Source organism: Hyla sarda, chromosome 2 (genome assembly GCF_029499605.1).
Source record: "Hyla sarda isolate aHylSar1 chromosome 2, aHylSar1.hap1, whole genome shotgun sequence".
In the NCBI taxonomy this organism is placed as follows: Eukaryota; Metazoa; Chordata; class Amphibia; order Anura; family Hylidae; genus Hyla; species Hyla sarda.
The window spans coordinates 377,471,780-377,615,958 of NC_079190.1; the positions used below are offsets into that span (position 1 = coordinate 377,471,780).

At 43.9% G+C, this 144,179-nt stretch overlaps 1 protein-coding gene across 2 annotated transcripts; it reads left to right on the forward strand.

Moving 5' to 3' along the window:
- The first annotated feature begins 3,551 nt into the window (after positions 1 to 3,551).
- On the forward strand, positions 3,552 to 90,031 carry MNT (MAX network transcriptional repressor). Of its 2 annotated transcripts, XM_056558460.1 has the most exons (6): positions 3,552 to 3,849; positions 40,967 to 41,570; positions 43,298 to 43,339; positions 45,275 to 45,386; positions 82,730 to 82,922; positions 84,071 to 90,031. In XM_056558460.1, exons 1-6 carry the CDS (start codon positions 3,771 to 3,773, stop codon positions 84,781 to 84,783), a joined length of 1,743 nt encoding a protein of 580 aa, XP_056414435.1. In that variant the 5' UTR covers positions 3,552 to 3,770; the 3' UTR covers positions 84,784 to 90,031. The 2 variants fall into 2 exon arrangements, with proteins under 2 accessions (XP_056414435.1, XP_056414436.1); XM_056558461.1 differs by lacking the exon at positions 43,298 to 43,339.
- Positions 90,032 to 144,179: the final 54,148 nt, after the last annotated feature.

A 144,179-nucleotide genomic window follows, 5' to 3' on the forward strand; every position in this document is an offset into this window, starting at 1 on the left:
CGGATTCATGTAAGCTGTGTAAAACAGTTCATTTAGGTGTTTTCAGCCTCTCAACCATTTATGACAGCTGCAACCAGGCCAAAGGGGTCAGGGACCCTTGATGGCAGGATAGGTGCGGATCCTTGTGGCTATGCCACAAATGTCCAGATGGGATTAACCCTTTAAAGGGGTTGTCCAGTAAAAAACTACTTTTCCACTGAATAGGATATGTGCCTGACCACTGGGACTGCCTCACAATCTCCAAAATGAGGCCATGGCTCTCGTAGCGCTTCAAGCAGACAAGATGCGCTCCATTCATTTCTATGGGAGCACTGAAGTGCAGTACTACATACCTGAGTACAGTATTTCCGGCTCTCCCATAAAAATTAATGGAGTGCGTTTAGTCAGCAGCACACACTTTCTCTTAGAGCTGGGGCCCTGTTCTTGAGATTGCGGTCAGATGCCCTGTCATCAGACACTTATCCCCTATTCTGTGGATAGGGGATAAGTTGTTTTTCACTGAACAATCCCTTTAATGGACTGAACTAAGTCTATTAGTGGCTACATTCTGTCCACTTTATTATACTTAAGGCCCCTTTCACCCTGCCATTGCGCCCCGTCAAAGTCTCTTTTTTTCCCTGACTTTACCGACCGTTCTCATGACGGGAAGCAATGGGCAACAAATGGGTCCCAGCGACTCCCATTTATCACTATGGGGGCGGCCAGGCACCGTTATGGATAGCGGGAGAAAAAGACGGCACAAGCAGTAATTTTTCTCCCGCTATTCTGCTTGGCTCTCCCGACGGCCGTCACACTACCGTGTGTAGTGTGTCATAACGGTAGTGTGAATGTAGCCTAACTTATACTTTTATAAGCAAAAGGTTTTTTCGCAAGGCATACCCACTTATCCAAGAATACAACTTGGGAAAGATTTATCTCTGTGTGCTTAGCTACAGAAATATATAGAAAAGAAAAAGAGGGACAAGCCGCACACTCTGTGCAAAATTACACGGTGATGTATAGGTAGAGTATATCGAAACTTGCTAACCTTCAAGTGTTGCGCTCCGAGCACAACACCAACACTCGCCTTGTATGTGGGCGTAATATAGTATCCAGCCGCAGCCCATGTTGATCCGTCCCCAGGGCCCTGGGGATGTGTGAAACAATGATGGTTCTCACGTGGTCCGTGTGAAAGGAAAAGTAAAGACACTCCTGTGGCGCTTGCTGGGGAACGTTGGTAGAAATATTGATTAACCAACCAACGGACAATTAAATAATAAAGATAATTGGCTTTATTGACCCAATAAGGGACAACGCGTTCCGAGGGGACCTGCTCCCCTCTTCCTCAGGTCCGTGTTTAGCTACACACATTTTTAAAACTAACTCACCAGGCTCATGTTAGGTGTACGTGTGGTTCATCTATGAAAAGTTGCACGCGGTGTGATAAATTCAGTGCACGTGTGTGGCGTTTTTGCTTCTGTGAAGTTGTTGTCAGCAAGTTTTAGAAGTGAAAAAATTGGGGGCATTGGTTTGCCACATTTGACCCTCTGCCACAAAATGTGCGACGTTTGGAGAAATCACAACCACTGCAAAGTCACAGGGCAAAATCATTCAAATAGGCAAATCTGGCAAAAATCACATGAGACAAAAAGTCTCACAAACAAGTTGGAAAACTATTGATGTGCCAAATTTGCGCCTTTTTTTTATACACCAAAAGTCATGTAAAATGCTTGATGAATTCCCCTCCTTGGATGTAGTGTGGCATGGTTAAAGGAGTAGTCCAATATAAAAAGAAAAATGTATCCCCTATCTGCTGGGACCCCTCGTGATCTCCGGCATGGCGCCCACATTCTTCACATGAATGAAGTGTACCCACGCAAAAATGTATAATGTGCCCTGCGACCATTTCAGAAAATTGGCTCGCATACACATCAGCACCATCCAAAATAAAGGTGGACAAAAAAATCGTTCACCTCAACCAATGGTCTCCGAACTGTGGATGTTGCAGAACTACAACTCCCAGCTGCTGAGAAAGACCTACATGTAGTGTAGTGCGTGAGAGTGACATCATACAGAAGACGCGCCTAATCGCATGTAGGGCTGGCAAGTAGTGTTGGGCACGAATATTCGCGTTTTGAATTTTTATCGCGAATTTGCAAATTTTTATAATATATTCGCTATATATTTGAAATTACGAATATTTACTTTTTTCTGTATATGTGAATATTCGCTTATCCCTTCTTTTCACTTGTGGGCCAATTAGAATGATGCAAATACACTTGTCAGAGGTTATCAACAACATCCCTAGCAACCAATAGTAAAGTTGCCCACCCCCTCACTGTTTTCTTCCTCGAATACACGAATATTCACAAATGCGAATATAATGAATACGCCAAATTCGTGAATATAGGACGAATATTCGTCTATATATTCGCAAAATATCGTAAATTCGAATATGGGCAATGCCGCTCATCACTACTGGCGAGAAGCTGAGCATTCTGTATCATTAGGAGTCCGTCCGGCTCTTGTGGAACTATAAGTCTCAGCACATTCAAAATTAGGGATAGACCGATATCGATTTTTTAGGGCCTATACCAATAATCTGTGGCCTTTCAGGCCGATAGCCGATAACTTATACCGATATTCCCGTGTAAGTTATCGGCTACTTCTCCACCCCCCCCCCGCCCCCCCGGGCCCCGAAGAAGCCACTGCATATCATTGACTTAAAGCGGGCGCTTTAACTCAATGAACTGCAGCGGCTTTTGCTGGGCTAGAGATCGCCGCCGCCGCCACCCGCTTCTCTCTGTCCGGGGGTCCTCCCAACCACCGCCGCTACCTGTTCCCGGGGACCGCGCTACTTCTGGCTCCCATCCTGAGCTGTCACTGTGCGCACTGACGGTGACTTCGCGTTGAGGACGTCACTCGCCATTTCGCAGCGAACAACGTAACCCAGGATGCAGCAGAAGCCAGAAGTAGCGGGGGCCCCGGACCCCGGGAACAGGTAATTATAAAACCGGGAATGGGGGAGGCAATGGGGCAGCAGTGGGGGTGGCGTACGGACGGGGGGGGGGGGGGCATTATCGGATTACCGGCAAGGAAATTGCCGATACGGTTAACGTCCAAAATCGTGAATATCGCCCAAACCGATAATTGGTCGATCCCTATTCAAAATGCTGAAAGGATGATTGGTGTGCACTGTTAGATGGCATACAAAGCGTGGACCTCTAGCTGTTACAAAACTACAACTCCCAGCATGCCCGGACAGCCGCTGGCTGTCCGGGCATGCTGGGAGTTGTAGTTTTGCAACAGCTGGAGGTCCCCGGTTTGGAGCAACAATGATAAAGTCACTTCTTTTTTTGCATTATGGAGCATGCACTTAATTGTTCTTATTTACAGTATTATTTGTATTGGAATGTGAACAAGCTCCTAAGTGCCCGGGGAAGCCTCTGTCCTGGCAGTGTGTGCACAGTGAGGACACTTCCAGGGCACTGCCCGCTCCCCCTCCTCCTCCAGTCTCCGGGTTTTCCCGGCAGCCGGTAGTAGCTCACAGCTCTGTGAGTCCTTTTTTTTCTTGTTGTGTTTCTGTTACTCATCGCCATCTTGTTGCAGCCCTTTTCTTGTCTGGCAGATCAGTGGGGGGATCGGGGGTGACAGATCAGTCTCGGGGCTGCCTTGTATGTAGGATTAAGGATCCGCTCGGTGACTGGAGGAGGGTGAGGACACTCAGCACAGCCCCCTGTATGTGTGATTGATTCCTGGAGGCACAGAAGACACTGAGGATTGCTGGAGACATGAGCCTGGAGACACTACTACAAGCAGCCCTGTTCCTGGAATGGCAAGCCCAGCAGCAGCAACAACAGAGGACACGTGGTGAGTGCTGAGGGGGGCACCGGGTTGGGGGTGGCACAGGTGCTGCCGGTAGTGCCCTGTGTGCCAGACATGCCCAGATCTGAGGGGCTGCAGGGATACAATGTATGGGTATAGGGGGTGCTTGTTGTAGTCAGACCGGTGCGCTATTGCAGTGTCACGCTGAAATTGAAAGCAGTGATACATTGTGGCAGTGCTGGCCTCTGATTGGCTCCTATGGGGCTGGATGCAGTGTTACTTTGTTGCAGTGGATGGATTCGATACTAACATTGATACAGTGGATACCGGGTTGCAGTGCTGAGTTGTGATTGGTTAGCTGGATGCAGTGTACATTGTAGCAGACACTGGTTGCAGTGCTGGCTTATGATTGGCTGAGTGTCATGATTAGACTGTGTGCTGGCTCGGCTGCCAGTGTCACGTCCCTGGCAGTGTCGCAGCAGGCTGGGGATTTTTGCAGTTTGCCTGTGCTAGCAAGAGCCGGAGTTTGAGTGCAGGGCGGTGGCAATGCTCCAGCAGCACTTTGCATAATAGCAGGACATGGGCTTGTCATATGACTCCTGCCCAGCCTCTCCCCTTAACCCCCTGACTGCCGGGCGCCACCTTCCCCGGGCGCTTTCCGTGCCGTGTAAGGGGCTTTGTGTATAGCTGATGCCATCCGGCCGCTCGGATGTAACGCGCCGTGATCGTATTTAGAAGAGAAAGCCTGGCAATCGCCTATAATCTGAGCCAGGAGAGCCAGCGCTGAAAGGGTTACGTGTGAGCAATGACGTGTCCGGCTCCGCCTCTCCCCCCACGTGCATTGGGGACACGCCCTATGGAGGGGAAGGATTGGAGCGAGTCTGAGCGGGACCTGGAGACAGACAGAAGGGGCGGGGCCAAACTGGGCAGCACGCACACAGCATGATCCACGTAACTACAACCTCCTCCTCCCCCAGCAGCCAGTCGTCGCCGTACCACTTCCCCCTCTGCACTGGCTGCAATGGTGGAGTACACGGCATCATCGCCCCATACTAGTGTACAACACCTGACGACTGTATACACCCGCTTTACCTTATAGAGCACAGACTATTATACCTGCTTTACCTTACAGAGCACAGACTATTATACCTGCTTTACCTTACAGAGCACAGACTATTATACCTGCTTTACCTCACAGAGCACAGACTATTATACCTGCTTTACCTCACAGAGCACAGACTATTATACCTGCTTTACCTTACAGAGCACAGACTATTATACCTGCTTTACCTCACAGAGCACAGACTATTATACCTGCTTTACCTCACAGAGCACAGACTCATACCTGCTTTACCTCACAGAGCACAGACTCATACCTGCTTTACCTCACAGAGCACAGACTCATACCTGCTTTACCTCACAGAGCACAGACTCTTATACCTGCTTTACCTTACAGAGCACAGACTCTTATACCTGCTTTACCTTACAGAGCACAGACTATTATACCTGCTTTACCTTACAGAGCACAGACTATTACACCTGCTTTACCTCACAGAGCACAGACTCATACCTGCTTTACCTCACAGAGCACAGACTCATACCTGCTTTACCTCACAGAGCACAGACTCTTATACCTGCTTTACCTTACAGAGCACAGACTCTTATACCTGCTTTACCTTACAGAGCACAGACTATTATACCTGCTTTACCTTACAGAGCACAGACTATTACACCTGCTTTACCTCACAGAGCACAGACTCTTATACCTGCTTTACCTTACAGAGCACAGACTCTTATACCTGCTTTACCTTACAGAGCACAGACTATTATACCTGCTTTACCTTACAGAGCAGACTATTATACCTGCTTTACCTCACAGAGCACAGACTCTTATACCTGCTTTACCTCACAGAGCACAGACTGTCTTACACCCGCATTACCTTACAGAGCACAGACTATTATACCTGCTTTACCTCACAGAGCACAGACTCCTACCTGCTTTACCTCACAGAGCACAGACTCCTACCTGCTTTACCTCACAGAGCACATACTATTATACCTGCTTTACCTCACAGAGCACAGACTCTTATACCTGCTTTACCTTACAGAGCACAGACTCTTATACCTGCTTTACCTTACAGAGCACAGACTATTATACCTGCTTTACCTTACAGAGCACAGACTATTATACCTGCTTTACCTTACAGAGCACAGACTCATACCTGCTTTACCTCACAGAGCACAGACTCTTATACCTGCTTTACCTTACAGAGCACAGACTGTCTTACACCCGCATTACCTTACAGAGCACAGACTATTATACCTGCTTTACCTTACAGAGCACAGACTATTATACCTGCTTTACCTTACAGAGCACAGACTGTCTTACACCTGCTTTACCTTACAGAGCACAGACTGTATTACACCCGCTTTACCTTACAGAGCACAGACTGTCTTGCACCTGATTTACCTTACAGAGCACAGACTGTCTTGCACCTGATTTACCTTACAGAGCACAGACTGTCTTGCACCTGATTTACCTTACAGAGCACAGACTGTCTTACACCTGCTTTACCTTACAGAGCACAGACTATTATACCTGCTTTACCTTACAGAGCACAGACTGTTTTACACCTGCTTTACCTTACAGAGCACAGACTGTATTACACCCGCTTTACCTTACAGAGCACAGACTGTCTTGCACCTGCTTTACCTTACAGAGCACAGACTGTCTTGCACCCGCTTTACCTTACAGAGCACAGACTGTCTTGCACCCGCTTTACCTTACAGAGCACAGACTGTCTTGCACCCGCTTTACCTTACAGAGCACAGACTGTCTTACACCCGCTTTACCTTACAGAGCACAGACTGTCTTACACCCGCTTTACCTTACAGAGCACAGACTGTCTTACACCCGCTTTACCTTACAGAGCACAGACTGTCTTACACCCGCTTTACCTTACAGAGCACAGACTGTCTTACACCTACTTTACCTTACCGGATCGGCGCTGAAATCCATTGACTTTAATGAGCCGACAGTAGTCACTGTTTTACTTCTGTTGGCTCATTTTTGACCCGTATCCGGTTTTCTGACCGGACCTTAAACCGTGGTATACTACAGTTTTAGGTCCGGATACAAAACTGTAGTATACTGCGGTTTTAGGTCCGGTCACAAAACCGGATATGGGGCAGAAATGAGCCAACCAGAGTCACTGTTTGACTCCGGTCGGCTCATTAAAGTGAATGGATTTCAGTACCGGGTTTTCCCCTCACCTTGCAGATCCGGTGCATTGCCGTGGAATGAGATTTGCCATAGAATGAGATGCTCCGCCTCCATCACAGCCTATTGGCTCTCTCTTGTCACGTGACATATTTAAACCTTACGCATCGATGAGCACAGTAGTGTCAGTTTGGCTATCACAGGGAGTGGGTCTCCTCACCCTGTGATAGCTGAAGCTGTACGGAGCTCTCATGGCCTCTGTGGCCCGACAGAAGTTCACACATGTACGCAGCTCATACGGCTGCCTCATATACATTTACTGTTGATCCACAGCGCTATCAGGATCCCCACGCCCGCAGCTCTACTCCCCGTCCCCCGCAGCTGTACTCCCCGTCCCCCGCATCTCTACTCCCCGTTCTACGCAGCTGTACTCCCCGTCCCCACATCTCTACTCCCCGTCCCCCGCAGCTCTACACCCCGTCCTGCGCAGCTCTACTCCCCGTCCCCTGTGAACGCTCAGGGAGCGATCCACAGCGCTATGGGGATTCCTATGCCCGATGGCGCTGTCATCAGTGTGCGTCCCCGCGAGCGCCCCATGCCCGCAGCTGTACTCCCCGTCCCTCCGTAGCTCTACTCCCCGACCCGTTAACGCTCAGGGAGCGGGGAACAGAAAGTAGAGCATCGGGCGCAGGTAAAGTAGTACTGCGCATGCGCAGCACTACGCGAATAACTTAACCTGCGGGGGGCGGAGGACGGGGAGTAGAGCTGCGGGCGTGGGGCGCTCGCGGGGACGCACACTGATGACAGCGCCTTTGGGATCCCGATAGCGCTGTGGATCAACAGTAAATGTATATGAGGCAGCCGTATGAGCTGCGTACATGTGTGAACTTCTGTCGGGCCACAGAGGCCATGAGAGCTCCGTACAGCTTCAGCTATCACAGGGTGAGGAGATCCTCTCCCTGTGATAGCCAAATTGACACTGCTGTGCGCATCGCTGCGTGACGTTTAAATATGTCACGTGACAAGAGAGAGCCAATAGGATGTGATGGAGGCGGACCATCTCATTCTATGGCATATCTCATTCCACGGCAATGCACCGGCAACCATAGGCTGCAATCGTGGTGTGAATGCAGCCTTAGGCTGGGATAACACCACGTTTTTGCAATACAGTTCCCGTATACCTTTTCAGTTAGAAAACTATGGAACTGTATTGAAAACCGTATGCCAAAAGATGCATCAGTTTGTGTCCATTTTGCATCCTGTATAGTTTTCAGTTTTTTTTTTTCCTGTACCCAATACCATAGCCTACCATGGTTTTTGGTCCGGGTGAAAAACCGTATTGAAATGTATTTTTTATTTTTTTTTTAACATGGGAGTCGTGGGAGCCGTACAGAACCGTATTTGCCTACAGTTCCATCTGTTTTTCACCATACGGTTTTTGACTTTTCACAGTTTTTTTTGTTTGGAATTGTAATCAAACAAGTGAAACTTTATTCATAATGGAGTGAAACTTTAAGAACATATGTTTTCTTAAAAAAAACAGATGCAACCGGACATCATTTTTCAAACTATACAGTTTTCAACCTTATACGGATTAAAATTTGTACACACCTTTTGATACAGTTTAGTCAGGTTTTGAGGAATCCGATTTTTTTTTAAAATAAAAATAAAAAACCTGATACGGGAACTGTATTGCGAAAATGTGGTGTGAACCCAGCCTTATACCTGCTTTACCTGATAGGTTACCGGACAGATCACCAATTGTATTACAGCTGCTTTACCTTATAGATTACAGACTTTATTACGTTTTTTTTTTTAACATGGGAGTCAATGGGAACAGTATGGAACCGTATGTGCATACGGTTTCATCCGGTTTTCACCATACGGTTTTTGACTTTTGTACAGTTTTTTTTCTTGGAACATCAAACAAACAAGTGAAACTTTATTCATAATGGAATGAAATGTTAAAAATGTATACATTTGTTTCTGAAAAAACGGATGCAACCGGACATCATTTATTACCCTGGATAAAAATTTGTACACATGTTTTGATTACAGTTTAGTCAGGTTTTGTAGAATCAGTTTTTTTTTTTTTTTAATCACAAAACCTGTGACGGGAACTGTATTGCAAAAACGTGGTGTGAACCCAGCATAAGTGCAGTGTTAGGCTAGGTTCACACTACGTTTTGTACTTACAGTTCCCGTATACGGCTGGGAGGAGGGGGGGCGGTGCTTAATCGCGACACCCGCACATGTCTATGAGCCGACCGGAATGAACCGCAGCCTCCGGTTGGCTGCGTTTTCGGCCGTATGCGGTTTCCCGACCGCAGGCAAAAGCGTGGTCGACCGCGTTTTTGCCTACGGTCGGGAAACTGCATACGGCCGAAAGGAGGCTGCGGTTCACTCTGGTCGGCTCATAGACATACATTAAATATGGTTCCCCTATACGGCTGAGTGCGGGTGCTGCGATTAAGCCCCGCCCACCCCTCCCAGCCGTATACGGGAACCGTAAGTAAAAAAAACGTAGTGTTAACCTGGCCTTACCTGACAGATTGCCAAATGTAGCAATCTCCTTATGACACCAGTATTACTGAGCAGAGTACTGACTGTAGCAGTCTCCATATCACAGCTGCATTACCTGACAGATCACAAACTGTAGTCGTCTTTTATATTACATTGGTTTTACCTGACAGACCCCTGACTGAAGCCTTATTACCCTGGTGTTACTAAGGAGATTACTGACTAGCCATCTCCTTATTATACTGGTGTTACCTGACAAAGGCTGCATGCACACCACGTTTTCAGGCTATGGATAACACAAAACCGGATATGGGTCAGAAATAAGCCGACCGGAGTCAAATGGTGACTCCGGTTGGCTCATTAAAGTCATCAGCGCTGGTCCGGCTGGGATACGGGAGCGCACAGTTTTCCCCTCCCCAGCCAGATTTTGCAACCATAACCAAAGCACTGACTGTAGCCATCTCCTTATTACATCGGTGTTACCTGACTGTAACCATCTCCTTATTACATCGGTGTTACCTGACTGTAACCATCTCCTTATTACACCGGTGTTACCTGACTGTAACCGTCTCCTTATTACACCGGCGTTACCTGACTGTAACCGTCTCCTTATTACACCGGCGTTACCTGACTGTAACCGTCTCCTTATTACACCGGCGTTACCTGACTGTAACCGTCTCCTTATTACACCGGCGTTACCTGACTGTAACCATCTCCTTATTACATCGGTGTTACCTGACTGTAACCGTCTCCTTATTACACCGGTGTTACCTTACTGTAAACATCTCCTTATTACATCGGTGTTACCTGACTGTAACCGTCTCCTTATTACATCGGTGTTACCTGACTGTAACCATCTCCTTATTACACCGGTGTTACCTGACTGTAACCATCTCCTTATTACACCGGTGTTACCTGACTGTAACCATCCACTTATTACACCGGTGTTACCTGACTGTAACCGTCTCCTTATTACACCGGTGTTACCTGACTGTAACCATCTCCTTATTACACCGGTGTTACCTGACTGTAACCATCTCCTTATTACACCGGTGTTACCTGACTGTAACCATCCACTTATTACACCGGTGTTACCTGACTGTAACCGTCTCCTTATTACACCGGTGTTACCTGACAAAGCACTGACTGTAGCTGTCCTCACACCGGTGTCACCTGATAGATCACCTATTGTAGCATTATTACATCGGTGTTACCTGACAGATCACCAGCTTTAGCCATCTGGTTTCCTTGTTACCAGACATTCACCATTTGCTCACTATTGTCTAATAACTAGTGCTATGAGATCCCTAGTGACTGAAGCCCAAGTGATTGATCCCCATGAGTTGTCATGAAGAAATTAACTTGCAGTTAGCTACTTTTGCAATATATTCTTCTGTTCCCTGTTATTGACAGGAAATCCAGAATGATCATTATTTTATCTTGTATTTATGTATTCACATATATAAATGTTAGGTTTTTGTTTGTGTGTGTTTCCCCCCCCCCCCCCCCGGTATAAAAAATCCTATTACGTGTTTAGGGTTCCTCTTAAAACGCTGTTGAGGTCGAAGCATTGTAGTAGCTGCGAGCTATGCGGAGCCTTCCCCTGTAAATAAGAGCAGGATCACACCCTCGCAGGTGCCTTTTCAGTAGGGTGGTAACACACCCATCCGAGGTTACAAATGTCCAGAACGATCCTGTCATCCGCCCATTTCTGCACTGTCTGTACAAGAGTTTCATATATATGACACGTGTTAGTGTGTTTTATAGGCAAAAAAACAACTGGTCCTTGTAATGTGCACCATATTTTGGGGTCACCGCCTTACAGCTCCAAAGCTTCAATGTCGTTTTTTTTTTTTTTAAGAGCACGTAATGCGACATTTATCAGGACGATACTTCATAAGATCTGTTGTTCCACACGCCATAGATGTTTTTTTTTACAACGATAGGTCTGTATACGGTGTCAGGCGCTCCAGGTCGTACGAGTGACGGCGCTGATACATGCCTCCCTTATATCCTTTCTGTAATGCAGACACATTTGTATGCGAGTCATCGGCGGTGATGTCAAGGAAACCACCGCTGTCTGCTGCAACAGATTAACCATCGCAGGCATGGCATGGATCTATGCATTGACCACTGCCGTGGATCACAGCCGGCTGTGTACATTATATGCCTGCACTGGTGATTTCGTAATGACACATGGTATGCAGCGTGTTGTGCACATACAGCCGGCTGTGTACATTATATGCCTGCACTGGTCATTTCGTAACGACACATGGTATGCAGCGTGTTGTGCACATACAGCCGGCTGTGTACATTATATGCCTGCACTGGTCATTTCGTAACGACACATGGTATGCAGCGTGTTGTGCACATACAGCCGGCTGTGTACATTATATGCCTGCACTGGTCATTTCGTAACGACACATGGTATGCAGCGTGTTGTGCACATACAGCCGGCTGTGTACATTATATGCCTGCACTGGTGATTTCGTAATGACACATGGTATGCAGCGTGTTGTGCACATACAGCCGGCTGTGTACATTATATGCCTGCACTGGTCATTTCGTAACGACACATGGTATGCAGCGTGTTGTGCACATACAGCCGGCTGTGTACATTATATGCCTGCACTGGTGATTTCGTAATGACACATGGTATGCAGCGTGTTGTGTACATTATATACCTGCACTGGTCATTTCGTAACGACACATGGTATGCAGCGTGTTGTGCACATACAGCCGGCTGTGTACATTATATGCCTGCACTGGTGATTTCGTAATGACACATGGTATGCAGCGTGTTGTGCACATACAGCCGGCTGTGTACATTATATGCCTGCACTGGTCATTTCGTAATGACACATGGTATGCAGCGTGTTGTGCACATACAGCCGTCTGTGTACATTATATGCCTGCACTGGTCATTTCGTAATGACACATGGTATGCAGCGTGTTGTGCACATACAGCCGGCTGTGTACATTATATGCCTGCACTGGTCATTTCGTAATGACACATGGTATGCAGCGTGTTGTGCACATACAGCCGTCTGTGTACATTATATGCCTGCACTGGTCATTTCGTAACGACACATGGTATGCAGCGTGTTGTGCACATACAGCCGGCTGTGTACATTATATGCCTGCACTGGTCATTTCGTAACGACACATGGTATGCAGCGTGTTGTGCACATACAGCCGGCTGTGTACATTATATGCCTGCACTGGTCATTTCGTAACGACACATGGTATGCAGCGTGTTGTGCACATACAGCCGGCTGTGTACATTATATGCCTGCACTGGTCATTTCGTAACGACACATGGTATGCAGCGTGTTGTGTACATACAGCCGGCTGTGTACATTATATGCCTGCACTGGTCATTTCGTAACGACACATGGTATGCAGCGTGTTGTGCACATACAGCCGGCTGTGTACATTATATGCCTGCACTGGTCATTTCGTAATGACACATGGTATGCAGCGTGTTGTGTACATACAGCCGGCTGTGTACATTATATGCCTGCACTGGTCATTTCGTAACGACACATGGTATGCAGCGTGTTGTGCACATACAGCCGGCAGCCGGTCAAAGTGTTTGCTGCAGTGGGAATAAGTGAGCAAGGTCCAGGCGGTGTTGTGTACGATATTTTGTGCTATCGCCCGCCTTTTATATTACAGCCGCATTGCTGCGCTCTTGATTATTTGAAGATTTTAATGAATTTTTTTTTTCAATTTTTTTTCTCTCTCCATTTTTCTTCTCCAGCGCAGATGTAGAGGGGGTGGAGTGGGAGGGGCGGCTCCTAAGTGAGACAGATTCCCCCCCCCCACCTTCTTTCCTCCTTTCACTGCTGTGTCTGGTTCTTGGGAGAGCCCTCCAGAGTACATTGGAGTTGGGGGAAGGGCAGACACTACAGGGCAATCCTTATTAACCAGCTTCCTGCTCTTGCAGAGCCAGAAATCTGAGCTTTCCACCCCTCCGAGTGGAGGCTGCAGAATCTGCTTAGCTGGATCGCAGGACAGCATTAATGTAGCTGGCTGACCAGAGGTGGCTGTACGGGTTGCAGATCATTCATTTCTGCATCTCCTATCCCTGGCTAGAATCCTCTAATATAGTGGTCTCCAAATTGAGGACCTCCAAATGTTGCAAAACTACAACTCCCAGTATGCTGGGAATTGTAGTTTCATAACATCTGAACAGCCGTTGGCTGTCCCGGCATGCTGGGAGTTGTGGTTTTGCAACATCTGGAGGTCCACAGTTTGGAGACCACTGCTCTAATATAACATGGCTAGAGATGAGCGAACTTACAGTAAATTCGTCACGAACTTCTCGGCTCGGCAGTTGATGACTTATCCTCCATAAATTAGTTCAGCTTCCAGGCGCTCCCATGGGCTGGAAAAGGTGGAAACAGTCCTAGGAGACTCTCTCCTAGGACTGTATCCACCTTTTCCAGCCCACCGGAGCACCTGAAAGCTGAACTAATTTATGCAGGAAAAGTCATCAATAGTGTTGCTCGCGAATATTCGCAATGCAAATTTTATTTGCGAATATCGCATAGTCGCGAATATAGCACTATATATTCGTAATTACAAATATTCGTGTTTTTTTTTTTTTTCACAGTACACATCACAGTGATCATCCCTCTCTGCTTCCAGCTTGTGTGGTGTAAAGAAGGCTCTAATACTACTGTGGGAGACTGGCGTGCAAATTTTCGCATATACAAAAAGTATATGATTTAGCATATGATTTTCGCATATACAAAAAGTGGCATATGCGAATTTTCGCATATGCAAATTTTTGTTTATGCTAATTTTCTTATATACAAATTTTCGCATACGCGGATATTACGAATATGCGAATTTAGCGAATATATGACGAATATTCGTCCATATATTCGCGAAATATCGCGAATTCGAATATGGCCTATGCCGCTCAACACTAGTCATCAACTGCCGAGCTGAGAAGTTTGTGATGAATCGAATTTACTGTAAGTTCGCTCATCTCTAAACATGGCCTTAGAAGTTTATTTCTGGAAAATAATCTAATTTTTCATCGGTATGTATACGATACGTTTTTTTTTATCCGTGACTGTCTGCAGATAAGTCTGATACACATAGATGTATTGGGGCCCATTCACACTTCCGATTTTCCCAGCGGAACCCTGCTTGGAAAATATGGTGGAGCAGCCTTCCATTGTTCCTAATGGGATTATGCTGCACCACTCACACTACAAAATTTATGCGGCGGAAATTCGGGACCCCAGACCACCACAAGAATGAAAATGTTCTTTCGTCGAAAACCGCTCTGAAATGCAAATGTCGTCAATTGGGCTTGGTTTTTAGAACCTTATTTATCCGGCGGCTGCTCCAGACTGAATCGCTGCATTGAATATCTCCAGGCCAGGATTCTGTAGTGTGAACAAGCTCCGCACAAACCTCCTAAGTTATACAATACAAGGCCATGTTCACACGTCGGAGACAGCACATTTTCGAGCGGTCCTAGCACTACATGATTTCTGCCATATGAAAATAGCAAAAGGATTCTATGATGCCATAATGTACTTCAATAAGCCTCGGATCCCATATAGAGGTTTTTTTTTTATTTATTTTTTGCTGAAGCCAATAGAAAAAAAAAACTCAACACTGGTACAGAGTTGAGATGAGTGAACTTCCAGTAATTCGATTCGTCACGAACGTCTCGGCGGTTGCTGACTTAAAGGGGTACTCCGGCCCTGAGACATCTTATCCCCTATCCAAAGATGTCTCACCGCTGGGGACCCCTGCTGGCACCGCGGCGTGCAGCTCAAACAGGTGGGTGTGAATACAAGATTGCGGGGGTCCCCAGCGGTGGGACCCTTGTGGTGAGACATCTTATCCCCCTATCCTTTGGATAGGGGATAAGATGTCTCAGGGCCGGAGTACCCCTTTAAGCCTGCATAAACTAGTTCAGCTTTCAGGTGCTCCGGTGGGCTGGAAAAGGTGGATACAGTCCTAGGAGAGAGTCTCCAGCCCACCGGAGCACCTGAAAGCTGAACTCATTTATGCAGGATAAAGTCAGCAACTGCCGAGCCGAGAAGGAAAGGTCCACTTTTACATATCTCGTGAAAAGTGACCCCCACTGATCCCTAGAATTAAGGGACTGCAGGGCTCCACCAAGCATTGTGTCCTTTCGTTTTCAGGGCCAAGATCATACACTGGCTCTACTCTCTGCCCTGGATTTCAGCCACAAAGACATCGCAACTAGAGCAGCAACTAGCTTTTCAGTATGTCACGGATGCTTTAAGCATGATACATGGGGTGCTGAAGCTGCTTGGCTACAAGTATAGCATTATTATTATAGAGGTGCTATGAAGCGCTCTTAGTACCAGGGCACTGTACATATGTTAAGGGTTTGAAATACATATACCGCAAACACAAGTGGACGTGAAACCGTAAATGACAGATACAGGTAGAGACAGCTGGTCATCTGTGAGTAGTTAGGGAAGCAGCCATTCCTAGGGCAATACAGCGGTGGCAGGGATATTGTAGGTTGTAGCCTAGTCTAAAGAGAGGTTTTCAAGTTGCTTTTGAAGGTCTTGATGGTAGGTGAGAGGCGGATCTGTTGAGGTAGAGAATCTGTCTATAGGGGAAGCACAGGAGGAGTCTTACTATATATACGAGTGTGTGAGGTGCGGACTAGGGGAGAGCACAACCGGAGGTCTTGAAATTAAGTTAGGGTTGGTATGGGGAGATCAGGTCTGAGATGTATGGAGGGGATAGGTTGTGGGCAGCCTTGTATGTCACAGGAAACAGTTTACATAGTTACATACTGTATTTTTCGTCCTATAGGACGCACCGGCGTATAAGACGCACTCAATTTATAGGTGCAAAATCTAAAAAAATAAAGATTTTGAACCCAATAGTGGTCTTCAAACTGCGGATCTCCAGATGTTGCAAAACTACAACTCCCAGCATGCCCGGACAGCCGTTGGCTGTCCGGGCATGCTGGGAGTTGTAGTTTTGCAACATCTGGAGGTCCGCAGATTGAAGACCACTGCATAGGAGGTAATACTCACGTGTCCCCGCCGCTCCGGACCCATCACCGCTGCCCTGGATGTCGCTCCATCGCTGTCACCATGTCCCCATCGCTCCGGAATGTCTCTGCTGCCGGCCGGGTATCCTCGCTCTCCGTCGCCGCCATCACGTCGTTACGCATGCCGACGCACGTACGCGACGACGTGATGACGAGGAAGGAGAGCGCCGGCCATACAGGGAATCCTTGAACGGAGATGACACAGAGGAGGCAGGTAAGGTCCCTCCCGGAGTCCTGTAAGCACTAACCCGGCTATTCAGTCGGGCTGTTCGGGACCGCCGCGGTGAAATCGCGGCCGTCCCGAACAGCCCGACTGAACAGCCGGGTCAGTGTCACTTTCCCTTCAGACACGGGGGTCAGCTTCGATCGCCGTGTCTGAAGGGTTAATACAAGGCATCACCGCGATCGGTGATGTCCTGTATTAGCCGCGGGTCCCGGCTGTTGATGGCAGCAGGGACCGCCGCGATAGGGGTGTATTCGCCGTTTAAGACGCACCAGTTTTGGGGAAGAAAAAGTGCATCTTATACGGCAAAAAATACGGTAGTTAGTATGGTTGAAAAAAGACATACGTCCATCAAGTCCAACCAGGGAATTTGAAGTGAAGGGTGTAAGGGGATAAGGGGAAGGGATGCAGTTTAAACTAACTTTGTTGAACAATGAATAGCCAGTGAAGGGTTTGGCAGCAGAGGTGAGGATGGGTTAAACGAGGGAAAAGTGTTTGACGGAAGGCCACAGAGGAGGATGTTGCAGTAGTCCAAGTGCAAGATGATGAGGGCATGCACCAATAGATTAGGTAAGTCAGAGTTGAGGAAGGCATTAGGAATATGTTCTTTTAGGGTAGGGTCGTGTCGTATTTTGCTGCATGATGTACAGAAATGAGAATTTTGGAAGTGCTTGGCCAGAAACCGAAACTGACCCAAAACTATAGCTCCTAGCATGTTGTGCTAAAGAGCAGTGATCTGCAATCTGTGGCCCTGTAGTTTGTGTAGCAGTACAACATCCAACAGGCAATGACCACCACCAGCAACACTTAAAGGAGTCAAAAAATGATCCCCTATCCTAAAGATGGGGGATAAGTTTAAAACCACAGGGGTCTGACCGCTGGGACCCACCACAATCTCCCGTACGGGGCCCCAGCAGTCCGTCGGAAGGGGGCGTGTTGACCACCGCACGAAGCGGCGGCTGACACGCCCCCTCAATACAGCTCTATGGGAGAGTCAGAGCTTCAAAGAGGCAATGCTGGGGCAATCTAATCAATAGCGCCATTGATCAGTAGGTGTCTCAGGAATCTATCATGTTTTCTGCAGTAGTGCACACATATTTAGCGGGCTCTGCTAGAAGAACACACATTATTCCGATCCCGACAGTCTATAGCAGTCATGTGTCTGACCTTTCTGTGACCAGTCTAATAACCTGGAAAGTAGTTTGAGGTCATGAAGGTCAAAGTTGGGGACCTCCAAAACCTAGTCTGATTTATATTTGGCAGCATTGCACTTGGTGCTAGGCAAATAGAAAAGAGTAAATAATTACCAAACTTGAAGGCAATGTGTCTTAATGGGATTGTGTACACTCAGTTGTGTCTGTGTGTTTACAGTATTGTTAGTGTTATCTTATCTATATTATTGATCTTGGCTCATTAGATTTCCACTGCAGTTTACCAACAACCGTGATAAACAGAGGAATTGCTGAAAGTATGAAGATTGTCTTAAGAGTCTCCTTCCACATGGTGATTTTTGGCCAAACAGCTTAGTATTTGCCTCCAGTAAAGGGCCCAGCAATCAGTTGATAAACAAGCAACAGCAAATATAGTCAGAATAAAAAACTTTAAAGAAGCGCTCAAGGTTTTTGTTTTGTATATTTATATATATATATATTTTGTGCCAATATCACGTATCCATCAATGCATACTTACCCTCATTAGTTGCATCTGTGCATTTCAACATCTGTAAGTGAGTCATGTGATCACCCAGCTCTATCTGTATATTGCTGCTGCAATCTCTATGGGATCAGAATATATAATAGCTATACACCTCGCATGAGTGTTTACAGGTTTGTGGATAAAATGCATAATGTTGTAAATTCACTGCCATAATATGGTGAAAATGCTACAGAATTGCAGTACAAATGTTAATATAGCTTGAAGATTTTAAATCTGCATAAAATACTCAATTGTGATTATAGGTCAAATATTTCTCTGTTTGACACATTTTGAATAAAAAAAATAAAAAAAAAGCATCAAAACTGCCCATAATATAAACTGACCCCCAACTCGCTTATAAATCTCGACTGCTGGACTCTTGCCAGGTGATAGACTGCCGATGCAGTAATAAGACTCCACTCCCTCTCTCTGCAAAGCCAAGGAGATTCATAGGAAATGTAGACAGCAGTATAAAATCACCTAGTGATGCAGTTGAAATCATTATTGCTAAAAACTCATGCATTCTACATCTGCTAAAACATGCAAGCACAAGGTATACACAAGAACCTCTACATTATTCCCTAATAATAGCCGATGCTGCACTATATAAGAAAAAATAAACCCTGAAGTGTTTCTTAAAAGGTTCTGTATAGTATAGGAATGTTTACTATGTGTATTAGAAAGGTATAACTTCTCGGAATCAATGACATGGAGTTGTGCAGAGCTGTCTTCACCACATTTGCCAATCCAGTAACATTGTGAGCAGGAGAATGCATTGTGCAGAGCTCAGGAGGTCACGGGGTCAAGTCCTGCTTTATCTGCAGCACATTGATTTCTCGCTCAGTCACATGACTTGAGATTAGTCTGCAGCCTCAACACCATCATTCCTCTTCGAACAGGAGTGAATTAAGGACAGTGGTTTCTTTCATAGCACTTGGAATGCAATTGCTGACTAAAGCATATAACTAAAATAAGGAAATTTCGGTTGCGAAATGTGACCCCTACTGATCCCTAGAACTAAGGGGCTGCGGGGGTCTTCTGCTTTGGTTTCCTGACCCAGGATGGTTATTGAGCCTGAGCTTTCTGTATTACACAAAACAATTGTTGCTATTTTCTCTCAGGTCTGCATCAGTTTGTAAAGAAGGTACAGAAGTAACTTCCAAGTTTTAAGGATAGTCTTCATAGTTTTCAGATATGTTTTCTTATGTGCACATTGGTTCTCTGGGTGCCATGTTGTAGTAGAAATTAGTTATGGGAGCATCCTGCACATTTACAGAACTTTACATTTTCATGTAGGGCTGGGCGGTATACCGGTTCATACCGAATACCGAAATTTTCTTCCTGCAATACCGGTTTAGCCCCTTCCCCTCGGGAATTAATGAATTATCAGCCGCAGCGCGCTGTCCCCACATCGGGGAACTAATCGTATGTGACCCGTGCTGTTCTGCCCCCAATTAATTATTAGCCCAGCGCTGCGCTGTCCCCATCGGGGTAAATACTCACATATCACCCGCAAGCGCTGCCCTCCTCGTCCTCCTGTTTGTTGCAGCCGCCGTCGCTGACACTCTATACCAGTGATCTTCAACCTCCAGATGTTGCAAAACTATAACTCCCAGCATGCCCAGACAGCCAACTGGCATGCTGGGAGTTATAGTTTTGCAACATCTGGAGGTCCACAGGTTAAAGACCACTGCTCTATACTGTATCCCTATGCCCGGGCTGCAAAAGGTAAACAAAATAAACTTTAACTCGCCTTCCCCATCAGTCCGGACCAGCTTCCTAGTGAATGGAACGTCGGACAGCCAGCAGCTTATCACTGGCCACAGCGATGTTCCGCCTCGGCCGGTGATAGGCTGAGCCCACTTTCATGTAAGAAGCCGGCTTCTTACATGACAGTGGGCTCAGCCTATCACTGGCCGAGGTGGAACATCGCTGCGGCCGGTGATAGGCTGACGGCTGTCCGACGTTCACGTCCCCAGGAAGAGCGTAATGCCAATGTCGGAACATGCGTTAAAGTTTATTTTTGTTTACCTTTTGCAGCCCAGGCATAGGGATACAGTATAGAGTGTCGGCGCCGGTGGCCGCAACAAACAGTAGGATGAGGAGGGCAGCGCTTGCGGGTGACATGAGTATTTACCCCGATGGGCTGGACTAATAATTAATTTGGGGTGGGGGGAATACCGTTATATACCGTGGAACCGCCATAAGTGACAAAAATACAGCGGTACACATATTTGGTCATACCGCCCAGCCCTATTTTCATGTAGGCTCAATGTAGTGTAACAACCAAACCGAAGGGTTCTCCTGAACCAGGCATGGATAACCGTAGAGTTCTAGCCTGAGCCAAGTTCAGTTTTTCAGTCTTTGTCTTGCAGCTGTAATAAAAGTTTAAATTGGGTAGCTTTACTGATGTCTGAACCCTGCCTACTGGCGCATTAACGCTACGGAATTTCTGAGGAAAGAAACGCCGGTGCAACACCCTTTTATTGCTTTCAATGGGATTCTGCTGCACCGCGCATACTACAGAATTTCTAATTCCGGACTCCACTTAAAGAATGAATGTGTTTATTTTTTCTTCGTAATCCTCTTAGCTATGCTTTCCTGTAATGATGACAGCGCATGTCCTAGCACCAAGTGAATCGTTTGGCACCTGCTGTGCACAAAATGTCGGCCGGAAATTTCTCTGGTCTGATATTCAGTAGTTTGAAGGTGCCCTCAGTGGCCAAGAAATGGGTGGCAACCAAATTTGCTGCAGATTATTTTCAGTATCATTATATCCATCAAAATATGTGCTCGTAAACGCTTCCTTATGCTGAATTCATACATGAATAGTAATTCCAACCATGTTTAGATACTGGATTAGGAAAACTGACTCCTCTTGCGATGTGCTGTGCCTGCTACCAGCCTTTCCTAGTGAAAGACTTATTGATGAATCCTATAAAGACCTGTGATTGTAGACCACCATTTGCTGGTATAGCTCTCAAAAACCACTTATTCCTCTTCTACTGAACCCTGCAGTTGGTACTGTATAACCAGACATGAAATATTCTCCTGCAGCATGACTCTTTACTCCAGAGAAGGCATTTCCAATTCTTTCACGTTCAATGACATGCTGACTTCAGTGGCTGGAAAATGTTATCGAAAAAAGCCCCAAAAAGTTTATTTATGGCCAACTTTTGTGCATATTGGCAACCTCTTTCACATTTTATTTTTACGTGTAACTGTTGTGCCAGATTACAAAAAAAAAGAGACCAAAATGGCCTGTGTAAGCATAGTATGTGTGTAATAAAAGCGCAAATCCCTGGCCTGCAGGTCTGATCACCCAAGATGACAGCACCATAAGGATCAGATGAGGAGACCTGGCCATGGGTCGAGATTTGCAGCCGTAATGCAGGCTTATGTTAAATTGACTTGATATCTGTCCAGGAATGTTCTAGCATAGCATAACATTTAATGGTGATTTATTTATTTTTTGGAAAGTGGAATCTAACTACAGTGTCAGATTAAAAGTAGAGTTTTTCATTTTGACCTGTTCTACTAATAATGTTTATTTAACACAATTTTAGGAAAACATGTTTTAATATGTACAATGGTTGGCAATGGTAATGACCGAACCAACTTTATAAGAAGTAGTACATACACTGTCCATAGAGAGTGCTTGAAAAAGGCTCTATTGGTGAGCCGAAACATCGCTTGATATACAGATGCGTGAATAAATATCCACTCATCTTCACCTACTTCGGGAGTGCCGCTTCTGCCTTTTTGTTACATTGACTTTGGGATCTAAGTCTGGTCCTGGAGCTGAGCACCCAGACGGTGCTTAGGCTGATAGTCGTCCACGGTGCTTCTCCATTTTGGATTTTTTGGATTGTCCATAGAGTATTTGGTCCCTTTATTGGTAATGTGGACTGCTGCAGTTGGAGGCGGGGTTGAAAATTTTTATACCATGCCCTTAGACGAGGCTTTCTAAATATTATACATACAAAGAGGTCAATATTTAGATTTTATGCTTTCTTATTGTTTGATTTTTGATTGCTTGTCATACTGTTTGTTAAGGTGCCTATACACCTTCAATAGCTGTCGTTTGAATGTTGGTTCAGCCAACAGCCATCTCTCCTAATCACCCTATACATAAGAACTTTCTGAATGGAGAGAGAAGGGGTAAGCCACAGCCAGACACCTTTGACCTTTAGGAATACAAAAGGTTTGGGCAGTTCTCTACTGGACATCATCTGTCGGGGGAACAGTTTAGTCTTCTTCCACATTCTAGGGTCCAGACCTGTCACACTGTCCTGAGCGTACCATCGGCCAAGGAAGAACATCACTGAGCGGCAGTGTAATATAACGGGCACCAGGGCCTATGTGCTGCACTATATATGCAAAATAAATAATAATAATCCCATAGTGCTTCTTTTAAACAGGGGATCAACCATCAGGGGCCTACATAAATCAGCCAGAGTATATGAAATTGTTAGCATGAGAAGGACAATCTGTGTCTTGTCATTTTAGGTGATGTACACTTGCTGTTTGTCACTTACAGGAGGTTTTGTTGTGAAGAGACACAGGTAACTGGGATAACCCTTGACATTCACTGGATTAAAGTCATTTGTTGCAGCAAATATCTATTACGGAGGTCTTGACCCAACATAGTTTTTTGTCATTAATAAAGAGTAGGTGAATATTCTGTATGGCCCCTAAATTCACTGTTGTGCTGTCCATTCGCCAAGCACTATGGGGGGCATTTATCATTTTAGGTGTAAGTGAAGCATTTTTCTACACCTTTTTTTGTGTGCTGGTAATGTGTAGGAGCACCAAATTTATTAAATGGTCACAGAGCATTTGATAAATTTTGTGCAGGTCACATTTTCTGAAATTTCTCTTTTCACATACACCAAAAAGCTAAGTCTGGGCTGGTGTAGTTTAGAGACTTTTTGGTGGCTTTGCACCTTTTTACAAAAAGGCGCAGTTCATAAAATCCTTCCACATCATGCATATTGCCAAAATCAGTGGATTACAACTCAAAATCAGCCGAAACGTGTAAACCAAAAGGCGCAAAGAAAGGATACTTGCACCAAATATAGACAGAAAAAAAGGGTAAACACAATGATAAATGCCAGCCAATATGGTTACCTTTTTTCACTGATGTAAGAACTTACTGCAGTTCATTTCATGATGTCTAATGCAGTGCTACAATTTTACTTCCTTAACCCCTTAAGGACTCAGCCCATTTTGGCCTTAAGGACTCAATTAAATTTTTACGTTTTCATTTTTTCCTCCTCGCCTTCTAAAAATCATAACTCTTTTATATTTTCATCCACAGACTAGTATGAGGGCTTGTTTTTTGCGCGACCAGTTGTCCTTTGTAATGACATCACTCATTATATCATAAAATGTATGGCGCAACCAAAAAACACTATTTTTGTGGGGAAATTAAAACGAAAAACGCAATTTTGCTAATTTTGGAAGGTTTCGTTTTCACGCCGTACAATTTATGGTAAAAATGACATATGTTCTTTATTCTGAGGGTCAATACGATTAAAATGATACCCATTATTATGTACTTTTATATTATTGTTGCGCTTAAAAAAAATCACAAACTTTTTAACCAAATTAGTACGTTTATAATCCCTTTGTTTTGATGACCTCTAACTTTTTTATTTTTCCGTATAAGCGGCGGTATGGGGGCTCATTTTTTGCGCCATGATCTTTACTTTTTTTTGATACCACATTTGCATGTAAAAAACTTTTAATACATTTTTTATAATTTTTTTTTTAATAAAATGTATTAAAAAAGTAGGAATTTTTGACTTTTTTTTTTTCATTCACGCCGTTCACCGTACGGGATCATTAACATTTAATTTTAATAGTTCGGACATTTACACACGCGGTGATACCAAATATGTCTATAAAAAATGTTTTTTACGCTTTTTGGGGGTAAAATAGGAAAAAACGGACGTTTTACTTTTTTATTGGGGAAGGGGATTTTTCACTTTTTTTTACTTTTACTTTTACATTTTTTTTACATTTTTTTTTTACACTTGAATAGTCCCCATAGGGGACTATTCATAGCAATACCATGATTGCTAATACTGATCTGTTCTATGTATAGGACATAGAACAGATCAGTGTTATTGGCGATCTTCTGCTCTGGTCTGCTCGATCACAGACCAAAGCAGGAGACACCGTGAGCCGGACTGAGGGAGGTGAGGGGACCTCCGTGCGGCGTTATGAATGATCGGATCCCCGCAGCAGCGCTGCGGGCGACCCGATCGTTCATTTAAATCGTGCACTGCCGCAGATGCCGGGATCTGTATTGATCCCGGCACCTGAGGGGTTAATGGCGGACGCCCGCGAGTTCGCGGGCGTCGGCCATTGCCGGCGGGTCCCTGGCTGCGATCAGCAGCCGGGATCAGCCGCGCATGACACGGGCATCGCTCCGATGCCCGCGGTTATGCACAGGACGTAAATGTACGTCCTGGTGCGTTAAGTACCACCTCACCAGGAGGTACATTTACGTCCTGCGTCCTTAAGGGGTTAAACTTTGTAGAAGTTTTATTACTGTTCCCGTTTCCTGCTCCTTGAATTCTGAGAACTTCAGATATATTTCTGGCTAGACATGGCCTCACCTTTAATTCATTACCACTCAAACGTCTTGTATTAGTTTTAATGTTTTACCAGGTCACACAGGACCACAAAAATACAACTGGGATAAAAAAAAATGTCCCTTCTGCAGACTGACTTATTGTATTCACGCATTGCCTTAAAAGGGATAAGTGTCTGATTACAGGGGTGCCAGCTCACTCATTGGAGATCTAGAGGGGGGGGGGGTGTCCGAAACTTCTCCATTCTTCCCTAATTGTTGCTAAGACCGTGTGGACATTGATGGTCCCCATAGATGACAATGTATCCCACACAAAAGCTCCCCCACAAAAATGTCATAGTTTGACAGCAATGGGACTCTGGTGCACTGGAATTTTCCAGCCTAGTTTCTAAGCAGAATTAGGGTACGTTCACATGAGCGGATCCCCAGCACGTGTTATGCTGCAGATCCACCGCTGGAGGACCGCTGTATGCTGATTATACAGGTGCCCTCGCGGAGCGGCAATACGCTGCTACAAGCAGACACACTGAAGCGATGTGTGAGTCGCCGCGCATGCACGGTGTACCTGCACACATCGCGGCCGCTCCCCCTGCTCTATGAGCTAGGCCGAGAGCTGCCGAGATGTGCGAGTATACTGCGCATGCGTGCTGCGACGCACGTCGCAGTTTGTCTGCTCGTAGCGGTGTATTGCTGCTCCAAGCAGGCACATGTAAAGGCAGCATACAGCGGTCCTTCAGCGGCGGAGCTGCAGCGTAAAATCAGTTGGGGATCCGCTTGTGTGAACGTACCCTTACACCCATAAATTTCTCAGTCTGAACCCCGCCTGACTGTTACAGTTCTCTACTGGCCCTGGGTTGTTAGGTACAAGAAAGATGGGGTTCTATATTCTTTGGTGTAAATGTATAAACTTTGTAAAAAACCTGCAATATAAAAAAAAAATGTCACAACTCTTGGATTATGCTTTTTCTTCTCTCACAATGAAGCCTTACTTACCAAAACCATTCCTATTTTTCAGTACATAGCATTTTATCCATTTGGTGGCATTTTTCAAACTTTTCTGCCAACTACAGAGAAGCATGAAGTAACTGAATTAGAACCTAAAACCACATAAAAACAATGTTTTATACATGTTGTATACATATTCATGTCAGCTATATTCCCTTAGCGAACATAGCTTTGTGGCCACCCACGCAGCCAATATAGTAAATGTGTACTGCCTATATTCAACTATATACAACTACACTAACTATAATATTTGGCCTTGAACAATCTGAAATCTATGCAGTGTACAAATGCCAAAATATGCGCTTGGCGTGTTACCACGTTGTGTGTGGTCATCATCAGACCTCCCTAATGGAATCCCATCTGCTCTAATGGCTTCACCTGTCCAGTACGGCTACATGAAACTAATCCTGTGGTTTACAGTATAAATAAACGACACTACTAAAATGTATTCCCAATTTACTTGTAGAGAAACTATATATCATAGTATTCAGGTTTCTAATTTACAGCCTCATAGTCGTCATATATGTTCTTTTGAATGGGATAAGGGTAGTGTTATTTTTTTTATTTTTAGCTTTGTGCCATGGCAAACAAAAAAACCTGTTAATATGGATCTAGGATTCTGTACCGTACGATCTACTGTGAAAGTAAGAAGAATTTGTAGCCCTAATATAAAAATAAATGACTTGCTGTAGAATAGATATGTCATGTCCATATGTGCTTTTTGTGTATTGGCTTACTTTGTTGTGTAACTCAAAAATAGGCCAAGCGGCTTGTAGATCCTTGTAGCTTAGCAGGTGGGCACTCCGTCGGTTCCATTAATTCATTAAACTCTCTGGCTAAAAAGCTATGAAGCACTGATTTTTAATGTAGAGGCTTCAATGTACTCCTGCATGTTTAGCAAAAGGTTCTCTGTTTAGCGTATTATCCACTAGACGCAATCTTAGGAGTCAGACATTTTTAGGGGGCTTTCATGTGCTGGTAACTAGCAGTGGGTTTTCCTCGGAAAATCCACTGCAAGTTACCTGAAAAAGTTTATGTAAACAACAATCAACATAATAGTGCCCATTTTACAGCATATTTTATCCCAGTGGGAGAAGAAAAGCGAAAAGGTGCCAATACCTATTATTCTAAAGGTAATTCAATTAAATGAATGTTAGATGAACAACGAATGATCATCTTAGATGACCGATGAAAGACTGCCATCTGGAAAGAAGTCGGCCATGTTTAAAACTTCCACCTGATGGATAAAATATGTTTTGATCTTTTCCTTATAAAAGGTCCCAATAAAGATCTAGATACATGCAAAGAGAGAAAAACATGGCCCAGCACTGACAGGACTAGGGCAGTGTCTTCTCAGGTAGAGGAGGGACGTAACAGATATAGAGGTGCAATGCCCACGTTAAAGGGGTTATCCAGGAAAAAACTTTTTTTTATATATCAACTGGCTCCAGAAAGTTAAACAGATTTGTAAATTACTTCAATTAAAAAATCTTAATCCTTTCAGTACTTATGAGCTTCTGAAGTTAAGGTTGTTCTTTTCTGTCTAAGTGCTCTCTGATGACACGTGTCTCGGGAAACGCCCAGTTTAGAAGCAAATCCCCATAGCAAACCTCTTCTAAACTGGGCGTTTCCCGAGACACGTGTCATCAGAGAGCACTTAGACAGAAAAGAACAACCTTAACTTCAGAAGCTCATAAGTACTGAAAGGATTAAGATTTTTTAATAGAAGTAATTTACAAATCTGTTTAACTTTCTGGAACCAGTTGATATATATATAAAAAAGTTTTTTTTACTGGATAACCCCTTTAAAACCCCTTAAGGACCGGGGTTTTTTCCGTTTTTGCGTTTTCGTTTTTTGCTCCTTGCCTTTAAAAAATCATAACTCTTTCAATTTTGCACCTAAAAATCCCTATGATGGCTTATTTTTTGCACCACCAATTCTACTTTGTAATGACGTCAGTCATTGTGCCCAAAAATCTACGGTGAAACGGGAAAAAAAATCATTGTGAGACAAAATTGAAAAAAAAACCCGCCATTTTGTAACTTTTGGGGGCTTCCGTTTCTACGTAGTACATTTTTCGGTAAAAATTACACCTTATCTTTATTCTGTAGGTCCATACGGTTAAAATGATACCCTACTTATACAGGTTTGAATTTGTCGCACTTCTGGAAAAAATCATAACTTCATGCAGAAAAATTTATACGTTTAAAATTGTCATCTTCTGACCCCTATAACTTTTTTATTTTTCCGTGTATGGGGCGGTATGAGGGCTCATTTTTTGCGCCGTGATCTGAAGTTTTTAACTGTACCATTTTTGCATTGATAGGACTTATTGATCGCTTTTTATTCATTTTTTCATGATATAAAAAGTGACCAAAAATGCACTATTTTGGACTTTGGAATTTTTTTGCGCGCACGCCATTGACCGTGCGGTTTAATTAACGATATATTTTTATAATTCGGACATTTCCGCACGCGGCGATACCATTTATGTTTATTTTTATTTACACTGTGTTTTTTCTTTTATGGGAAAAGGGGGGTGATTCAAACTTTTAATAGGGAAGGGGTTAAATGATGTTTATTCACTTTTTTTTTTGCACTTTTTTTTTTTGCAGTGTTATAGGTCCCATAGGGACCTATAACACTGCACACACTGATCTTTTACATTGATCACTGGTTTCTCATAAGAAACCAGTGATCGATGATTCTGCCGCATGACTGCTCATGCCTGGATCTCAGGCACTGAGCTGTCATTCGGCGATCGGACAGCGAGGAGGCAGGTAGGGGCCCTCCCGCTGTCCTGTCAGCTGTTCGGGATGCCGCGATTTCACCGCGGCTATCCCGAACAGCCCACTGAGCTAGCCGGCATGCTTTCGATTTCACTTTAGACGCGGCGTTCAACTTTGAACGCCGCGTCTAAAGGGTTAATAGCGCGCGGCACAGCGATCAATGCCGCGCGCTATTAGCCACGGGTCCCGGCCGTTGTTAGAGGCCGGGCCCGAACCGCTATGACGCGGGGCCACGCCGTGGCCCCGCGTTATAGATCGGGAGTGGACACATGACGTTCCAGTACGTCATGTGTCCTTAAGGGGTTAAGTATCTATATATAGTGATGCACAAACAGAAGACAGGACAGCATTCACCCTCCAATGTAGCTTTATTCTAGCATCTAAAAGGTGACAGGCAGATGCAGCAGTGGAGGCAGGGGACAGAACCAGGACAGACTGTTTCAGCAAGTAGTGAAACAGTCTGTGCCGGTACCCCACTGCTGCGTCACCTTTGAGATGCTTGAATAAAGCTACATTGAAGGGTGAGTGCTGTCCTGTCTTCTGTTCATGCACCCCAATAAAGATCGTTGTGTCATTAGTCACATATGGCCAATGTGGACTAAAATAAATATGGCCTTGTTTGCAAAAAAGTAGTTCATCGGGCGATTGTACATTTAATAGTTGTTCAATCCTTCAACCTACTTCTATTAAATGTGTGTGGCCACCTTAGAATGCCATTGCTAAGAAGTTGGCTGTGTTTACAATTTCCTGCTATATATAAAGTATATTTAATTCAGGAACGATCTTTAGCTAAAAGAACGCCCCCATGAATTTCATTTTGTCCATTGCCCAGTGTCAGTGATCATTTTTGGCCCGTTAGAACAACTGTATTGGCAATATAAACTGAAATGTCTGTCTATGGCTGTGTCTGCGAATCAGTTGTTCACCCGTTGTTCAACCCTCTGTGTTTGGCTAACTATACACAACTGTAAAGGAGAAAGAAGCTATAGGGTAGCTTAACAAATAGAGATTAAGTTGGTTATCCAGTGTTCCCACCATGACAACCTCTTTTTGAGAAGGTTAAAACCAATTTTTGGGCTGCACCATGACCACATAAGACACAATGGGGGAGATGTATCAAAGCTGTCTATGTCCCGCATCAATATAGATCAAACTACAGAGCGTTAGACTCTTGATAAATTCTGTATGCTCCAGAAGAAGTTCTTTTATTTTTGAATTTCCTTTCTGTCTGATCACAGTGCTCTCTGCAGACACCTCTGTCCATTTTAGGAGCTGTCCGGAGCAGGATAGGTTTCCTCTGGGCATTTACTCCTACTCTGGACAGTTCCTAAAATGGACAGAGGTGTCAGACAGAAAGGAACTTCCTCTGGAACATACAGCAGCTGATAAGTACTGGAAGGGTTAAGATTTTTAAATAGAAGTAATTTACATATCTGTTTAACTTTCTGGCACTAGTTGATTTAAAAAAAAAAAAATTCCAGTGGAGTACCCCTTTTAAGTTTCTGCTGGAGATTTCCGCATGTAAACATGTGCCAAACCTTTTTTCAAAACTTCTCAATTTTTGGACCGTTCCATCTCACGTGTTAGATGAAAACAGCTGGGGTCAATAGTACGACATTTGGCATGCCACATTGATGTCCGTTACCTTGATAGTATTTATAAGTAATCGAGTCTGCCTATTTCCATGTAGGGCTGCACAATTTATCTAAAGAACAGTAAATCGCATTATTAGCCATTTGCGATTACTGTGATAATGTGCCTGCAAAATCCTGCGATTATTATTATTACCTGGCATTTGAATTTTGGCGGCAGGGCCCCAGATCCAACCCAGGTGTGCATGTATTATGGTGCCAGGGTGCAGTACCGGTCCCTTGTAGGTTTGCTGCAGATCCCTTTCTTCTCTGTGCTGTCCCGGTGTCTACTGTGCTTCCTTCTTCACAGACAAGTAGCTTGCTGTAGGGCCTTTCCGCACACCCGATCACTGGCCGCAACAGTGTCATGTCTCGGCCAATGATTGGCTGAGCGAGAAAATCCTGTAGCCAGCTGCTTGTCTCTGACGAAGGAAGCACAGAAGACACTGGGGCCACATGGAGAAGAAAGGGATCTACAGCTGACCTATGGGGGACCAGGGCTAGGTAAGCATCAGTTTTTGTTGTGTTTTTTATTAAGGGGGTGAACATGAAGTGGGGGGATTTCACCATTTGTTTATTATATGGCAATAGGATATTGAAATCACGATATTTACCTCCATTATAGCAATATGACATTTTCCTCAAATCGTGCAGCCTTATTTTTATTTAGAGATTTCTGATACATGCATCCGAAATGAATCAAATCTTGTGCACATTACAGTGCTTTGCCTGCATTTAAGGAAGGGTTCACACCACTGAAATTCATTCCTTTTTTATTTTGTCCTATAACAGTGAAAATATTGGTGGTGCCAGATCCTTTTCACACTGGACACCAACTTTTACAGAGGACCTGTAGGCAACCCTTTCTTAAATAATTTTAGGATGCCCTGATTCCCCACCTTGTTACAGTTTCTTGATATGGCCTCCTGTCCCAAGATATGTGGCTTTATAATTTGTCTGACAATAGGGAATCATCAGATGGGAGCGAACTTAATTTGAATAGTGGAGATGAGCGGAATAATATAGTTTGGGGTAATGGGGAATGTTTTCCATTGAGGGGTATGCCTTATTATGCATCTGTGTAGAGTCAAGAGGCCACTATACACCTTAGTCAGCCAAACCTGCAGAGGTGATTGGTTTGACCAGTTTTAGTATTAGGTGTATAGGCACCTTAACAGAACTCTGCGCAGATGTGAATGAGCTTTTTGTGAAGTAACTTGGTCACTGCTAGGTGTAACGCCCCCCCCCCCCCATAGACTTGCATTGAGGGGACGGGGCGTGACGTCACACGGGGGTGGAGTCATGATGTCACGGACTTCCGTTCACGTGGTCGCGACACAGACCCTCCAGCGCTTCCGGACAAGAAACAGGTGGGTGCCGCATGCTATATTGCGGGGGTCCCCAGCGGCGGGACCCCCGCGATCAGACATCTTATCCCCAATCCTTTGGATAGGGGATAAGAAGTCTAGGGGTGTAGTACCCCTTTAATGGTCCTTTACCAGGCGATCACCCTCTGTTTACTCAACATTTCCTAATAATGTATTTGAAAATACATTTTCTAAACCAGAAGACCCCCTTTAAGAATTCTTAGATTTTGTACAGGAAAAGTGCTCAGTATTTTATATGCTATATGATTTAACAGAGTAATATTATATTTGTTGTTTGGTTTTATAGGATATATGTATACAATTCCTTGACTTCACCAAACTCTGAAAGGGTCACATTAGGTTGTCTAGTGTAGTTGTCATGTAACGTTTCTGGTGAATGAACATTGATTGCTGACCTGAATAGATTGCAGCTTAGTTTGGCACAGACTGCGCAATGTCACACTAAGCTTCTATTTGATCAGGATCTCGTAGTGCACAGTACACGGACTGAAGCCAAGGGACCATTCTGTGCGGGAGCCTGGGAACATAGGAAGAGGCCTACACTACGTCCATTGCTTTTTAGTTTGCAACATCCTTTTTCCAATAGAGTGAAAGCATTCATACACAGAATTGGGCACTGTAATAATGGGGCTTTTTTATGTTGCTTGCCTGTGGACTTATCACGTGTACATAGTGTCCTTCCATTCATTGTAGATAGGGAGATTTTGTTTGGTAGCTTTGGTGCCTTTAAGTTAATGTGGCTGTGAAATTCCACTCACACGTTGGAAGCAAAAAAAGTGCATCAGCATGGAGATTGTATCCTCTGTATGTCTTTTTTACCCATGTCCCTTTTTTATCCTTATGTAATTTACTTGTACTGTGGACATCATTCTTTCCTTAATTATTTTGCTTTAGTTATCTATCTAGATCATTGTGGATTGACTCTTGTGTATATGGATTGAAGGGAATGCCAAAAGTGACCATGAACTTAAAAAAATGTCTGTTTGCAATAGTGTTGTTGTTACATGTTTTAGGATTTTTTAGTTTGTTTGTGAAGAATTCAAGAGTCTTTATTAAAAATGGTCTAACATTTAGCTGCTTAGTAAGATAAGATAAATCTGTCTGATATAGCCATAGTAGCATAGGTAGGGGGTAACACATCAGCTTAAAGTACAGACAAGGGGAGAGAATTCTTGGAGGACAGCTTACACAGACTTAGAGGAAAAAGAGAGCAGATATAAGGCATTCTGCATGGAAGGATCATACAGGCTGTGTGCAAGTATAGAGAGAAAAAATTAGAGCTCACACATCAAGTTTAAAAAAAAAATGATAAAGACTATGGAAGAAGCCCAAAGCATTAAAGGGGTACTCCACTGTCAGCCTTTGGAACAAACTGTTCCAAACACTGGAGTCGGGAGCTCGTAACCTAATAGCCCCGCCCCCTCATGATGTCATACCCCACCCCCTCAATGCAAGTCACATCCGTCACGCCCCCTCCCATAGACTTGCATTGAAGGGGCTGGGCGGGGCTCCAGCGTTCGGAACAGTTTGTTCCAAACGCCAGCTGGGCTGGCTCCAGCGTTCGGAACAGTTTGTTCCAAACGCTGAGCAGCGGAGTACCCCTTTAATACAATGAGCATGTTCAAATACTGGATTGGGCCATATGGCAAGTAGATTTCTTTTTTCCTTATACACAAAAGAGCAAAAATGGCTAATCCCACAGAATTTGGAAGGGCCACCAGCTAGGCTACAATAAATTTTTATCTGTTGGAGTCTGTGGGCATAATAATATATATTGAAAGATATATACCAAATGTACAACACAGGTATGGTATGACGCTACGGTGTTTGTCTAGTTTTATATGGACTGGTATAATATTTATAGTTATATCAATAAATTTCCCTTTTTTGTTCATCACTATTCCGCATTTTTGTGTATTCCCTGAAATCGTACACTTTCTCCTCCTAAGAGTATTGCATATCTGTGTGGCTGTAAAACCGGCATGAAAGGTAAAGGTGTGGTCTAGCTAAAACCAGGACAAAGGGAGGAACATAGGGATGATATACAATAGGTGTGCAGCTTCCCAACTTCCTATAGCCAACTAGGTCAAAACAATTATCCCAATATAACCTGTATCTCGGCTTGTGATGTGGCTGCAGGAGAACTGCATATTGTGTCAGTTTATCTGAGGATAACTTTATATTGTAATAGAGGTTTTTCTGCTGTATTAGGCTAAGTTTCCACTTGGTTTTTTTCTGGCAGTTTTTGGATATCTGCCACTGCAGTTTTTGAGCCAAAGCCAGAAGTGTATTCAAAAGCAATAGGACATATAAAGGAAGGACTTACACTTCTCCTCCCTTATGGATCCACTTATGGATCCACTTCTGACAAGGGAAAGCCTTACACTGGGTCAGGTTTTACTTCATTATATCATAGAGGTAAACTGCAAGATAAAGGATAGCGGAATATCCTTGCACCCAGATTCTGTGGTTGGGTGACCAGAGACTGCCGTTTTTTAAACCAACTGGTGCCAGAAAGTTACTTCTATTTAAAAATCTTAATCCTTCCAGTACTTATGAGCTGCTGTATGCTCCACAGGAAGTTATTTTCTTTTTTGAATTTCTTTTCTGTCTGACCACAGTGAAGACATTCCACCATGGCCTAAAGTTTTTTTCTTTTGCCATAACTCAACAAGTGGACATAGTTTAGGTGTGGCCCTGCTGGAAGGGGGCATAGCTTAAGTGGGCACTGTCACCAACCTTTTTTTTTATATGTTGTAGTACTTATGTTCATTTTGTAATGCACACTGTATAAAGCACAAGCTAGATTTCAACCCCAGATCTAGGGGGTATTTACAGGGTGTTAGCTTACCTCTATTGGAGTATGTGGGCATCCTGCTGTGCCCAAATTTATACCTGGGTCTCCCAGTAAAAAAATATTGTTTTAATAGCTTTTTAGCAGAACCCTTATAAGACTAGGGTCACCAAGGGCTCCTTTTTTTCTGTTTCAAACTTGTTTTTCTTTTACTCATTGTTACTTGAAGCCCATAAAGAATGTGTCCTGTTCTGAGACACTTGGCCATAACTGACTTTCATGTACCAGCCCAGTGGACTCACTGCGAGTGACTGGCAGCAAACGTCTTGCGAAGTTCAGAGGAAGTTAGGGTCTTGGTTTCTCCTACAGGAGAAAGGTCTCCGGCTCTGGAAGTAGCTAAAAATAAAAACTACAAATGCATCATGTCTATAAATGAAATTGGTCTTATGTATTGTTTTTAAGAATTCATGCTGGCGTCATGACCTGGCGGTAATATTTTTTGTTATTAAGCAAGTATAATTTTGCTGTGCCATCAGTAGGTGTTCTACTGCAGTAAAAAATTCTTTCTTTATATGGTAAAAATAAGAACATCCAACACGGAGGATTATTCTTTGCATTCTGCTGCCTTAGCACAGTTTTATGCATGAGGCCCAACGGCCCAGATTTACTAAAACTGTGCAAACTTAGACAGTGTTAAATTGTGCCAGACTTATCTAAGTAGCACTTCTGTTCTGCATTTAGAACAAATGTTTTTCTTTTTGGCTTGCTCTAGACTGACACTCTGATGTGCTCTTCTGTTTCACTCGTCAAGTTTTAACTTTCATCCACAGCTATTTCTCTCTGCAGATGTTTTGCAGGTCTTCACATATAGAGATGTGATGAAGGAAACCATAGACCTCGACACACCTATCATTTCAACAACTCTGGTCATAGACACCCCTACCAGGCTCACACCAATGTCTACACTAATGTCTACTAGGGCTGGGCGGTATGACCAAATATGTGTATCACGGTATTTTTGTATATTTTTTTATATAACGGTATCCCCCCCCCCCCCCAAAAAAAAATATCAGCCCAGCGCTGCGCTGTCCCCGGGGTAAATACTCACATATCACCCGCAAGCACTGCCCTCCTTGTCCTCCTGTTTGTTGCGGGTCGCCGGCGCTGACACTCTATACTGTGCGCTGTATCCCTATGCCGGGCTGCTAAAGGTAAACAAAATAAACTTCAACGCACGTTCCTACGTCTGCCTTACACTCTTCCTGGGGACGGGAACGTCGGATAGCCCTCAGCCTATCACCGGCTGCAGAGATGTTCTGCCTCGGCCGGTGATAAGCTGAACCCACTGTCATGTAAGAAGCCAGCTGGCTTCTTACATGACAGTGCGTGCAACCTATCACCGGCCGAGGCGGAACATCGCTGCGGCTGGTGATAGGCTGAGGGCTGTCAAACGTTCCCGTCCCCAGGAAGCTGGTCCGGACCGACGGGGGGAGGTGACCTAAAGTTTATTTTGTTTATCTTTTGCAGCCCGGGCATAGGGATACAGCGTACAGTATAGATTTCCAGCGGCCCGCAACAAACAGGAGGACGAGGAAGGCAGCGCTTGCGGGTGATATGTGAGTATTTACCCCAATGGGTACAGCGCAGCGCTGGGCTGATAATTCATTCATTCCCGAGGGGGAGGGGCCAAACTGGTATTGCGGTATGGGGAAAAATTCATATTGTGCAGGACAAAAATTTTGGTATTCGGTATGAACCAGTATACCGCCCAGCCCTAATGTCTACTTAGTTTTTAGATATAATACCAGATGCCCTTTTTTTTAGTTTATAACATTTTATATTATTTATAACATATGTTTTATAACCTGTTACTGTTACTTTTATAAAGTAAGATACCAAAATTGTGCCAAAAACTGGCATGTTTTAACCCTTCTAGGACAAAGCTCCATTTTGACCTTAAAGAGTAGCTTCCACCATGTAAAAAAAAAAAATTTTCTGCCTATTTCCCATATATCCCTAACTCCCTCCCTATCTTGAATTTTTTTTTTTACTACCTTAGAAATGTCTTTTTGTCTATGTGGTAGTGTGCTCACTTACCAGGCAGACTTCCCCAGCAGACAAAACGTCACTGATGCCTGCTGGGGGCCGACTTCCGCCCCTAGCTCATCTATGCTGCTCTCCCGTCGGGAGCGCGCATAGATGAGCGGCCAATAACACGGCAGTCTGCTCCGGGGTCTCCTCCTCTCTGTTTAGCAGTGTAGTGTTATCCAGGGAGGAGGAGTATAGGAGCATCAGCCACCTGCTGTGCTGTTTTAAACAGCCGAGACCCGGGACCGAAATGAAATATAATATGTGAAATAAGATCAGACCAGACTTATCCATATCAGATCAGACTTACCCGTACAGGACATGTACAGTCCTGGAGCATCAGCGCATTCAGTGCATGCGCTGCCTCCAGACTGTACATTCCGTAGGATGGCTGGCGTGCGAGGCCCATGAGCCAATGCGCGCAGCCCAGGCATTCACAGTGCTCTCTCCCGCCTGTCTTATTGACAGGCAAGAAGCGAGTGCAGGCTTACTGAATTCGGACCGAATATCCAGCAGGTATCTGTCTGAATTCAGCTGTGACGTGTCAGCAGGCTGCAGCCGGCCACTTGGAGGGAGACTCCTAGTGGCCAGATTACAAGAGCAAAATAAAATAATTTAACCACAAAAAAAAAATAGTAGAAGTATATTAAAGATATGTTGTAGTACATAAGTACTACAACATATAAAAAAAAAAATAAAAGGTTGATGACAGTACCCGTTTAAGGACTAGTCCAATGTTTCATTTTTTTTTCTTTTTTTTACTCCTCTCCTTTTCAAATTGATAACTTTTTTCACCTACAGACCCATATGAGGTTTTTTTTTTTTGTGACACCAATTGTATTTTGTGACCTAATTTTACCAAAAGATGTACCATGAAACCAGAAAATGTATATTTGCGGGTGGAAATTTATAAGAAAACTGCAATTTTGCAACGTTTGGGGGTTTGGTTTTTATCCAAATTTATATAGTTTTTCTATTCTATTATTGTACTACCGTACTTTAAAAGAATGCAAACTTTGTTTTAACAAAATTTATATACATAAAATTATCCTTTTCAGACCCTTATAACTTTTCAATTTTTCAGTGTAAGTATGGGGGCTAATTTTTTTTGCGCCATGATCTGTATTTTTTATCTGCACCAATTTTGCTTTGATCTGACTTTTTGATCACTTTTTTTATAATTTTTTTTTCTGATATATGATGTACTGTAATAAAAAATCAGGACTTTTGGTGTTTTATACTTTTTTACATTTACGCCACTTACCGTGCAGGATTATAAACATTATGGGGAAGATTTATCAAAACCTGTCCAGAGGAAAAGTTGCTTAGTTGCCCATAGCAACCAATCAGATTGTGTCTTTAATTTTTTAAAAAGGCCTCTGGAAAATGAAAGAAGCGATCTGATTGGTTGCTATGGGCAACTCAGCAACTTTTCCTCTGGACAGGTTTTGATAAATCTCCCCCTATATTTTAATAGTTTAGACATTGACGAACTTTTTTTCTTGTAAAATGGGAAAATAAGGGGATGGAGAGGGAGTTTTATATAATTTTTTTTTATTTTATTTATTTTAAACTTAATAGGGGACTTTGATATGCAATCATTAGATTGCATTTACTCTATAATGCTATACCAGTGTGATCGGTGATCCACTGATATAGCCTGGCTAAGCCAGGCTACATCAGTTCATCTGCAATCAGTGATAGGAGGCAGGTAAGGGGCCCCTCCTCCTAGTTTCACTTTAGACATTGTGATCGGCATTGATCACAGCAACTAAAGGGTTAATGACGGCAGTGGCGGGATCACCGCTGCCTCTCTTTAACAGTGAGTAGCCAACACTCATTGTTCTGAAGCGAGTGCAGCTCCTGCGCTTGCTTTAAAGCCGGTTAAGGATTTAGGGCGTACAGGTACGCCCTTGGTCCTTAAGTACCAGGACGCAAGGGCGTACCTAGGGCTGGGTGGTATACTGGTTCATACCAAATACTGAAATTTTTGTCCTGCACAATATGAATTTTTCCCCATTCCGCAATACCCATTTTGCCCCGCGAGCGCTGTTCTGCCCCCCCCCCAATTAATTATTAGCGCTGCGCTGTCCCCATTGGGGTAAATACTCACATATCACCAGCAAGCGCTGCCCTCCTTGTCCTCCTGTTTGTTGGGGGCCCCCGGCGCTGACACTCTATACTGTACGATGTATCCCTATGCCCGGGTTGCAAAAGGTAAACAATATAAACTTTAACTCACCTTCCTCATCCGTCCGGACCAGCTTCCTGGGAACGGGAACGTTGGACAGCCGTCAGCCTATCACCGGCCACAGCAATGTTCCGCCTCGGCCGGTGATAGGTTGAGCCCACTGTCATGTAACAAGCCAGCTTCTTACAAAACAGTGGGCTCAACCTATCACCGGCCTAGGCAGAACATCGCTGCGGCCGGTGATAGGCTGACGGCTGTCCGACGTTCCCGTCCCCAGGAAGAGTGCAAGAGTGCTGATAATTTTGTTTGGGGGGTGGGGGGGGGGGGGGAAGAGGGAAATACAGTTATATACTGTGGAACCGCCATAAGTTACAAAAATACAGTGATTCACGTATTTGGTCATACCGCCCAGCCCTAGGCGTACCTGTACGCTCTTTGTTCTTAACAGGTTAATACAGCCTTATAATTCTGCAGATGTAGAATATGTGATACCAACTAATGCTTCCTACACGTGCACACACCACCTACTCTACTTTACTGCGTGTGAACGAGACACTATAAATGGCTTTGCTGGCAAACATCTCCATTTTTCGTTCTCTGCAAGAACCATGTGTTATGTATTAGCTGAGAGTCAGAAGGGAATCTCTAAATCTGCACCTCCCACCACATCATGGTTACTATGCCAATGATTAATGCTCACTGAAGTGGATCACAACCCTTTTAAATAAGTTTTGTGCCTTAACTGAGCAGGGAAGTGTATCTTTGTGTCTTTGAGTCTGGTGCAATTCCACCACTGGCTAAAATCTAGTGCTTGTTACAGTATTAGGTATATTTGGGTCATTTGTTTTTGCTGTACTAAGACAAACTGTTTTGGTTGCTTACTGGAAACACTCAACAAGATAGTGGTGACAAATCTGGTGTTTTTGTTTGGTGGCACTGTGAAGTACCTTGAGTTTTAATGGTATGCTTTTGTTAGTAGGTTGTGGATTACATTTGCACCTCTTATTTACACATACATATAAGATGGAAGAATTCGTTATTCTTGTTGGCAAATTTTAAGAAGGTCTTTTTTTAATGGTATGTCCTTCTTTATGCCACAGTTAGAGAAAAATAAAGCTATAACAAGCTCTACTATTTTTATTTAGCAAAAAATGTTAATTCTTTTTTTCATTATTGTATTAAAAATTGGAACAGAAATTAATTTTCATTATGGAAAGTGCCTTGAAAATATGTTTACTCATCCTAAATTCTCCACTGTTAAAGTGCCACCACCTCATCAGTATGCCCTTTAGGTCTGCTGAAGTGGCATCACATACATTTTTCTTAAAACTGGCCTCTTCCTGCATATATGGTAAATCTTACACCTTCCAATTTTTATGCACAGTGCAGGAACAATATTTGAAAACAGGCCTCGGAGCTGGAAACTAAGCCCTGACTGTCAATCAAGAAGGGGTATGAAGGGGAAGCAAAGAGGCATTTCAGGGGCTTGGGAACATCTCTTTGACACATGGCACCAAAAAATAAAAACATTCTGTGCTATGAAATCAGACAGATGTATGAACGGTATCATGTGTGTATTTTTGCCCTAATAACTAACTAACGGCAGTGTCAGCAGTTTTGAAAGTGAATTCCAGCTGCCATATTACTTTTATGCCTTGTACCAGGAACATTTTTCTGCCATTGGTGAATGCATGGGGGTCTGGTTTTGGCCGCATGCGTTTATTGGCATGTAGAAATTTTGCCTTAAGGTGGGGTTACCCAAATGCTGCTGCTGATGGCTCAGCTGTAAAGAACTCCTAAATAATTATTGAAATCAAATGCAAATTGCTTTTTACATAGTTAGAATTGCTTAGAGGTCAAGTGGGAAACATTCAGAAGATTAACCTCAATGCATGAAAGGTCACTTAGATCTAATGTCATTATTTTTTTAATTCTGTTTCATTGCAGAAGAAAACGATAAGATTTTGCTGGAACAGGAGGAAGAAGAAGAGGAGGAGGAAGAAGAAGAAGAAAAGAAAATAATTTCTCGAACAGAAGAATTGGTAAACCAAGCTCCTCCTGATCCTGCTATTCCACCAGTGCCTGCACCTCCTCCACCCCCACCTCCTCCCCTACCTACTCCCGTAGCAGTCATTCCCCTTCCTGTGGTAACCAGCACTCCTCAACCAGTAGTCCAAACATCTTTATCGCCTCCTGTTGTTCAGCGTCAGCAAGCTGTTGTCAACCCACCTGTTATCAGCAAAGAGGTATCCCTGGCTCCTGTCATCCAGCGACCAACAGTCCCTGGACTCCCAGAGATCAAGTCCACCCCTTTGAGTGTAGGAAGTCCTAAGCAGCTGCATCATTACTCAACCCCTGTGCTAGCAATAACACATCACCACATTGTGCAGCAACAACAACAACAACAACAGCAGCAGCAACAACCTATACAGCCCCAGCCAACAGCCCTACAGCACCCACAGCAGCAGCCTCCAGCACAACCCTTGGGTGCTCTTAGACTATCTTCAGCAGATGATGGAAGGCCGAATGAGCAGAGAAGGCGCCCTGGAGGGTAAGAACTTTTTAAGTAGGATCAACACTGATGTTTTTGGTGTCACACTCTGCCCCCTTTTCATGGAGCCCTTTGACACTTTTAAGAGTCTCGATGCACAAACGTTTAATAAAAGCAAGTCCCATGAGAAATGTAGGTACATTTGTTGTTATACGTCTTACAGACCTATGCTTCTGTGTGATCACAGAGCCTGGTCCACTGTTATTTTAGTAAAAATATAAACTTCTAAGGCAACGATAGGTGCATGCAACATTTTTTATTTTTTAACAATGATGTATTGTACAGTTAAACAGGCTACACAATGACTAGTAGCATTCATAACTCTACCCAGAACTGTCTATGTTGCTCAATGTCTGTCCTCCGGATAACAGACTCTATTGTAATGATCCTGTTGTTTTTGATTGGATAACTAGCACTGCATGCAGTGCTTTTTTTTCCTGTCAAAGCTACAAACACCGCGGTAGAACCTAATGGACCCTTTCCAAGGGGGTTTGTCGGGCACTGCTGGTATCAGTTGTCCAATGGACCCAGCACATTACTGTGGCTTTATTTATCAACAGAAACCATAGCATTAATGAGAATAGAGACTTATGATCCCCCTTAGTTGGTAGACCAACCCCATCAGTATTAGGCCCCTTTTACACTGCAGTTGCTCCCCATCAAGCACGGACTTTAAAGTCTTTTTTTAATTATTTTTTATGTGTGACTTTAACGGCCGTTCTCGTGACGGGGAGCAACCAGTCTTGATGGCTCCCATTTACTGTTATGTGGCTGTCGGGCGCTGTTGTTTCTTGACGGGAATAGTGGGAGAAAGACTGTGCTTGCAGTAATTTTTCTCCCGCTATTCTCCCCTGCTCCCCATATGGCCGTCACACTGCCGTGTCATAATGGCAGTGTGAAAGAAGCCTTAGTGGTTGCCCTTCTTGCAGCAACCATGAGGAATTGCAACAGTGTTCCATCCATGCTTTTCCTATTATATCTTGCAGTTTGACAATATAAAGAAAGTTGAAGTGGATTTCACTTTTTTTGGCTGCAGTGACATTACTGTCTGAAGTATGCACTTTCCAGCCACACAATGCAATTGCAGTAACTATTTCTAATCGAATCCATGCCTTGATGTGTACAAAGACGTGACTTGTATACAACCGTACACCTATTGTTTTAGCTGCACTATTAAATTTATAATTATTTATGTTTTAAGTATTTTATTTCCCTGTATAATGCTGCTCATGCGGTATAGGATGACTTTCCAAAAAACATCTTTCTCCCCCCGCAAAGCTGAGGTCTTTACACAATTTTTACTGCCGGACATTGCTACTCTTCAGATCACATACTGAAACTGTTGGCCAACACTGTAAAGAAAAATGAGGAAATTCCATTTACTCTTTGTTAGAGTACTCTTCTGTATAACCAGAATAAAAATATGATTGCTCTTTCTATGTAATGTTGCGTGTATCAGATCATGTGGTCTTTTTAGTGAAGCCTTCACCATACAGAGTAAGCAGCAATTTTGGCAACTGTACCTTTTATGCTCCATATCGCTGAAGTCTGAGGCACAGTGTAGGATTGTTGGTCCCTGAGGTTATAGTTTAACTCTCATGAATATAGTTTAAATTCCAACACTACTTTGTGGAGTTTTTTTTTTTTTTTTTTTACACAAATGAGTTTAAGGCAATAAAATAGTGGATTATATAATGTGTTTTCCGCTTTTGTTCTTTTGCCTGCAGAGCTGGCACTCGGGAAGTTCATAATAAATTGGAGAAAAACAGGTATGTAACTAGCCCAGGCACTCTACTTTCTTTACCAACTCCCCAGACCACTTCTAGAGGATTTATCTAACCATATGCTCCCTGTTAACCGACTTAATGTAATATTTAGCATAGCTGTTGCGCTCAAGGCACGTAAATGGATTTTGCAGCTTAAAAAGACATATTGAGCCCCTAATAGCCACATAAGCATTATCATAGTTCATGGTGTTTTTTTTTATTAGGACTTAGTGGCATAACATACCTCTTTTCAGTACCACCAGAATGATGGCCTCAGGCTCTGCTAGACAGTTGCCTCAAGACATTTGGCTAGGAGCATATATAAAACGTATATGTTCAACTTCTAACATGAATGTAAATATTGAAGAATTCATCTGTAGAAAAAGTTGACTGTGTAAAAAAAAAAAAAATTGTGTCAATCTGTATCATAGTCCAAAGCTGCATCCATAATTGTCCAGGCTTCAGAGCTGCAATTTCCCAGCATTCATTGCTGCCAATTGTTGCATTTTTGAACTGTATTCTGAAAAGTGCAATCTGTTTATAGCAGACACTGTACAGTAACGTAGGTTATTTGGCCAACAGCTATCCCTTAACCCCCCATAAATGTGCACACTTGGCTTGGCTGACTGTGGGTTCTCATTTGGGGATGGGAATAAAAGGCTATCATACACCTCTGAACCAAAGAGTGGACATACTGAACTCTAGTATGTCTAATCCTTCTTTACCCGAACATTTACTTGTGTAGAAAAGCTGTTACACACTCTATACACATAAGTTAGTTCAATTGTGCTTTCCAAATTGTGAGATTTGGTTACATTAATGTAAAGTGCATGGGCACCATAACTCTCACATATTATAAGAGCTCAAATAAGCTTATATGAAAGTATCTGTTTCCAATGACAGCCAGGAAAATTGTGTATGTGGCTCTGGGCTATAATCAATGCTGTACATTCATTCCAGCATAAAATATGCAGTAAAAAATCATCTTTTTGAAAAATCATCCCCTTATCCAGGCCAGATTTGCTGTGATTGTTTCACCGTATATTGAATGCAGCATACTGGCCATTTTCTTGGAGACCACTTTTTAGTGCAATTTGTGGTGGTTGCGTCAAAGAGATTATAGTGTAATGTATTGACATAACTAAATTTGTACATATATATATATATATATATATATATATATATATATATATATAAATAATGTAAACTGGTGTTAAAATGTAAATGTATGCCTTAAATATTTCCTCTATTATGCTGGTAGACCTTACAAGAAGGAGCTTGTAGGCAGATAAAGATTCTAAGTAATTACAGGTTATAGCTAATGGTCAGAGACAGCGTGGTGCATTCAGCCTCCCAATACCTGGATCTTACTTCCAGACATATGGATTTGGGAACTGCACTAAACAGATTGGATAAGGAGTTATTCTGTTAAAAAAAAAAAAGGACTGCTTCAGGCCTTTGCATTGTTAGTTGGCATATGTAAACTCATTTGTGAGCATTTTGACTCATATTTGGCAGGAGATAAATAACTAATTCCACTGTAGTATCTGCATATATAGTTTGACTTATACTACAATCTGTATTGCCCCTGATGAATTTATCAGGCAATGGTGTCTTAAGATACCTAGCCTCCGCTTGACCTTCTCTTTGGATGACCACCATTGTTCTATAGGTGCGGCCAAGAGACTGCTTCCATATGCTGGTTTGTTTCAGGCCCCTTAGAAAGCAGGACATGCCAGAAGACGGCAGAAATGTTATGCTTCAGGATACAAAACAATTTGGATTAAAAAGACAAAGTTATAGGTGGAAATATTAAGACATACGAATGTTGAAGATGAAGATAATCATATTGTGTAAAAAAAAAAAAAAAGTACTGGAATTGGTGTCTCGTAAAAATCTGATCACCCTACCAATGATCTGTGTTTCATTATCCTACAGACGAGCGCATCTTAAGGAATGTTTTGAGACGCTAAAAAGAAACATCCCAAATGTAGATGACAAGAAGACTTCCAACCTCAGTGTGTTAAGAAGTGCTCTCAGATACATTCAGGTAAGATTTTGGAGTCAATATTGCAAATCACTTTGTAACAAATCCTCATTCCGTCTATTGATTATTGTTACATCCTGACAAGTACAATTCACTTTCGTCTTCATTTAAAGGAGAAGTCCAAAATTTACTTATCCCCTGTCCACAGGACAGAAGATAGGTTGCTGATTGTGGGGGTCTGACCGCTGGGACCCCCACAATTTCCGGAACGAGGCCCATCTCTCAGTGAGGAGCATGTGTGGTAAACTGCATGCGCTCCATTCATTTCTATAGGAGTGCCAAAGAGACCCAAACACAGCACTCAGGCTTTATCAGCACCCCCATAGAAATGAATGGAACACGTGCCATTGGGGTCTTGTTCTGGAGTTGGTGCGGGTCCCAGTGGTCAGACCCCCCACAATTAGCTACTTATCCCAGATCCTGTCATAAGTTAATTTTAGCTGGAATTCTCCTTTAATGAATTAATCATAGCAAGCCATGAGTCCTGGGTGCCAGTGGGGATGCTAACAAACCTTTACCTTGGTCAGGGTATTTAGATACAGGGTTAGGGAAGCAAACTTAACCCTGTAGTCATCAGGGCAGATTTACTTATATTGAATAATACATAGACCAGTGTTTTTCCACCAGGGTGTCTCCAGCTGTTTAAAACTACAACTCCCAGCAGGTCCAGAGAGCCTTTGGCTGTCAGGACCTGCTGGGAGTAGTAGTTTTGCGATATCTACAGGCACCCTGGTTGGGAACACCCTTACTTAGACAGATGAGACAGTCTACAAACATGCATGATTTATCACAGTGGCTCATGCTGTTTGATAAAACTATTACCTGGATTAGTCTAGACCTTAATTTTGGCAAATTTCTGGTTCATGGAGTCGCATGGAAACCATGCCCCTTTTGTATCAAACAGCCCCCATGTCGCTAAGAAACCGTTTTCTTTTTTGGGACACAATGACCCATAATTCTACCGCATCTGTAATAGTAAATGTGTCCCATAGTATTAATATTTCACACATTTAATATAATACCAAAAGTGTACTACCAAGTACTCTGCCGAATGCAGAAGAACAGTATGGGAGTGTTTTATAAACTAATGGAAGCTGGATTGCTGCCTCAATTTTCCAAAAGGCCTTAAAAGCTTAGAACTGGGCCTAATTTGTTGTATGCCTCAGTTTTTCCCTTGTACGTTGGTTTTGAAAAATTAAAAACAATCTAAGAAATACATAATGATTATCCATGTTCTCTATGGTGGTATTGCTTTATTAAGTATTCTATCTCTGCTTGAATTACAACAACTGAATTCAGATTCTAGGTAGAATATGCTGCTATTTTTCTAGCACAATATTACAAACTGTGGAACGGAATATTAATGTAATGGGTTATCTGTTCTGAATGTCAATGCCTGCTTTACATTACAAGACATAACACTAAATGTGGCATTTGTTCTTCAGAAATGGAATTGTAAACTCTTTGTTTTTGAAATCTCCTTCACCAATCCTCTGAACACTATTCTGCTTCTCTGTGTCCCCCGCTGGTATCACGCACACACTTGAACAGTCTTGCGAGATATTGCCTCTGGCATAACAATCACATGCTTTGGGTATAGTATACTGGAAGCACAAAGAAGTAAAAACTAAGCAAACTTCGCAATCGAGAATTGGAAAAAAAAGATTTAACTGAGTATTATGTGGGAATCACTAAGACATTTATTTATTTATTTATAAATTTATAAAGTACCCGGCGTTGCCCGGTTTTCCCTTCCTAATCTTTGTTGGGGAGGAAAATCAACAAAGGAGGAAGCTTTTGACTGACATTCCATCCTCATATATTGTTGTCATATCCCAACCCCATATCCGTCCTCATATCCCATCCTCATATCTCAACTTCATATCCCATCCTCATATCCTGTCCTCATATTCCGTCCTTATATCTCAGCCTCCTATTATGACCTTAGATACCAACTTCATATCTCGACCTCCTATCCCGACTGCCTATCCCGTCCTCATATTCCGTCCTCATATCTCAACCTCATATCCCATCCTCACATCCTGTCTTCATATCCCGACCTCATATACCGTCCTTATATCCTGTCCTCAGGTGGGACTGATTTGTGATGAAAATATTGTAAGCTGAAAATAGAAGGGGACGTGGCTTTGTGGGACTGAGCCAGACTGATGCACCAAAAGGGTAGATAATAAAAGGGCTGGGGCTTAAAATGTGGGCGTGGCTTTGTGAAATGGGGTGTGGCTTGCAAGCCGGATTGACACATTCACCAGTGAGGACAAGACAAGCAGGGCTCTGTCAGGCTCCTGGCTTGTCAATCATCCTCATGTGTGAGCTGGGGGTGTGTCACAGAACATCATTGTACAGAGCCCTGCTTGTCCTCAGTGTACAGAGCCCCGCTTGTCCTCAGTGTACAGGGCCCCGCTTGTCCTCAGTGCACAGGGCCCCGCTTGTCCTCAGTGCACAGGGCCCCGCTTGTCCTCAGTGCACAGGGCCCCGCTTGTCCTCAGTGCACAGGGCCCCGCTTGTCCTCAGTGCACAGGGCCCCGCTTGTCCTCAGTGCACACGGCCCCGCTTGTCCTCAGTGCACACGGCCCCGCTTGTCCTCAGTGCACACGGCCCCGCTTGTCCTCAGTGCACACGGCCCCGCTTGTCCTCTCTGCACACGGCCCCGATTGTCCTCTCTGCACAGGGCCCCGATTGTCCTCTCTGCACACGGCCCCGCTTGTCCTCTCTGCACACAGCCCCGCTTGTCCTCTCTGCACACGGCCCTGTTGTCCCCCACACTTCAGGGAAGAGTTAGCAAAACCTGTCCAGAGGAAAAGTTGCTGAGTTGCCCATAGCAACCAATGAGGTTGCTTCTTTCATTTTTCACAGGCCTTTTCAAAAAATTTAAGAAGCGATCTGATTGGTTGATATGGGCAACTCAGCAACTTTTCCTCTGGATAGGTTTTGATAAGTCCTCTCCCTTCCTGTATTTGGACTCCTCACAGAGACACATAGGCAATAGCTGCAGGAACAAAAATATACAAATTTAACAAATGTATATTACAAATATACATATAATGGTATTATCTACATTATATAAAAAGCTTTTGTTAATGACAGGTACACTTTAAGTTCTTCCATGGATTTGTCCCAGATTAGAATTATGTCATCTATGTAACATTGCCATAGCACCAGGCCCACACCCTATTTCTTAGGCCGAAATAAATAAAATGGCGTAACTGGTCCCAAACCTAGTGGGGTCTGTTTTATGAACTTGGAACTCTTCTTCAAAATAAAAATAATTACAAGCAAGAATTAATTGAATGGTCTATTCTGTTTTTAAGTTACTTCTGGTGAGATGTTGTTGGATGGAATTAATGGCTTAATCGTGGTGTATAGTGAACTAACGTCAAGTGTTGCTAAGATATAGTTGGAGCTCTAAGTGAAATCTTAAATGGGTACTCCAGGTAAATAAAACTTATCCCTCATCCACAGGATTGGGAATAAGTGTCCCATCGCAGGAGGTCAACTTCTGCCCCCCCCCCCTTACGATTTCCAGAATGGTAGCCAGCTACTCGCCCATCCTCAATGTAGGTGGTCCCCACCCTCAGAGATGTATGGGAGTGACAATCCTCCACGTCTTCAAGGTTGGAGGGTGTCGCTTGGCTCCGAGGACTGTTGAGTAGTCTGGTGCCGATCTGGAGATCGCAGGGAGCCCAGCATTTGGACCCCCACTATCAGATACTTATCTCCTATCCTGTGGATAAGGGATACATTTTATTTACCTGACGCACCCCCTTTAATGACCTGTGTAGTGTACTTGAGGTAATAAGGTGTATGTAAATGGTTGAAGAAATGTATCAGCTTGCTTTGATTGGTTGGATTTTTATGTACTTTAGGAATACAAAAAAAAAGTGCCAAGTATGGATTGTAATTCTTTATTGTTTAGAATGTCTTTCTCTAAAGCCTGTTGGCAGGGTGTCTTCATTTCTTTGCTATATTCTGGTGTTTTATCTTGCTTTAGTTTTTCATATGTATTGTTGTCAGATAATTGTCTTAGTATTGTCTTGGCACTTAGCATTATAGTTTTTGTTTTCTTGGACTACTATGCCGCTTCCTTTGTTCGCTGGACAGATGTGATCTTCTGCATTTTGCTACAGTTCTTTTATGGAAATGGGTTTTTCTCTGTGACAAAGATTTTGCTTGTATTTTGGGTTGGACTGTTTAGATAAATGGCTTTCTACAGCCTGTTAGAAAGCTGTAATGGTAGGGCCAGCTTCGTGTCTTGGATAGAAGTGTGATTTAAGGGTGCAGTTGGTGTGTGTAAGGCATGGTGCCATTTAGTGGGGGGTCTATTGGGTGTTTTAGAAAATATTTCTTGAGGTACAGTTTTCTCACAAATTTTTCTATACCCACATACGTTTCAAATTTGTTAAGGGACAATAAACATGTCCTTTAGCATGCTCTCTCCCAGACTGAAATACTAAAAAGGACTTGGGGGTACTGATGGACAGTAAACTCAGTTTTAGTGACCAGTGCCAGGCAGCGGCTGCCAAGGCTAATAAAGTCATGAAATGTATTAAGAAGGGCATAGAGGCTTGGGACATGGACAAAGTTTTGCCTCTGTATCAGTCATTACTCAGACCACATATGGAGTATTGTGTCCAATTTTGGGCACCTGTATATAAAAAGGACATGGCTGAACTGTAGAGGGTGCAGAGGAGGGTGACAAAGATAATTAATGGTATGGAAGGATTACAGGACCAAGACAGGTTATCTATCAAGCTTGGGGTTATTTAGTTTAGAGAAAAGACGTCTTAGGGGCGATTTGATCACAATGTACAAATATATGAATGGACAGAACAGAGATCTTTCTAGTGATCTTTTTATACCTAGGCCGGTAACTATGACAAGTGGGCATCCTCTACGTCTAGAGGAAAGAAGGCTTCACCATCACAGACAGAGATTCTTTACTGTAAGAGCAGTGAGACTATGTAACACTCTTCCAAATAATGTAGTGATGTCTGACTCAAAAAACAAGTTCAAGGGGGACCTGGATGTTTGTCTGTAAAAATATAATATTACAGGTTATGGATACTAGATTTATGGGGATAGAACGTTGATCCAGGGATTCATTCTTATTGTCATATTAGAGCCGGGAAGGAATTTTTCCTCTGTCATGGGGCAATTGGCATTAGCTTAATTGGGGGGGGGGGGGGGGTTGTCATCCTCTGGATCAACACAGTAGGATTTTAGGTTTTTCAACCTTACAATGTTACTATGTAACAAAATTTTACATGGAATTTGTCATGGCTACTTTTTATTAAAGTTATGCAATGTGTAATTACGAAACTATTTAGTCATGCATGCAAAAGCATCTGAAACCTCCTTCACAGGGTGTGATTTAAGGCATTTTATATATTTTTAGGACATTCATAAGATACTGTGTAAAATTTAGGGCTAATCCACAGTAAAGCATATATTCAGTTGTAGTGGTTGAGGTTCTATTTGGTTTTGAGTTAGTCATGTCCTCATAAAAAATAATTTTTAGTGTGTCTAACAAAGCCCCATCCACCATGCGAAAAAATAAAATGTGTATTCCAAAATTCTGCACAAGGTAAGAAGACTGGTTGTAGGTGTTGTATTGGCAACAGAATGTTATACCCAATGTAAGGCGATGTTCATACTGCACTTGCATCACTTAGGAGGACATGTCTGTGTGACATGTCAAAAGTTTTTGTGACAGTAACGCTTTAAATATGTTGTTCACGGTTGAATTGAAAAATGCTGTTCACTATGCTTTTTAATAGAGTTGGAGCTATGGGATCCTGACATATGCCAAAGGGATAAACACAAACATTTGCCCATTAATTTCTACAGGCTCATTAGCCTATGCGCTGACAGCACATGTCATACAAGATATGAATTTTTTCACGTCCCACTGCTGTTTTACAATCTATTTAGCCCCTAAAACACAGGAAACTAAAGAATCATCTAGAGCTGTATTTTTGACGTGTTGAGGATTGTCAAGTGTCATGTTGCTGTGAATGTTAAAGTTGTGCGGGGGTAGGAATTCATTAGCTGGGATGCTTTCTGAGTCACGCTTTCTCAAGTTAAGAACGTTAACCCCTGTACGGTTATAGAAGGCCAATGTCTTGAACTGCATGGTTGGCTTGTCATGGTGGCAAGGTTACAGTGCACTGCTCAGCAATATGACAGATTGCTCATACTGGGTTTTGATTGTGGTGGTAGGACCCTTCTGTTTCCTTGTACAAAATTCTAGCATATCCAACAGTTTAGTTATGATTTTATGACGGTTCAGTTTAAGGGTAAGGTTACTTGTGCTGTATTTTGCTCTGTATTTGCTGTTGCATATTTTCCTACCCTGTAAAGTCAATGGGTAGCAAAAGCAGCTGCGTATTTTGCTGACTTCAGTGGGTAGCAAAATACGGTACGTGTGACGTTACCTAGAGATGAGCGAAGTTACAGTGATTCGATTCGTCACGAACTTCTCGGCTCGGCAGTTACTGACTTAAGCCTGCATAAATTAGTTCAGCTTTCAGGTGCTCCAATGGACTGGAAAAGTTGGATAAAGCCTTTGGAGACTCTCTCCTGGGACTGTATCCACCTTTTCCAGCCCACCGGAGCACCTGAAAGCTGAACTAATTCATGCAGGTTAAAGTCAGCAACTGCCGAGCCGAGAAGTTCGTGACGAATCGAATCACTGTAACTTCGCTCATCTCTAACGTTACCCTTAGTGTTGCTGTATGATAACCCCAACCAGGGGCATAACTAGAATTCCATGGACCCCAGTGCAAATTTTGGACCTGGACCCCCCCTTCTTGTCTTGAATCAGCATTGCTAGGGTATATAAAGGTATAAATGCTATGAGTATAAACGCGATTTTGTGAACAAAACCTGTGGACAGTAATTGAATAATATCACCATGCGCAGTGTACTCTGACATCATGGTCGCTTCCCCTGCTCCCTGAGCTAGGCCAAGAGCGGCCACAATGTGTGTGCGTACATTGCGCATGTGCACTGCGACTCTTAGATCACTGTATGTCTGCTTATAGTGGCGGATTGCTGCTTCGAGCAGACAAAGCAGGAGGAACACTCTAGGGACTGTCAGTAGCGTATTGGCAGCATCAAATACGCTGCAGATACGCTAGGTGTGACCCTACCCTTAGGGAAAATTATCATTAGCACTGATTGTTGTACAATGTGAGACCATATAAGTGATTACTCTGCAGTTATACCCAGTGACTCACAGGTGACACCTTCTTGGAGCCCTTTTTCGTCTCCAAACAGTCATGACGTCATCTTCCAGCCATGACTCTCTTCTGCAGAATCTGCCAGAAAATCCCCCTCTGTACAATCTCTCCCTTTATAGTCCCCTAAATGGTAATAATGCCCCATTAGGTAGATAGGTTCCCCATTAAGTATTTCTCCCACACCAGTTAGGCCTCTTTCACACTGCCATTGTAAATGATTCCCATCATGCTCTTCGGTTCAGAACTCCTGATAACGTCCGTCAAAGGATCCCATTAATGTCAATGGGATCTTTTGAGCATCCGTTATGATTCTAGTTTGTTAGTTTGATGGGACAAAAGACGATGCATGCACATATTTTTCTCCCGTCAAAAATAAGGGACACATAACGGATGTTAAAAATTGAACATTGAAGTCTATGACGGTGTCCGTTCTTTCTACCGAGCATGCTCAGTTAATCCTCACAACCAGGAAGTCACATAAGAAAAGGGGAGGGGTTAAAATTAGCAGAAAATAACGGCTCATAACGGATAAAATAAGGGATCATAATGGATGGCCTCTGTCCTTTATTTTAACAGAATGTCCGTTAACCCCTTAAGGACCGAGCGTTTTTCCGTTTTAGCACTTTTGTTTTTTCCTCCTTACATTTAAAAAATCATAACCATTTCAATTTTGCACCTAAAAATCCATGACTGATTCTTTTTTGCGCCACCAATTATACTTTGTAATGACATCAGTCATTTTACCCAAAAATCTACGGTGAAACAAAAAAAAATTATAATTGTGCGACAAAATTGAAGAAAAGAAACAATTTTGTAAGTTTTGGGGGCTTCCGTTTCTACGTAGTGCATTTTTCTGTAAAAATGACACCTTATCTTTATTCTGTAGGTCCATACGATTAAAATGATATCCTACTTATATAGGTTTGATTTTGTCATACTTCTGGAAAAAATCATAAGTACATGCACGAAAATTAATCCGTTTAAAATTGTCATCTTGTCATCAATATATTATTTATATGGAATTTGGGAAAAGGGGGGTGATTTAAACTTTTAATATGGAAGGGGTTAATGGGTGTTATATTAAACTTTTTATTCAACTTTTTTTTTTTTTTTTTTTACACTTTTAGCCCCTTAGGCTAGGTTCACACTATGGAATTTCTGCCTGCAATTCCGCTTTAAAATTGAAGGCAGAAATTCTCTTTACTTAAATGTATAGTATAGTGAATGGGTTTCCATTCACAAATTTACACTTCGGAATTTGTGAACGGAAAATCTCCTTGAAAATTTCCACCTGAAGAATGGCATTGCTCATTCTTCAGGCAGAAATACTTGTGGAACACATTGCAGTCTATTGTAGACTGCAGTGTCTGCGCGGTCCTAGCGCCGGACACTGCACCACTGGACCACCAGGGATGGTTTAAACGTCCCTTTAGATGCCGCTGTCAACTTTGACAGTGGCGATCTAAAGGGTTAATAGCCGCCCGCGGCAATCGGCAAATGTCAGTTATTAACGCCGGCCCTCAGCTACAGGAATCAGCTGGGGACCGGCCGGTATGACGCGAGCTCCAGTCGTGAGCCCGTGTCATACAACGGTTGCCGTCTCCGGATGAGCCGGCTCGCAACCGGTTAAAATAACCGACATTGGCCATCCGTTATGATCTGTTGTGGTAACGGATCATGAATTAATGGATGAAATAACTTATTGACAAATAACAGGGCAATAATGAGCAGGATCATGACGTTAGTGTGAAACTATCTTTGGGTAGTTCCCCCATTTGGTAGTTCCTACATTAGGCAGGAATGTTTTAGACTCCTTTTACACTATGAGTATTCATCCGTTATTAAACATCTGTTTTCTGTGAAAAAACGGATGTATAATAACGGATGAAATAACGGGTTTTAACAGCTGAATAATGTCCGTCAAAATAACGGGCATATTCATCCGTTTTAACATCAGTCATGTACGGCCATTTTAACACCCCTGCCTACAGACTCCCACATTCGGGGCTACTACTACTCTCATCATGGAACAGACTTGTTTCCATGATGGGAGTAGTAGTTTCCTGGCTGCGGGAATCTACCGGTGTTTGTACTACTACTCCCATCATGGAACAGACTCTGTTCCATGATGGGGGTTGTAGTACAGGGGACGAGGGAATGATCACACCGTGTCTCGCTTCTGAGACCCCATGCGATTAGAAGTTATTAAGCAGGGGAGCGGGCGGCTTGCTCCACACCCCTGCGATGTACGGTGTATGTTACTTTCATTTTTTAATTCCCCGCAGGGAGCCCTGAATGGCCGGTACTGAGGTGTTCAGTGTGCTCCCTGATCCCCCCCCCCCCCCCCCCCGTACATAGATGCGCTGCGGGGGCAGACATATATCCATATGCCTGGCCCCCACAGCGCGTCTATAATCATATGCCCCCGTCAGCGCTATGAATGACAAGTATTCTATCAGCAGCACATCTGGCTGGGAAGCCGGGCTGTGCGATGCACTGCTAAAAGAATACTTGTCATTCATAGCGCTGCAGCGGCATCTGTATATAGTTGTGCTGCGGGGGTCAGACATATATCCATATGCCTGGCCCCCAAAGTGCTTCTATAATCATAAGCCCCCGGCAGCGCTATGTATGAAAAGTATTCTCTCCGCAGCACATCGCGCCGGCCAGCTTCCCAGCCAGATGCGCTGCTGTTAGGATACTCTTCATTCATAGCGCTGCGGAGGTATATGATTATAGAGGCACTGTGGGGGTCAGACATATAGCGTTATATGGCCCCCACAGTGCTTCTATGAACATATGCCGCCGCAACGCTATGAAAGGCAAGAATTCTTTAAGCAGCGCATCAGGCCGTCTGGCTTCCAGTCCCAATGTGCTGATAATGGAAAACTTTTCATTCATAGCACTGCCAGAGGCTTTTGATAGCGCTGCGGGGGGGAATATATACACACATACATATACACACATGCGCTGCAGGATATATATATATATATATATATATATATATATATATATATATATGCTGTGGCTGTCCTTTTGGGGGCACTATGGCTGTCTCTCTTTATCAGGGCGCTGTGGCTGTCTTTTTGGGGGCACTGTGGCTGTCTTTTTGGGGGCACTGTGGCTGTCCCTTTATCAGGGGCGCTATGGCTGTCTCTATTTGGTGGCACTGTAGCTGTCCCTCTTTATTGGGGGCACTGTGGCTGTCTTTTGGGGGCGCTGTGGCTGTCCCTCTTTATCAGGGGCGCTGTGGCTGTCCCTCTTTATCGGGGGCGCTGTGGCTGTCCCTCTTTATCGGGGGCGCTGTGGCTGTCCCTCTTTATCGGGGGCGCTGTGGCTGTCCCTCTTTATCGGGGGCGCTGTGGCTGTCCCTCTTTATCGGGGGCGCTGTGGCTGTCCCTCTTTATCGGGGGCGCTGTGGCTGTCCCTCTTTATCGGGGGCACTGTGGCTGTCCCTCTTTATCGGGGCACTGTGGCTATCTTTTTGGGGGCGCTGTGGCTGTCCCTCTATCGGCGGGCGCTGTGGCTGTCCCTCTATCGGAGGGCGCTGTGGCTGTCCCTCTATCGGAGGGCGCAGTGGCTGTCCCTCTATCAGGGGGGCGCTGTGGCTGTCCCTCTATCAGGAGGGCGCTGTGGCTGTCCCTTTATCAGGGGGGCATTGTGGCTGTCCCTCTATCGGAGGGCGCTGTGGCTGTCCCTCTATCGGAGGGCGCTGTGGCTGTCCCTCTTTCGGAGGGCGCTGTGGCTGTCCCTCTATCGGAGGGCGCTGTGGCTGACCCTCTATCGGAGGGCGCTGTGGCTGTCCCTCTATCGGGGGCGCTGTGGCTGTCCCTTTATCAGGGGGGCATTGTGGCTGTCCCTCTATCGGAGGGCGCTGTGGCTGTCCCTCTATCGGAGGGCGCTGTGGCTGTCCCTCTATCGGAGGGCGCTGTGGCTGTCCCTCTATCGGAGGGCGCTGTGGCTGTCCCTCGATCAGGAGGGCGCTGTGGCTGTCCCTTTATCAGGGGGGCGCTGTGGCTGTCCCTTTATCAGGGGGGCGCTGTGGCTGTCCCTCTATCGGAGGGCGCTGTGGCTGTCCCTCTATCGGAGGGCGCTGTGGCTGTCCCTCTATCGGAGGGCGCTGTGGCTGTCCCTCTATCGGAGGGCGCTGTGGCTGTCCCTCTATCGGAGGGCGCTGTGGCTGTCCCTCTATCGGAGGGCGCTGTGGCTGTCCCTCTATCGGAGGGCGCTGTGGCTGTCCCTCTATCGGAGGGCGCTGTGGCTGTCCCTCTATCGGAGGGCGCTGTGGCTGTCCCTCTATCGGAGGGCGCTGTGGCTGTCCCTCTATCGGAGGGCGCTGTGGCTGTCCCTCTATCGGAGGGCGCTGTGGCTGTCCCTCTATCGGAGGGCGCTGTGGCTGTCCCTCTATCGGGGGGGGGGGGCATTGTGGCTGTCCCTTTATCAGGGGGGCATTGTGGCTTTCCCTCTATCAGGGGGGCGCTGTGGCTGTCCCTCTATCGGGGGCGCTTTGGCTGTCCCTTTATCAGGGGGACATTGTGGCTGTCCCTCTATCGGGGGCGCTTTGGCTGTCCCTTTATCAGGGGGACATTGTGGCTGTCCCTCTATCGGGGGCGCTTTGGCTGTCCCTTTATCAGGGGGACATTGTGGCTGTCCCTCTATCGGGGGCGCTTTGGCTGTCCCTTTATCAGGGGGGCATTGTGGCTGTCCCTCTTTATTGGGAGGCACTGTTTATTCAGTGATACTGTACATTCTTCTAGTTCAGTATTCCCCAACCTGTGACTCTTCCGCTGCTGGCACAGATGGACATGACGGTAGTTTTGCAGCAGCTTGACAGTCACAGGTTAGGGAACATTGAACTAGTTTATTTTACTATATTTTTGTAAATAAAGCGTCTATACCCTAGTATACTATTCCGCAGTGCTGTTATGTCTGAGCCAGAGAGGTGAAGTCTGCTGGATACGTGCCTCAGTTACCAATTATGATGCCCCTGTGGCACCACAAGTCACAGCCTGTCTTCCCTAGCACGTCACTGGCCTCTCTTGGCGGGAGATGACGCCGCCCCCAGTACAGCAGTGTCTCCTCTCAGCCGCCTGTCATGTGTGGGAGTTGTGAGGCGGCGACGATGACGTAGTGTATTGTGTTTCCAGACGGCTTCTTGTCCCGCCCACTAGCAGCGTGACTGAGGGAGGCTCCGCCCGCCAGTATCACGTGAGCGCGCCTGAGAGCGAGGGCTAGAGCGCGGGCGTCACCTCCGCCCCACTCCACGTGCGCACAGAGCACATGGCTACCCCGAGTCCGCTTACGTCACCCGAGCCCAAGCCCCGCCCCCTGGCTGACGCTAGTTGAGGGGGGGAGGGGGGTTAGAGCGCCAGCGGCCACACGAGACGCGTGTTGCTGTGTTTGAGGTTAGGCGGGAGGCGGGGCTGCTTCAGAGCTACGAGATGACACAGTAGTGATGGTGTTGCCCCCTGCAGGGTGCACGGTGTATAGCAGCGCTGCTTCCATAGATTGATCGTGTTTTATGACAGGATGGAGTGTAATAGTGGCAATATGTTGCTTTAGTTGTGATAAAACATAAATTCAAGTTTAAAAAATGTCTCTTGTTTATTTTTTTTGATTCCTACAAACTCTGTCAGGAAAATGTATTCTGTCCGGCCCTATGATAATACTTACAGTGCTGTTCTACTACCCCTTCAGCATTGTTATAGAGCAGTGGTCTCCAAACTGTGGCCCTCCAGATGTGGTAAAACTACAACTTCCAGCATGCACGGACAGCCTTTTGCTGTCCGGGCATGCTGGAAGTTGTAGTTTTGCCACATCTGGAGGGCTACAGTTTAGAGACCGCTATCATAGTGAGAAATTACTTGAGATTTGTTAGACTAAATTAAGACGAAATATGTTGCTAAAATACAGAATTAATTTGCTACATTAATTGCAGTTGTTCCATACAAAGCCAGGAATGAATCTGAAATGGGGGGGGGGGGGTCTATGATTTTACTTTTATACATGTTCAATTATTGCAATGAAAAACCTGAACTTGTAAAACGTATTCCCTATGACTAGAATAATTATTTGATTGGTGGGGGTCCGATTGCTGAGACCTCACTGATCCTGAGAGCGGAGGTCTAATGTCCCCTAACATCGCTTAGCACTGAACTCCGTTATGTTCCCATAGACAGTGGCTGCTCATGCTTTAGAATTCCACAAAGAAGACAATACACCCTCACAAATGTGCCGATCATTGGGGGAGATTTATCAAAACCTGTCCAGTGGAAAAGTTGCCCCTAACACCCAATCACACGGCTTCTTTCCTTTTTAACCAGGCAAAATGAAAGAAGCGATCTGATTTGGTTACTATGGGCAACTGGGCAGCTTTTCCACGTTACCGGTTTTGATAAATCTCCCCCATTGTCCCTTATAGACCATGATCGGATCCCGCAGCTGGTCAGAGGTGTAGCTTGTAGCTTCTTGGCCCTGATGCAAAATCTGCAACAGGGCCCCATATGCCAATTAAAATACTGGTCTCTTATGGGGCAGATGTGTTTTGGGGCCCCCTTAGGCACCAGGGCCCCGGTGTGACAGCTACCTCTATAGCTACGCCCCTGACTGTGGTAAATGTTGGCATACCAATTGGTAAGCTTGCCAACGTATATAACGTGGATGGCTAGTTTGTGGTGTGAACCTAACAAAGTCGGTGGAATCTATCAAGAGCTGATATGGGTTGTGTTGTAGACCCTTTAGGAAGTATGATCTATTTACAAAAAGAAATAATTCTTAAAGGGGTTATCAGCTGTATAAAGAAAAAAAACGAATATGACCAAGCCCTGGTCCCGTCCAGCTTTGTCCAGTCCCCCTGCCTTCTCTTTTCCTTCTGCTTCAAAGATGAATGCAAGAAGCAGGACTTGCCATCTCAGCCAATCACTGGCCGCGGTGGTGTCCTAACTCAACCAGTGATTGGCAGCAGGTCCTGTACCTGAAGAGAGAAGACCAGGGCACCAAAAAGAATGGCGGGGGACCAAAGCTAGGTAAGTATACATTTTCAACCCATTCCCTTTTTTGAATTGGCCTTTTTCTTTGAATAGGAGTCTCTGCTCCTGTACTACTGCCATTTCAAATATGACAGACAATTTGAGGGAATTGGGCCAGACATGAATTCCAGGAGAATTGCTCTTTTATAATGCTTATATGAGAGATGCCACTAAGTGACATCCATCATAGGTGTACGACGGCCAGAGATATACTTCGGGGACACCCCTCCATTTGCATAGCTAAGATGAGCACTGCAAGGAACAGTGTAAAAAGAGCCTTATCATCAAATCATTTTTCAGCCATTTTAATATCCGTATTATCATCTTGAAACACAAGGGGAAGAGATTGACTGCTCACCCAGTATTCCCGCAGCTGTGCGCGGATCCACCAGCCACGCCTCCGGCTCCACTCACGGAATATAGAGATACTTCCAGCACCAGGATGCGGTATAAAAACGGGTATATTTATTGATTCAAAGACAGGCCACAATACACGAATAACTCTGACGCGTTTCACGCTTTCGCACTTAGTCATAGAGTCTTTGAATCAATAAATATACCCGTTTTTATACCGCATCCTGGTGCTGGAAGTATCTCTATATTCTATTATCATCTTGTACTAGTTGTCTTTGATGATTGCCAAATTTTATGCCCCCGTTAGCCATAGTGACGGCAATGCTGTTTCTTGGTCGTTTCCTCTTCATCTGGTATAGTGATAAAGCATACAATCAACCAGTGCTGTTTTATGTTTACGCTATTTAGTTTTTAGACTTGCCGTATGTTGAGGTCTCGGTTTTTCGGATCCCCCTTGATGCACGGTGCACGTGCTTCAGCGGATGTGTACGAGAATGTGTGTGGTCTCTAGCAGCATGGCATGTGCCGTGGATCTTGGCGTTGAGCTCTCTGTTTACTAGAAAAAAATCGCATTCCCAGAGTAGCATGGCGTCTGTATTCTGTTTGCGTATAAGGCAAAAGTTTTGTTCTGCATGTGGGTGGCTGTATTAAATAGCTGGTTATCTGCCAGGGCTCTTATTTCTACCACAGAATCTATGGAATGAGGGGATGGGGAGATTAGGAATTTCTTTTTACAGAGTGAGAAATAAAAGAGGAAATTGGAAACTTGCCGTAACTGTTGTTGATGGTGAACGCTAAGATACCGAAGGCTCCTTTAGTTGTATTGTATTGTAAATAATATTCTAAATGTTCTTTTACTTCATGTGAAGTAGAAGTGATTGGCAGAGTTTTCTGTTCGACTAGAACAGGTTTATAGCAACTAAAAGAAAGGCTATTATACTTTCCTGTAGCTTGTGTTATGTGTGGGTGGTGTAGTAATGGACGTTAGTATACTAAAAAGAAACTGCAAAAAAAAGAAAAACTTTTTATTTATTTTTATTCCGAAAGCAGTTTGGTGTGAGGCAGTGCGCGACAAATCCCAGGCACTGAGAATGTCATCCCGGCGCCTAGGTTTTTGTCAGGCCTTTCCATCCCCCCATTTACATCATGAGTGGAATGAAGGGAGTAAGATGCACACCCAAGAGTCTTTAAAAATATAAGCACCACCCGATTAAAAATCTTCCTCCTTTCTCTATTTACCAATTAAGAAAAACAGAAAAATAAAAAAAACATATTTGGTATCACCACATGCAAAATTGTCCAATGCTAGATAATTCCAAATGCCATTCCCCCAGAATTATGACAAAAGTGCCTTGGTTTTGGGCAAATCATGGTAAATTTGTGATTGTATCCACTTATCAGCTCAAGGCATAAGTAGGTATGTACTGGTTTCAGCCTCTGAATAAGGTTGGGGGGGGGGGAGACAGAGAGAAACAAGCAACCAGGATTTTAACCCCTTAAGGACGCAGCCCTTTTTCACCTTAAGGACTGAGCCCTTTTTCGCAATTCTGACCACCGTCACTTTACAAATTAATAACGCGAAAACGCTTTTACCGAATATTCTGATTCTGAGATTGTTTTTTCGTGACATATTCTACTTTATTTTGGTGGTAAATTTTCGGCGTTACTTGCATTCTTTTTTGGTGAAAAATCCCCAAATTTCATGAACATTTTGAAAATTTTGCATTTTTCTAAGTTTGAAGCTCTCTACTTGTAAGGAAAATGGATATTCCAACTAAATTTTATTTTTCTTCACAAACACAATATGTCCACTTCATGTTGGCATCATAAAATGGACATATTTTTGCTTTTTGAAAAAATTAGAAGGCTTCAAAGTAGAGCAGCAATTTTCAAAAATTTCATGAAAATTGCTAAATCTGAAGGGACAGATGTTACAGAACTACAACTCCCAGCATGCCTGGGCAGCCGAGGCATGCTGAGAGTTGTAGTTTGGCAACATCTGGAGGGCTACCGTTTGGGCACCACTATAACAGTGGTCTCCAAACTGTGACCCTCCAGATGTTGCAAAACGACAACTCCCAGCATGCCCAGATAGCCTTTGTCTGTCTGGGCATGCTGGGAGTTGCAGTTTGGCCTTCCTAGTGGTTGCCACAGTAAAGATCGTTTTACTTTCACTTTCAATTCTCCGTTCTGACTAATGGCAGGGGATAGGAGGAGATCGCATCTCTGCGACCTCACTCCTATCCCTTAGGCTGATCGGGGCTGTTGCTGACAACTCCGATTAGCCCTATTTTCCGGGTGATCAGGTCACCAGAGCCCGGAATTGGAGAAAATCGCATGTCTGAATTGATATGTGATTTTTTCCGATTGCCGACATAGGGGGGGGGGGTCTCAGGACCCCCCTGGGCGATGTGCCGGGGTGCCTGCTGAATGATTTCAGCAGGCATCCGGCTCCGGTCCCCAACCGGCTAGCGGTGGGGACCGGATTTCCCACAGTCATATGGATACGCCCTCGGTCCTTAAGGACTCTGAATGCAGGGCGTATCCATACGCCCTGTGTCCTGAAGAGGTTAAGTGGGATGAAACAAATCTGAGCCAGCCTGGACCTAAGCTGTAAGCTTTTTCTAGAGACTTTTTCTTTAAATCTCTTTAGATTTGGAGGGTCTTGTGTTTGTCTTTTATAAGGGTATGTTCACACATGCAGGATCCTGTGCAGATTTGATGCGTAGGATTTGTAACTGCAGATTAGAAGCTGTGCTCAGTCATTTAGTTTACATTGAAATCTGCAGCAGAAAATCCTGCGCATCAAATCTGCGTACGTGTGAACGTACCCTAAAGATAACTATTGCTGTCCACAGGCCGTTTATGGTTTGTTTGGTCTGAATTTCATTTTTTAATATGCTTTGTGTATACAGGCAGCGTGAGCTATTGATTTTACCTGATCAGCACACAGAAGTGGGTCACTGCAGAGAGTACTTGTATTATTTTATATAGTTTGTATCATTGTTTAGGTTATTATTATGTTATGTTGTAGACCCATAGACAGCCATGAAGGACAATCCGTCTAAGATTTGGGCAATGTGGGGTCATAGCTAGTCCTGTGTTATTCTGGACTGGTGGGGTTTTCACTCACCTTATTGCTGCTCTTCTTGATGGCTCTTGAAGGCATTGCACGATTTTAGGCTTGCTTCTTCATGTTCTAATGTCTTTTGCAGATTGATACTAGGCTGGAACATTTGACAAGCTTATTTTTGGTCAGATAAATGATGTCGCTAACACAATATAGTATCCATTTTGCTGTCACCACTCCTAGGGAACTGTTGATCCTTCACTGAATTTAGAATCTTTTAATAGTTTTGTTCCTAAATAACCTTATAGATAGAGATAAGCAAATCTAAAGTAAGATTCACCAAGTCTAATGAATCAGCCATGTATTCATTTAGCCAAGAAAAAGTTTTTCTGCTTTCTAAGTGCTCCAAGATGTTTGGAATAAGACCCTGAGGTATCTTAGGACTATGTCATACCAGATATCTCCTGGTAATTGAAACTGCTTCTTCAAGACTAAACAAATTGATGACCGATTCATTAGATTCGGCAAAAGATTCACTAACCTCTACTTATTGATCATTGGTATTTTCCCATTCTCTGGTTGTTCTCCTAATATTAGCTCCTTGAGCTTTAGGAATGTTTTATTTATGGAAGAATTAAACACTTCTGGATCATATCAGTGTAGAGCTGCCAGAGGTTGACAGCTATCTTTACCGATGCCCACATACACGCTTGGCTCAGCCGAGCATGCATATGTTTTGCTAGGGAATAGAAGAGTAAGCTGCAGCCAGACACCTCTGGCAGCTTATTTACCAGAGAAGAAAAGAATCAGGCAGTTGAAAATCAGCATGTCCGATACTTCTCTCCCCCCAACATCATCTGTCAGGGGAGAGTCAGTAGGCCCCTATAACTTTAGATGATCGTCTCATGCTGCATGTATAGTGTGTATGAAAAGCTTTAGCCATCAGGAACATGGGTAGTTCACCCTTACCAATAGCTGTACACCAGATAGGGTTGTGACACAAGAATAGAGATACAATAGTATGTTTGAGATGAAGAAAGTGGTCTCTAGCTGCTGGTGACCTAGTTATAAAGCTAAGAACGGAGAGCTTATTTTCTGAATCTATTCTCATTGAATGCCCTGGGTTACAATGATCTTTATCACATAATACTTTGTGTGCCTGTGTCTCAGTGTATTCTTAGTTCTACCCTGCATAAATTACTATTTTTGTTTGGTCGTTAAATATAGTCCAGCGTGAATTAGTACTGAATTAGGATGTTTAATTGCTTTATCACCAGGAAACCGTGCTTGTCTCACCTTGTGTCCTGAGCTTTGCTAACTCCGCTTTAGGCCAGCTAAAGTCAGGAAGTTCCAGATATATATATAGGATGTGTTTATAGTTATTTGGCATACTATTAGAAGTTTTGCATCTTTGACCTGCTGTGAAAACATCTGGCAATTACTGTATGTCCTGGTTTTTAGCATATCCCATAAATATTTTCACTGTATTTAGTGTATATATTTTTTTTTGTTAATGTTGTGTTTATGATGTCTTTTATTTATTAACCAAAATAATTGTGATGGTCAGCAGAAGCATTATTAGGACAAGTGTTCTCCAAACTGACTTTCTAGCTGTTACAAAACTACAACTTCCATCAGGGCATGATGGGAATTGTAGGTTTGTAGGTCTACTGTATTAAATGTCCATTTAATACAGTAGAGAACTTAACTTATATGCATTCTAATTAGGGATCGACCGATATCGATTTTTTGGGGCCGATACCGATAATCTGTCACCTTTCCGGCCGATAGCCGATAACTTATACCGGAATTTCAGTATAAGTTATCGCCTATTTCAACCTCCCCCCGGCAGGGCAGAAGCCGTTGCAGATCAATGATTTAAAGCGGGCGCTTTAAATCAATGAACTGCAGCGGCTTTTGCCGGGCCAGAGACTGCCGCCGTCCGCTTCTGTCCCCCTGCCTGTCCTGAGTCCTATCACCACAGTTGCCCCATCGCCTCCCCCCCCCCCCCCCATCCTCTGCCCACATACCGCAGCCGACCCTTTGCCTCCCCCAATCCCCGGTGTTATAATTATCTGTTCCCGGGTCCGCGATCTTTCTTGCTCCGTCGGCGTCCTGCGCTGTCACTGTGCCCACTGATGGTGATGTCGCATTGGGGACGTCACTCGTCATTACGCAGCGCACAGCAACAGCGCATTAGCCAGAAGGATCGCGGACCCCGGGAACAGGTAATTATAACACCGGGGATGGGGGGAGGCAGTATGTGGGCAGAGTGGATGGGGGGGGCGGTATGTGGGCAGAGGATGGGGGGGGCGGCGGTGGTATGTGGGCAGATGATGGGGGGAGACGATGGGGCAGCGGCATGTGGCCAGAGGATGGGGGGAGGCGATGGGGCAGCGGCGGCGGTATTTGGGCAGAGGATGGGGGGAGGCAATGGGGTAGCGGCGGCGACGATCATCTCTGGCCGGGGTGTTATCGGCATATCGGCAAGGTAATTGCCGATACCGATAATGTCTAAAATCGTGATTATCGGCCGATAATATCGGCCAAACCGATAATCGGTCTATCCCTAATTCTAATAAATCATTGTTCTCCACTGTATTAAATGGACTTCTTTGCTATTGGTGGTAGATGGTTAACCTTTTAAAGCTGGAGACTATAGATAACTGTTGACAGAACACTCTTTTAGCTGTCAACTTTTCCTCCCAACCTCCGTACACATGCACGCTTGGCCAGACACATGCAGTGATAACTTAGGCTAGGTTCACACGGCCGTTGTCTCCCGTCCCACTATGCTCACGTCATTGCTGCTAAACGGACCATACTAACGGATACAAACTGATGCAGAAGAGTGCCATTAAGTGGCATCCTGTTGTATCAGTTTTTAATCCGTTTATTTTCCATTCTTTATTATTGTCTGGCTACTTCCTTGTTCCTCACACCTCTTCTGAGCATGCTCAGAAGTAATAACGGATCAAAAACGGATTGGAAAAAACAGGTGCAAACGGAGACATTAAAGGCTCATCCATTTTTAATCCGTTACCCATAGACTTCAATGTTAAATTTATAATATCCATTTCTATTCCGTTATTTTTGACGGGATAAAAAATACTGCATGTAATATGTTTTCCCCATCAAAAAAAAAAAAAGGGAACTGGAAGCAAACGGGTGATAAAGGATTGTAAAAAATAAAAATGCCATTGACATCAATGGGATTCTTTTACAGCCCTCAGGATTGATAACAAGCATTTATTAACAGGGGCAGACGTTAATGTGAATGAGCCCTAATTTGACCTGAGAACAAAAGGATTGAGCATGTTGAAATTTAAAAGTCTGGTTTCCCCCTCAATCTGCAGTCTGGGAAAAGTATGGACATCCCCATCATACATATGAGATGGACGGTTGATCCCACTGAAATCATTGGTTTGTGTCAACATTATTTAAAGGGGTATTCCAGGCCAAAACTTTTTTTTTTTTAATATATCAACTGGCTCCGGAAAGTTAAATAGATTTGTAAATTACTTCTATTAAAAAATCTTAATCCTTCCAATTGTTATTAGCTTCTGAAGTTGAGTTATTGTTTTCTGTCTAACTGCTCTCTGATGACTCACATCCCTGGAGCTGTGCAGTTCCTATGGGGATATTCTCCCATCATGCACAGCTCCCGGGACGTGACATCATCATTGAGAAGTTAGACAGAAAACTTCAGAAGCTAATAACTATTGGAAGAATTAAGATTTTTTAATAGAAGTAATTTACAAATCTGTTTAACTTTCCGGAGCCAGTTGATATACCGTATATACTCGAGTATAAGCCGAGTTTTTCAGCACGATTTTTCGTGCTGAAAACACCCCCCTCGGCTTATACTCGAGTGAACTCTCCACCCGCAGTGGTCTTCAACCTGCGGACCTCCAGAGGTTTCAAAACTACAACTCCCAGCAAGCCCGGGCAGCCATCGGCTGTCCGGGCTTGCTGGGAGTTGTAGTTTTGAAACCTCTGGAGGTCCGCAGGTTGAAGACCACTGCGGCCTTCGACATCATCCAGCCCCCTCTCACCCCCTTTAGTTCTGTACAGTACTCGCCTCCGCTCGACGCTGGTCCGGTGCTGCAGGACTGTCCGGTGAGGAGGTCGTCCGGTGGGATAGTGGTTCCGGGCTGCTATCTTCACCGGGGAGGCCTCTTCTAAGCGCTTCGGGCCTGGCCCCAGAATAGTCACGTTGCCTTGGCGACGACGCAGAGGTACTTTCATTACCAACGTCCTTCTGCGTCATCGTCAAGGGAACGCCACTATTCTGGGCCCGAAGCACGGAGAAGAGGCGCCCCCGGTGAAGATAGCAGCCCGGAATCACTATCCCACCGGACGACCTCCCCACCGGACAGTCCTGCAGCACCGGACCAGCGCCGAGCGGAGGCGAGTACTGTACAGAACTAAAGGGGGTGAGAGGGGGCTGGATGATGTCGAAGGCTGCAGTGGTCTTCAACCTGCGGACCTCCAGAGGTTTCAAAACTACAACTCCCAGCAAGCCCGGACAGCCGATGGCTGCCCGGGCTTGCAGGGAGTTGTAGTTTTGAAACCTCTGGAGGTCCGCAGGTTGAAGACCACTGAGGGCGGATAGTTCACAAGAGGATGATGACAAGAGGATGATGAAGGGGGGGTGTGGGATGATGACAAGGGGATGATGAAGGGGGTGGGGATGATGACAAGGGCATGATGAAGGGGGGGTGTGGGATGATGACAAGGGGATGATGAAGGGGGGAGGGGATGATGACAAGGGGATGATGACAAGGGCATGATGAAGGGGGGTGTGGGATGATGACAAGAAGATGATGAAGGGGGGTGGGGATGATGACAAGGGGATGATGAAGGGGGGGTGTGGGATGATGACAAGGGGATGATGACAGGTGATGATGATGAGGGTCTGGATGATGACAGGGGGGGATGATGTATTTCCCACCCTAGGTTTATACTCGAGTCAATAACTTTTCCTGGGATTTTGGGGTGAAATTAGGCTAAAATCTGGCTTTGTGGCAGAAGACAACTACACCAAATAAAGGATAATATCACAACAGTTATAGATGAAAATGGTAGTTTGCTCAGGACTTTTGTGGCATTAAAGTTCATTTGTTACTCCCGTTTGCAGTGTATCACAGCCATGCCATCAATATCTGCTATAAAGATCCATAATTCACTCAATATACTATTTATAGACTAGGCCTTTAATGTCTTTTGGTTTGTGCACTACTACATTAGCTAAGCAGGCTACATAGATCCTTCTCCATCCATGCGTATAATAATTCACCTAATAACTCTGTGATATGTCATTTTCAGTTAGATCTATGTGAAAACCAATATGTAAGTTCATCTTTAGTGACATAAGTTTGCCTGTCTCATACCCAGACAAGGTGAAACACTGTCTTGTATCTCTATATAGCTATTTATCTTTCAGATTCAAAACATCAGCGTACCAAAACCATGTTTATATTATTTCTATTTTTTTATTAATTTTTATTACATTATTTGTAATATATAAATGTTTATTTTTCTTTTTTATTCTTACATTTTGTTTACAGCTTATATATTTCCTTGTTTTTTTTTTTGTTTTTTTTAATACCAATATAAAGGAGCATCTTATAGCTGTATTTTTACTATATCCACCATAACGTTTGACATTTTGGCAATGTTGCTTTTTTTCAAGATTAATAAAAAAAAAAAAAAAATTAAACATACCGTATATACTCGAGTAGAAGCCGACCCGAGTAGAAGCCGAGACCCATAATTTCAACCCAAAATCCCAGGAAAAGTTATTGACTCGAGTATAAGCCTAGGGTGGGAAATACATCATCCCCCCCTGTCATCATCCAGAACCGTCATTAACATCCTCATCATCATCACCGCCTGTCATCATCCAGACCCTCATCATCATCACCTGTCATCATCCCCTTGTCATCATCCCCTTGTCATCATCCCCACCCCCCTTCATCATCCCCTTGTAATCATCCCACACCCCCCCTTCATCATGCCCTTGTCATCATCCCCACCCCCCTTCATCATCCCACACCCCCCCCTCATCATCCCCTTGTCATCATCCCACACCCCCCCTTCATCATCCTCTTGTCATCATCCGCCCTCAGTGGTCTTCAACCTGCGGACCTCAAGAGGTTTCAAAACTACAACTCCCAGCAAGCCCGGGCAGCCATCGGCTGTCCGGGCTTGCTGGGAGTTGTAGTTTTGAAACCTCCGGAGGTCCGCAGGTTGAAGACCACTGCGGCCTTCGACATCATCCAGCCCCCTCTCACCCCCTTTAGTTCTGTACAGTACTCGCCTCCGCTCGGCGCTGGTCCGGTGCTGCAGGACTGTCCGGTGAGTAGGTCGTCCGGTGGGATAGTGGTTCCGGGCTGCTATCTTCACTGGGGGGCGCCTCTTCTCCGCGCTTCGGGCCCAGAATAGAGGTGTTGCCTTGACGATGACGCAGAAGTACGTTGGTAATGAACGTACCTCTGCGTCGTTGTCAAGGCAACGTGACTATTCTGGGGCCGGGCCCGAAGCGCTTAGAAGAGGCCTCCCCGGTGAAGATAGCAGCCCGGAACCACTATCCCACCGGACGACCTCCTCTCCGGACAGTCCTGCAGCACCGGACCAGCGCCAAGCGGAGGCGAGTACTGTACAGAACTAAAGGGGGTGAGAGGGGGCTGGATGATGTCGAAGGCCGCAGTGGTCTTCAACCTGCGGACCTCCGGAGGTTTCAAAACTACAACTCCCAGCAAGCCCGGACAGCCGATGGCTGCCCGGGCTTGCTGGGAGTTGTAGTTTTGAAACCTCTGGAGGTCCGCAGGTTGAAGACCACTGCGGGTGGAGAGTTCACTCGAGTATAAGCCGAGGGGGGTGTTTTCAGCACGAAAAATCGTGCTGAAAAACTCTGCTTATACTCGAGTATATACGGTATCCAAAATTTTGTATGGATAAAAGCTTGTGGCTCATTCCACATATCATTTCCTCTTTAAAAAAAAACAATACACATTACTACTCCGGTGTAAAATACCATTCATTTATAACAGATGGAGAAGACATTGTAACTGCTCCAAAAAAAAAAAAAAAGTTCATTGTGTCTTTCCAGAAAAAGGTAGTCCAAGGGAACCCACATTGATGCAGTATTTATCTGTAAGAAGTAATTCAGCCGAGGCAGTTTCCAAGGCAATATCTTGTTTCTGTCTCCCTGGAAACACGCTGGGATTCCTCCAATGGAATATGTAATACAACTTCATGGTCTCTATAGACGCATTGTGAGGATTTACATTTCAATACTTACAGTCGATAGCAGAAAGAGGTAATAGACAGCATGGATAGTTAGTCTAGCAAAAATTTGCATTGTACTTACAAAAAGGAACACCTTTCTATATAGTTTAATATGTATTGATAGTGTAGCGTTGTATCTGTATTGTGTCTATTCTGCAGTACATGAAAAATAGAGACATAAAGCCAATGGAGCCCAAACCTGAATTCACTGTTCACACAACACTTGAGCCTTAATTTGTAGGAGAGCGGCTACAGTACCTTTGTATAAAACAGTTATTTGACCACAAGTACAGAATACAAAATAACTATATACTGGCCATCCAGCTAACAGACGAATAATAGTAACTATCGTAGATATGAGTACGTTGGAGCTGTGTGGTTCTGTGTCCTAAAACAGCCCACAAGAATAATGAGCTGTTGTCAAGATATGATACAAATTTGTTTTTACTCTACTTCTGGTTATTGCAGAAGTAGACAAAGAACACATAAGGTCTGTAGAGCAGTTTAATAGCAATACGCATAGTGAAACGTGAGAAATCTAACACAAAGTGGTTACTAGGGATATACTGTGTGGCTATACAGAAAAGATTGGTTGTTAGGACATGCATCCATAGAATCCAGTCTGTCAAATATGTTAGTTATTTTGCATTCAAGTTCATTCTTCATATCAAGCTGCATCATTATTCAGATTTTTGTAGAAATACATCTGTATGGAAAGTTCCTTATAGAGAAACTGACAGGCTGTTCACCTGCAGTAAACCCAATATACTTATAGTGCAGGTGAACAGCTTTAAAACAGTGGTCACTTACTTTAATCTGTATAATACTTGCAAAGTTATGGACCTTTATTCTTTGAGCTTTCTGTTCACAATGAACACTGGGAGCCGCCTCACCGAGCTACCATGCCTCCTCCATATTCCCGCCCCCCTCATGAGTATGCAAATCTATTCAATCAAGCTTGTCACTGCCTTCCGGGTGTAGCAAGACAGCTGGGCCTGCATTCTGGGCAGAGAGCAGAGCACTCACCCTGTCAGGCTTGAGTGAATACATTTGCATATTCATAAGAGGAGTGGGTTAGGCAGTGAATATGGAAGAGGCAGGGAAGCTCGGTGAGCTGGCTCCCCGCCTCCATTGCACACAGAAGCGCAATACCAAGGAAGGTCCATAACTGTTTTTAAAGCTGTTCACCCGCACTTTTACCCAGTATATTGTCTTTAGTGCGGATGTACAGCCTTTCAGTTTCACTTTAAAGGTAAACTGACAGCAGGTTAATCTGCACTAAACCCAATACACAGGGTTATAGTGCGGGTAAGCCGGATTCAAATGATGTATCATTCTGCGGTCCGTTTCAGAGATATTGCCGGCATTCGCCAGCATTGCTAATCTGGAAATGGCCAGCTTTGCCCAATGGAGGGAGGATCCAGCTTCCCTGCCTCTATATCCTCTGTGGCAATAAGCCATGTGAGCATCAGTTGAGCAGGCATATCGGTACAGAGGCAGTGAAGCTGAGTATACTGGTCCTGCCTCCATTGCACAAAATTGGCCATTTTCAGATAAGCAATGGGTATCTCTAGAACCAGACCGCAGATCCAGGTAAGTAATACCTCATTGTAATCTGGTACACCCTCACTATAACCCTGTGTATTGGGTTTAGTCTGAGTGAACCAGCTGTCAGTTTCGCTTTAAATATTTTTCTGTATTCCAGGCTGTCTTCACTATTAATAAATAATGTAACAGGTCAAATAGAACCTTTCCTATATACCTTTTATGAGTCAGAGTGGAGAGGTGCTACCAACTAGCTGCCTTCAATCTGACAATCCTAGCCCACCCCTGTATCATATGGTCGGCCTTTCATGTACACATTGAGAAATGTATGGCAGCCAGAGCCTCCCCTCCTCAGCCGCCCACAATTTAAAAAGTTGTCTTCATGAACTTCTGAACTTTACTTATGGTTAATACCTGATTTATTAAAGTGCAGGGACAAGAACGTTTACGTTAAAGCTGCAAATATTCTGCTGGTTAAAAAAAAACAACTATGGACTTGGATGAGAATTATTAGTAGGGACTTTGCACACCATTATGAAGGGTATGGTTTAGCATCAAACAGTTAAGACTAATTTATCATGTTATGGTTGCCTTGGGCTTGTCATAGGGTAAAACTTTTTTTTTAACTTTGGGGAAAAAAAATATCAAAACTTGTGCAGATGAAGTGGAACATTATAGTGTGTGTGTGTGTGTGATGTAATAACCCAATAGGAATAATATTCAAAAAGCCTCAAACAGGTGTATTATACCTATGTATAAAGAATGTAGCAGTTGGACCACTGTTCTACTTAACTATACTTAAAGCGTACCTGTCAGATCCAACAAAATTTTTTTTTTTAATATATCACTCAGTCCCTAATCCTGACCATGTACATCTAATTTTTATGTGTCTAGCACCTTTATATATTTTTTTTTTAGTACTCTTTTATTGTTGTTCCCCTGCTTGAATTCCTCTCCAAGGGAGGGGGCATGGCCTCACTGTGCAGGCTCACATCGCCCCTAGCATAAGCAAAGCTACAACTCCCAGCATGTCCTCAATGTCAGGTCATGCTGGGAGTTGTAGTTTTGCTAATGCTAGGGGAGATGTGAGCAGGCAGATGGTTACATCTTCCCTAGGATTAGCAAAACTACAATTCCCAGCATGTCCACATTGTCAGGGCATGCTGAGAGTTGTAGTATTGCTAACCCTAGGGGAGAAGTAAGCGGCGGGTGGGCAGAGGTGTGAGCGGTGGTGGGGCGGGCAGCTATTGGAGGGAGAGATGTGAGCGGCAGCTATAAGATCGGCAGAGAGAGGGCTGATGCGGTGGCCATCCCGGCTGGAACTGCACCAGCCGACATCAGCTGTATTCCCCCCCGTGCCCCCCTAGCACTCACCGCATCAGTGATGCCGGGAGTTCTCTGATGTCAGTGTGGCAGTGCAGGCAGTGCAGTTTACTTACCCTGTGCTTGCTCCCGGCAGCCACGCGCTCACACAGGTAGAGTGAGGGGGCTGAGAGCAAGCAAAGCAGCGCTGGACCTGCTGTCAATCAAACCTTGGTCTATGACGTAGGCGATAACCGCTGGACACGACTGAACTGGTATATGTCCAAGCAGGGCCCCCTAGTGGCCAATTTTTTTTACTTGCTTTTTCAGCATCAAATCCTCAAAATGTTCTGATGAAAAGCAATTGTAAAACATATTGTTTTGCAATGCTTTACAACATATCAAAATTTTTGGTATCTGAAAGTGCCCATTTAAAGCAGCATAGGGATCTAAAACAACATCTGGAATAGGGGCAGTTAGATAAAATTGTACAATATGCCTGTTCACACGTACAAAATCAGTGGCAGATTGGATGCTGCAGATTTGATTAATATAAATAAATAATTTTGTACATGTGAACGTACCCTGTGTGAGTTCTACTGGTGATTCCATGTAATATTATATAGAATGAATATAAGGAAAGCTGCAATTTACAAGAATTCTGTTTCTGATTCCCACATTTAACAGGCTATGCTAAAGTTTTCTTATAAATGGGATCGTTCTTTGTAGATAAAGTGTTCTCTAAATAAGGACCTGCAGGCAATCTGCTGAGCACCATGAGTTAAGCAGGAGATACCCTTAGAGAGCATCCTTTATTGCCATAGTAAACTGTGAGTACACAAATATTTGTAGCATTAAATGGCATCCACTTGGACAACCTTGTTATATATGGTCACCCTGTGTTCCAGAGCAAAAGCCACTCTTGACATCAGCTGTCCTCACTTTCCAAAAGGTAACCACCTTGGTTATATCCATATGTCCTAATATTATATCCTGATTCATTATGGCTGTGTATCAGAGTACTAGTCAGGCCTCATTTTTGCTGTGGAGGGCAGATGTCTGGCACACCATTAAACCGCTAACACCGTACACTACTCATGCCAAGTACCTGCTCTCATATTGGCTCAATTTTACGAGATACTTTCCAGTTCTATGCCCATTTCTGCCCTGTGAATCAGACCTAGAAATAGGGAATTATATATTTGTTTAATTTTCCCCATAACAAATAGAAAATCTTAATGTGTTTGCTTTCTGTACTTAATATGGTTTGCTTTCTTGTAGTTTCAGAGGCCGGCATCGGTTAATTTCACGACATTGCACATTTAATAAATCCCCTCAGTACAGACCAGATTACCCTTATTACTTCTGAAAAATATAGGTTACAAAGCATCGCACACGAGGATCCCCTACATGGCAGCCATGTTAGCTACCTCCACCTATCACAACCAGGCTGCTAGGCATACTGTAGTGTAAGGAACAATGATAGGCTTGGTACCTGGCATCAGATTGTTACTACTTCCCCAACTGGGAGCCACAGGCACTTTACTGGTCAGAGCCATCACTTTTACCATATTCAGTAAATGGTGTGATAAGGCAAGATATTAGAAATATGTATCCTGCAGACACAACACTGACTACTATCTTTGTATATGTGGAATAAAGCCAAGGCTATGCTGGAAGTGGAGGGGTGTACTACTTTTATGCCACTGTGATGTAATCTAGCCACATATGAGTCACTTAATTCCAAAAGCAGTGCCATAGGTTCCTTATTTCTTTTCATTGGAAGAGTATGTATTTTGGAAATATAAGGGGATTGTTCTGTTAGGTCAATTGTATTCCGCTGGGGGCTTTAGGTTGTTTCAGCAGTTGCAAACTGACTTCGATCTGCCTCGCACTTCTTTATACTGTTACCAGCAACTTCATCATGCTGCTGAGGTGCAGGGCAGTTGTTTACAATGGACACAACCCACTACATGGTTAAACCGTAGTTATCTTTCACTGTAATCTCTGTTTACCAGAGCACTTATATCCACTTTGAAGGAGTAGTCTCTATGCAGAAAAAAAAGTATCCTCTATCCGCAGGCTAGGGGAGAAGTTTTAGCTCACAAGGGGTCTGAGTGCTGGAGTCCCCCGCAATCTCCTATGAGGGGCCCCAGTTATTTTGATATTATTCACATTATTTAATATTGCAGTTCTCTGTATGTACCGTAGTTCTCTTCTTCTTTAGGAGGTGTCCAGCAGTGACTGGCCAGCAAGCTTTGATCGCGATGGTGTTCTCTATACATATACCTATTTGCCATCACTCCGTAAACTTTTTGTGGGATGTCCAAGCACTGCTTTTCTTAGCTATATTCAGAAGTCCCATAGTGAGTGAATGGTATGATGTCCAAGCATGCATACTGTGCCACTCTATTCATTTGGGGGAACAAGGGACCCTAATGTTCGGTGAAAGGACCAGTAGTCTGACTCCATGGATTAAATATATACAGTATCTCCGATGCTGTGGATAGGAAATAAGTTTAATCTTAGTATACCCCATTTAACATATGCTTTTATAGACCATCAAGTCATTTGTGATATTCCTAATCCATGTTTAGAATCCAAGCAGTGCACCTCCTACACACAAGCTAGAGTAGCTCAGTTGCATGTGGGGGTTTCTTCTGTATTTTCTTCTCTTTAACTGAAGATAATATAGTTACACTTCATGTCTTGTATGTTTTAAGGTTGTAGAATAGTTTGTCTATCCAGGAAGCAGTTTCTAATGTTTAGTGACAGCGCTGAGTTATGGTTTTGAATATTTTCCACCCTTGCATGACCACCACCCACTAATGCAAGGGTTGGCAAGTTCAAAAGGCTGTGACTATTTCCTCATACTGCGAGGTACTTATTATTCAGTTGATTTAGCAATGAACCTTACAGCATCACATGTCTACACACATGTGGTTGAAAATGGGCAGTTTCAACCAAAAAAAATCAATCACAAAAATGTTTGATAGTTTGTAGTGTTTGGCATTTTCATCCAATAGTTGCTAGTTCTTAAAGCGCAAGTCCAAAGTTTCAGCCATGCGATCTTCAGTGCCAGCGCGAGGAGACACAGGTCAACTGTACCACACTCAGCAAAGTTGAATGCAGAGAAAGGCTTGATGACTGAACTTTTCTAAGACAACCTGGTAGGTTGTCTCAGCAACTGTACTGCCCAGTGTAGCCTGAATCTCCCCATGTTGGAACTGAAGACTGCGCAGCCTTGACATTTTGAACTTGTTCTTAGGCTGCATTCACACCACGTTTTTGCAATACATTTCCCATATCAGGTTTTTGATGAAAAACAGATTCCTCAAAACCAGACTAAACTGTGTTAAAACGTGTGTACAAGTTTTAACCCGTTGAAAACCGTTTACAGTTTAAAAAATTATGTCTGATTGCATCTGTTTTTTAAGAAAAAAAGTATACATTTTTAATTTTTACTCCATTATGAATAAAGTTTCACTTGTTTGATTGAAATTCCAAGAAAAAAAACTTTTGGTGTGCACTGCACATGTGCAAAGTCAAAAACCGTATGGTGCAAACCGGATGGAACCGTACACACATAGGGTTCTGTACGGCTCCCATTGACTCCTATGTAAAAAAAAAAAAAATGTATACGGTTTCAATACGGTTTTTCTCTTGGACCAAAAAACGTATTAGCCTACGATTTTGGGTACGGGAAAAAAGACAGAAAAAACGGACACAACCGGATGCATTGTTTGGCACGGTTTTCAATGGAGAGTCTATGCATACGGTTTTCAATACGGTTCCGTACGGTTTTCAAATTGAAAACGTATACATGAACTGTATTGCAAAAACGTGGTGTGAACCCAGCCTTACTATGAAAGAACATTCTTAGAACACACAAAGAAGAAGGAACGAACAGATACTCACTCTTATCAATGGTGGCTTTATTCAGAACAACAGGTGCACAAGACAAACAGGTACGTCCACAGCAGGAGCGACGTTTCGCGTTTACACGCTTCTTCCGGAAGAAGCGTGTAAACGCGAAACGTCACTCCTGCTGTGGACATACCTGTTTGTCTTATGCACCTGTTCTGAATAAAGCCACCGTTGATGAGAGTGAATAGCCGTTCGTTCCTTCTTTTTTGTCTGGATCACAACATTACTGCATTTTCTGAACTGAGCACCACTCATACGGATCTTCAGACAGCTGTGGTAGCAGTGCATCTATCTAAGGGTTGACTGGTGATCGCGGATCATATAGAGGTGGTTGTGTCGACTTGTACTTTCTTGTGGCTAGACATTCTTAGAACAGTAACAGATCATTTGCCCTCCACCCATTGCCATTGATCGTGTATGACTAGTTTGAATGGCTGTAACAGTTCAAAAGTCAATATGGTCTAAAATGTGTATGTTTATTTCTACAAAATTATCGTTTATTCTACCATTGTTCATAAATCAGTCTATTCCTATAAATGTGTATGGCTTCAAGTTTGCCATACAAAATGTTGCCCTAATAAAGCACACATGGTAATGTATCGATTAATTTACACAGAATGTCCTGTATTCTCTAAAGTGCAACAGTAGCACCACACCTGTCCTCAGGTTGTGTGTGGTATTATAAATTGGCCCCATTCACTTTAATGAAACAGAGCTGTAATGCGACACACAACCTGAGTTCAGGCATGGTGCTGTCATGGATCATCCGGATTCCTACAGGAACGTTATACTATCAGTATGAGTGTATATGGAGTGACCATACAAATTTCATGCAAATGTTGTATGAAGGTTCATTCGCAAGACCTCTCTGACCCCAAAACAGTTATGAAATGATGTCCAGTTCAGTTTTGGCTACAGATTGCCGACACAAACGGCCATTATTGGTGGCATTGGCTGCAGTATTTGCACATCTTTGGCCTTAATACTGCTAGCTCAGGGTGCCTTCTCTTAATATTAGCTGCATCCAGTCAGTTCTTCTTTGCCAGAGCCAGTCATATCTTATGGTAAAGTTTCCTCATAGCTGATCTCTCTGGAAATTCTGTATGAAGAATGAAAAATCCCGCAGGTTGTGTCAGCAGATATTCAGGATGAAATCCTCATTAGAATGTTCTAACTCTTTCTTTTCCAGAGCGCACAGCTTTGAGCGAGCAGAGCTCCACACCCGCTATGCTGCTGTGAGCACATGGGTGAAGGCTGCTGGCAGGCTGTTTGTATAAGCCTTACATGGAATGTGCTCAGACAGGGGGCGGAGCTTAAGCCTGGCACTGATCCAGTTAATTTCCCGGCAAAAAAAGAGCAAGAAGCATGGGGGAGGAAGGGAGGGGGGAATGTGACGTGCTCGCTGACACGTGTGTCTTTCCCTACTGAGGGAGCAGAAGGGAGGGCTGTCTTAAAGGGGCAATCTTTAGTCCTTTACTACAGACTTGTACTTCTGCCGTCTAGCACAATATTTGTTCTCGCTTTTTGCGGCCTGTCTTTCTATGCAGCGTTCTTAGAATCTAAACTTTCTTAGAGCGAAGCTTATAAGTGTCACCTTCCTTATGACTTCTCTAAGCAATAATTTGATTTTATTTTCCAGGAACGGTTTATTGGATTTTTGCTTTAACTTAGAAAAAATGATCAAATGCACATAAGCCAATTTTTTACATCTCTAAATAGCACAGATTAAGACATTGATTAGTGCCATGAGCAACATTTACTATTAATGGCATAATTTACATTAGTTAGACAGACAAGAAATCTTATGTCTGTTATAAAAATTCAGAGAAAGTAGAGACTGTAATAGATTAGATCCAGATCCAAATGAAGGAAAAAAATGTTGAAATAGAAATACCATACTTGAAGTATTTATTTTTATAAAAATATTAGAAAAACAAGAACAAAACAAACAAACAAAAGACTGTTTAGTGAACTCAAATACATTAAAACCTTATGATTGGATGCATACGTAGATAACCTAGGTAGAACAGTGATGTAGGTACGTATGCCAATATATAACACCAAGTGGCATATATAACCCCCAAAATGAGAGGCAACAAAAGAATATAGGTAGATAAATCTGTCTGCTAATACTACATCAAGTTCATGTACAATCACACCCTCCCAACGCATTTCTTTCACTACTTGTTGTTGTTATACAAGCTAAATCCTCAGGGGAGTACACAACACCTGGGGAGCATGAGCAATAATAAGCAATATATACAGATGTATTGGTATTCCACAAAGTAAAATTCAGATGTATAGGTATTACATAAAATCAAGTTCAAGGATAACAAAGATCTGAATGCTGTTAATCTAAGGGTCACATAAGAATTGACATGGAGTAGTAGGAGTAACAACTAATCAAAATTGCATAGAGAGAAAATTGGGAATAAGGGGTTGGCTCTGCTAGCCCTATTCAGCCCTAGATCAGGGCCCTATGCCTAGGTGGGGTGGACATCCTAAAAACGACGGTCTTACACAGCAACCTATCCGATAGACCCCCAGTGACCATTTAATAAAGGTCTGACCATATAATACCTCTTGAAAACCACAGTAGGGTTCTCCCGGACTACCTGACAAGGTCAGTTTTTTTGAAGTAAAAATGTCATCACTAATAGAGAAAACAAACAATAGGGGACCAGCCTTAGTGGCTACAAATGTAGAAATTTCACACACAAGGTAATGTAGCTACATATTGGACAAAATAGTAATAGTAAGTTGACCTGGATAAGAGCTTGGTATTGGGTATTATGGTGCATAAGTGCAAGCAACTGTAACCAGAGCTGACGTCTTAAATGAACAATGTAGATCAGGTGCTCATTTAGGCCCTTTGGTGACATGCTGTCCAAATTGAATATCCATGTACTTTCCATTTGTAAAAGGGCTTTATTAAGATCGCCACCTCTCACGATCGTCCCTGATGTCATCCAGGTGTTCCAGGACTTGTGTTTCCAACTCCCAAACTGTCATGCTCCCATACTGCATACAGCAAGAGCAGCTGGCTAGATAAATTACAGCCTTAGTGCTGCAATAAATGAATCCCTGAATGGAATAATTTTTGCCAGTATGTACATTCTGAAAAGTCTTGGTTTTAGACATAAATCCTCAAGCGTTACAATGGCTGCAACTGTAACTCCCTTTGTGTACCAATCTCCTTAAACATGTGCATAGGATCAATTGTGCAGGTTTGAGGTTACTTTTTGTGAGTGTGTCCCCTATATTATCACCTCTTCTATTGGTAATTTGAGGATAAGTGCCAACCAACTCTTTGAGGTTATCGTCCATCATGAGGACATCCCAGCACTTCTGCATGATGGACCGAATTTGTGAGCCCGTCTGATCATGAGTCCTTATGATTCAAAATACGTTAACAGAGTCCTCCCTCTTTTTGGGAACCAAAAGATGTTTCGTGAAGGTCTTTTGGGTTTTCTACGAGCCTCTGTCAGAATGTAACTGGGGTACCCCGATTATATGAAATTCTGTCTCAGCGTATTTGCCTGTTCATGAGGCGAATGGTGAAAGCTCCCTCACCTCAGGAGGCTGTTAGGCTGCATTGACATCACGATTTCTCCAATTTCTCCATCTGACCTGAGTACACGATTTTTATAACTTAAAATCGTATGAAATCGTATATAAAGTCGGATCCATTGACCTCCATTAAAAAATCAGAACCATTACACACATCCGATTTGATCCGCATCCGATTTCACACGATTTTTGTTCAGGTCTGAAATCGTGGTCAACCCCGATTTCAGACCCGAACAAAAATCGTGTGAAATCGGATGCGGATCAAATCGGATGTGTGTAATGGATGCGATTTTTTTTTAATGGTGGTCAATGGATCCGACTTTATATACGATTTCATACGATTTTAAGTTATAAAAATCGTGTACTCAGGTCGGATGGAGAAATCGTGATGTGAATGCAGCCTTAGTGGTCAAGATGTCCAGAAATGGTAGGAAAGAAGACTGTAGTCCCATAGAGTTGATATTAAACGAGGCAACAAATGTAGCAAAATCAAACTCCGAACCTGACCACAGAACCTGAACGTTAGTTAAGAACTGGGTACACATAAGGGCTTGGTCCCCTGCTAGGAATAGACACAAATTTGCACTCAAATTTTGCACTATTTTTCCTCAGTCCATTGGCCTAAATGATGTCTCCTGGCAGACCGGGCCTATTTTTTTCTCACCACATTTGAAGAGAAATCATGGATATTTGCAACATAAAAAAAATCCTTTTTTGTCACGTTTGGTGGGGGATCTTGAGGTTTGACCCCCACTGCGGATTCACTTCATATAAGTTACAGAAAATGTGTATTGTTGCTGCACCATAACAAATAAATGTATTTAACATCTGCAGCAGACCTGCAGCAAAGAAAAAGTTTATCCAACAAAATGTATATATATTTTTTTTAAATAATGAAATATGCCTAGGCTAGGTGAGAATATAAAACAGGCTATACTTACCTCCATCGTTTATCTGCAGCCTTGTTATCATACCATCTAGTCTCTGGTGAACTTTGCCTCCTGAAGCTGTAGACGGCTCTTCACATTGCTGCTGGACGCTGCTGCGGTCAGAGATTGGCTGAGCTGCAATATGACAAATTGTTTGCAGCTGCAGGAAAAGCAAAGTTTACCAGAGACCACGCTCCATCCCAGCGAGTTTGCGGGGGAGCAATGGAGTTAAGTATAGGCTTTTTCATGTTCTCTCACAGCCTTGGAACATTCATTAAAAAAAAAATTTGCCAGATATTCCCTGTAAACCTTTATGGCAAGTTCACACGCTGCGGATATTTTGCAGTTTCCAAATATTTTGATTTGGTATGGTTTAGAAACACTAACCCCTTTTTAAAGGAAATTTCAACACTCCTTCAGCAGTGTCATGTCTGCTTGGTGTCTAGTAATCTATTTTGATGTGCCATACGCACTTTTCTGTGCAAACTTTTTTTGACGCAGATAAACACTCAAGGCAGTGGCTACAGTACAGCAGAGAGGAATATTTTATTTTTTCCCTACATCTTATCTATAGAACTGCTCCACGTGTGTGATCCACTGAGTTATGTTGTCTGATGGAATATTGTAGCATCTCCATCTGCTTCACTGGACAGCCACATAGACTTATAATTGGGCTGACTGCAGGACCGAGATTGCTGTAAGTCGGGAAGTGAAACACACTACCCCGTGCCTGCCCTAATGGACGCTCATATGAAAGTAGAGTATATTACACTATATGTGTATATTACGCTATATATACACGCTGTATATACACAGTATAATACTCTATAATGTGGTAGAAAGCAAGTTTTATGCATGAGGTAATTCTCACATTGAAGTCTCTTCAGTTGTAGTTTAGCCGACTGAAACGTGTATCAGAGACCTTGCCTGACCAAGCAATATTGCAAGAGTAAGCCATTTCTATAGTGGAGGTGTAGGAACACAGTGTTCTCTGAAAACATTCCCCTTCTCTCTAATATTCTTGCATAGTCGATGGAAATTTTCATATAACTATTTTCTTCTCTTTCAGAGTCTGAAAAGGAAAGAAAAAGAATACGAGCATGAGATGGAACGTCTGGCAAGAGAGAAAATAGCCACACAGCAGCGGCTGGCTGACCTGAAAAATGAACTCAGCCAATGGATGGATATCATGGAGATTGACCGAATTGTACGCCAGACTGTTCAGCCAGAGGATGACCAGGCTTCTACCTCAACAGCCTCAGGTAGCTTCCAGCCAAGATGTTTAGGAGGAGAATAATAAAACTATATTTTACAGAAAGTGTTTGCATTTAAATGACAAAAATTGCAAATGTTGGACTTGGAAACAGTTGAGCTGCAATGTTTCACACATGCCTGGCTACCTCTTAATGTATTCCCTGCCTTAATGCAGTGACTGGCAGCTGCCTTTCCAAGTGAGTCAGGTTTTGGAAGATTCCCCTTCACCACATAGATGCGATGCCGATTCAACCTTCACCTATCGCACATGGCCTATCCTGGGCCAGACATATTTAGGATGTGAATACCCTTTTTAAGTAGTTTCTAGTATATATTATGCAATATTATAAAGTTGCATTATGAACTGTTGCTCAATATAGGCGTGAACATACTTTACAGGTATCACGGTTTTCAACTAGGTTTACATGATATAAAAGCCTTATTGGAGAGTGTAAGGCAGATAGGACCCCCAACAACCTTCATGAATTTCTCTTGATTTTAATACAGAAACTCTACACATGCACTACTACTTCATAGGTGGCATGTATGCTGGAGATTTTCCACATTGAATTTCTATGCAGAAATTCTGCAGCATTATAGTAGCAGCAGAGTGGATAAAAAATGTCATCCACATGCTGCAGAAATTGATACAAAGTGCAGATTTGAAATCCGCAGCAACTCTATTTCTACTGTATTTTTTTATTTTTCTGTGCTGACTTCAGTGGGAAAGTCAAAATCTGCAGTGTTTAAATTGAGATGTTTTTGTATCTTTGCAAATCCACACCACAAGCTGTACAAATTTATGATAATTATAGTGTAGAAAAGCTGCAGCATTTCTCTGCAGCCCATCCAACACATGTGGTCATACCCTAAATTGTTTTCCAGTATTCGTGGCTATGTCAGTGTATAATACCAGATGCAAATTCCTACTTCAGCTGCTGACCTCTATAGGCTGTTTCTCAGTATTGCAGGTTGAGCAAAGTGTGTGAATTGATAGGAGAAATAAACATTTAAATTAAAAAAAAAGCATTATTCAAAGTTGGCAAAAATATGGAGATGCAATTTAAATTGTGAGATATGATGTATAACTGACTGATTATTTACATGTTACCAATTTGGCTAGAAAACAAAACTTTGTTCTTTTCCTGTCTTTCAGAGGGTGAAGACAACATTGATGAGGACATGGATGATGATAGACCTGTCAATGCATTACCGAAACGCCAACAGCCAGAGCTTCTGAAGATGGTACCGTCCAATGCAGCTTCCCAAAATCATCATTCCACTGTTCTGCCTCAGCACGTCTCCATTCAACAGAAACAAGTTCCCTCTCCCCATGCACAGCCTCTCTCCAACCAAGCACTGGTCCCACCTCAGGCCATGGTGCCAGCACAGACTCATATTGTTGCTGCTTCAACGGTGCAGTCAACAGTGATTGCCCACACGGCCACCACTCATGCCTCTGTCATCCAGACTCTAAACCATGTCATCCCAGGGCCTCAGACAAAGCACATTGCTCATATTGCACCTTCCACGTCAAGCCCTGTACAGCTAACCACTGCTGCTCAGCCAATCGGCCACATCACTGTGCACCCAGCTGCCATTAATCATATGACCCATCTTGGCCCGCAGTTACCAATTTACCCCCAGTCTGTTGCAGTAAGTCAGCCCATGGTGAGCCACATCGCTCACACCATTTCCCACCCACAAGTAAATGGAACCACAAACCTGGGTCAGCCTACTGTCATGGCAAAGCCAACTGTAGGAACCCAGGTGGTCCACCATCCCCAATTAGTTGGGCAAACTGTCCTGAACCCGGTGACTATGGTAACCATGCCCTCATTCCCTGTCAGCACTTTGAAGCTAGCCTAAACACTCAAAATTGTAAGAATTAAGTAAATAAATTAAATTATCCACCGGACACGTGAAACTCCATACATTCCTTTCCAGTCATGTTCCAAGGAAGATGAGACACCTCTTCACATGGTTTCTGATCCACATTATAATTGGCTTTGGGGGGGAGGGGAAAAGACGTCATGCTTTGTGATTTGTCATATATAGGCCTAAATCATAAAGGGCCCAATGTGCTGGAATTTTACCATTCTCATTGTCTCAGTGACTGTCTCTCATTATGACTTTTCATTTACTCCTACCAGTAATCAGTGAATAGAAAATGAGACTTTAATTTTTATCTGCTACTCCACTCACACTTAGTTTATTTTATTCAATCTTTGTTTTTGTTTTTTTGTATATGTGTATATGTAACATACAAAAATCAATGACCTCTTTCTAATATAAAAAAATTAAGTTGGAAACAATAAGCATAATGTTGATTTATAATGTTATGGAGGTGACTGCTGCAGAACGTATACACCAATAAAAGAACAAAAAATACCACTTAAGTTTTTAGTAGCATAAGGGGAAAAAAAAGTGATTGGCAAGACTTTGGCATTCTTGACGCTTATTTCATTGGTGATCATGACATATACTTTTACAACGGTAAAGATTTTTGTTAAGGGGGGGGGGTAATGAAATACTTTTCTGTTTGTAGTTTAATGTAGAGGGGGCTATTTCCCAATGCAGACAAGTCATATATTTATATTTGGCCAATCAGCTGTTTACCAGAGCTCCTGCACCCACATTTATAGTGAATGGAGCCGGAATCAGACAGCTCTGAACATGTGTAGTGGCCATGCTACGTTTCTGCAGCTCAGCTACCATTCACTTCAATAGAAACTGAGATGCATTAACTCGGCATGGCCCCTACACAACGTATTGAGCTGTCTGCTTCCGGGGTAGTGAAGAAAACTGTGCCTTGCAGCCGAATATGACCGCATAGCTGATTAAAACTGCTGAGTCAGCAAGGGCACTGTGATTGGCTAAGACACGCATACCTGCTCAATACTATTAGGTGTTGGGGAGGTGCCACAGCTCAGCTGATCCATCTCGGCCCACTCTCACAGCAGGATGTTGCACTCCGTTTACATGCAAGTCCAGCAGCTCTGGTTACCAGCCGATCGTGGGGGTGCCAGGTGTCAGACCCCAACAATCCAATATTGATGGGCCATTCTGTGGATGGGTCATCAGTCTTGGTGAAACCTTTTACAGATTGTCTTCAATTAAATTTTGACTTGAATCTGGTTAAAAGTACACTGCTCAAAAAAATAAAGGGAACGCTAAGATAACACATCCTAGATCTGAAGGAATGAACTAATTGTATGAAATACTTTCGTCTTTACATAGTTGAATGTGCCGACAACAAAATCACACAAAAATTATCAATGGAAATCAAATTTATCAACCCATGGAGGTCTGGATATGGAATCACACTCAAAGTGGAAAACCACATTGCAGGCTGATCCAACTTTGATGTAATGTTCTTAAAACAGGTCAAAATGAGACTCAGTAGTGTGTGTGGCCTCCACGTTCCCATATGACCTCCCTACAATGCCTGGGCATGCTCCTGATGAGGTGGCGGATGGTCTCTTGAGGGATGTCCTCCCAGACCTAGACTAAAGCATCCGCCAACTCCTGGAGAGTCTGTGGTGCAATGTGACATTGGTGGGTGGAGCGAGACATGATGTCCCACATGTGCTCAATCGGATTCAGGTCTGGGGAATGGGCAGGCCAGTCCATATCATCAATGGCTTCCTCTTACAGGAACTGCTGACAAAAACCAGCCACATGAGGTCTAGCATTGTCTTGCATTAGGCTACCCCTGGCAAGTAAATGGTGAGCTGTGCGGCCCCCCAAAGAAATGCCACCCCACACCATTACTGACCCACCGCCAAATCGGTCATGCTGGAGGATGTAGCAGGCAGCAGAACCTTCTCCACAGCATCTCCAGACTCTGTCTCGTCTGTCATATGTGCTTAGTGTGAACCTGATTTCATCTGTGAAATTGATTGTCAATCAGTGTTGCTTTCTAAGTGGACAGTGTGATTTCACAGAAGTGTGATTGACTTGGAGTTACATTGTGTTGTTTAAGTGTTACCTTTATTTTTTTGAGCAGTCTTTGATGTAAGTGCTGCTAAAAATCTTTCTCATCAGCTTTGTGTTGATTTGGCCGGGCTTAAGTAAAGAGACTGATTGCTGAAAACTTGATACCTGACAACCCCATGTAAAGTCTATAACTTTGATTATGTATGGATGGCAGCCATATTGTCTGTCGAAATGCTGAAAGCCGAGAACAGGTAAAGCAACTTGTCAGCAGTGCATCCATGCCATTCTACTTCTTGTCTTTGAATATTAATCAGAAGAAAAAGTACATGGAAAACCTCTATAATAAACTGTGACAGACTGTTTCTGCAGTCAGTATAACCCTATCATAAGCATTATATGATTTTGCCCAGAATTTTTGCTACATACAAAGACAATTTTAGAAGCAACGACCTAATCGTTTGGGGTTTGGTAACAAGCAAGCTTATCCGTTGATAGATACAAATCAGAAATTCTATTTATTTTTATATAGGAAAAACATTCGTAAACGTTCTCTGTGACTGTATAAATAAAGTATATGCTCGTGGTGTGTACTCTGTTGTCGTATAGTGCAGACAAGCACACCTAGAAGAATTTGAATGTTTACCTAAAGGGTGCCCACAGACTAGGAATGTATATGTGGTCAACGGACATGCCTTATGGAAATCTGCAGTCCTTATAGCTCTGCTCTTGAAATGCAAATTGAAAAATGTGTAATTATATCCAATGTTGTTGTCTATAAGCTTTATTTATACAATCCCAGAAAACCCTTATACACAGGAAACATTACATACATCAGCCAGTTTGTATCTTGCAAGTTTTTCTAAATTGAATTTAATGATTGTTCTTATCTATTGTAGGCAGGTGATTTATGTGACTGTGGCTTTTGCTGTCTAGTTAAAGGGTTTCTTCAGGCTATTTTTCATTGAAGGCCTATGATTGTGGGATGCGGTCCCCTGGCAGATCAGCTGATTAAAGGGGTTATCTAGCAATAGAAAAACAGAGCTACTTTCTTTCAACAAACGCTCCCCGTCTGTCTTCAGATTGGGTGTGGTACTGCAGTTCAGTTCCATTAAAGTGACTGGAGCCAAGTTATTAAACCATACCCAGTCTGGAGACAGACGTGGAACGGTTTTTGAAAGAAATTAGCTGTTTTTCTATTCCTGGAGTTTCTGCACTGCTTTCTACCAGACACTGTGCTGTACACTGGGTAGTGGATGTACCTGGTATTGCAGTTACCCCAGTCACTATGACTGGACAACTGTGAATAAAGGTATAGCCACTACAAAACATAGAGCACTGTGCCTGAAAGGAAGTGAAGAGGCCAGAGCACTTGCTCAAGCCCAGCACCTCCTTCAGTCAGCAAAGTGGCAAGGGTTCTAGAAAAAAAGCCAGGCGAACCTCTTTAGGGGTTGTCACAGATTCCCATACATCTCCCCTTTCTATTCTACACATAACCCCTTTTAAAGGGACACTTACTCAAATATAAGCAGCCGTGTAATGTTGAGGAGAGGCTAACTGTAGTGTTATTCAGTGGGATTACACGAAAACATCTGACTCCATGATCATACTTTTAGGGGTTGTCACAGAGGCCCATACATCTCCCCTTTCCATTCTATACATAACCCCTTTTAGGGTACGTTCACACTATGTAATTGAAGCTGAATCTCTGCTCACTGAATTCAGCGAGCGGAGATTCAGTCTGGCAGCCGCCGCCAGTGGTAGGACCGTGCGGCCCTGACCCGTAACCATTGACAGCTATGCAGAATTTGTGGACTTCCGCGCAAAGAATGAACATGTTCCTTCTTTGCGTGGAACAATTTCAGCGGCGGAATTGTCCGGCCGTAAAATTGCTCCGTGTGAACGGGTCTTGCAGAAGACCCATTCACACTTATGTTAAACCTCACTGCGTGGAATTCCGCTTTTAGAATTACGCAGTGTGTACGTACCCTTAAAGGGACACTTACTCAAATATAAGCAGCCATTGTATTGTTGAAGAGAGGCTAACTGTAGTGTTATTCGGTGGGATTACACAAAAATATCTGACTCCATGATCATACTTTTATCTCCCATATCACCTTTTCCCAGCAGTCTGCTGCAGTCCCAAGTTTACTGTCCCTTTTAAATGTTAGCAATGATGGGGGTTTACTTTACTTGGTCAAAGAACTACCTTATAGACCAGGTCTGTGCCCCTGTGCAGATGTGATGTACCAATGCAGCATAGTCACCCAAGAGAGTATCTATACTACTGCACAATGCAAAATATGATATAACAAGAGCGTCGCCAAAGGACTGGACCTTAGCACCACCCATTCTGAATCTGCTAAATACATTTGAATTACAAGCACTGAAGAGTTCCACATTTTATGTGGACTACGTTTATCCTGGAGTTTGTGCCATTATTTCTTTGTGACTTATTTATTTGTATTTTATTTTTTTTCATTGACAACTTAACTGGTTTTAAACTCATGTTAATAGTTTTATCTCCAGATTTTATATACATCTTGCCTGGGTTCAGCTGGGCCCAGCTTAAGTTGTTAAAATATTAAACTATGTGCATAAAGGCATTATTATTCTCTTGAAATGTTGTAAAAAATACAATTACCTAGAGGCTTTGTGTCAGGCATGAGTGTATAGCAATGCACTGCAAATCATTTTATCAGAATTGTGTTTAATGTGAGAAATGTGTTCATTTGGTTTATTATACCAAATACAGATAATTTGACTTCATACATAATATCTATATTTATAAAGGGTATTTTGGGGCGTTCCTCATTTCTAAGACGTTATTTCAAGTATTATGTGCATAAACCATCCCAATATTTTTATTTTTTATCTTCCAGGCTAGTAAACCTAAAATAAAACTCAAGTTGGCAAAATGTCATTCTCCGATCTATAACAGTTACCATATCATGACCATTGTTCTACTGTATGGCGTTGTATATGCTCTTGTCATGTTGGTGCAAGCTATTGTTATTTGTCTACCTTATGGGGCGTATACAGGAATGTTGCTTATGTAAAACAACTTTCTTTTTAGGTTTATTGGCCTGGCATCACAGATTTTTTCCAACAGATTATTCACAGAATCCTTCCTTCTCAAAATAATGATTTTCTAAAATAAAAATAAAGTACTTTTTATTATTTCAGCTTCCTGATGCTTGTCTAGTCCAAGGGCGTGGATAACTGTGTTTGCAGTAAATATGATGAAAAGAATGATTTTTTTTCTTCTTAGAATGTTGTACCGTGCTACTCCTCTAATACCTCCTGGGAATAAACACAAATAAACTGATAGCAAACAATACCGATAGAGAAGAACAGATCATGGCACTCACCATTAGATTGCAGTATTTTCTTCTTTATTAGTATGGCATATTTTGCTTTGCGGGTATTACCACGGCAGGGAAGTGATATGTGCAGGAGTGTTCAGGAGACTCATTTTCCTTAACACCCTTGAACATATCACTCCCCTGCCCTGGTAATACCCGCAAAGCAAAATATGCCATACTAAAAAAGAAGAAAATCCTGCAATCTTATGGTTAGTGCCACAGTCTGTTTTTCTCTCGGTATTGTTTGATATGTGAATGCTGTCTTCTGTTTTCGGAGAGCACCGCCTATCTAGCGGTTAGCAGGAGTACCAGCTGCAAATCATCAGCATCCATAGTCCTATACCGTTGCACTTTAATGCAGTGCCAGAGATATAGTCCACTATAGACTATACAAATAAACTGATAACTGGGCATTACCCTTACACTTATCAATATAATATATCTCTGACACTAATAGGACAGTGTCACAATGGTGTCGCTAGACCAGGGGAGTCCGTTTATTAACAATCATAATACAATCGTACATTTCCAGGAGGTACAGTGCATAGTGAAAGTATTCGGCCCCCTTGAACTTTTCGACCTTTTGCCACATTTCAGGCTTCAAACATAAAGATATGAAACTGTAATTTTTTGTGAAGAATCAATAACAAGTGGGACACAATCATGAAGTGGAACGAAATTAATTGGATATTTCAAACTTTTTTAACAAATAAAAAACGGAAAAATTGGGCGTGCAAAATTATTCAGCCCCTTCAGTTAATACTTTGTAGTGCCACCTTTTGCTGCAATTACAGCTGTAAGTCGCTTGGGGTATGTCTCTATCAGTTTTGCACATCGAGAGACTGACATTTTTGCCCACTCCTCCTTGCAAAACAGCTCGAGCTCAGTGAGGTTGGATGGAGAGCGTTTGTGAACAGCAGTTTTCAGTTCTTTCCACAGATTCTCGATCGGATTCAGGTCTGGACTTTGACTTGGCCATTCTAACACCTGGATATGTTTATTTGTGAACCATTCCATTGTAGATTTTGCTTTATATTTTGGATTATTGTCTTGTTGGAAGACAAATGTCCGTCCCAGTCTCAGGTCTTTTGCAGACTCCATCAGGTTTTCTTCCATCTTCCCAACAATTTTAACCATCTTCCCTGTCCCTGCTGAAGAAAAGCAGGCCCAAACCATGATGCTGCCACCACCATGTTTGACAGTGGGAATGGTGTGTTCAGGGTGATAAGCTGTGTTGCTTTTACACCAATCATAACGTTTGCATTGTTGCCAAAAAGTTCGATTTTGGTTTCATCTGACCAGAGCACCTTCTTCCACATGTTTGGTGTGTCTCCCAGGTGGCTTGTGGCAAACTTTAAATGACACTTTTTATGGATATCTTTAAGAAATGGCTTTCTTCTTGCCACTCCTCCATAACGGCCAAATTTGTGTAGTATATGACTGATTGTTGTCCTATGAACAGAGTCTCCCACCTCAGCTGTAGATCTCTGCAGTTCATCCAGAGTGATCATAGGCCTCTTGGCTGCATCTCTGATCAGTCTTCTCCTTGTATGAGCTGAAAGTTTAGAGGGATAGCGAGGTCATCGTAGATTTGCAGTGGTCTGATACTCCTTCCATTTCAATATTATCGCTTGCACAATGCTCCTTGGGATGTTTAAAGCTTGGGAAATCTTTTTGTATCCAAATCCGGCTTTAAACTTCTCCGCAACAGTATCTCGGACCTGCCTGGTGTGTTCCTTGTTCTTCATGATGCTCTCTGCGCTTTAAACGGACCTCTGAGACTATCAGAGTGCAGGTGCATTTATACGGAGACTTGATTACACACGGGTGGAGTCTATTTATCATCATTAGTCATTTAGGTCAACATTGGATCATTCAGAGATCCTCACTGAACTTCTGGAGAGAGTTTGCTGCACTGAAAGTAAAGGGGCTGAATAATTTTGCACGCCCAATTTTTCAGTTTTTTATTTGTTAACAAAGTTTGAAATATCCAATAAATTTTGTTCCACGTCATGACTGTGTCCCACTTGTTGTTGATTCTTCACAAAAAATTACAGTTTTATATCTTTATGCTTGAAGCCTGAAATGTGGCAAAAGGTTGAAAAGTTCAAGGGGGCTGAATCCTTTCACTATGCACTGTATAACAGAGAAAGCACACTGCAGAATTCTAAGAAATGGGAATTGAATTATTTATCTAAGCAAACATGGCAGGTCATCTTCCACCAAACTTAGTGTTTCATATTCACAATGAATGCTATGACATAGAAATCCACCTTAAAGCGCAACTTTCATGACATTTTGGTGCAATAACCTGCACACAGCCTTTATACTGTGTGCAGGTGGTGGGTATAACAATGTTTTTACCTGAAATTTATCAAACGGAAAATGGAAAAGAACCTCATTCATCCAGGTGCTGCCGGTTAGGTCATCAGGTGGTGCACAAAAAGATGCAATGTTTACCTTGGAATATTGTATACACGAAAGTTTATTTAAAAATAATAAACATACAGATTACGCGTTTCGAGGGTGACTCCCCTCTTCCTCAGATCAGGTGTGCTGAGGAAGAGGGGAGTCACCCTCGAAACGCGTAATCTGTATGTTTATTAATTTTAAATAAACTTTCGTGTATACAATATTCCAAGGTATACATTGTATCTTTTTGTGCACCACCTGATGACCTAACCGGCAGCGCCTGGATGAATGAGGTTCTTTTCCATTTTCCGTTTGATGACTACGTCAGGACATGTGTGCCTGTGACCTCCGGCTTGCAGCCCCCCTTGGACATTAGTGAGTACCCCTATATGGGGTGATATGCCTAACTTCTATTTACATCTGGTGAGCAGCCACCTATAAGTGCCGTGGGTTTCCCCACATTTACACTTACTGTTTACGTTTAAGGGTAATACATGAGGCGCCGTTCCCCGGTCTTTTTTTCTTTCTTTACCTGAAATTTGGCGGCTTTCATGACTGTAAAAAAGGCTTTTATTCACAGCCACTGACTGTCGGATAGGCGTGGCGCGAGGTATGCGATGCCCTGCCACGCCCACCCCCACGCCTACCCCGTATGTTCGCGCTGGGACCTCTGATTGACACACAGGTCCCAGCGCATGCGCCCTTCAGCTAATCTAACCTGTGCACTGCTGTGTGTCATCCAGCAAGCGCTCGCTCCCGCCACAGTCTTCCTCCTCAGTGCGCCTGCGCAGAGCAGCGTGCAATCAGGTTAGTTCTCGATACTAGGTGCAGAGAGGAAGCGCGCTCTCTGCACCTAGCACTGCGCAGGCGCACTGAGGAGGAAGACGGCGGCGGGAGTGAGCGCTTGCTGGATGACACACAGCAGCGCGCAGGTTTGATTAGCTGAAGGACGCATGCGCTGGGACCTGTGTGTCAATCACACAGAGGTCCCAGTGCGGACATACAGGGTAGACATGGGGGTCCGACCGTCCGACTGTCAGTGGCTTTGAATAAAAGCCTTTTTTACAGTCATGAAAGCCGCCAAATTTCAGGTAAAAACATTGTTACACCCACCACCTGCACACAGTACAAAGGCTGTGTGCAGGTTATTGCACCAAAATGTCATGACAGTTGCGCTTTTAAGTAAATGAAGAGTGCATGACTAGAAGCACAGACTTAAAGGGGTACTCTGCCCCTAGACATCTTATCCCCTATCCATAGGATAGGGGATAAGATGTCTGATCGCGGGGGTCCCATGATCTTCCTGCTGCACCCGGCATTCGTTTACAGTGTCAGATGAAGCGCCGGAGGCTCATGACCTCACGGCTGTACCCCGCTCGTAATGTCATGCCCCCTCCCATAGACTCGCATTGAGGGAGCATGGCCGTGATATCATGAGCCTCCGCACTACATCACCAGTCATCCGCCAAAGAGCAAAGTTTGCACTGTGCAGCGGATTTCTGGGGTGCTGCAGCCGAGATCGCGGGGGTCCCCAGCGGTGGGACCCCCGCGATCAGACATCTAATCCATTGGATAGGGGATAAGATGTCTAGGGGCAGAGTACCCCTTTAATGATTCAATCATAATATGAACTGATGAAAAAAAAATGTAGTCTGGACTGTAAACACATGTAAACAATTCTGAGTATCAATCTAAGGGCACAGATAGCTTTGGGAGTTTAAGGGAACTTTGAAAGGATTATATGCACAGCAAGTTTGAGCACAGAGCTGCAGTGTAAAGCATGGTTGGATTCCAATCTACCTGCAAAGGCTCTGTTTAAATAAAGAGTATGGCTAAGGTGTTGCACTGATATTTTATTGATTTGTTTCCGGAGTGTAAAATAAAGCAACTTTCTAAATAGTCTTCATTAAAAAATGTCCAACCATTTAGCTGCTACTCAGGGAAAGATAAGCCATTCTAATTAACTTTCTGCTCTCTCAGTAAAAATAGCAGGGTGGTAGTTACACAACAGCTCAAAGAGTGTACGCGGCAAATGAAACCTTGGAGAGTAGCTTACTCATGCTGGAAAAAGAGGGGAGCACACAAAAGGCAGTCTGCAGGCAAGGAAAATAGAGGCTGTGCCCATGTATAAAGAGTAAACAGATCTAACAACAAGAAAAATTAAGCAAAATGTTTAATAAAGACCTATGGGAATAAAATATTTGCACTATAATGTACAAAACAAAAATTAAAGAAAATACTTTTCAAAGGTGTCCATTGGGATGTGCACAGCTCCCCCCAAGGTATATGACTAGCTTTTGCCTTTTGAAGAAAAAAGATGCACGACTATCATATGTCAGCTACTTAACCTGTTCAGGACCCCGGGCGTACCGGTACGTCCTGACACCCTGGGTCTTAAGGACCCAGGACGTACATGTACGTCCGTGGGAATTTCCGTCCCTGCCGCACAGCGGGTAGGGATCGGACCGGGGTGACTGCTGATATCGATCAGCAGGCACCCCGCGCAAATGCCCAGGGGGGTCATCAGACCTCCCACGTCTGCGATCGGGCAAATCGCAAGTGAATTCACACTTGCGATTTGCGTCTATTCCGGTGATGCGGTGACCCGGAGATACATGGCGATTGGGGGTATAGGATACACCCCCTATCACCCACTGTATCTATGGGGAGGTGGGGATTTCATCACCCCCCCCAGGAACGCTGCTATTGGCTGGTCGTCCAGCCAATAGCAGCCGGCAGGGGAGGGGTTAACGGCATCCTTCTGCAGCTCCTGCAGCTGGCTGGGTTCACTCAGTGGTCAGAGCTGCTGGAGGAAGCCAGGGACCCCCCCCCCCCCTCTGCACAATCGGAGCCCCCTCAGGACCGAAGATCTCCTTAGAACAGGGTCAGATTAACCCCAGGGACAGAAATTTCCCGACCCCCTAATTGGTCCCCAAGGGTCCTCTGCAGTATTTTTTCAGTGTGACCCAACCCCTCTTAGGGGTTCCGGACGCTGCATTTGGCCACCCCCCCCCACCCCCCATTTTTTTGGGGCTGCAGCTATTTTTTCCCCATATAACACCGTTATATAATAGTCACACCGACAACACAACACTACATACTCCCCACACTCACACACCACCTCCCCCCCTGCCACCGCCCCTCCCCCGCCACTGTAGAAAAAAGCGATGGCTCGCCGGGCATTTTCGGTAGTGGAGGCATACGCTTTTCTTGCCTCAGACTCCGAATCTGTCAGTCAGAACGATGAAGATCCTACATTCCTGTGTTCTTCATCGTCCTCATCATCATCATCTAGTACTGATGATGAGTCACCAGACGAGGCCACTCACCCCCCATGATAGTGGCCCAGTGGACGGCCCTAGTGCGAGTGGTGATGCCGCTCGTACTAGGAGTCCGACCCTCCAGACAAGTTTACCGGAGCCCCCTTCCGGTGAACCTGTCTGGAGACCCCCAGAGGGTTATCAGCCAGTTTGTTGGCGACTCCGGAATCCGGATTGACAATTCTGGATTCACTGAAATTGACTATTTCAGTAATTTTTTCAGTGACAGTTTTGTCAATCTGATGGTGGAGCAGACGAATCTGTATGCACAGCAGTTCATCGCCCACCACCCTGATTCTGTTTTGGCCAGGTCCAATGAATGGTGCGCCATTGATGCAGCAGAAATGAGGACATTTTGGGGCATCTTGCTGCATATGGGCCTGGTCAAAAAGCCAATTGTCAGGCAGTACTGGAGCGGGGACATCCTATACAAGACCCCACTTTACAGTATGGCCATGACACAGAAGAGGTTTGAGGCCATTCGGAAATGCCTGCATTATGCAGATAATGCGGCATGTCCACCCCGAAGTGATCCCACCTATGACCGACTTTACAAAGTGAGGCCACTCATCGATCACTTTGGGGCCAAATTTTTGGAGGCCTACGGTAGATGAGTCTCTTATCAGTTTTAAGGGGAGACTCATCTTCCGCCAGTATATTTCCTCGAAGCAGGCGTGGTATGGCGTGAAGCTACATAAACTTTGTGAGAGTACCTCCGGGTACACTTACAAGTTTAGGGTGTATGAGGGACGAGATTTCCGTATTGAACCCCCAGATTGTTCCCCCACTCTGGGTGTTAGCGGGAAAATCGTTTGGGACCTTGTGTACCCATTGCTGGATAAGGGTTACCACGTGTACGTGGACAACTTTTATACAAGCATCCCTCTCTTCACATCCCTCTCTTACATCAGGTATAAGGATAAGAGGGATGTCCTTATGCTGACCACTATTCATGGTAACGGCAGCTCACCTGTCCCTGTGCGAGGTACCACAACACCGGTCCTCAAGCCCGATTGTATTCTGGACTACAATCGGTATATGGGGGGGAGTTGATCTTTCTGATCAAGTCCTCAAGCCATACATGGCCATGCGGAAAACACGGATATGGTACAAAAAAGTTGCGGTCTACATGGTACAGGTTGCCATGTACAACGCTTTTGTACTGTCCCAGTACGCTGGCAACACAGGGACATACCTTCAATTCCAAGAAGAAATCCTAAAGGTCCTGATCTTTGGCGACTGGGAACTGAAGTTATAGGTGCCAGGATCATCCCAGGCCAACACTTTCCAGGAGAAGTCCCCAACAATGGAAAGAAGGGACGAACCCAGAAAAAATGCAGTGTGTCAGAAGAGGGGGATTCGGAAGGACACCACCACTCAATGTGACACCTGCCCCGGTCATCTGGGCCTCTGCATTAAAAACTGCTTCAGGGAGTATCACACTTCCTTGCGGTACTACATTTTCCCTCTTCATTTTAATTTCCCATAATTTGACCCCAATGTACCAAGTCCAGAGTACATTGCAAATTTCAACCCAATAAAACCACTAAATTGCCCAAAAACTCTTTTATTAAAACAAACAAAAAAAAAAACGGATAAGACCTCTGGGGGTATTTTTTTCATAAATGGGTCATCATCATCGGGGAATTTTTATGTTGCCTCAAATGTGCAGCGCTCTCTCTCCACCTGAGCGGGGTGCGCATTTGAGGCAACAGGTTTGGGACGGCCACACACATCACATTCCCAGAATGATGATTCAGAGCATAGGGTTTGGGGTGGGCATATTTTTTAGTTTTGGCTATGCTCTGGGTCATCATTCTGGAAACATAATTTATAATATTATGTCACACTGTACCCCACTTTAGTTACTTAGTGTACCCCAGTTATTTACCCCATGTAATGCCCCTTGAGGGGGGGTCCCACTGTTCCTCCTCCATAGGAGAAATACAAAGCTCAAGGACCCTGAATGATCTCCGGCACCTCTGAGACCGGTGTGCAAGCTGTTTACGGCCAAATATGAGGTATTTCCTTACTCCAAAGAAATGTATTTACAAATTTACAGTAACATTTTCTCCTGTTACCACTTGTGAAAATGAAAAATTTGGGGTAACCCCAGCATTTTAGTGTAAAAAAATCAAATTTTTCCTTTTCACATGCCACTTAATGAACATTTAGCAAACACCTGTGGGGTGTTAAGGCTCACTGTACCCCTTGTTAAGTTTCTTGAGGGGTGTAGTTTAAAAAATAGTATGCCATATGTTTTTTTTTTGCTGTTCTGGCACCATAGGGGCTTCCTAAATGCGACATGCCCCCCCCCCCCCATCTTAGCAAAATTTGCAAATGTGACTCCTTCTCTTCTGAGCATTGTAGTGCACCAGCAGAGCACTTGACATCCACACATGGGGTATTTCCATACTCAGAAGAGATGGGGTTACACATTTTGGGGGGGTATTTTGTCCTATTATCCCTTGTAAAAATTTAAAATTTGAGAGAAAACTAACATTTTAGTGAAAAAAAAAATCACTTACACATACAACTTTAACAAAAAGTCATCAAACACCTGTGGGGTGTTAAGGCTGACTGGACCCCTTGTTACATGCGTTGAGGGGTGTAGTTTCCAAAATAGTATGCCATGTGGGTTTTTTTTTGTTTTGTTTTTTTGCTGTCCTGGCACCATAGGGGCTTCCTAAATGGGACATGCACCCCAAAAACCATTTCAGCAAAATTTGCTTTTCAAAAGCCAAATGTGATTCCTTCACTTCTGAGCATTGTAGTGCGCCAGCAGAGCACTTGACGTCCACACATGGGGTATTTCCATACTCAGAAGAGATGGGGTTACAAATTTTTTGGGGGACATTTTGTCCTATTATCCCTTGTAAAAAATGTTACATTTGAGGGAAAACCCGCATTTTAGTGAAAAAAAAAAATCATTTACACATCCAACTTTAACGAAAAGTCATCAAACACCTGTGGGGTGTTAAGGCTCACTGGACCTCTTGTTACGTGCCTTGAGGGTTGTAGTCTCCCAAATAGTATGCCATGTGTTTTTTTTTGTGCTGTCCAGGCACTATAGGGGCTTCCTAAATGGGACATGCCCCCCAAAAACCATTTCAGCAAAATTAGCTTTTCAAAAGCCAAATGTGACTCCTTCTCTTCTGAGCATTGTAGTGCACCAGCAGAGCACTTGACATCCACACATGGGGTATTTCCATACTCAGAAGAGATGGGGTTACAAATTTGGGGGGGGGGGCACTTTGTCCCATTATCCCTAGTTTCCAAAATAGTATGCCATGTGGATTTTTTTTGCTGTCCTGGCACCATAGGGGCTTCCTAAATGAGATATGCCCCCCAAAAACCTTTTCAGAAAAACTCACTCTCCAAAATCCCACTGTCGCTCCTTCCCTTCTGAGCCCTCTACTGCACCCGCCGAACACTTGACATACACATATGAGGTATTTTCTTACTCGAGAGAAATTGGGTTACACATTTCACTTCAAAACAGAACTGGTCCCTGAAAAATTTTGATTTCGAAAATTTTGTGAAAATTGGAAAATTGATGCTATACTTTGAAGCCCTCTGATGTCTTCCAAAAGTAAAAACATGTCAACTTTATGATGGAAACATAAAGTAGACATATTGTATATGTGAATCAATATATAATTTATTTGGAATATTCATTTTCCTTATAAGCAGAGAGCTTCAAAGTTTAAAAAAAATGCAAAATTTTCTATCTTTTCATCAAATTTTGGAATTTTTCACCAAGAAATGATGCAAGTATCGACAAAATTTTACCACTAACATAAAGTAGAATATGTCACGAAAAAACTATCTCGGAATCAGAATGAAAGGTAAAAGCATCCCAGAGTTATTAATGCTTAAAGTGACAGTGGTCAGATGTGCAAAAAATGGCCGGGTCCTACAGTGAAAATTGGCTGGGTCCTTAACCCCTTAACGACGGAGGACGTATATTTACGTCCTGCGCCGGCTCCCGCGATATGAAGCGGGATCGCGCCGCGATCCCGCATCATATCATGTCGGTCCCGGCACTCATCAACGGCCGGGACCTGCGGCTAATACCACACATCGCTGATCGCGGCGATGTGCGGTATTAACCCTTTAGAAGCGGCGGTCAAAGCTGACCGCCGCTTCTAAAGTGAAAGTGACCCGGCTGCTCAGTCGGGCTGTACGGGACCACCGCGGCATCCCGAACAGCTGACAGGACACCGGGAGGGCCCCTACCTGCCTCCTCGGTGTCCGATCGGCGAATGACTGCTCCGTGCCTGAGATCCAGGCAGGAGCAGTCAAGCGCCGATAACACTGATCACAGGCGTGTTAATACACGCCTGTGATCTGTGTAGAAGATCAGTGTGTGCAGTGTTATAGGTCCCTGTGGGACCTATAACACTGCAAAAAAATAAAAATAAAAAAGTGTTAATAAAGGTCATTTAGTCCCTTCCCTAATAAAAGTTTGAATCACCCCCTTTTCCCCTAAAAAAAATAAAACAGTGTAAAAAAATATATATATATATATATGTGGTATCGCCGCGTGCGTAAATGTCCGAACTATAAAAATATATCATTAATTAAACCGCACGGTCAATGGCGTACGCGCAAAAAAATTCCAAAGTCCAAAAAAGCGTATTTTGGTCACTTTTTATACCATTAAAAAATGAATAAAAAGTGATCAAAAAGTCCGATCAAAACTAAAATCATACCGATAAAAACTTAAGATCACGGCGCAAAAAACCGCCCTGTACGTAGAAAAATAAAAAATAAAAAAGTTATAGGGGTCAGAAGATGACATTTTTAAACGTATAAATTCTCCTGCATGTAGTTATGATTTTTTCCAGAAGTGCGACAAAATCAAACCTATATAAGTGGAGTATCATTTTAACCGTATGGACCTACAGAATAATGATAAGGTGTAATTTTTACCGAAATATGCACTGCGTAGAAATGGAAGCCCCCAAAAGTTAAAAAATTGTGTTTTTTCTTCGGTTTTGTCGCACAATGATTTTTTTTTCCGTTTCGTCGTGCATTTTTGGGTAAAATGACTAATGTCACTGCAAAGTAGAATTGGTGATGCAAAAAATAAGCCATAATATGGATTTTTAGGTGGAAAATTGAAAGGGTTATGATTTTTAAAAGGTAAGGAGGAAAAAACTAAAGTGCAAAAACGGAAAAACCCTGAGTCCTTAAGGGTTAAGGGGTTAATGAGCAAACTAGTTGTAGTAATCCACTTACTGACTGATGATCCTTTCAATAGTAATTTCACAAGAAAAAAGAGGGCTTAGTCACTCCTTATAGTAAAACATTTATATTTTATTGATATGCTTTAAAAACATTTAAACAGTATAAAAATTTCACATAGAAGGGAGAGTCTTCGCTGATTGGAGAAATAGGCGTCACTCCAGAAGGTCCATATAACAAGAAGTCACATACATAATATAAAGTAGCTGTTCCTCGTATTGCAACATCCCCATGTGGAAAATACCACTATATATAAAGTGCAAACACAGAAGAGCAGGTACATACCAATGTAATAATACAATACATAGAAGACCACTGGAGAGACGCCACCCCAACGCACGTTTCGGGATGTCCTTTGTCCTGGGGGTCCACTCCAGGCACATTGGGCATCTGTGTATTGCATTATTACATTGGTATGTACCTGCTCCTCTGTGTTTACACCTTATATATAGTGGGATTTTCCACATGGGGATGTTGCAATACGAGGAACAGCCACTTTATATTATGTATGTGACTTCTTGTTATGTGAGCCTTCTGGAGTGACACCTTTTTCTCCAATCAGCGGAGACTCTCCCTTGTATGTAAAATTTTTATACTGTTTAAATCATGTTTTTTTTTAATGCATATCAATAAAATATATATGTTTTACTATAAGGAGTGATTCCGCCCTCTTTTTCTTGTAAAATTGCATGCAAAGGAGTGCACATTGGGCCGCATATTTAGTGTGATGTAAAGCACTTGCAGTTACGTATTACATTATATTACATTAGAATCATTGTGTTTAATTGCCCTTGGTTGTGTCCTTTCAATAGTGTCTGGAATGTCACTTTTTCCTGCTGAGTTTACAAGATGCTGTTATTATTGTCTCTAGCATACAAAACGGTAACCTCCTCTCTAAATCCGATGTCTGACAGTTCTCCATTTATACAAAAGTTTTTCACAGTACGTGGTCTTCATTCTGGCAGTTCATTGTTTTTATCTTCACTGTAGACACCTGTAGTGAGGCTCATTTACATGGCAGTCATTTTTAACCATTTTAGGAAAATTACTATGATGGTGAAGGTACTGAAATTTAGTGCACTGTTTATATCGGCCCAATGTAGTCATTTGTAAAAGATAACTGATGTCAACACACAAAGAAAATCTAGTTGAGAAATAGCCAGTAGTAATTGCAGCCTTAAGACAATAGTTTGGTTTTGCCATTTTTTTCTTACAACAAACCTGCATGGAGTGGAGACAAGGGGATTTTAGTGTTCTTACCACTGTTATGGTATGCCTTCCAGGGTGCACAACTATTTCTCATTTTCTCCATGGGATCAGGGGATGGGATCAGAGATGGGTTATCTGCCAGTGGTACACATATGTGGATTTCCTTTCCCTTACTTCTCTGGCCAATCACAGTACACACTCCACTCTGACATGACATAGCCCAGCTCCCCACCCCCAATCTCTAGCATTGAACATGTCTCTTCCTGTGTTATTTCCTGACCTCACTGTTAGTAGAGACAGATTTCCCCTAACATTAGATAGTGAACTGCAGATTTCAAGAAAGGAAGTCACCTAGTTGTCAAGAATGTCGGGCTGTTTGTCTGAGGATTAAGTTATTTTGGTAAATTAAGTGATGTACAATTATGTTAGGAATCACATATGCAAATGGAGGAAACTTTTTTCAAATGACAGTGCCCATTTAAGCACATGTGCCTAATTCCTCCACCAGGACATGATGCAGCACCGCTACTCAGGCTGCAACAATCACATCAGCGCAGGGTTCCCAGCACAACAGCCTTTCTTAACTAACACCTCTTCCTCCTGCAGGGTGGCATTCAGGACCCTGGTTCTTGGTGTCATCAATTTACACAGGAGAGGATGACAATATTGATACAATTGTTATATGTAACTACAATGTACTATAACATTTAAAAGTTTCTTGAACACTTATGCAGGCAGGCTATAGGCTGGAGCAGGGTAATGCACTAGTACTGGTGGGCTTGGAGCTTTACTTTTTTCTCTTTACTCTTGCCCTTGTGGTGTCACTACTTCCTTTAGACATTCTTACCGGACTAAATCCTGGCTGTCTGTTTCACAGCTTATATAGCAAGTCTTCATGGCTGAGCTCAGGGGTTAGTGAGTTATTAACTTATTTCTTGCCAGTATGCCCATGGAGGTCGGGGCTCTTGTTAAAGGGGTACTTCTCCCCTAGACATCTTATCCCCTATCCAAAGAATAGGGGATAAGATGTCTGTTCGCGGGTGGTCCCGCCGCTGGGGACCCCCGCAATCTCGGCTGCGGCACCCCAGACATCCCGTGCACGGAGCGAACTTTGCTCTGTGCCGGATGACTGGTAATGTGTGGCAGAGGCTCTTGACGTCACGGTCTTGCCCTGCACGTGACATCATGGCCACGCCCCCTCAATGCAAATCTATGAGAGGGGGCGTTCTATGTCAGTCACGCCCCCTCCCATAGACTTGCATTGAGGGGGCGTGGCCGTGATGTCACGAGCCTCCGACGCTGCACCCAATGCTCTAACCAAATGGCGGGTGCAGCAGGGAGATTGCAGGGGTCCCCAGTGGCGGGACCCACGCAATCAGACATCTTATCCCCTGTATTTTGGATAGGGGATACAATGTCTAGGGGCAGAGTACACCTTTAAATCTATCCTCCAAGGCTATCTTTCTCTGCTTTCAGGTGTGGGACCAAGTTGAGGTGATGTCCAAGATTGGATTTTTAGCAGGAGAAGGTACTTTTCCAAACTATACTGGATTCCTGATAAAGTCTAAAAGGAAGAGGGGCTAGTGCACTTCTCTGTCCTCCACCAGTTTTTGTTTTTTCCTCATCACCTACTCAGCACTGTTTCATTTTTCCATGGACAGAGTTGACTTTTGCAACTTTTACCAGTTGTACTCTTTATTGGCATTTTAAAAAAAATAAAATGTACTGCGGAAAGCTATTTGAGGGAAAATTTTACATTTATGTTTTACTATTGTAAAAAAATAATAATAAACCACCATATTGTGACCCCTATTACTTCTTTATTTTTCCTCCTATAAAGATTTGTGAGGGCTATTTAATGCCAAGCGAGCTATAATAATTACCAGTACTATTTTTCCTAGGACACCAAAATTGTCCCTGTCACAACTAAGCACATCCACTAGTACAAGCGTCCTGCCATGCAGTATTACAGGGGGTCGTTACATTGTAGTGCAAGGATTTTTCCACAACACGGTGCAAGTGAATTGAGGAACATGCAGTAAATACTGGACCTCACCAGGAGCACACCCTCTTTTTTATCCTCACGGCTACAAATAATAGTGGTGTTTGAAAAATATATTCTTGACGCAGAATACTTATTTCAGATAGTATTATCTAGCTCCCTCTGCATCTTCCCCTTGTCCTTTCTGTGTCCTTCTTTTACCCTTGGAGTGTTGAAAGTCCTGAATTAACATATGAATATGCATACTTGACATATAAATGCATAATACCCAGATGAGTTTCTATAAGATAATTTCACCCTACTAGGTGCCTTTCTGTCAGAGCTGCCTATAGGCAGATGCCTACTGTGCCTATAAGTGAATCCAGTTCTGCCTGTAGCAAGGTGCACTATTTAAAGTGGATAGTTAGTCACATATGTGATGGACCTGATTATATTTTGACACAAGCTGTGATATATATTTCGGTAACATCTGTGAGACGCCGCCAGACATCTATACAATCCTCTTGTAAACAGACTTAGGTATATGTACAATTATATCAAGATTCTGATTTGGTGGAATTGTGCTAGTTTCCCAGCATAGCCTTTCAAATATACTTATTATCCACTGTGAATCACAAGGTTTACACTGTTCACATGAATATCGGGTAATTATTTCCCAGGTGTGTTCACTGAAAAGGAAGAAAAAAGAGGCAGAAAATCTCTTAACTATCCTTTGGGTTGACTGGCTATATTGCTAAACAAGTCTTATTTGCAAATTTGGGGTCAGTAACACCAATTTAATGTTCCTCTGTGGTGGTTAAATTAAACATTTTTGCCATAAAAGAGTTCCAGCGGATGCAGATTTAACACTTTGCTGCTTTATTGTTTCAGCTATGATGTATAATGTTAGATCTAGTAAATGCTCTGACTGCATACTTGTTCTAAAATGGTCTCTAATGGAGGCTTTATTCTAAAAATATATTAACCCCTTAAGGACGCAGCCCTTTTTCACCTTAAGGACTGAGCCCTTTTTCGCAATTCTGACCACCGTCGCTTTACAAATTAATAACGCGAAAACGCTTTTACCGAATATTCTGATTCTGAGAGTTTTTTTAGTGACATATTCTACTTTATTTTGGTGGTAAATTTTCGGCGTTACTTGCATCCTTTTTTTGTGAAAAATCCCAAAATTTCATGAAAATTTTGAAAATGTAGCATGTTTCTAACTTTGAAGCTCTCTACTTGTAAGGAAAATGGATATTCCAAATACATTAAATTTTTCTTCACAAATACAATATGTCCACTTTATGTTGGCATCATAAAATGGACAAACTTTTTGCTTTTTGAAAAAATTAGAGGGCTTCAAAGTAGAGCAGCAATTTTCAAACATTTCATGAAAATTGCTAAATCTGAAGGGACATATGTTACAGAACTACAACTCCCAGCATGCCTGGGCAGTCTAGGCATACTGAGAGTTGTAGTTTGGCAACATCTGGAGGGCTACTCTTTGGGCACCACTGTAACAGTGGTCTCCAAACTGTGACCCTCCAGATGTTGCAAAACTACAACTCCCAGCATGCCCAGACAGCCTTTGGCTGTCTGGGCATGCTGGGAGTTGCAGTTTGGCCCCCTAGTGGTTGCCACAGTAAAGATCGATTTACTTTCACTTTCAATCCCCCCCCCCCTCCCACTGTCGATTCCCTACCTGATCAGGATCCAGCAGGCTCTAGCGAAGATCCCAGGTCCCCAGGCATCTTCTCCTGCAGGTACGGCCTCCATCTTCTTCCCAGAGCCCCTCGACATCCAGGGGCGGGCAGAACGGGGGGTTGCCATGGCAACCCCCTGTTCTGCGCTGCCATTGGTCAGAACTCCGTTCTGACTAATGCCAGGGGATAGGAGTAGATCGCAGCTTTGCGACCTCACTCCTATCCTTTAGGCTGATCGGGGCTGTTGCTGACAGCTCCGATCAGCCCTATTTTCCGGGTGATCGGGTCACCAGAGACCCGATCAGCCCGGAATTGGAGAAAATCGCATGTCTGAATTGACATGCGATTTTCCCCATCGCCGACATGGGGGGTCTCAGGACCCCCCTGGGCAATGTGCCAGGGTGCCTGCTAGCGGTGGGGACCGGATTTCCCACGGGTGTATGGATACGCCCCCGTCCTTAAGGACTCGGAATGCAGGGCGTATCCATACGCCCTGTGTCCTGAAGAGGTTAAATAAAAAAGATCTTCCTTTTTTTCTCCAAAAAATCCTGCAACACATTTGTTCATGAACAGTCTGCTTTTGCAGCTTTGAAGTTTAGTGATGCTAAGCTGCAATTCTGCTTATCCTATAGACTAGATTGAAGCTGTTTCAAAGGGAAAAAATGTCAGCTTTCTTCCAAACGGTGTTTATAATAGTCCAACTGATCTCCACTGAAGTGAATGGGCCTGAACTGAAACACCACATCACCACACCACAAGAGACCACAACACAAGAGAAGCCATGTTCTTGTAATCCTATGCAACCAATTTCATATGTGATGAACACAGGCCAGTACAATGCAGTGACTTGCTTATTCATTGTTTATTAAGATATGAGATATAAAATTGTCTACAACCAATAAAGGAATAATCTGACACATTTTAGCTGTAGCCATAGAGGGTGCACTTGTGAGTTGACCTGGAGGTGTAGAGCTGACCCCCCTGTAGTTTCACATGAGGGTTAACCACAACATTATATACAGATCTCTATACAACTTTTTGGGTTTTGTATGTTAATGGGGATAACTTGATACATTTAGAGGCATTCAGTGTTTATCAATGGACATAATAGTAGTTCAGTTCAATTTGGACACCCTTTGTAGTTTAAAAGGCACAACTAGATAAACTGATTGGGATGAAGTGGGGTGATACTTACAGCCCCCACTATGAAGTGATATTAAATAAGAGACAACTAAGGGTTCTACAGGATAAAATAAGTATTATGGCCCCTTGGGCTTGGGCTACCCTTAGTCAGCTCAGCATAAACTTTAATGGGTACTCTTACCCCCTATCCAAAGATGTCTGATCGTGAGGGGGGGGGGGGGGGGCGTATGCTGGGACCCTCCATGATCATAGGGGTTCAGGCAGCCGTGGTCTTGACGTCACACCCCCTCCCTTCATATCTATGGGAGGGGGCGTGACACCTGGGGTCGCTCAAACACAGCCATCACACCCCTTCTCATAGACATGAATGGAGGGGGCGTGACATCACAACCACAGGTGACCAAACGCAGCATTCTGAACATAAATGTTCAGAATGCCAGGGTGCCGGGCTGGAGATCGCGTGAGGTCAGAGCGGCAGGACCCCCCGCGATCAGACATCTTATCCCCTATCCTTTGGATAATGGATGAGATGTCTGGGGGCGGAGTACCCCTTTAAGGTTTTTTTTTTCACCAAAGGTTTATACTCAGGTTAGGCCATCAATATTAGGTCGGTGAGGGTCTGAACCTTTTCCTCCCAGCTGATCAGCTGTTTGCCAGAGCTGCAGCACTCACTTTAATTGGAGCTGAGTTGTAGTAACCCAGCACAGCCACTACATTGTGTACAGGATTTCCTGCTTTAAGCACTATTTACTGTGAGTGCAGCAAATCTGACAAACACCTGATCAGCAGGGATGCTGGTTGTTGGACACAAAACCAATCAGATATTGGTGGCCTATTGGTTATCCATCAACGAAAAAGTCCTGAAAAAACCCTATAATTAAAATAATAAGAAATGATTGTGTAACTAAAAAAACACTTAAAGGGGTACTCCGCCCCTAGACATCTTATCCCCTATCCAAAGGATAGGGGATAAGATGTCAGATGTCAGAGCGTAATGACGGGCAATACAGGGGCCGGAGCATCGTTACGTCACGGCTCTGCCCCCTCGTGACGTAACGGCCCACCCCTCAATACAAGTCTATGGGAGGGGGCATGGCGGCCATCACACCCCCTCCCATAGACATGCATTAAGAGGGTGGGCGTGACGTATCGAGGGGCGGATCCGTGATGTCACGATGCTCTGGCCCCTGTATCGCTGGTCATCACGCACGAGTCTGCTCTGTGCAGTAATGATAGGGGGTGCCACAGCCAAGATCCCGGGGGTCCCCAGCAGTGGGACCCCGGCGATCTGACATCTTATCCCCTATCCTTTGGATAGGGGATAAGATGTCTAGGGGCGGAGTACCCTTTTAACACTGCCCTAGGGTAATAAGGTTTATCTGTAAAAAAAAAAAAAAAGAAAACACTTAAGTTTCAAAGCATGTGGGTCTGACCACTGGGACCACAACTAATCCCCACAAACCAACACCACAGCCCCCAGGGCTATTTCGAGAACTGGGATCCCTGTTGTAACTTTGAGCACTGTGGCGAAGGAAGTGGCATGTCACGCATGCATGGGGTTGCTCCTTTCTAGAGGACTGCAAAAGGATTGGGATCCTGTGGGACCTGATATAAAACTTGGGAGTGGATGTTTTTTTTTTTTTTTTTGTCTCGAGCAGTCAAAAGCGGGCAGTCACAGAACATACAATGAATCCCACAAAATTCTGCATAGTCCCACAAGCCTCTGAAATGGCACAGGGGGCTAATGTAATAGCACTAGGAGGTGATGGAATGGCGCAGGGAAGGTATCTCTAAAAGTTGTAACACATGTTGTGGGAGCGGGTGGGATTGGAACACACACCTTGCTGGACCAGGCAGTAATGGTCAGAAGATCCTGAGGGGTCATAGCTGTCAGATCCCACAATCTGGCCATTATACCCTATCCAGTGGATAGGTGACAAGTGTTTTAAATTGGAGTAACCCTTTAACAGAATCTATTAATAGATATGGAGTTTTGCTAGTTACATGGAAGTGATAAGGGATGGCATATTCTACCCTTCCTGACTGGCATAGCCTCAGCTGTAGTTAAAAAGATAAGAAGCTTTGACTCTGTTTTGTCTTGTTAGACATGAGGCAGCCAGCTGTCATTTTTGTTAACAGCTGACCAGTCTTCTGCTTTGGCATCTAATATGCCATTCACACCTGCTGCATCTCAGGTATTGCTGGCATTTCTTGGCTAAATTAAATTGATGTCCTATCATTCCCTGGGCTAAAATGTCCACTTCTCATACTAATACAATAGGCCTGAATTTATCATTTAACTGTTTTGTGCATCATGGTGGCTGAATGATTGAAGGTAATTATTTTCTTGCAGTCCTGTGATCCACTGTATTGTGCCCAATGAAAAACCCAGGCTGTTGAATTGGCATGCTCTTCTCTTCTACACCTGAACACTGCTACATATGGTACTTATGTGTTCCGTCAGGACAGTACCTAGCACACAACAAAGAAGAGTCACATATTAGACCACATAATGTTGAATTTCTTTTCTGTCTGACCACAGTGCTCTCTGCTGACACCTCTGTCCATGTCAGGAACTGTCCAGAGTAGTAGTAAATCCATATAGCAAACCTATCCGGCTCTGGACAGTTCCTGACATGGACAGAGGTGTCAACAGAGAGCACTGTGGTCAGACAGAAAGGAAATTCAAAAAGAATAGAACTTCCTGTGGATCATACAGCAGCTGATAAGTACGGGAAGGATTACGATTTTTAAATAGAAGTAATTTACAAATCTGTTTAACTCTCTGGCACCAGTTAATTTAAAAGCAAAAAAATTCACTGGAGTACCCCTTCACTGGAGTCAATTTATATTGTGGTATTCATTGTAGATTTTCCCTATTGACTTTAATAGGGAAAATAAAATCCTCAACAATACTGCAATAAAGATGTTATGGTTATTGATGTTCCGCACTAAAAAGCTGCAGCAGAGAATCTGTCAGTTTGGATCATCAGAGCCAAAGTTGGGCCAGGACTAAAAATACACTCGTACTGGTACTGGAATAAAATAATAAGTGAGGAAATGCTCTGTTGTGATATTAAGGGAGTACTCCAGATGAAAAGTAATAATTAAAAACAACTGGTGCCAGAAAGTTATACAGATTTGTAAATTACTTCTGTTTAAAAATCTTAAAGAATGTTTTTTTAAATCAACTGGACCCAGAAACTTATACAGATTTGTATATTACTTCAATTTAAAAATCTTAAAGGGGTACTCCGGTGGTTAATTTTTTTGACTATATGGCATCTTCTTTGTAAGTTTAGTTTTTTTGCAATATACATGTATTATATGTTTTGGCAGTATGTGTGTGTTTTTCTTACCTGTTTTTTGGGCGGGAAGTTCTGTAGTTCAGAGGGTTTTCTTTTACTGTTGTCCACAGTTCTGAGTCTGTTGTGGACAAGATGTCATAGCTTTTTTTTTTTGCATGAGAAAAATAAGCCAGGCCCCCTCATCTCATCCAGATGAGTACACAGCTCCTCACCTCCCCTCCCCCCGCTCTGTATTGTAAGGACACAGGTCTGTACAGGAGAAGGACCTCACAGAGAAGATAAGTGTTATCTGAAGGGGAGGATGAGAAGGTGCACGGGCTGGGGATGTATGGACTGCAGGGGAATAAATCTCATACTGGGAATTATCGCTATGTGTGAAAGGGGAGGGGGGACTCCTGAATGACACATGCTGGGAGTTGTAGTCCCTGTTGTGTGTGTGTGTGTATGCTAGTGTTTACAAACCAGTGTGCCTCCAGATTTTGCAAAACTATAACTCCCAGCATGCCCTGACAGACTTTGGGCATGCTGGAAGTTGTAGATTTGCAACAGCTGGAGGCACACTGGTTGGGAAACACTGTTCTAGCCTATTCAGCATACACATCATGTTACATCAGTGTTTCCCAACCAGTATGCCTCCAGCTGTTGCAAAACTACAACTCCTAGCATGCCCAAAGGCTGTCAGGGCATGCTGGGAGTTGTAGTTTTGCAACACCTGGAGGCACCCTGGTTGGGAAACACTGGTGTATGCCCTACAGAGGTGTGGTGAACTACAACCCCCAGGAGACTACAGAGGCAGCATGCTGGTGTTATACCACATACTGAAGACTCCTGAATGACACATGCTGGGAGTTGTAGTCCCTTTTGTGTGTGTATGACAGTGTATCCCAACCAAGGCTGATTATATTAGTGTGCTGTGTATAAGGGGGCTGACCCGGGAAAATAGTAAAATAGTAGGATGGGTAAGGGGCGGAATAAACAAAAAAAAAAAAAGGAGCCGCCCCAAACCAGCAAGGCATGTGGCATGCTGGGATTTGTAGTTTTCAGCACAAGAAACAGGAAATAGAAGCAAAGATAGGAAAACAAAGTGGGGGATAAAAAGACAACAAAGAACGGAAATAGAGTCACCTAAACAACAAGAATAGAGATTAAACAAAACAAATAGGGTAAGTTAAAAACTGAAAAACATGTTGACCACCGGAGTACCCCTTTAAGCCTTTTCCTGGTAATTGAGCCTTTTTGGAGGAAGGTGGAGGACATGATCAACTCAGTGTGCAAACAGAATATCTCACTGTCTTTAGGCCTCATTGCTCTGTCCATACCGATGTCAGGACTTAGGCCATCTGTATTTTCAGTGGCAAATAACCTTGTCCCACTGATGTGGCTACAGCAGACTCCCCCCACCAAAGCCTAATGGATTGATAAATTGAATCAAATTTGTAGGCTAGAAGAGTTAACAAGTTGGCAGTCTTTCAAGCATGACTTATTTGAAAGAGTGTAGGGCCCATGATCGGATCACCAAAGGCACTGCTGCGATCATGCAACATGGCGACCGGAGGCCCCCTTACCTTCTCCGGTCATCATCGCAGGGTCTTCTCCTCTGGTCTGATATCGCCTAGAAGATCGCCTATAATACTGATCAGTGCTATGTCTATGTATAGCACTATTTAGTAGCTGCAATCTAGTGATTGCTATAAATAGTCCCCTATGGGGACATAAAAAGTGTTTTAAAAAAAAAAAGGGAAAAAAGGTTTAAAAAAATGTGAAAAAGCCCCTTACCCAATAAAAATGTAAATGTAATCAAAATATTATGTTAATGATTCCGTACGATGAACAGCATAAACATTAAAAAAAGGCCAAAATTGCTGCTTTTTTGTCACATCACATTCCCAAAAAAAGTAATAAAAAGCAATTAAAAAGATAGTAACAGCAGTGGTCCAAACCTTGATAGACTGTGGCAGTCTTCAAGGCTGTGGATGGGTAGGAACAACAGTGGTGCAAACCTTGATAGACTGTGGTGGTCTTCAAGGATTTAGATGGGTAGTAACAGCAGTGGTGCAAACCTTGATAGACTGTGGCGGTCTTCAAGGATTTAGATGGATAGTAACAGCAGTGGTGCAAACCTTGATAGACTGTGGGGGTCTTTAGGGCTTTAGATGGGTAGTAACAAAAAATTGAAAGTCTTGGTTATCCTTTATAAGTGCTAGTGATTCTAACCCATGATGTTGTTTTAGCACCAGTTCCAATTTCAGTAGCTGGCATTGGTGTACAGTCATTTCAGTAGGTGCTAACAGCTTTAGAACCTCATGTGTCTTTTGAGTTACTGGGTAGAGATCACAGCTTTACAGCCTTGAAATAATTTTTTGAAGGCCTCAATGGTTAACCATCTACCCAGTGTATTTCTGAAGCCCACACAACAGCACTGTTCTTTGTATTAGGAGAAGCCTCATTGCCTCCAGAAAGGATAAAATCATGCTCATCTAATGTACTTTGTATACTGTTTGTTAGTACCTCCATAGCCCTCCCTCACGTAATTGAATTTTTTACACAGGAGCAAAGCCGGTTGCCAGTGACGACGGTCATTTCAGGTAACGCCGCTGCAGTGCTTTCCCTCGGCAGTCTGGCTGTTAAATAAAACCCAGCCTTTCTGTTACAGGCAGCTGGCAGGGTCAGGAACGCTCCAAGCTTTTTAAGGGGAACTGCATGCCTTTGTCGTTTCCTCTGATACAGTATAGTAATAAGGTATGGGGGAGAATACAGCACGATGAGCAAGCCTGTATCGGAAATAACAAAATATATTTTCCCCCGTAAATCGAGAGGGAATTTTCTCACACCTATCCATAAATAGTAGCTGTCAGGCTGCCAATGAACAGATGAATTAGAGATTACTGTCATTGGAGACTGGAACAGGAATTCTCCTTGTAGAATATTGTAAACTCAGATGAACTAAGGAAGACGCATTACAGTCTGGATTCTCTCTACAGGAGCACAAGATAGATTTTTCTTTTATTTGCTGAGGTGCGACTTCAGCATTGCCTGGACTCAAATAATCTTTAAATGAAAAACAGGGATTTTCATACCACTCAGATCTAACTGAGACAATAAAAACCACAATATAATGCATTCTATGTTCTAAATACATTATAACACATTCAATACAATTTTCCTACTCGTTTTCATTTTGGGGCTGAACATTGAAAACATAAGGATTTGCCTTAAAGGGGTTATCCAGCAAAATGTTCTTTTCAACAAATGTTCCCAGGCTGTTTTTATAAAATAAAGAAAACCTCTACTTATCCCGCCCCCCCCCACATCCCCCCCACCCCCCATAGCCTCCTTTACCGGCACTCAATCTCTTCTTAAGTTCACTTTCCGGGGCTGCAGATAGCGTGTCACCCAGTGATTGGCTGAGTGGTGATGTGATTTGCCGTCTGAAGCTTTAGAAAGTGAAATGTGGTGGAGATTTTGTGGCGGTGATTATGGGGGCAGCCATTTTTCCTGAGCTGTTTTCAACAGCAGTCAGTAATATGCTTTACAGCGGCCACATGGGGTTTTGGAGGAACCTCTGAAAAGAAGATGGATACTGACTTCTATGAGAGAGTTCTGTTGACTGTGCAGCAGTCATTGTGCAGGGAGCGGGAGGAGGGGAGCTGTGACCATCACCTATTGTGATTTTATCTATCTATCTATCTATCTCTCTCTCTCTCCTGTGGATAGGGGATAAGTGTTAATCACGCTGCAGATGTCCTTTAATTAATAGTGTCATAGAAAATGTAAAAATAAACTACCAAAGGTTCTTAAAGAATATATTACACATAAAAACTTGATTTGAACAAAAGGTTTCCTCCCACATTACTCAAGGAGCACGCTGATGCCATGGTTTCCCCAAGCCTGCTCACAGCCCGGAAGCAGCAGCCGTAATGTCAGTATGATCCTGATACGTGCACCAAGCCTGCTGCCAGAATAAGAAGGAGAACGGGTGAACAGGACCACTGATTGGGGATATGCAAGTATTTTCATCAGTGTTACCCGCACTACCAGCCTGTACCAACAGATTAGTGTGAGTTACACTGATGACAGCTGCCCTTTAAAGTGTCCTTGTAATTTTTTATTTTTTTTTTATTTGTTTTATTGAAAAGTGAACAAACATCAGCCACTTGGCCAGGTAGGATAAACAAGTATAGCATACAAGTCAAAGAAAATGATGGCACTCGAGGTTCGGAACAGGAAAAGAAAACAAAACAACAAAATAACCGAACATGTCATTTGAGACAGTAGTCTATACAATAGAGACTTGGAGTAATATAAACAACCCCAAACTACGTTTCATAGCAACCACTGGCAAGTATCAGTTTAGAATATAAAAACAGAGGAAGAATCGGTGACAAGGTCCAAAATAGAGGGACAGTATCAGGAAGTATCAGAACAACTGACGTAGGTACAGCTGAAAGGGAATCCATACATCCAAGCAAGCAACAAAAGACAGACAGGCTCTAACATCCAATCAGACACAAAACAAACACCCCAAGCAGAAAAGGACATGGAGTAGCGTAGCGGTACAGGGATAAAACAATTATGGAGTCCGTTGAGAAGACAAGGAATACGAACACTGAGTTAAAGGAGAGGAGCACCACACACCCCACACCGAGAGGAATTTGCCTGGGCATTTCCTGTTCTTATACACCATGTGGGAAAAGGGTATCATAGCATTAACAAGGGCCTTCCACTGGGATAAAGTAATGGAGCCGGGGTCCATCCACTTAATAGCTATGGCTTTACTAGCCAGGAATAGGGTTTCCCGTAAAAAGGTGCGGACATGATGCGTCCACACCTCCTCATCCAAGACACCAAACAAACAAATCAAGGGGTCAGCCGACAGCGCAGGTTGCACCAGATTAGCAAGAAGTAGGAGAACCCCATGCCAAAAGGATGCAATTCTGGGGCAGGCCCAAATTAGATGCCAAAAATCGGCCCTAGCAGCACCGCATCAGTGACAAGCGTCAGAGTCAGACCGACCCATTCTATAAAGTCTAAGGGGGGGTAATATAGCTGTAATGAATAATATTTAGCTGGATCAATTTATTATTGGCAGCCGGGGAGACCAGCATATGTGAGGAAAAAAATCTCTTCTCAGTCATCTTTAGTCAAGTTAGAAATGTGGGATTCCCAATGTCGGACAGCCGGTAGTTGGGATAGAGAGTTCTTGGCCTGAATGAGAAACGTGTAGAGGACGGACACCAGCCCCCTAGGTCCCTGAGATTTCAAAATGCCTATCAGCGGAAAGGCCGAGATAGGTGGACTCCCTGCCGGGAACTGAGGACTCAGGGCATGGCGTAACTGTACGTATCTAAAAAAAACAGTTGGTTAAAGGAACATAAAACATTATCCCGATACACATGTTCTAGGTTGCATATCCCTGCAGCCCGCCAGAAGGCCGGATCCAGGCTATCAGCGACATGCGTAAGGAGGGGATTATTCCATAGGGGCATGTCTGAAGGCACGCCTGTGTAACCCTACGTAGCCTTAGCAGTCCGCCAAACCTTTATAGCCAATTTATGGAGGGGTAAGTATGCACGGCCCCCCAGAGTAGGGTTTTCTAATAGTAAGCATGGGGTAAGAGATGGGACAAACCCATCCAGGGCCTGTTCCGCATCCGGTCTATCATTATCAACAGCCCAATATCTGATCTATCGCAACTGGCCCGCTAAATAATATAAATAAAAATCCGGGAGAGATAGGCCTGCCTACAGCTTTGGGCGTTGTAGGGTAGTGAGGCAAATTTTGGGTCTGTTAGGACCCCATAGAAAGGGGGACAAAAGGGAATGGATGGAATAAAAAAAGGATTTGGGGACAGGCACAGAGGCGTGTTCCAACGCGTATAGGCACATAGGGAGTATGATAAGTTTAATGAGGTTAATACGGCCAGTTACTGACAGTGGTAGTGTAGACCAAACGCGAAATTTAGACTTAACATATGGAAGGAGGGAGAGAACGTTGGCAGTGAGGTCAAGCTGTGGATTCCTAGTAACATATACCCCCAAGTACTTGAAAACAGTAACCACCGGTAAGCCACACATGATTGGGGGCCAGTTCCTATGTAGAAGCGGCATCACCGCGGACTTAGTCCAGCTTATAAAAAGACCGGAAAAGTACCCAAATCTATCCATCAACTCAATAACATAAGGAAGCATGGAGCCGGGGTCAGAGAGAAAGAGTACCATATCATCGGCGTATAAGCCAATACGTTCCTCTCTGCCCCCAACAGACATGCCACGGAAACCAGGATCCTGCCGAATAAACAAAGCAAGGGGCTCCACCGCCACTGCGAACAAAAGCGGAGACAGAGGGCACCCCTGACGCGTACCTCGGCCCAAGGTAAATGGGAGAGAGCAAACACCATTCACAAGGACCCGGGCCTGCGGACATCTGTAGGGGAGAGAGACCCACCGTCGAAAATTGGGACCAAAACCAAACCTATTCAGTACAGCTAGTAGATAGCCCGATTCTACTGAATCAAATGCCTTGACGGCATCTAGAGACGCCAAGGCCCAATCACCCCCCACCTGGACAGCAGTCTGGACACATCTGATATTATGCCAGGTAGACTTGCCTGGCATAAAGCCAGACTAACCAGGATGTACTATGGAGTGTCCTTGTAATTTATGAAAAATTTTCAGAGGCCAGTCAAAAGCTCCGATCAATCAGGGTCTGAACACTGATCATTAGAATAAAATGGGAGAAGTGCATGCTTAAAGGCGTAGTACAGGGAACTGATCTCAGGGGATCTGACTGCTAGGACCTCTGCAATCTCCTGTACGGGGCGCGGCTACTTACACACCCTCTGCGCTGAAGCATCCACCAAGTGACAGCCTGCTCAGTCAATCACCAGCTGCAGCGATGTCCCGCCTTAGAATAAGTTTCTACTTTTTTTTTTTTTCTGGCAGTTTTTGAAAAACTGCCACTGCAGTTTTTGCGCCAAAGTCAGAAGTGGATCCATAAGGGAGAAGTATAAGTCCATCCTTTATATGTCCCATTCCTTTTGAATACACTTCTGGCGTTGGCTCAAAAACTGCAGTGGCAGATATACAAAAACTGCCATAAAAAAACAAGTGAAAATTTTGCCTTATTCGGGCCATCACTTGCGTTCATCCAGGAAGGTGGGAGCAGGAGTGCATTGAGGACGTGTAATTGCTGGGGCTTCCCGCGATCTGACACTTATGCCCTATCATGTGGATAGGGAATACGTTTCTGATTAGTTTAGTTCCATTAAGGAGAATGTCTTTATGGGAAGAGTTGGTTTTGTGCAATTTCGGTGACAGATGCACTTTAAGAACTTCACCCCCCAGTTTGCAGCGAACTTCGTCTAGTTGAACTAGACAGCCCCATTATTAGTCTATAAGGAGTGCACTTAGAGCTATTGGACAGAGATAGCTGCAAGCTGGGGAGTGAAGTGCATAAGCGTGCACTCATCCTAGCTCCTTCTAATGATCGTGGGGGTCTGAACCCAACCGGTCAAAACTTTTGCCATGTCTCTTTGACACGTCTCATGTGTCAAAAGTTTTGGTAAATGATAGGGAATTTTTAACTGCTTTTAATTAATAGGTGATAAAAGGGAATCTGAAAACTGCAATTAATGTTTCAAACTGCTGAGACTATTAGCTGTTAGGGTAAGGAGACTCATGATATATTTCATATATCTGTCTGTGCTGAGGGCTGGAACATCTCTTCAATCCCCCTTATCCCTGTCCCTGCTTGATTGACATTCAGCTAAAACTAAGCCTTTTTTTCCAAATCTCACACCTGCGCACACTTTGCATACACTGTACAGGTAAGAAATTAAAAAATATAATTTGTCATAATCTCTTTCTCTAGAGACTGAAAGCATTTTACTGTGTTATGGAAGCATACACAGACATATAAAAGGTACCATATGTCTCTTTGCCCTAACAGATATCTAAGGCCATGTTCACATGTCTCAATTTCCGTGCCGGATCCCGCAATGGATTTCACCACAGAGATTCCGCTGCAGCAGAGTCCTGTTGAATTTAACAGGATTCTGCTGCGCTGTGCACACAGCAGAATGTCCGTGCAAGATGTTTCCACCACGCAAATTTCAAATTCCATGTCATGCATAGTAGTCTATGAGATAGTCCAGCATTGTATAGTTGGTTGAATTTGGAGGAGTTTATTCGTAACAAAACATATAGGTACAGGTAAGTGACGCGTTTCGGCTGTCAGTACACAGCCTTAGTCGTATGACTAAGGCTGTGTACTGAGAGCCGAAATGTGTCACTTACCTGTACCTATGTGTTTTGTTATGCATAAACTCCTCCAAATTCAACCGACTATACAATGCTGGACTATCTCATTCTTTCTATGTTTACGGAATTGGTCAATTCCAGTCCGGGACGTTGTGAGGCTACAAAGGGTGAGCTGGAATCCACCACACATTGAACAGTCTATGAGATGGCGCATTCCTGTGCCGTTTGCAGAATGTCCGCACAGAGATTCTCCATGCAGACATTCCATCATGTGAACATAGCCTAACAGTATCATCAATTTGGAACATGAATTGCAACTGAGAGACTCCCTTCAAAGAAGACCATATAGACCCCCAAAAATCCAGATGGATCCTGGTGACTTCTTATCGAGTCCATCAGGTTTCCATCTAAATTCTTGTAACTACAGGAAGAGGAAAAATACTACTGCGAAAAGAGTCAGATACTGTATTACACATTGGGCCTCATATACTAAGAGTGGAGTGTAGGTTTCTTTGTGGGTTTTAATTCAATAAAACTTATTTTCCACAGTATTTACTAAGGTTTCCCTACATTTTCCACTTTCCCTACGCTTTGTTTTTTTTTACACATGCTCTGATCTGTCTGGTTTTCCTCAGCTCAAATCCACCACATTTTATGTGGAAACCTTAGTAAATATGTTGTTTTTTTGTGAAAATGTCGGGAACACACCTCTTTTCTGAGACCACGCCTCCTTTTCCCGTCAGCCATGCCCCTTTTTCGGGTTTCCTAGTGCATGCAGTTCCGTCTGTTTTTATAAAAAAAAAAAAACATACGTTTTTGATAATTTTGTCAATTTTTAATTGGAGGGGTGTTGGGTGGGGTCTTTAGGATGCAAATGCACATGTGCAAAGTAAAAACCATATATGGCTTCACGTATGGAACAGTTTACATGTGCGTTTCCCATTGACGTCAATGTTAAAAAAAGTATGCGGTTGCAGTACAGTTTTTAAACCGGAGTCAAAACCGTGGTTGCATCCTAAAGTCCCCACCCAACACCCCTCCCATTAAAAATGGACAAAATTATCAAAAATGTATGTTTTTTTTTTTTTTTTTTAATAACGGACGGAATGGTATGCACTTAAAAAAACAGTATACAGTTTAAAAACGCATACGGTTTACTTTTTCCCATACTGTTCCATCCGTTTTTTTGCCATACGGTTTTCTTTAGAAAAACGGATTGAAAACAGTATGGCACAAACGTGATGTGAACCCAGCCTTAGGGTGCATTCACACCACGCTTTTGCAATACAGTTCCCGTATCAGGTTTTTGATGAAAAACTGATTCCTCAAAACCGGACTAAACTGTATCAAAACGTGTGTACAAATTTCAACCTGTATACAGATAAAAACCGTATACGGTTTGAAAAATGATGTCCAGTTGCATCCGTTTTTTAAGAAAAAAACGTATAAGTTTTAAACTTTTCACTCCATTTTAAATAAAGTTTCACTTGTTTGATTGAAATTCCAAGAAAAAAAAACTGTGCAAAGTCAAAAAATGTATGGTGAAAACCGGATGTAACCGTATACACATACGGTTCTGTACGATTTCCATTGACTCCCATGTTTTAAAAAAAACGTAAACGGTTTAATACAGTTTTTCACCCGGACCAAAAACCGTGGTAGACTACGGTTTTGGGTACAGGAAAAAAAACTGACAAAACCGTACAGGATCTAAACGGACACAACCTGATGCATCTTTTGGCATACGGTTTTCAATGGAGAGTCAATGCTTACGGTTTTCTATACGGTTCCGTACGGTTTTCACATTGAAAACATATACGGGAACTGTATTGCAAAAACGTGGTGTGAATAAACCCTTAGTCAGGTTTTTTTTCCCATTCTGGCGCAAATTTTGGCGCAGAAATAATTTTTGGCGCACAACCCGACAAAACATGTCGGGTTTGCAATAGTAAATGAGGGCCATTGTATGCATTGATACTCTTGTGTAATTTAGCTATGTTATTTTCTGTTTGCTGATGCTGTTGTTACTGCCTCCCGTTCTGGACTTTTAGTTTTACTGCTTTTAATGCTTTGACTATTGTAGCTGGCTCTTGTCTACACTAGGTGCTAGGTCATACTGTAAATTGCCTGTTTGTTGTCACACAGTCATAGATGCTGACTATGTGGGAAATACTAATGCTACATGGACAACACAGTGGCCTATACTTTCTCTATACACCCTACAGCAGAATCAGCATAAAAATAAATGCAGCAAAGTATGTAGTAACTATAGCCATATGGGAATATTTTCAGAAAAGATATAGTTAAAACTAACATTGTATCTGATTTCCAACGCGTTTTGCACTGTTATAAGTTGTTGATTGGAGAAGTTTTATTATGTACTAGTGGCTCCATCTAGTGTCTGCACTGAAATATGTTGCCTCAAAATTTCAGTCTTTTTCTTGAGTATTTTCTCCAAAACTATATTTAGCTGCTTCGGTAATTTTTTTAAAACTATTTTACCCTAATTGAGCAAATGTGTAATTTTTACGGCGATTTTCCAAAATAGCCTAAAACAGCCTAAATGCAGAAAAAAACATGTGAAATATGCAGTAATAATTCAACATGCCAACGCACATAGTTAAATCTTTTTCACCTCATAGCAATATTTCTCTAAAACAGGCACTTTGAATAAGAAAACGCATCAAACTGCATGAGGTGAACTGACCCAACCCACCTATAGATCTTACAAGTTTACCTGAGTGAGCCCAACCACCAGCAGCTTAATGAGATGACCAGTTGATTTATGACATTCACAAGGTGCAATGATCAAACACCCCACTTAATCTCTTAGAGGAACTAGAGAATTTATTGGAGATATAGTCAGCATAGGTAAGGGATTTCAGTGATCTTTTAACATGGAGCACAACTCATGCATGCCACATCACCTAAAATGCACAAGGCATTCAGGTCTCTGTGTTGGAATAGATTACTAACAAATTATTGTCCTTTCCCTCTGACTCCGTCCTTTTCATAGGTGACTTTAATGTGGCTCCTGATCTTCTGCTTGATTGCACTAAGGCTGCTGACCCTGGCTCCTCTTCTTTTGCTAACTGGCACCTGATGTTGGGCCTGACTGATCTCTGGAGATGCAAGTACCCGACTGCATCTGCTTTCTCCTTTTACTCTGCGGCCCATAGGCCCTTTTTGTTGCATTGATCTTGACCTGACGTCTGAGGATCTGCTCCCGGCAGTAAGGGATGTTTCTTACACCACTAGTGTAAGACCATTCTGCTATAGTTGTTGTTCTTAATCTAGGTCCTAGTCCCCCTTTCCGTATTTTCTGCATGCACCCGGGTTGGTTACAAGCTGAGGCTGTTGGCGAGGCTTTGGGGGTTGCCCACACTGAGTACTGGGAGCATAATGCTTCTCATCCTGACCCCTTAGTTCACTGGGATGCGTACAAGGCCACGTTAAGGGGAGCCTTTATAGCGGGAGTGGCAGGTCAAAGGAAGATTAGGTTGGCTATTTAGAGAGGGTTAGGGTTGTAGCTGAAGGTGAGTGCCATGGAGGTGGCCTATATTTGGGATCCCTCCCCTCATAACAAGCGGGCATGGTCTAGGGCTCAGAACTTCCTTTTGGTAGACCAGAAGGATAGGGTCCAGTTGCGCCTACAGACAAGGAAGCAGCCCTTTTTGAGTTTGGGGATAAGAATGGGAAACTGCTGGCTTAATTGGGAGGGCGAGTTGTCCTGTTTCCTCTATCCCATGTATAAGATTGAGAATGGTTCTGTAGTGTCGGACCCCCAGGTAGTCAACTCTGTCTTTATTGACTTTTACTCCTCTCTCTATTCAGCTCCTACTAGACCCTCTCAGGGGGAAATGCTCTTTTTCTTGGACTTAACCCTTCCAACACTTAGTCGAGTGCAGGCTGAGGCATTAGATGCCCCTTTTACAGTAGAGGAAGTCGAACAGGCTATCCGTGATCTTTCTCCTGGGAAAACCCAGGGACTGGATGGGATGATTGGTACAGGATGAATGAGGAGAGGCTGGCCCCTATACTCCTTAAAGGGGTACTCTGCCCCTAGACATCTTATCGCAGCAGCGCGACCCCCGGGATTTCGGCTGCAGCACCCCGCTGTCATTACTGCACAGAGTTAACTCACTCCGTGCGTAATGACGGGCGATACAGGGGCCGGAGCATCATGATGTCATGGCTCCGCCCCCTCGTGACATCACGGCCTGGCCCCTTAATGCAAGTCTATAGGAGGGGCGGGCTGTGACGTCACGATGCTCCGGCCCCTGTATTGTCCGTCATTACGCACAGAGCGAGTTTGCTCTGTGCAGTAATGACAGAGGGGTGCTGCAGCCGAGATCCCGGGGGTCCCCAGCGGCGGGACCCCCGCGATCAGACATCTTATAGGGGATAAGATGTCTAGGGGCGGAGTACCCCTTTAAACTGTTTCATTCGGTGACCGTTGAGGACTCTCTTCCAGACTCTATGAGGGAAGCGCTGGTAGTTGTGCTCCTCAAGACTGGAAAGGACACACTATTGCCTTACTCTTATAGGCATAAATCTCTCCTAAATGTAGATATTAAGATTTTGGCTGTAGTGCTGGCTACTCGCCTTCATGGTGTCATTGCCTCTATCATTCATCCTGACCAAACTGGGTTCATGCCAGGAAGAGCTACTGATATCAATGTCAAATGCCTACAACTTAATATAGCGGCGGTGGGAGAGGGTTTCCCTACTGGGGTGGTGGTCAGTCTTGACATTTACAAGGCCTTTGATTCTTTAGAGTGGCCCTATCTCTGGGAAGTCCTGGATGCGTTTGGGTTTGGCCCTCGGTTTTGTGCTTGGGTCCATCTGCTGTATGATAGCCCTAGGGCCCACATTCGCACTAATTTAGATGTTTCCGCACATTTTCTTGTAGGCCGTGGGACTAGACAGGGGTGTCCACTGTCTCCCTTTCTTTTTGCGCTGGCGGTAGAGCCTTTGGCGGCGGATATCCGTATGGTCCCTTCTATATGTGGTATCCCTAGGGGTTCGATTGTAGATAAGATTTCCCTTTATGCAGATGACACATTAGTATATCTGGCAGATGCAGAGCATTCTCTCCTTTCTCTCATTGACCTACTTGGTTGGTTCGGTTCCATTTCGGGCCTGCAGGTCAACTGGTGCTCCCAGTTGGCGCTCTCGGCTAGGGCTACTCTTCCCCCTTCGCTTCCAGCGGGTTTACAAGTGGTCCATCACTTTAGATATCTTGGGGTGGAGGTTACTGCATGATTGGCAGATTATTTTCCCCAGAATTTAGAACCGCTTCTGAGTTGGACTGAGGAAAGGTTGAGTGCCTATTCCTCGCTTCCTCTATCCCTGGCAGGCAGAATTAATATCTTTAAAATGATTTATCTTCCCAAATTCCTATATCTTTTCCATTTAGCTCCTCTCATTCCTCCTAGAAGATTTTTTGGAAATCTGTGTGGTGTTCTGAGATCCATCTATTGGCAGGGCAAGCCTTCCAGACTCGGCCGGGCTCTTCCCCAGGCCCCTAAATGTCACGGCGGTTTGGCTGCCCCTGATGTGTATAACTATTTTCTTGCCTCCCAACTGGTCTATGCAGCGTGGTTGATCGACCTGGATCTTTTGGGTTCCTATGAAGCTCTTACTAACTCACTCTACTGGTATTCCTCTAATTCTTCTTTTTTTGTTCCCATTCAAAATATAGCTAGTGTCTGGTCCGTGGTGTCGAGCAGGTTTCTGCAACTGCTGGTGTCTCATAGTGCACCCCTGTGGGGAAATGTTCATCTTCCTCATCTGCACGGGTTACAGGGAGCTGGCTTTTGGGCTACTCATGGAGTTAAATTTGTGGTCCACCTGTTTGGAAAGGATCAGGTATTCTTATCCTTTTTGGACATGCGGGAATGTTATGGTATCCCTGTAACTGCATTTTATAGGTATCTTCAGCTTAGGTATGCGGTTTGGGCGCAGTTTGGCTCCGTGTCCTTTTCTCCTATATTTTCTTAAGTGGAGCTTCTGCTGGGCACCACGGACCTTTCTAAACCTCTTACCCAGTCCTATGCTCTCCTCCAGTCACTAGGTCCTAGCCCCTTCTCGGAAGCATTTCATAAGTGTGTGGTGGATATCCCTGACTTATCTGAGTGTCAATGGAAGGAAGTCGAGGGTACCTATTATTCCACTGTGGTTAGTTTTAGGGATATGGTGATACAATCTATATACATACTGAGGCTTTATTATACCCCTGTTAAATTGAAGCGTATCGGTGTTTCTCCTGCTTTCATTGCTCCTCTGAGGTAGGTACTTTCTTGCATGCTGTCTGGGATTGTCCTGCTATTGCCCCCTTTTGGAGAGATGTGATGAGGTTTTTAGCTGACAACTTGGACTTCCCTTATCTACTTACGCCTGTAGTATGCCTGTTGGGAGTGATTAATGGGGTTGTTTCTGGTTCCCATAGGCATTTATTAATTTGGTTCCTTCTCTTTTGTGCTCGTAAACTTGTGACCTGGAAGGATGCCTCCCCTCCTCTTCTGTCCCAATGGCTTGGTTTAGTCAACAAATATGTCCCACTGTACCAGGCATTGTATGTGAGTCGCAGGTGTCCCAAGAAATTTGATAAGATCCGGACCCCCTGGCTTTTACTTGATATGTCAGCTGACCCTCCGACTAGATTGTCCCAGTAGTTTTCCTCTATTGCGGTGCTGATTTGTTGTGGTACTGGGGTTGGGGGGGGGGGGGGGGGGTTACTGTAGGGTTGCCAGGATGTGTGTGTGCAGTGTGCGTGTTTTTGTGTGCTCGTGTTGGGCTGGGTCCCAGTTGTAGCCCTCACCTACTGTTGGGGGCATATCCGCTTATACCTCGTGTTCCTGCATATGCTCTGGCAGGATCATCCACTGTCTATCTCCTGTGTTTTTGTTTTTCCCTTTCATACTTATGATGTGGGTCCCTGGGACTGTTGGAGGCTGTAGTTTTTACCTTGTTGGTATTGTATGTTCATAAAATTGAAAAACGTTATAAATAAATATTTTTAAAAATATATAAAATGCACAAGGTATACACAAGAAGCTCCTCTTTATTCTCTAAATAGCTGAGTACCCTGCATTGCCCGTTTTTTCCTTACTAATTCTTGTTGGGAAGGAATAGCAATGTCCCATCCTCATATATTGTCCTCATAACCCAACCTCATAATCCTGTCCTCATATCCTGACCTCATATCCCGACCTTTTATCCCATCCTAATATCCCATCTTCACATCCCATCCTCATATCCTAAGGTGAGATGGACTTGCTGCGGCAGGCTAAACCCAGGTGGCTACCCCTGGCATGGCTCAACCACACAGGCGGCTGAGGAGATGTGAAGCACAGGAGGGACAGCTTGCAGTCAGGATAGCAGAAGGTCATGGCAGGCGACACAGTAGCCAGGAACGTAGCAAATGGTCAGTAGGCAGGCGGCAAGGAGCAAGGTTAGGTCACGGAGCAAAGGATCAGATACACAGTAAGGCAATAACAGGAATGCTTTCTCTCAGGCTCAAGGCAACAAAGATCCGGCAGGGAAGTGAGGAGGGTGGAGGAATTTATCAATGAGCCACAGGTGAATTACATGAATGAGCGCACTGGCCCTTTAAATTTTAAAGCTCAGGCACCCCGGGAACCCCGGTGGATGTGGATCCGCTGGACCTGTGCGGCAGATGACTCAGACCGTACCAGGGAGCGGAGTCTAAGGTGTCGCTGGTTTTGACCTGAGCCCGCCGCAAAGCGGGATGGACTTGCTGTGGCAGGCGGCACCCAGGACGCTACCCCTGGCATGGCTCGACCACACAGGCAGCTGAGGAGATGCGAGGCACGGGAGGGATAAGACAGCTCGTAGTCAGTATAGCAGAAGGTCAGGGCAGGCTGCACAGTAGCGTAGTCAGGAACGTAGCAAATAATTAGTAGGCAGGGGGCAAGGAACAAAGTCAGGTCAAGGAGCAAAGGATCAGATACACAGCAAGGCAATAACAGGAATGCTTTCTCTCAGGCCCAAGGCAACAAATATCTGGCAGACAAGTGAGGAGGGTGGAGGAATTTATCAATGAGCCACAGGTGAATTACACCTTTAAATCTTAAAGCTTAAAGCTCCGTCCTAGGGGATGCACGCACTGGAGCAGAGAGGCAGAAGCGGGGGCAGGAGAAGCACGAGGTGAGTGACGGACTGGGGCTCGCATGCGGGCGCTTTCCGCGATGCGAGTCCCAGCCCTGCCGGCAGCAGCAGGTAACGGGACCATGCGCTCACGGCCAGTATGTGCCGTATTATCGGAATACCTCCAGCCAAACAAAAGTTATGCTGGAACATACATGTCTCATAGATTTGCATTGGGCTTTAAACAAAAAGCCCGATCCTCGCAAATGGGGGTAGGTTAGGGTTAAATTAACTATCCTATATTTTTAGTGGACATATAAGGAACATGTGACCAAGTATTATCGAAATATCTCCAGCTGTTTTGAAGTTATGTAGGTACATATTTCCTATAGACTTGTATGGCACAAAAACTTACAAAAATGTACCTGTTCTATGTTTGTTGTTGACATATTAGTAACATGTATCAAGTTTCATGTTAATATCTTTAGCTGTTTGGAAGTGATGCTGGAACATAAACACATACACACACATTGAGTTTGATATATATATATATATATATATATTTATATATATATATATATATATATATATATATATAATAGCCTATGTTTCACCATATATGCAAGAAAAAAATTCCTGGAGTGCTTGAATCTGCTCTTATATGCAATGCCGTCTATGGAGAAGCATTTCCAAGCACTCCTAGCGGCAACTGATTCAGTCAGCATCCACAGTAGACAGAATCTCTGCCCTAGAATATCTCTTGGCGGAAATTCCATAGTGTGAATATACACTATGTCATAGGTCCTCTAGGAGTTAATACATTTAGGAATAGGGGCATAATGTTTCTCCTTGAGGAGAGCACCAAAGGATTGTGGAGACATATTGCCCATTCATGCTCCACTGAAAAAGGATATGCAATTAAGCTCTCTCCTAGAAGGAAACCAGATTCCACTCTGGTGCCACCTGTTGAAGATAGCAATGTTTGGCTCCATTAAAGGCCTTAGAATATGACTAGGAATTTAACAATTAAGCCAGACAGGGGGCACCTAAAGGATAGCGGTACTGACTGGAGGGTATTATCTGTAGAGAAAAGAAAAGAAAGGACCGACGGACGGCGCCTCGTGTATTTACCCTCAATAGATCGGGTGGTGGGTGGGGGGGCAACCCCACGGGGCTTATAGATGGCCGCTCACCTTGAGATCTATGCAAAAAAGCATATCACCCACGAAATAATCTGGGTTCTGTAGTGCGAGTCGCTGCTATGCCTATGGGTTGCAGGAGGAAACAAGTCGTCCTGGGAGTCAATATTAGAAGTAGAGCAGGAAAAAACCCTCAGGTATGGCGCTGCAGACTCTTGTAGACGGATGAGGCGGATTTATCCGCCTCATCTGTCTACAAGAGTCTGCAGCGCCATACCTGAGGGTTTTTTCCTGCTCTACTTCTAATATGGAGGGTATTATGGGTTGTCACTAAGATGGCACTGATAGACTTCCGGTTCCGGCGCTGCCCTGGCTAGACGCGGCTGAGCGAGCTCCCTGCATCTCCCGGCCCCGACCTGCATATACGATCGCGGTTCAGCCCCACGGTGTCCGCAACAGTCACCCCGGCCTCCCCTCTCATACCGGGACCTGGATGGAGCGATATCTCCTCCGCAGTTCGCAGAAGGACCTGGCTCCGCTCCTCTCCTGCCAGGCGGCCTCCTCTGTGCATATGGCGGCGCAGCGCGGGAGCAGCTACCCGGACCTCGGCCGCGGTGTCACTGAAGAACGTGACAGGCACCTTCCCACTGCTCAACTACCTGCTCCTCCGGCTCTTCTGCCAGCTCCCTCCGGCAATGGGACTCAGGGGATACCAGCTGATTCCCCCAGCAATGCGGCGGCGGCGGAGCACCACGAGAGCCCCAGCATGGACTTCCTGCAGTGTCGCGGTGAGTAAGGAGGGAGGGGGGTTAATGCTCCTAATCTACAGCCACCTGCTCCCTCTGCTCCAATACATAACCCTGCCTGCCATTCATCCCCAGAGGCTTCTCCTTCATTGAGAGAAAGGGTGCCTGAAGAAAAATCTTCTTTCTGGGAATTAACCCCTTCTGTGCTGCACGCTGGTTGTGTGGGGGAAAGCACACTTCCAGCTTCCCCGCCCAGCTTGCTTTCTGATGACTCTCGGGATACTGGTCTGCTGCCCCTTTCATCTGCTGCTGCTCCTGCATTAACCCCTACGCTGCCAACCTCAGCCTTGGATTTTAAACAACTTGCTGCAGAGGTCACAGCCAGAATCATGCCCAGCATTCAACTCTCCCTGGAAGTTTCCCTACAAGCGTCTTTCCAGCTGTTGCGTACTGAACTTACATAGTTACATAGTTACATAGTTACATAGTTAGTACGGTCGAAAAAAGACATATGTCCATCAAGTTCAACCAGGGAATTAAGGGGTAGGGGTGTGGCGCGATATTGGGGAAGGGATGAGATTTTATATTTCTTCATAAGCATTAATCTTATTTTGTTCCAGGAATGTATCTAATCCTGTTTTAAAGCTGTTAATTGTTCCTGCTGTGACCAGTTCCTGAGGTAAACCGTTCCATAAATTCACAGTCCTCACGGTAAAGAAGGCGTGTCGCCCCTTGAGACTAAACTTTTTCTTCTCCAGACGGAGGGAGTGCCCCCTCGTCCTTTGGGGGGGTTTAACCTGGAACAGTTTTTCTCCATATTTTTTGTATGGGCCATTAATATACTTATATACGTTTATCATATCCCCCCTTAAACGTCTCTTCTCAAGACTAAACAATTGTAACTCCTTTAATCGCTCCTCATAGCTAAGATGTTCCATGCCCCAACTTGCGACCACTAATAATACGGTGGCGTCCATTCAAACTGATGTTAAATCTTTACAGCGGGATTTTCTATCCCAGTCGGGTACTATCACTGAGCTGCAGAAAGAAAACACCGCCTTGTGGGCGAAGTTAGATGACTTGGAAAATTGGTCCAGACGTAACAATTTGCGGCTTGTGGGGCTCTCCGAACAGGTGAAGTTACTGGATTTACAAAGGATATGTGAAGTGGAGCTCTCGGAGGCCCTGGGTCTGAACTATTATTGCAGAGTTGAACGAGCTCATCGGTTGGGCCCGGATCGCGGGTCGCAGGACCAGCATCTGACCTCCTCACAAATGGCCTCCCGTACTAAACCGCGTCAGGTTATCTTTAAACTTCTGGATTACAACGACCGTCAGGCCCTAATGCGCGCCTTCAGAAGGCGCACTTCCCCCCTGATGATTCGCGGTTGTCCAGTGCTTCTCTTTGAGGACTTCTCGGCGCCTGTGGCAAAACGGAGGCGTGAATTCAGTGGTGTGTGCACCGAGCTGTTCCAGCGGAAACTAAAGTTTCAACTCCAGTACCCGGCTACTCTCCGAGTCTTTCATGAGGATGGGACTTCTTCAGTATTCCACAGCCCGTATGCAGCGGAGATGGCGCTTCGCAGCCCAGCCAGGGGGGCTCGTGGGGGGAAGAGCCCCCGATCCCGCAGAGAAGCCATGCCCGCCTCCAGCCCAAAGTCAGCTCACTCGGGGGGTGCCCAAAGAGCTGAATGACTATACCGTCTTGATTGAACGACTGTTCCGGACGGGTGTCTGGGGTACTTCCCCCTGAGCCAGTGCACTACCTTGGGTGCCTTTCACGAACTTCCTGGACTGCCATTTTGTTGGGAACTGGGACGGTTCGGGGGGCGGGTGGGGTGGATGTTGTTCCCCTAGTTTGTCCTTTTGCCGCTATTCTCCTGGAACCTTACCCTCGTTCCCATATGCCTTGTATTCTCAGGGGTCTGGTTTGGGATTGTGTGCTGTCAGAGCGTCCTTCACTATTGTTATTTGATTTGAGTGGGGTTTGTACTGCTTGGTCATGGGTTTGTTGCTTAGCCCGGAGTGTTCTGTTTAGGCCGGGGGATGGGGGTCCTCTAGCGGGGGTAGAAAAAAGGACGTCCCGAACACAGTGTTAGGCACTTGCTAAAGTGCCCAAGTACACGTGTCAGTTGTTATTGTCATTGTAGTGCTCCAAGTTCCTGTGCATTGCTTTATTTTACTGTTTAGCCGACCTAATTTTCTTTCACCCTACTTGGTCTACCTAGTGTCAGGGAGCGGTGTGAGTGTTTTTTTGGTGTTTGTCCTGTTCTGTTTGTCCCGTCCTGGTGTTCCCCCTGTCTAATTTTCTTACCGTTTTGTCCTTGCCATAACCCTCCTACTTCCCGTCTTCATCTTAATCCCCTTTTTTTTTTCTCTCCATCTCTCCCCTCCTATTTTCTCTTTCCAGGTCTTTACCTCTTGTCCCTTCTCCAAGATGAGACTGGTTTCGTGGAACGTTAAAAGCTTACGTTCACCCAACAAACGGACCTAAGTTCTTCGCCATCTTAAGAGATTGCGGCCGGACGTGGCCCTGTTGCAGGAGACTCATCTATCCACGGAGGATATGGTTCGTATGCAGAGATTGTGGGTTGGGGAAGTAATTGGGGCCCCAGCAGTAGGTGGTAAGGCTGGGGTGCTTATCCTGATTAGTAGGGGCTTTGGAGGAGTGGTGGTTGCCAAGGTGACGGACGACAATGGGCGTTGGGCGTGGGTTCACGTGAGACACGATGGCCATGATTATAGCATTTATAACTGTTATGCTCCTAATGGTGATAACAAGGCCTACTTCCACGATGTCGGGACTCGTGTTCTTTGTGATCCCATATCCAACAAAATAGTGGGGGGTGATATGAACGCTGTAGCCTCCCTGGCTGAGGACCGCAGAGGGGGAACTGCTGACCGTTATCAGGTTCGACAAAGTGACAAGACCTTCTCCCTCTTCCTTGACTCGTCTGGATTGCGGGACCCCTGGAGATTGACACATCCTGACAGCAGGGATTTTACTCATTATTCACACAGTCACTCCTCTTGGTCTCGGATAGATTATCTCCTTACTTCCCCCGAGCTCCTTTCCAGGATAGATAGCACAGAGTTACATGACATGGTCATTTCTGACCATTCCCCCATCTCTCTCTCCCTGACGGATGTGTATCCGAAGGGGAGCGATTTTCAGTGGAGGTTCCCAGCGTATATGACTAAAGATGACAACTTTGTCGATTCTCTGCGCAGCTGGTGGATGGAATTCTCGTGGGACAATTCTGCTCATGTAAATGATGCTCCCCTATATTGGGAGTCTGCCAAATCCGTGCTTAGAGGTCGATTGATCGCGTTCATGTCCACTGTAAAAAAGAAGTCCCTCCACCACTTCCAAGAATCGTGCAATGTGCTCCAAACAGCTTACACTAACTATGTCACCTGTCCCACGGCCTCGGCTCTGCAGGCGTGGAAGGAGGCTAAGGCCACTTTTGACCTTTGGTCAGAACGCAAATGCCTGGCATATTTTTCGAAATTTAAGGCCGAACTTTTCCGGTTCGGGAACAAGTCGGGACGCCTCCTTGCACGCCTGGCAAAGGGCAGACGCCCCCCTCAGCGTTTCCCTTCATTGCGAGATGCCCAAGGTGGGGCCCATTCTGACCCGAAAGTGATTAACACCATATTTCGGGATTTCTATAAGACACTTTATTCTAGTCACACGGCCGACATGTCTTTGGGTGGGGGGTTTCTGGAGTCACTTCGTTTACCGTCTTTGACTGATGATCAACGTCTGATCTTGAATGCGGACTTTTCAGAGGATGAGGTGACGCGTGCTATTAAGAACTTGCACAGTGGAAAAGCCCCGGGACCCGATGGGTTCACGGGAGAGTTTTTTAAGGTGCTGAAGGATAACGTGGTGACTCCATTGACGCGTTACTTTAATCATCTATTACACACGGGTTCCCTGCCCCTACATACCAATGTGGCCACCATTAAATTATTGCTGAAACCGAACAAAGATCCTCTTCAACCGCACTCCTACCGGCCTATCTCGCTCATAAACCAGGATCTCAAGTTGGCGTCCAAAATGCTGGCGGATCGCCTTAGTGCATTCCTCCCTTCGCTTATTGGGCCCTCGCAAGTTGGTTTTGTGCGAGGTAGGTCAGCCGTCTCTAACTTACATAAGGTGCTGACGGTTCTAGATAGGGTTCATCACCATCCTCAGCCAGGGGAATCACCCTTGTTACTAGCTCTCGACGCCGAAAAGACCTTCGATAATGTCCGATGGGACTGGCTGGGGATGGTGCTGGACAAGATGGGAATTACGGGCCCCTTCCGCACTTTCTTAGGGGGGTTATATTCCTCCCCACAGGCCAGAGTACACACATCGGGCTTTCTCTCTCAGCCTTTTCCGCTCCACAAAGGAACGAGACAGGGCTGTCCCCTTTCCCCTCTCCTTTTCAATTTGGCTCTTGAACCCTTGGCAAGATACCTGGAGGATTCCGCTCTGTTTAGTGGGGTCCGGATCCAGCGAACGGAGGTCAAGTTGAGTCTCTTTGCGGACGACGTCTTGATTTTCCTGGCAAACCTGAGTGATCATTATGGCCCCCTGATGTCCACTCTAGAACATTTTGGCCAATTCTCTGGCTATAAAATTAATCCTTTGAAAAGTGAAGCTCTACCCCTGGGTCCACCCAAACTGGCCTCCTATTGGACGGCTATGGGTATACCACCTGTCATCATTAAAAACCATATAACGTACTTAGGGATCAACATAGGGAAACTCCCTTCCTCCTTATACACCCTTAATTACCCTCACCTTTTCAAGACAATCACAGACGAACTTCACCGTTGGTCCCACCTTCCCCTCTCCTTTCTGGGTCGCTGCCATTTAGTAAAAATGATAAGTTTCCCCCGCATGTTGTACCACCTTCAGACTTTACCATTGCTGCTTAAACACAAACATATAAATGATCTCAACAGGGCTTTTACTCGTTTTGTGTGGGCCGGTCGGCCACCGAGAATAGCGTTACAAAAGTTGATGCTACTTCTCCTGATGGCGGGGTTGGTTTTCCCAACGTTCGCGGTTACAACTTGGCCTGCTTGTTCAGGCATGTATTGGACTGGATCCACAAATCTAGTTATCATTCTAATTACCCTTTAGAGGCAGACCTGGTCTTCCCATGGAAGCTTTCGGCTTGCCTACACACACGCATCCCTCGCCTCCCGATCCACATAAAACGTTCCCTAGTGGTGAGGGACACCATTGTGACCTGGAAGGCGGTTCGTAAGGCATTTAATTTGCCTTTTCTGCTGTCTGGGCGCCTGGACCTGTGGGGACATCCTGAGTTTCCGCAGGGGGTGGAAAGTAGTTTATTCTCGGCTTGGCGACAGAAAGGGCTCAGAGTAGCTAGGCAGCTCATGCATGCGGAGGAAAAGCGATGGTTACGCCCGCAGGAAATCTTGTCTGATTTCTCCTTACCCTCGACTCATTTCCTTCAGGTCTCCCAACTTCTCTCTTTTTGCCAATCTCGCCTTCGCAACCCTGCTTCTGAAGTGTGCCCCTCATCCTTTGAGGATTTGGTGGGCTCTCAAGCCCATAAGTTGTCTCTCTCACACTTATATATGAGCCTCAATACTTATTTCTTAAAAATTTCTCGAACTGCAGTGTTTCGCAAATGGGAGTCCATTGTGCCAGATGAGGACCTACGCCAAAAAATATTGGAGGGTTGGAACAAAGTCAGAGCTAATGTCATAAGTGAGCGTTGGAGGGAGACTTATTTTAAATTGATGCATCATGGCTACCTGGGCTTCAATCTCCCGGCCACCCCCTCGTGCCCAGACAGGATTGTGTCTTGTCCTAAGTGCTCTAGTCCTGGTACTGATTTTTATCATGGGATATGGAGCTGCCCCTTCTCACGGACCTTTTGGACAGATGTAGTGCACTACATTGCTCGTTACTGGAAAATTAGGGTCCCTATGACCCCTCAAGCTCTCCTTTTCCAATCTGTCGGCCCGGAGATAGCTGAGGCGGCTGGAATGCGTACTGTGCTGCGTTTTGTTCATGTGATCCTACTGGTGGCTAAACGAGTTATTCTCAGGGAGTGGATCCACTCGCGAATGCCGGCATTGTCAGACGTGCTGGCGGAGTTAACAGCCTTTCTGGAGTTTGACAGATTGGATACGGAGAGGCATAGGGAACGGAATGCTAAGAAATTTTTTGCCAAATTTGCCAAATGGCACACATTCATGGTAGCTCATTTGGATAGATCGCAAATTGAGGCATTTGTCATGCCATTCCGCCATACGGAATGGTATTGTAGGGCCTCACTCAGTGGTACTCTGGGACCGCTTCGCCTTCCAGAGGGAGTGGGCTAAGGAATCCAGGTTGTCAGGTGAGCTTAGGGTGGCTATTTGCTTTTATACCTTCCCCTCACCTGGTCTCATTGACATTTCTTTTCTTCTTCTCTTCTTCTCTTTCTTTCCCCTCACTTTCCTTTATGTCATGCCCTTCCTTGATGTTTCCCGTTTTATGTGCCTTGGTCCTCTGTTACAGTTTAATGTTGTTGTCTGTCCAGGAATGCTTGTGAATGTTTTGGTGTGAGCGGTCGGAAGGAACATTTTGGCCTGGTAGGCTGAATACTAATGCTTGCTTTTCTGTATATTACATATTTGCTGTGGCATTCAGGGTACTGCGCTACCCGCTTATGCCTGTTCGTATACCGTTACTTTTTTCGCATTACTTGTTTCTCTTTATTTATATAATGTGAAAACTCAATAAACAAAGTTTAAAAAAAAAAAAAGATGGCACTGAAACAGAGGGAATGACATGTATGTATGGGACAATTACCGTATATACTCGAGTATAGGCCGAGTTTTTCAGCACGATTTTTCGTGCTGAAAACACCCCCCCTCGGCTTATACTCGAGTGAACTCCCCCACCCGCAGTGGTCTTCAACCTGCGGACCTACAGAGGTTTCAAAACTACAACTCCCAGCAAGCCCGGGCAGCCATCGGCTGTCCGGGCTTGCTGGGAGTTGTAGTTTTGAAACCTCCGGAGGTCCGCAGGTTGAAGACCACTGCGGCCTTCAACATCATCCAGCCCCCTCTCACCCCCTTTAGTTCTGAGTACTCACCTCCGCTCGGCGCTGGTCCGGTCCTGCAGGACTGTCCGGTGAGGAGGTGGTCCGGTGGGATACTGGTTCCTGGCTGCTATCTTCACCGGGGAGGCCTCTTCTAAGCGCTTCGGGCCCGGCCTCAGAATAGTCACGTTGCCGTGACAACGACGCATAGGTGCGTTCATTGCCAACGTACTTCTGCGTCATTGTCAAGGCAACGCCTCTATTCCGGGCCGGAAGCGCGGAGAAGAGGCGCCCCCGGTGAAGATAGCAGCCCGGACCACTCCCCACCGGACCACCTCCTCACCGGACAGCCCTGCAGGACCGGACCAGCGCCGAGCGGAGGTGAGTACTCAGAACTAAAGGGGGGTGAGAGGGGGCTGGATGATGTTGAAGGCCGCAGTGGTCTTCAACCTGCGGACCTCCGGAGGTTTCAAAACTACAACTCCCAGCAAGCCCGGACAGCCGATGGCTGCCCGGGCTTGCTGGGAGTTGTAGTTTTGAAACCTCTGGAGGTCCGCAGGTTGAAGACCACTGAGGGCGAATGATGAGAAGAGGATGATGAAGGGGGGGTGTGGGGATGATGAAGGGGAGTGGGGATGATGAAGGGGGGGTGTGGGATGATAAGGGGATGATGAAGGGGGGATGTGCGGGATGATAAGGGGATGATGAAGGGGGGATGTGTGGGATGATAAGGGGATGATGAAGGGGGGATGTGCGGGATGATAAGGGGATGATGAAGGGGGGATGTGCGGGATGATAAGGGGATGATGAAGGGGGGATGTGTGGGATGATGACAAGGGGATGATGAAGGGGGGATGTGTGGGATGATAAGGGGATGATGAAGGGGGGATGTGTGGGATGATAAGAGGATGATGAAGGGGGGATGTGTGGGATGATGACAAGGAGATGATGATGAGGATGTTAATGACAGGTCTGGATGATGACAGGGGGGGATGAGGTATTTCCCACCCTAGGCTTATACTCGAGTCAATAACTTTTCCTGGGATTTTGGGTTGAAATTAGGGGTCTCGGCTTATACTCGGGTCGGCTTATACTCGAGTATATACGGTAACCCCTTAAGGACAGTTTTTTTGTTTTTTTTTTTCATTTTTGCTCGTTTTTCCCTCCTCATCTTCTAAAAATCATAACACTTTCAATTTTCTACCTACAGACTCATATGAGTGCTTGTTTTTTGCAACACCAATTTTACTTTGTAATGACATCAATAACTTTACCACAAAATCTACGGCGAAACCAGAAAAAAATATTTGTGGGGCTAAGTTGAAAAAAGAAACAACTTTCATTTTGTAACTTTTGGGGGCGTTCGCTTCTATGCAGTGCACTTTTTGGTAAAAATGACACCTTCTCTTCATTCTGTAGGTCCATGCGATTAAAATAATACCTAACATATAGCTTTGATTTTGTTTCACTTCTGTTAAAAAATTATAATTTTATGCATGAAAATTAGTAGGTTAAAAATTTCCTCTTCTGACCCCTATAACTTTTTTATTTTTCCATATTTGGGGCCATATGATGGCTCATTTTTTTGCATCATGATCTGAAGTTTTCATTGGTACCATTTTTGCTTTGATGTGACCTTTTTAACGGTTTTTATACATTTGTTAAAAAAGTTTATACAAAGTGACCAAAAATATCCAACTTTGGACTTTGGTATTTCTTTTTTACATATACGCCATTGACCGTGCAGTTTAATTAACATTATATTTTTATAGTTCGGACATTTACACACGTGGCGAGAACACATATGTTTATTTTTATTATGTTTTTATATTTTTTATATGGAATATGGGAAAAGGGGGGTGTTTTAAACTTTTAACAAGGAAGGTGTTAATGTGTTTTTTTTTAAACTTTATTAAAGAGTACCTGTCACCAAACTAAACTTTTAATATATTGTCCCTTATGTTATTATAAGACACTTTGCTATTTTCTTGCTGTTAAAATTCTCAACCTTTAAATGTTTTTAATGTGATTGAAAAAACGGCCACTAGGTGGCTCTGTTCTGTTCCTAAAAAGTTAATTTAGTCTCCCCCGGACTTGCAGAAGTCCAAATCAGGAAGTGCTTGCCGGGTATGGTGAGGCACAGCTCTTGCAGGCTTCAGTGACGTTGACCCTGCTGGGGAACGCCCACTTTCTCATGACGGGAGCTCCCACTATGTGAGCAAGGGGAAAGGTATGATACAGAGCTTTTTAAAGCTCAGATTTTTTTTTAAGGCAGGAGGGGTGGTAGAAGTAGTTAGTGAATATAATCTGAGTTAGTTTAGAAAATATGGTTTGATGACAGGTACTTTTTAAACTTTTTCTTTTACACTTCATTAGTCCCGTTAGAATAATTGGATTCCTCACACAGATCAATGTAATTCCATAGAACTCCATTGATCTGTGTGCTCTGCACTCGATTGATAAAGTATGGTTCTACTTGTTATCGGAGGCCCGGGGTTGTTTATTAGGAGTTGTAGTGAGGTCAAGAAAGGACATAGATTCAGAAAGGCCACAAATGCAAAGATTGTTTTCTCTGCTCTGCATTCTAAGGGTACATTCATACTAAGGAATCTCAGAGAACTTCCGACAGAAATTCCAGTGCAACAGCCTCCACGGAAAATCAAATTCCAGATTTCCCCTAAAGAATGATCATGTCACGGACCCGTTCAGATATGCATTGACGTCTATGGAGAGGGTGCTTGTCCAAGCATCCCTAGCATCGACTGATTCAGTCAGCGCCCGCAGCAGACAGAATCTCTGCCAGAGAATTTCTCTGGGCACAGATTCCGTAGTATTAACGTACCCTAAGTCATCTGACTGAAAGTGCAGATACTGAGCAGCTGGGCAGTATCTTGGTAGTGGTCACAGCTGACACTGCGGCAGTTTGCATTAATGTCCAAGCTTGCTGTCAAGTTTTTTAGATCCGAATGTGATTTTTTTCAAACTCCTGTTATAACAACTAAACCTTGTATTAATAGTCTAGAGATAGATGGCTTTTTGTAAGCACTTATCAGATAGGGTAAATAAGTAATCATTGGGCAATTTACATTATTCAAATTTGGCCATTTTGTGCATGGAAAAAATATTTACAGCACTGTCAAGTACATATGGAGTAGTAGTGTTATCTCTTTATAAGTTTTTTTTATTTACTGAGTGAAATAAAATCCTTCAATTTTCATGCAAAGCAACGGGACACTGTATGGCTGCAGACTCAGCAGAGATAATTGGTATATAAAATAATAATTGGCGTATAAAACATTTAAGTACAGCACTGCATTGCAGTGCTTAGTGTCTTATCCCTCTGTAGAATTCATTCTGCGGTGTCGGTAGAGTATATTTTCTGTACAGTTAGGGCTGCATGGTAACTTCAAGCCTCCAATTTTTCGGCTACAGGATATCATATAATTCTTTGATCATGTGATTCAAGGATTTCGCATGAAGTATGTGAAACAAATGTATGAAAAACACAACAAAGAAACATCCAGTTGCATTTAGGTAGAAAAAAATCTATGGAGGTCTATGAAGGAAAAATACAAAAGTGTACTGCATTTCTGGAAAATTGCCATGTGTGAAACCAACTATAAGGCATTCAATAGCCACAGTAGTCCCCACTTTAATTAACTTTTCTTAAAGGGGTACTCCACCCTTAGACATCCAAAGGATAGGGGATTAGATGTCTGATCGCGTGGATCCCACCGCCGGGGACCCCAGCAATCCCAGACATCCAGTGCACAGAGCGAACTTTGCTCCGTGCTGGATGATTGGCGATACGGGGCAGTAGGCTCAGGACATCACGGCCGCGCTCCTTTTGTGACCTCATGGCCACGCCCCCTCAATGCAATTCTATTTACAAGTCACTTTTCGTAAATTATTAAACGTCTTTAAACAAAGTCTGCAAACTACAAAAGTTCTCAAAAACCGAAGCCTGAATTAAACACAATAAAATTTTTGGACACTTTCACATTATAAACACAAACTCTACTTATAGTCAAATCAGCACTTTAATTAAATGATTTAATGGCTATGGACACCTATGATTCTTTTAAAAGAATTTCTTCACATTAGTTTCACTTCTACAGCACTCTTCATATCCAAGCTATCCTACAAATCTCCCACATTCACACTCCAATCCAGAAATCTGTGTAGCTTTTTATTTATGTAAATAAATGTGTATATTTATCTATTGCCTATTAGAATGTTAAATTATGATTATGAAATTTACAAGTAATATTTCAAAAATTATAAAATGTCTTTAAACAAAGTCTGCAAACTCCAAGGCTCTTCTAACAGCGATCAGAGAAGTGCTAACCATTGTTATATGATGTGCATTACAGACAGAGCTGTAGCTAGCTCTTTTTGCTCCTGAGGCGGAAACAGAAAATTGAACCCCCCTCCCCCATTTTGGCTTGGGGCACACCTTGGGAATAATTTTTAATATTTTTAATATGTTGATTATGAAATTTACAAGTAATATTTCAAAAATTATAAAATGTCTTTAAACAAAGTCTGCAAACTCCAAGGCTCTTCTAACAGCGATCAGAGAAGTGCTAACCATTGTTATATGATGTGCATTACAGACAGAGCTGTAGCTAGCTCTTTTTGCTCCTGAGGCGGAAACAGAAAATTGAACCCCCCTCCCCCATTTTGGCTTGGGGCACACCTTGGGAATAATTTTTAATATTTTTAATATGTTGATTATGAAATTTACAAGTAATATTTCAAAAATTATAAAATGTCTTTAAACAAAGTCTGCAAACTACAAGGCTCTTCTAACAGCGATCAGAGAAGTGCTAACCATTGTTATATGATGTGCATTACAGACAGAGTTGTAACTAGCTCTTTTTGCTCCTGAGGCGAAAACAGAAAATTGACCCCCCCCCCCCCCTCCGCCATTTTGGCTTGGGGCACACCTTGGGAATAATTTTTAATATGTTGGCTATATGTAGGACCCCCTGTAGGTAGGTAGCTTGGCCCCAGTTTCACCCCTTTTACAGGTGTAGAGGAGTACAGGGGTGAATATGTGTAAAGTAATGACAGAGGGGTGTACATGGGTGACAGTGAGGTGAACAGGAGTAACAGAGGGGTGTACATGGGTAACAGAGGGGCAACAGAGGGGTGTACTTGGGAGACAGAGGGGAAACAGACAGAGCTGTAGCTAGCTCCTTTTGCGCCCGAGGCAAGAACAAAAGATTGCGCGCCCTCCCCATTTGGACTTGGGGCACCTCTCAGAAAAAAAACATTTCCGGGCCACCCCTACCGAATTATTTTCTTTTATATGTTTCTTATGTAGGATACATTACGGTTTTATGCAGCGACTCACAAATTACATATTCACTGATCAGAGTCATTCTCTTTCTTTTTTCTTCCCCATCTGGCCCAGGACATCATGATAATCTGTTCCAGCTAAAACTCTTCAGGGCAGAACCTGCAACACAAACATATTAGGCTCTACACTTTTCCAGCATTATACTCCCCTTTTCCCCACAAATGACTCCAGCCTCCTACAAACGCAATGTCACCAGCCTTCCCACAATGCACAAGGGGGAGATTTATCAAAACCTGTACACAGGAAAAGTTGCCCAGTTGCCCATAGCAACCAATCAGCTTGCTTCTTTCATTTTTACAAGGCCTCTGCTAATTGAAATAAGCAATCTGATTGGTTGCTATGGGCAACAGGGCAACTTTTCCTTTGCACAGTTTTTGATAAATCTCCCCCAATGTTTGCAGCCTCACTCAAATGCCTCCAGCCCCCCCCCCCCCCCCACAAGCACACACAATGCCTCCTGCCTTACCCATATTCCTCCAGCCTTCCCCATACACGATGCCACCAACCTTACCCCACACAGTGACAGAGGGGTGTACATGGGAGACAGGGGTGTAGAAGGGTGTACATTTGGTGACAGAGGGGCATACAGGGGTGATAGTGGGGTATAGAGGGATGACAGAGGGGTATAAGGGGTAACCATGGGGTGTACAGGCTTGACAGAGGGGTGACAGAAGGGTGTAGAGGGGTGACAGTGGGGTGTATGGGATAACAGAGGGGTGTCCAGGAGCTACAGAGAGGTTATGAGTGGTGACAGAGAGGTGTAGAGTAGTGAAAGAAGAGTTGGGGGTGCACTACCTGAAGCTGAGTAGGCCTCTGTAAGCACCGCCCATGCTCCTTCCCTCCATCCCCATTATTCTGCTGAGGAACCAGGGAGAATCCAGAGTCCAGAGCTGCTCAACAGGAGAGCGAGGATACACGAGGATTGGAGCTGCAGCATCACCTGTCCTGGCACTGCACACAGACTTCCTTCCCGCCCGGCCTGCACGCCTGTGACTAACAGGTGCGCAAGCATGGGCAGGAAAATAAAATAATATTTTGCACCATATTTCCCACCAGAGTGTCCTGGCATCACGGTTGGGAATCAATACCTCAGTGTAATGTGTGCTGGACTCTCTGTGCAAGCAGGTGCAGCGGACAGAGCCAATGCAGCCCTGGCCGCTGTGCCCCTGTGGTGGATTAACTCATCGTTCTTGTACATAATGTATATACCGAAGCATAGAGAAATAAATCAGACAGAGCCATTGTGCTGTAGCATTCTGTGTGCTGTCCACTGGCTTTATTTCAAATCGTTCAAGCTTATATCACCTTTTTCATTAACATAAGTTCCCACCCCCTGCTAGGGGATGTTCTAGCATTTAGGGAGTGTGCAAATATCATGAGGAATGTGCTTTGTCCTCATGGCACTCCACTTCCTGTAACTGTTACACAAGTCTCCTTTGTTCAGTCTTCACACGATGGTGGGGGCCAAGATGGTGGGGGCCAAGATACCGGAAGGAGCAGAGGGAGAAAACAGATGGGGAAGGGGCCTCCTACATGAATAATTTTTTTACATGGAAGGAAACCATAGAAACATCTATTACAAGCCCCCCTAAAAAATTATCATTCCCTACCTTTCCCTAATTTCCATCATCCTAACTCATCTGCCCCAATGTGTTTTCTCGAACGTTTCACTGTACTTTAGACGATCCATGGCTTATCCATGGACCCCCTTAGCCTCAGACTTTACACATATGGAGTCAGATGCTGTCCCTATGGGTCACTGGTGTTATAGATGGCATTGAAGCTCTGTAATGGGGTATAGGCTTCATCTGTAATCTCAAAGTCCACATTTGTCATCACTGGCGTGGCATTCTTGTCGGTCGTCTCACACTTCTTCTTCTTTAGGCAAGGCAAAACACAACACACAACAAAGCAAGATTATTAGAATTATAAGTATGGTTATAAATCTAAACATAGATTTAACAGTTATCAGAGATACATCTATACGGGATCATCATATGTAATCTTCTCTTTCCTCACTTATTTCCTGCATAGGTTTTGAAGAAATGGGTGACAATTACAGAATATGAACCAGGTACAGTTTCACAAAAGGTTCTTAATTGTATACTTTACTGTATCTATGGTTAGGGATCAGTACAATTAGACTAGGAGATACTGATATTGACCTACCCCAGGCAGTTAGATGAAGTCTACTCATATTCTCTGAAACAGGTAAGATGTTTATGGAGTGTGTTGGTCATGTACCTTTATTGTTTTTACCTAGGTCATATGTCAGATGTAAATGATGATGTCTGTACAAACCTTCTTTCTGCATTGTTGAATCCTGAGGCGAACCAATGTACTGACATTACTATGCACTTAGCTCCCCTCTGCTTAGTGTATGGGGTCATATATGTTACCATGGGGTACAAAACTGCTGGCACAAACATTTTCTTACCAACTCTTTCCGGATGCTGTCTATCATCAAGTAGTTTCATTATGACATAAACATGTACATACACAGTTTCACCTAAATCCATTCACTGGTCATACTCCATGTATTCCTAATTTATCATATATGTTTCAATTGACTAGATGTGTTAAAAATGGCTGCTGGGGAGTGGAGGTGAGAACTAATTGCAGGAGCCAAAATGGCTGCTGGGGGAGGAACTTCACTTCTGGGAGTGGTAACATGGCTGCCCCCCATAGGAGTAAGCACGTGGCAGAGACTAGTAGCCTAGAAAGAGAGAGAGAGAGAGGAAAAGGGAAAAAGAGAAAGAAACATGGAATAAAGAAAGGTAAAATCTGGGTTATAATCTTAAAGGGGTATTCCAGGCAAAAACTTTTTTTATATATCAACTGGCTCCGGAAAGTTAAACAGATTTGTAAATTACTTCTATTAAAAAATCTTAATTCTTCCAATAGTTATTAGCTTCTGAAGTTGAGTTGCTGTTTTCTGTCTAACTGCTTTCTGATGA

Coding starts and splice junctions, on each gene's coding strand:
- MNT (XM_056558460.1), top strand. CDS start 3,771: ATGAGCCTGGAGACACTACTACAAGCAGCCCTGTTCCTGGAATGGCAA. Junction 43,340..45,274: donor AATAAATTGGAGAAAAACAG/GTATGTAACTAG, acceptor ATTATCCTACAG/ACGAGCGCATCTTAAGGAAT. Junction 82,923..84,070: donor TTCTACCTCAACAGCCTCAG/GTAGCTTCCAGC, acceptor CCTGTCTTTCAG/AGGGTGAAGACAACATTGAT.